Raw genomic sequence first — 115809 nt, 5'->3', positions numbered from 1 at the left:
TCCTTAATCCTGGTAGTCAGAAGTTATAGAGTTTCTGTAATGAGAGTACCTGACTGGCCCATATCCCAGTTGACATATGCTATCTGTCAACCTTGTAATGAGCAAAAACACCACACTCACTAGATTTATCATTATTTGAAGAGAGAGTGGTGGTCAGTGTCCATATAAGTGAGGGTGTATTTGTAGTGTTGAAGTTTCTGATGGGCTTGCTTCCCCCTATTTCTCCTTTCCTAAACCTTTTCCCAAACGTAGGAAGGAGGCAGGGGTTGGAGAACATGGTCCCTAACTTTAGTATAAGTCAAATACCCCCAGGCTCCCCCTGTTACCTGCAGACTTCCAGGCCCTACCTCCAGAGCTTCTGACCCAGCAGCTGTGGGGAAGCAGGGCAGCCTGTTTGGTTGACAGGTGCCCCAGATGAATCTAATGTGAGCAGCCCAGTGGAGAACCGCACTTCTAGAAACTTTGTGTGCATTCAGAGCTCTTTTGCTGAGGTTCTTTCTTCGAAGCCCAGAAATGAAGCATATTCTTTCTAATTGTAGAGACCCCCAGGACGAAAAGTGACAACAAGGAGAATCCACAGCAGGAAGGGGCTAAAGGGGCAAAGCCATGTGTGTTGTCAGTGGGCAGACCGAAAGGGAGTGGCCTGCAGAGTCCCGAACCCAGAGGGGCAAGTCTGAGTGAGCCCCGGCTATCCCAGAGGCAGTTCAGCACCCCCAGCGCCCAGAAGCCCTTTGCTCACTACCAGAGACATTGCAGGGAACTGGAGTACATCGGTGCCCCTCTGAAAAGCCACCCACTGAGAGAGCTGAAGAAGAGCAAGGGGAGTAGAAGGAGCCTGAGCAACCACCTGCAGCGTCTCAGTCACCAGCCGGCCCGCTCGGCCAAGAAACCTTACAAATGTGATGAATGTGGGAAAAGCTTCACGTGGAATTCAGAGCTGAAAAGGCACCAGCGAGTCCACACGGGGGAGAGGCCCTACACTTGCGGAGAGTGTGGGAACTGCTTTGGCCGGCAATCCACCCTGAAGCTGCACCAGCGGATCCACACGGGGGAGAAGCCATACCAGTGTGGTCAGTGTGGGAAAAGCTTTCGCCAGAGCTCCAACCTTCACCAGCATCACAGGCTTCACCACGGGGACTGAGGGCAGGCAGGCCTGGGTCCTCGCTGTTCACAAGGGAGGTACTTGCATTCCTCCTTCCCCTTGCTCGCGTGTAAATCACAGATTTACGAGGAAGAAAGCAAGGGGTGCCTGTCCAGGAGGAGGCTGAAGGGGACCTGACATGTCTGGTGATGGGGAAGAAGTGGCAGGTCTGGGCCTTGGGTCAGAGAGCACTGAGGTGTCGGGTGGAGAGCGGGGAGTCCCACTGAGGGAGAATCAGGACAATCCTGCAGGTGTGCCCCACACCTTGATGTTAACTCTCCCCCTGCTGCTTTATTTATCCTGTAACTATGTTCAAGGATAAATCTTACATATAGTTATGCGTTTGCTTCCATACCTGACAATCTTTATCATGCGCATACTCTTTTAATAAAAATGAGTGATCTGCAAGAATTTCAAAGCAGAAGTTCACTGGAATGTAAATTCCCTAATATTCTTCCTGTCATTCCTGGCTGTTCATAACAAAGACGCGTGAAGTGGAAGTGTGGATCTGCTTGTGTGAGGAGGGGTCTTCAAGTATTGGTGGTGTTAACAAAATAAACACACATATACACGCACTGAGGGATCTTTTTATATCAAAGCACTTTTGATTTGGTGAAATAAAATCATGGCTGCCATAGCCCCCACCCGTAGCGATAGAGAGAAGCTACCAGAAGTAAGACTGCCAAGGAGACGCAAAGGGAGTCCTTCCTAGTGTCTTTTCTCACTCAGGCCAGTAGCTTTAAGCACAACAAAATGATTGGAATGATGAAAATATTCTAAATCCAAATTATTTCAGAACATGTACTAAAAATCACTGACACGTTCATTAATTTTACGACATGTAAATTATGTCTCAGTTAAGTTTCCAAGAATGACAAAAGGTGGCAGTATGTTGAATGCCAGAGGACAAAACATTTTGTCTGTTGGGCTAAGAGATAATTAATGGGAGCCCAGTGGTCTGCCCCATCATTTTTGGTGGCCCTTCAGACTAGTCTGAGGTCCCCTTCCCAACAATTACATCAGCCTTGTTGGGAGGACAGGAGCAGTGTGTTTTCAGCAGTGGAAGGGAGGCCAGAGCCACAAAAACCTGCGAGAGGCACAGTCTCAGGAAATGGCAGAGCCCAGGAGGTGACGCTGCAGAGAGCTGCATAGTTCATATGAAATGGGGCTGTCCAGGCTAAAGACAGTGTTCAGAAGAAGAGTTTTCAGGTGTTTGTTTTATCTTTTGCTTCGCAGGTGGGCTGTCCTATTGCTGTGTCTCCTCGTGGTGGAAAGGCTGAGGGAGTTCTGTGGGATCTCTCTTGAGGGCACTAATCCCATTCATGAGGGCTCCATCCTCGTGACCTACCTCCTAAGACCATCATGTTGGGGGTTAGGTTTTCAGCACAGGAATTAGGGGAAACACAGACATTCAGATCACAGCACCTAGTGTGCATGAAATTTGGCTTTGGGCAGACCTAGACTCAACCCCAGCTTTAGTTCCCCTTTCAAACCTGTTTCTTCAACTTTATAAAGTTTAAATGCAAGGATCCGAGGTATTTGCCTCCATCATGGTGGATGCCCCTGCACTCGAAGGCAAAAGTCTCCATGGGGCATAAATGCCTCACCCATTAAGAGACCCAGACCCCTCAGGGTGGCTCTGAGGTCTGGTCCAGCCACTATGGCAGTGTGGACCAGTGGGCACGGCTGCCTCTGGCAGAACTGACCAACAGAAAAAGTGGGAGGTGATCAACTGTCCCATACTCTTTACAAACCTTTTCAAAAATCACAGCATCTTACTGGAGGAAAAACCAAGATTCTCCAAACTGCCTGTTGCATAGTTTCTTTTTCCACACACTGATGAGCTGTCATCTGAGCTCTTGTTAGAAATTTTCATGGACAGGGGAACTCATCATACGGTGCAACATTTTATTTGGAGGGGCATCCTAGTTGCTTTAAGTTCTAAGAAGCTGGACTTCCAGCCACTCAGGCTTGTGCACCTGGAGCCCTGGTTGCTTCTGTGAATACCTTGGAGAGGGGATGGGCTGGTGCAGAGGTCCAGGAAGGAGGGGGCTCATGTTACAGACCCACAGGAAGGCTCCACAAACATCGGTCCATCTGAACTCCTGAATGCACGGAAGAAGTCCACCAGCGCAATGTGTCTTCAGGGTACCTCAGTGACACAGACACCTCCAGAGCACATGCCTCTGTGTGTCCACTTCTGAGGCATTTACCACACTGTGCAGGATGATTTCCTGGGAAACAGGCTCTCTTCTGGAAGAGATGATAAGAGTCCTCTCTGATCCAGGATTGTGAGAATCGGAGGTCAAGGATCACACCAGAAATCAGACACATGCCTTCAGAGGGAGAAACCAGAGCTAAGGAGAAAATTCTGATGGAGAAGTTTGCTTCTAAAGAGCTAAGGACTCATGGGGGCTCCCCTGGTGGTCCAGTGGTTAAGACTTCACCCTCCCAATGCAGGGGGCCTGGGTTGGATCCCTGGTCAAGGAACCAGATCCTGCATGCCACTAAGACCGGGTGCAGCCAAAATAAATAAATAAACGTTAAAAAAAATAAGAATAAAGAGTAAGGGGTGGGCGGAGTCGGTGGGGGCAACTAGTTAGATCCCAAAGGACTGTTCACCCTGAGTCTGCTGAGGAGCTGAGTGGGAAGTGCTCCCCCGCAGCATATTCATGCACCTGCTCCTCTTTCATCTTGATTTCCTGTTCAGTCTGGAGCCTTGCCCCAAACCCCGGGGAAAACTCTCCTATGCTCAGTCCTTTGAAACTATAAGACACTTTCCCCTTGCAACAGGTGGGTTTTACTCAAGGAAATAGTGCCTAAACCAGGACACATGTCTTTTCAGTATTTTTAAAAATCCTTTTGGGAACTGCATTCTTATATTAACATCTGGTTTATTTAATTTTTAGTTTGGTTGCATACTATTGAGAAAATTGCAATGCACATAGATCAGTAGTTGCGAATGTTAATGGTTCTAATAGCTCATCTTACAAGATACTCTGCACAGAAAAGGCAAAAGCAGCTTTACTATCAGGTCTGCACAAAAATACAAAAATATGTCATGCTGATAGCATAAATTATTTTTATGTCTCTGATACATTATTTTGTATATTACGTTGAAATATTTTACAGCAGCTTTAAAATACTTATTTCAATTTTTTTTAATTCAAAGACAATTTTTTCAGTTGAGATATAATTTATATACCATAACTTCATTCTTTTTTGAAAATATTTTATTTACTTATTTGGCATCGCTGGGTCTTAATTGTAGCACGTGACATCTTGAGTCTTCATTGCAGCAAGTGAACTCTTAGTTGCAACATGTGGGATCTAGTTCCCTGACCAGGGTTTGAACCTGGACCCCCTCCTTTGGGAGCATGAAGTCATAGCCATTGGACCACAGGGAAGCCCCCAAATTGATCCCTTTAAAGTACAAAGTTCAGTGGGTTTTTTTAAAAAAATTATAGTCACAAAGTTGTACAACCAGATCCATGTCCTTGAGAGACACAAAAGTTGCTTCTTCACAGGGAGTTAGCTAATCACACACATGTTGCTGCAGTTGAACTTGACCAGGAGACAGCCTGGGACAATAAGATCAGCACTGGGGGAGGCTGAAGAGCCCGGGTCCATTTCCAGTGCTGCAGGCAGCCACTTACTGAGCTCTGCGATGCTTGCACCTCAGTTGCCTTATCAGTAAAATGAGGGTCTAAACAGAATGCTCCCTAGTTTTATTTTCAGGTCTACTCTGAGCTGCCCATCAAACCTCAAAAATTTGGTTCTTTCTTGGACCAAAATAAAGGTGACCCTCAGCTCAATGGTGTAGATTCTTGTTGGAGGCCTTGCACACAGGATCCCCAGGGAAGAGAAAGCAGAGGTGTAACATCCCAAGGAGAGGAGTTTACTACCCACCTTGTGTTCACTCTCTGGGTCTCTGGCCCTTCTCACTCAGGATCCTGGTTCCTGGGCTGTCACTGCAAATCCTCCATCCGGGTTGCTGCCTCTTGTCACCCTCTGGGTGTGACACTGAACCCATGTGGATCTCTTAGGATGGGCCAGAGTGTTCCAGCTCCAGGAGCTTCAGCATCTGCTCCTGCGTGGGCATCTCTGGCCTTAGCCACTGATGGCACAGTCTCTGGAGGTGACTAAGAGCCTCTCTGGCCCAGTTGCCTTATCCTGGCAGAGGGGCCTAATGCACTGACAGGAGTCTTTCAGGACCAGGATGGTGGGCTTGTAGGTTGGACTCCTGCCCCCAGGTGGTTTCTTTTATCAGGAGGCTCTCCAGTCCGGGGGAATGGAATTCCAGGGCATCAGAGTTTGCAACCATCTTATGGCTCAGGGGATAGCCTCATACCACTTGGGACTGAACCTGGTCTCTCTGTAAGGTGTGCTTGGGCATCTGGGTTCTCCCATTTCTGGCTGTTTTTCACCAAAAACAGTACAAGTGAGCAGGAAAAGCTTACTATACATGGGGTCAGCTGACACATTAGCTAAGACCTTTGCAGAGTTCTCCATTAGGACCCTGTGCCCTTTCCATAAGCCTCCAATCATGTCGTCAAGTCAGTGTTTAGCTGTCAGCTTGTCTTGCTGGACAGGTGCAACCTCTCTCATAGCATAACATACCTCTTCTCTATCGCACTGAACACAGCTATGCTGTCCCCCTCATTTTTGATTAACAATTTCCCTAGAAAGCTTAGAGAAACTGTAAACTCATGAGAGGCAAGCTTTCTCTCTACAAAGCCACCAACCACCAAGTCACCTAAACCAGAAACTTCCGAGTCATCTCTGACTCCCTGCTCTCTCACTCCACCAAATCATCACTTTTTCCTCCTCAATCTGTCTTGAAGCCACACCATCTTCCTCATTCCCGTGACCCCTCCTTCAGACCCTCATCTTTCACTCACTCTGTTGCAGTAATCTCCTGAGTGTCTGTCATCTCCGGGCTTGTGCTAATCTGCAGCATCTGGCTACAGTCAACCCCACAACGTTGAAACCCTGTCCTTGCCTTCCTGTCAGTCCAGGCCAGTGCTGTTGGATAAGGGTGGATACAGAAGAAGTTAGATTTGAGATACAGGTTTGAGGTAGAATTCACAGGACTTGATTGAAAGTTTAAGGCACAAAGGAAGGAGTATTGGTTGGTAGCATGAGCAATTGTATGCACATGGCGCCAGGTACTAGAGGCAAACAGATCAAAGACTAAAAGCGTGAGTTTGGTTTTGGATATCTGGGGTTTTTTTGCTTTTTGTTTTTTAAATTTTATTGGTGTATAGTTAATTAACAATGTGTTAGTTTCAAGTGTATAGCAAAGAGATTCAGTTATACATCTGCATATATTCATTCTTTTTCAGATTCTCTTCTCAAATAGATTTTCACAGAATATTGAGTAGAGTTCTCTGTGCTATACAGTTGGTCCTTGTTGGTTACCTATTTTATATATAGTAATGTGTGTATGCTCATCCCAAGCTCCTGATTTACTGCCGCACCCCCCCACAAACTTTGGTAACCATAAGTTTATTTTTTACATCTGTGAGTATGTAAAATTTTTTTTCTTTTATTTTTATTTATTTTCTAAATAAGTTCATTTGTATCATTTTTTTTTAAATTAGGTTCCACATATGAGTAATATATGATATTTGCCTTTCTCTGACTTACTTCACTTAGTATGCCAATCTCTAGGTCCATCCATGTTGTTGCAAATGGCATCATTTCATTTTTACAGCAGAGTAGTATTCCACTGGGCATGTGTTTTGATGCCTCAGAGACCCCAAAGGAAGATCTTTTATTGGCAGTTGAATACAGGGATTTAGGGTGCAGGACACAGGAAAAATCGGGGCTAGACATAAAGGGAGGTATTTGTAGTCATGGAAGCAGGGAACCATGCACGCAGGTGATCCCAGGATACACTCAAACCAGAAGCATGTTAGAAGTCATCTGGGAGCACACAGAAGTCATGCAAGACTGGCATTAATTCTAGATAGAAGTGTCAACTTTTAAAACAACACACAACTTAAAAGTTGTGGATCAAGTTTATTCAGTGTCTTACTGAGGACTACAGCTGGGGAAACAGCCTCTCAGCTCTGAGAAACTGTTCTGGAGAAATTAGAGGTGAGGTCACGATATATGTGATTTTAACACAGGGGTATGCAGCACACCCCTTCTTAGAAGGTACTATTAATTCAAAAGGAACAGATATCTTAAATGTTTTTAGTGTTTTTCTAAGTACGGTAAGATATAAGAATTTGGATTCATAGAATTTTCTCCTAAAAATGTCTTAATTATCTGAAGGTTTGTTCTGCCAGTTTCCCCATAGCAGAGTGCCCAATTCCTGATCTCCACCCTGAATTCCTTTCATGGCTTGTTGAAAGTCATTGACTACCCTGTCTAAACACTCAAGATTTGTAGCACTGGACAGGCAGCAACACTCCTTAGCTGGCAGAAGATACCATACCCAGGGCAAGTGAGGTCAAAGTATGCCTTTGACAACTCAGGCAGGGCGAACCCGTAACTTCGCGTTGCCAAAACGGTGTTAGGGCCAGGGAGGTGGCATCAGGCTCCTTCTCCCGTCCCCTGGGCAGTCGGCGCCTAGTCGTGCGAGATCTGGGGTCGGGGGTGACGGACAGTCACACCCGCCTAACCCTCTCGCTGGGGCCTGGGCACCATGAACCTCGGCAAACACTCTCACCCGGCCGCCCAGCCCCTGCAGAGGCCTCCTCTCCCTGGGTAGTAGGGGTTGGCCGGGAGCCAGGCAAAGCGCCCACTGACCCTGCAGCTCCCCACACTTTGGCTGCTCTGCTACTGCTAAGTCGCTTCAGTCGTGTCCTACTCTGTACGACCCCATAGACGGCAGCCCACCAGGCTCCCCCGTCCCTGGGATTCTCCATGCAAGAACACTGGAGTGGGTTGCCATTTCCTTCTCCAATGCATGAAAGTGAAAAGTGAAAGTGAAGTCGCTCAGTCGTGTCCGACCCTCAGCGACCCCATGGACTGCAGCCTTCCAGGCTCCTCCATCCATGGAATTTTCCAGGCAAAAGTACTGAAGTGGCGTGCCACTGCCTTCTTGGCTGCTCTACGAGCGCGAAAATGCACCGCCCAAATAGAGCGCCGGAAGTAAGCGCACGACTTCCGGTTCCCAGCCTGTGGGCCGCTCTAGCGCGTCTCGCCTCGTTGGTATTCCCACCGCCCTGCACGGCTCGAGTCAAAGGCCGAAAGATTGTTCCGAGCCCGCGCAAACCCACGTGCGAACCCCACTTCGCGAGTCTTGCCTCTAGTCCTTGCTCCAGGTGGAGGCCCACGCGGGTCTTCGCTGGCCTGCGGGGCCGGAGGTACCGCCGCCGTGGAGCAGAGACTGCAAAGGAAGTTGACTTCTAATGCAGTTTCCTGGAGTAGCTCTGGAATTTTCTTCTGACTTCCGTTTTACCTCCATTATTAAATGGCCCGAAGTCATTCGTTAACCCCCTGCAAACCACAATCCCGCCAGCCTTCAAAATTCATCTTATTGCCATCTAAAACTACGGAAGTGTAAAGAAAAAATTTTTCATTAAAGTTCACCTCATTGCCAACGTTCATTTAAAAAAACCATTTATTAGATGTCAAATTGGCACATCAGATAAGAATTGGCACATCAGATAAGACAGTCACCGCTCAGTGAGAGCCTGCACTGATGCGAATACACCAAAAACTGTAAAAGTCAAAATATTAAACAGCCCAGTGCCTCCAACAAACATACTTCTAAGGGGTCCAAAGGAACTAGAGATGGCAGCATATTCTCAGGTTTATATAAACATATGTCATTTCCCCACCCTCCTCAGACTAACACAAGGAAAGATGTCAAAAAACAAGAACACCTGCAGTCAGATTGGGCCCTGAAAGGATGGATATCAAATATCAAGTCATCTTGATATTAGATCAACAGCTTTCTCAACCTGCAAAACTAAACAATGGATATACACATTTCTAATGAAGATCATTTATTCACTTTTTAAACAGATGGTCCAAGCAAAAACACTTTCCAACTGAAATCCTATAGGCATAACAAGTTTAATGAACAATTTCAAATAGACTCTTTATTCAGATAAACTGTAACCTGCTTAGCACACATATGCAGTAAATTGGCAGATTACTTTGAGCAAAATCTGCAGTATCATTATACAACATGTTGTAGTTATCAGAACAATGCTACTTAATTATACAGAACTGCAAGAGTCAGACTCAGAATGTCATTTGTGGTGAAATGTCACTTGTTTTTAGTTTTAACTCCCTGAATTACTGCATTAATCATTTTCTGTGTTAAATGGGGAGATGTGAATAGACTATTACCTACTGCAGTAAAGCTGTAAACAAAATTATTTTTAGTTCAAGAATAACAATTCCACAGTTTTTAAAATTACAAAATGTCAATTACAAAATCTGAATGTTATTGGAATAATGCTGTTTTCATCAGTGATGGCTGTTACAGACCTGATATTCTAGCAATCACATTAAAGACTTGTTTGACACACATTTTCATCACTACATCAATAACAAAACCCAATGCATTTGTTCAATGGTTGATTTCCTCAGTACAAAGTTTTCACTCTGCATGTGTCAACATCCATGCTGCAAATGTTGTGAACCAATTGTTCCTAGTAATAAACTTCTGCACTTAGTTTTTCATTCTTAACTTTCATCCAAGTATTCATTAAAACTAACATGGTAGGCTAATGATATCTCTGAGTTAATGACCATCTGTGGACTCTGTCAGTTAACACTGTAAAGAAAGTGAAGTAGCTCAGTCATGTCTGACTCTTTGCTATCCTGTGGAATGTAGCCTACCAGGCTCCTCCCTCCATGGGATTCTCCAGGCAAGAATACTGGAGTGGGTTGCCATTTCCTTATCCAGGGGATCTTCCCAACCCAGGGATCAAACCTGGGTCTCCCACCTTGCAGGCGGACGCTTTAACCTCTGAGCCACCAGGTTAAAGCACTGTAAACAGAAGGGTAAAAAAGCCATCATCATAAAACAGCATGGGTCTCACTGATGGACACTGACCTCTTCCCTCAACCCCTTGGGCTCAGAGCCTCTGGTTCTTTAACAACCATTCCATATAACAGTATTTTGCTCCAGTATTTATAGGTAACAACAGTATCTAGAGACCTATTTATTTTCAAGTATTTTGATTAAACAACTTTTTATATGTATCTTCCTTTAGATGTGAGGAAGAAAACCTTTTTTAAAAAACCAAAACTCAACTAAAACCTTAAAGGCTGTACTCTGTAGAGTCTGCAATCTCTGATTATAGGGATGGGGTTTGAACCTGCAGTCCTGGGGAGTCTCTCTGTTGCTTTGTAATCATACATGTAAGTCAGGCTTGGGATGAAGTGCTAAGGGAGTGAAGCACATGCACAGGGCAGCCGTCGTGATGAGCATACTTACCCACCTGTCTCAGTCCCCAGCTGCCTGCAGTTTTAACACGTGGTGCAAATGCCAACTTGCAACACAATGTGGCTGAGAGACCCAAGGTTAAATGCTAGCTTCAGTACGTTGCTATTTTTGTGTATGGGCAAAGTACCGCTTTTACCCTCTACTTCCCTTTTATGAAGTGAGGATAGTCCTTTTCTGTCAGATTTATTCTGAAGAGTAAATGATAAACATAAAGTATCAAGTGTGCAGACTAAACAAGAGTTAGAAATTGTGTATCATTCTTTGGTTCATACAAATGGAATCTGGATAGTAATTGAGTTAGAATTCTGCCTTCCTTCAGTGGCTGTGAAATTAACTAGGTTTCCTTGGTTATAAAACAGAAACTATGGTGTCTAAATCAAGGCTGTGGTGAAAATTAAATGGTATATTACATGGAATCTGTGTACAGTGCTTAGTACACTGCCTGGCACATAAAGGGTAATTGTGCCCCAGTTTTCAGTACAGATACTGAGAAACACAAACATTAATGAAAATTTGCTATATCTACACAGTGTTTTGTGAATGGGTTTGCTGATCGAGAGTAAGATGTGTTTTCAACCTGAAATTTCTCCCACACCTGGTATATTTAAAAGGTTCCTCTCTCATGTGACTCTTCTGGTGGCATGCAAGCTCTGAGTCCAAAATAAAACTTTCCATGCATGTTTTGGGTTTATGGGGCTTTTCCCCTTTGTGAATGCTCTGATGAGAGATAAGCTCAGAGGCAGAAAGAAAGGTCTTCGAACACGTGGAACACTTTAAGGGTTTGAATTTTGAGAATGAAAGCAAAATTTCCCCTCAATTGCTGTAGTGTTCAGATTGTCCTTGTGGCCTCTCCTGAGCAGGGATACAAGGGCTGCCCAAAGCAATTCCTGCTGGGGCTGCACAGCTGCTGGGCGGCTTACCGGTGCTTTTCCTCAGGCAAAGCCAGATTTGTTTTCTGACCGACATATTTATTGCCGGCTTTTGTGGCAGTGTGGGTTTTCTGATGCTGTGACAGTCCCCGGAGCTGCGTGAGCCCCCTTCTACATATGCCACACCTATGGATTTTCTCCTTCAGGTGGGTCTTCCTGTGCTGAGACAGGTGCGAGGGCTGGTGGAAGCTGCTGCCACACTGTGCCGCACTCCACACTGGCGAGAAGCACTTATATGGCTTCTCACCAGTGTGGATTCTCCTGTGAGCTCTCAGGTTGGATCTGTGATTGAAAATCTTCCTGCAGTCATCACATTCACACTTTTTCTTTCCTACATGTGTTTTCTGATGCCAAACGAGGTATGAACTATCACTGAAGCTTTGGTCACATTCAGGACACTTGTATGACTTTTTGGTTTCTTCTTTGGGAAATGGAAGAATTTTGGGAAGTGCTCTGGTTCTTAAACTTTGAGCTAGTTCTATCTTTGGGGTGTGGTTTTCAATGGTAACTAAAAGGCTTCTGAACCTTTTCTTGCAAGCAGAAATTCCACCTGATATTTTCCTTTCAAAGTTTCCAGCTCCATGCTCAGAGCATTTTTCTTGGTAATAGATGAGGGGCACAGCAAGGGAACATTTTTCTAGGGCAAGCTCTTCAAGCCCCATAGATTCTAGATGTAGCAGCTGATTAATCTCAATCTTATCATTTTCTGCTGATAAAAACAAAACAAAATATAAACACCCTCAAGTAGTACTATGGTAAGAACAAACTATTGATAGTTACACAGAGGACCAGGAAGTTGTAGGATAGCTGACAAAACTCAGGCCTGCCAGAAAGAAAAAAAAAATCATTCCTTTTTAGTGTTCTCCCAAATATTCATAATTTATAAAGCCAATATGTCAACCCAAAAGGGATTTTCTTTTCCTTCCAAAGCAACAGCACTATGATTGCCCCAGTTCGCTGCCTAGAAAGGGTTTCTGGGCTGCAGGGCAGTGTGTGGAAAACCAGTCCTCAGTGGTTTTGCTGATTCAAAAAGACCAAATTCAGGAAAGTCAACGCAGCTAATGTGATGGCAAAAACCAGAGAAGAGGGCAGATGTCCAGGCACTGAGCTCTGGGCATCTAGATGGGGTCCCCTTAAGACTCTGGCTGCATATTAATCTGTACATGCATGTGAGGAAACAACCCCAGGCCCAGGAAAGAACCACTAAAAAGGAATAGAAAGAGCAGTCTCCAGAGTTCACAAAACACTTCAGTAGTTCATGTTCCAAAGTGGAGACAGTCCCTGCCGCACAAAGCATCAGGCAGTATCCTTAGACACTGCCTTAGCAGGAGGCCAAATCAGCCCCAGATTAAAGATTGCTCTGAACACACCCTAACAAAACAAAAAGCAAGCCTTGAAAGGATTATATTGATTCCAAGTAACTTAAATTAGCACCCCACACCAAAGTCTGAAAACTGTTTTGAAAAAACAACAAAAACCAGCATCCAACAACATAAAACTCACAATGTTCAACATTCAGTCAAAAATTACCGGGCATGGAAAGAAGCAGAAAAATATGACCTGTAACTGGAAGCAAAATCAATCAAGAAAATCAGACCCAGAAATGACAGATGACAAAACTAGTAGAAAGAACATTCAAAGGGCTATTATAAATGTGCCTCACATGTTCAAGAAGTTAGAGGAAAACAACATGATGAAAAAGAAGTAGAAAATATAAAATGTGAGTAATGGGAAAGTTCAAATAGTCAACCCTAGTCAAGGATAAAATCTACTTGGGCATGGGGACATTTCTACATATAGCTCCTTTTAAGTGAGAAAGGCACACCATTCCCTTAAGATTAAAGCAATTTCCAACTTTTAAAAAATTTCCAAATAATAGTAACCCATACTAATGGAATTTCACAAGTAAAATTATGAATTGATCATAACAAATATTTGGAATGATTACCAGGTACTTCCATGTCTTATGCAAAACCATAGTCACTGTAATAGACAGGTTTTCCCTTTTTTTTTGGCCACACCCTTTGGCTTGCTGGATTTTAGTTCTCCACCTGGGCAGTCCTAACCACTGGACCACCAGGGAATTACTGATTTTTGCCTAAGACTCATCTCACCCTTTGAAAATCACACTCTCATTCAAGTTATTGTCATTTCCACATAAATCATTCAAGGATAGGTCCCACTCTCCCATACCAACACATAGATGAGATATGCAATCCTAATCCTAGAAAGTTCCAAAACGCAGGAAAAACAATTGTGTTACCACTCAAGGCCTTGTCCTCGAAACACTCCTGTGTCGCTTCTCTGCTGAGGGACCTCTGGGCAGGGTGCAGACTCGCACACTCCTCTTGAGAAAAATAGACAGCCAGGTCCTCAAACAACACTGGTCCCTGAAACAACAGGACAGCCCATCTCAGGCCAAGCCAGAAAGCTACTACCTTACTCAGTCTGGGAATGCTGAGAAAAGCTAGAAATATCAGAGGCAAGAGCTTGTTGGAAAAGGTATCTGAGCGCTGGGATGGGGTTCTGAGTGGGTTCTGAGTGCTGGAGGTAGGATTTAGGAAGGAGGGAGTAAAAATAGATGTAATTTTGGAGGCAGTAGTATAAGGACCAAAATGGTAAACCCTGAGAAGTTCTGGAAGAGTGTGTTAGAAGAGAATAGAGGGAACAACTCTCAGCAAGGGAGTTAAGTAGGGTTGCTCTAAGACAGCGCTACTCATTCTTTTCGGCACCAGGGACTGGTTACGTGGGAGACAGCTTTTCCAGGGCTAGAGGTGGGAGGATGGGGAGGTGGTGGATTTCGGGATAATTCAAGCACATTACATTTAAAGGTGATGGCACCCCACTCCAGTACTCTTGCCTGGAAAATCCCATGGATGGAGGAGCCTGGTGGGCTGCAGTCCATGGGGACACTAAAGAGTCGGACACGACTGAGCGACTTCACTTTCATGCATTGGAGAAGGAAATGGCAACCCACTCCAGTGTTCTTGCCTGGAGAATCCCAGGGACGGGAGAGCCTGGTGGGCTGCCGTCTATGGGGTCGCACAGAGTCGGACACGACTGAAGTGACTTAGCAGCAGCAGCTACATCTATTATTACATCAGCTCCACCTCAGATCATCAGGCATTAGATTCTGGAAGTTGGGGACCCTTGCTCTAAGAGAAAGGAGATGAGTGAGCAGCCCAGGAAGAATCACAAAGCGAACACGAGGTCTAGGATTCTCCCAATATTTTTCCCTTTGCTGGTCCCTCTCCTTCTTCCTCCTGACGCTCATTGTTAAGCGCAGTCATATCCAGGCCTATTTCTCCTTCGCTAAGTTCACCAGTTCTATAAATCTATAGAATTCTGGTGTGATTAAGGTCACCTGGGGTTTCTGTTTGTTTCTGTTCATTCAACAGGTGTGGAATGAAGCTTAGAAAACTGTTTAAGTTTGAGCAGCATTTCAGAAATACTCGGAGGTACTCTTATGTAGTCTCCTATGGGCCCTGTTCCCAGTTGGAGGTCCTAAAAGGCCGGTTCTGATTAGCCATCTCTTCTGCCTTAGGTAGGAACAAAGACAGCTTGGTGAAAGGGCTCACGGGGATCAGGAGCCCTCGCATCACGACCGGCATGCCTAACCCTCTTCTACAAGAGGCCAGGCGGAGGCCAGAAAGGAGCGACCGGACCTTGGACCAAGAGAAGGGGACCTGGTCTCACGTGGGCCTCGGCTGTAGGGTGTGTGGATGCCATCTTGCGGGGGAGGGTGGGGTGGTGGTAGTGCTTTCTTCCAGTCGCCACAGGGACCTCGGGGCAGATAAGGGAGGGGAGAGAATAGTCCTTGGAGGGGCCAATTCAGCTGTCGAGCTCCACGCACCCCCTCGCCTCCCTGAACCCTTTAAGACCTGAGGCGATAAGTCCTTTCCCGGGCGCAGCCTCGGAAAGGCAGACTCCCGGGCTGGTCGGGCCCACCTAGGGCGTCAAGACTAAAAATTTCAGGAAGCCTGCAAAAGCAACAAAAAGCGACGCGCAGCTGAGACTAGAGACCAGGAGCCGGGGCACAACTAAGCTCCTACTCTCCCTTACGCTAGACCCGCCAAGAAAGCCGGGGGACGCGGTCCACCCTCGTGCTTTTCCGCAGCTCTGCCCTGTGATTGGCCAGCGTGATCTCAGAGGGGATAGTCCCTTTTGAATATCGACCAATTGGGCGCCTTAACAGAAGATCTGAGGCTCACCGGGCATTCTGGGAGATATAGTTTTTCCTCGGTTTTCCCAAGCATTTCCGGTTCCGCTACCTGGGTCTCCTCTGTGAGCTCCCTACCTGCCGACCTGAGGAAGTGGAACGTTAGCTTGACCACGGAGGGAGGGGCGTAATGTTTCAAGGAAGAAGGAGAGCAAGCAGATGAGGAGAATCCGGTACCCGAAGAGTATCGGTACTGACATGTAGGTTTGGCCGGCATTGTCCCATGGGTCCTAAACTTCGGTCGAGCCGGGGTGAGGTCTCTGTGTGGCCAGGAGTACGGGTTCTAGTCTTGACCTGTGTCTTGGGTGGACTGCGAGGCGGTGGAATGTAAATGAGGTATCATCTGCGTGGGCAGAGTTCAGGTCGGCATAGGCGGGATTGCTGATATGTCCGAAGTATTCTAGGGGCATTGTGCCCGGGGAATGCACCCCAACCGACCCAGATTGAGCTCAGAGCCACAACGGGCCTCAAGCGGCAGTAGAGCCATCCGATCGCTTCGAGGGACATGGTAGGCCACCTAATACTTCACAGTCGATTTGCCCCATTACCACATATATCCTCTTTACTGGCACTGGGTGCCGTAGTGTAGGCGTTTGGTATTAGAAATTTGAGCTCCTTCCGCAGCTCTGCACTAATTGCTTGTGACTTTTTGGCCTGTATATCAATACAGGTTTGCCTTCCCCAGGTGATAAAAGCTCAGAATATCTCTCTTCAGAGAGCAGTTACAAAGAAGTTTTCAGTTTACAAAGGTGTTTGCAAAAACACGTATGATATTATCTTCTTAGAAAATTCTGAGTACGTCTCAATATATTTTCTTGGGAGGATGCACCTATCTCTTCTGTTCACATTCCAGTCTTTAGATCTTAGTCAGGAGGTCACATAACCACACCCAGCTCAAAGGCGGCAGGGAAGCTAGTAGTACTCTGGCAGCCCACACCCAGCTAAAAAGCACAAGTGCTATTACAGTGACAGAGAGGAAGGAAGCAGATTCTGGAGACAGCTGGCAGTAAGTGCCATGGAGATATGTTGAAAATGGAAAAAGATGAATGGACATGGATGGGAAGACATGAAGATGTTCATTGAAGAATTACAGTCAAGAAAAATTGGAAATGACTTAATTTCTAAGTATTTTTCCTCTTTTGCAGGAGGAAACATTGCAGCCAATTAAGATGCTATATAGAAGTTTTTGATAACATGCGGAAATGTATCCAATGTAAGTTTTAAAATGTGATACATTTATACAAGTATACAATGTATACAACTTGTATACATTTATACAATGCATACAACTTGTATACATTTATACAATGCATACAACTTGTATACATTTATACAATGCATACAATGTACACAACTTGTATACATTTATACAATGTATACAACTTGTATACATACAACTTGTATACATTGTATACAAGTTGTGCATGAAATACCATCATAATTAAAAATGTATTGAGGGACTTCTCTGGTGGTCCTCTGGTTAAGACTCCACACTCCCAAAGCAGGGGCCCCAGGTTAAATAAATATTATTATTATTATTATTTTTTAAAAAGACTGTTTCCCTTCCTCTTATACCCTGCTTACCAAGTTTCTGGTTATCAATCTAGTGTCCCAGAAACACTAAGAGAAGAGGTGTCTGGAGCAGGAGTAGGAGCATTCCAGTAACTCTTAACTATCAGAAAGTAAGCCAGAATTTGGTTTAAACCTCACTCTTCTGTGAGTCTGATGGGTAAGCCCAGTCTCAGGGTACACTGACAGAAAAATGGAGAATCAGATCCTCCCAATATACTGTCCTGTGTTAATCCAGGCTAAGTGACTCTCAGTTCAGTTCAGTTCAGACGCTCAGTCGTGTCTGACTCTTTGCGACCCCATGAATCGCAGCATGCCAGGCCTGCCTGTCCATCACCAACTCCCAGAGTTCACCCACACTCACGTCCATCGAGTCAGTGATGCCATCCGGCCATCTCATCCTCTGTCGTCCCCTTCTCCTCCTGCCCCCAATCCCTCCCAGCATCAGGGTCTTTTCCAGTGAGTCAACTCTTCCCATGAGGTGGCCAAAGTACTGAAGTTTCAGCTTTGGCATCATTCCCTCCAAAGAAATCCTAGGGCTGATCTCCTTCAGAATGGACTGGTTGGATCTCCTTGCAGTCCAAGGGACTCTCAAGGGTCTTCTCCAACACCACAGTTCAAAAGCATCAATTCTTCGGCGCTCAGCCTTCTTCACAGTCCAACTCTCATATCCATACATGACCACAGGAAAAACCATAGCCTTGACTAGACGGACCTTTGTTGGCAAAGTAATGTCTCTGCTTTTGAATATGCTATCTAGGTTGGACATAACTTTCCTTCCAAGGAGTAAGCATCTTTTAATTTCATGGCTGCAGTCACCATCTGCAGTGATTTTGGAGCCCCCAAAAATAAAGTCTGACACTGTTTCCACTGTTTCCCCATCTATTTCCCATGAAGTGATGGGACCGGATGCCATGATCTTCATTTTCTGTATGTTGAGCTTTAAGCCAACTTTTTCACTCTCCACTTTCACTTTCATCAAGAGGCTTTTGAGTTCCTCTTCACTTTCTGCCATAAGGGTGGTGTCATCTGCATATCTGAGGTTATTGATATTTCTCCCAGAAATCTTGATTCTAGCTTGTGTTTCTTCCAGTCCAGCATTTCTCATGATGTACTCTGCATATAAGTTAAATAAGCAGGGTGATAATGTACAGCCTTGACGTACTCCTTTTCCTATTTGGAACCAGTCTGTTGTTCCATGTCCAGTTCTAACTGTTGCTTCCTGACCTGCATACAGATTTCTCAAGAGACAGATCAGGTGGTCTGGTATTCCTATCTCTTTCAGAATTTTCCATAGTTTATTGTGATCCACACAGTCAAAGGCTTTGGCATAGTCAAGAAAGCAGAAATAGATGTTTTTCTGGAACTCTCTTGCTTTTTCCATGATAGCGGATGTTGGCAATTTGATCTCTGGTTCCTCTGCCTTTTCTAAAACCAGCTTGAACATCAGGAAGTTCACGGTTCACATATTGCTGAAGCCTGGCTTGGAGAATTTTAAGCATTACTTTACTAGCGTGTGAGATGAGTGCAATTGTGCAGTATTTTGAGCATTCTTTGGCATTGCCTTTCTTTGGGATTGGAATGAAAACTGACCTTTTCCAGTCCTGTGGCCACTGCTGAGTTTTCCAAATTTGCTGGCAGATTGAGTGCAGCACTTTCACAGCATCATCTTTCAGGATTTGAAATAGCTCCACTGGAATTCCATCACCTCCACTAGCTCTATTCGTAGTGATGCTTCCTAAGGCCCACTTGACTTCACATTCCAGGATGTCTGGCTCTAGATGAGTGATCACATCATCATGATTATCTGGGTCGTGAAGATCTTTTTTGTACAGTTCTTCTGTGTATTCTTGCTACCTCTTCTTAATATCTTCTGCTTCTGTTAGGTCCATACCATTTCTGTCCTTTATTGAGCCCATCTTTGCATGAAATGTCCCCTTTGTATCTCTAATTTTCTTGAAGAGATCTCTAGTCTTTCCCATTCTGTTGTTTTCCTCTATTTGCATTGATTGCTGAGGAAGGCTTTCTTATCTCTTGCTATTCTTTGGAACTCTGCATTCAGATGCTTATATCTTTCCTTTGCCCCTTTGCTTTTCACTTCTCTTCTTTTCATAGCTATTTGTAAGGCCTCCCCAGACAGCCATTTTGCTTTTTTGCATTTCTTTTCCATGGGGATGGTCTTGATCCCTGTCCCTGTACAATGTCACGAACTTCCGTCCATAGTTCATCAGGCAGTCTATCTATCAGATCTAGGCCCTTAAATCTATTTCTCACTTCCACTGTATAATCATAAGGGATTTGATTTAGGTCATACCTGAATGGTCTAGTGGTTTTCCCTACTTTCTTCAATTTAAGTCTGAATTTGGCAATAAGGAGTTCATGATCTGAGCCACAGTCAAATCCTGGTCTTGTTTTTGTTGACTGTATAGAGCTTCTCCATCTTTGGCTGCAAAGAATATAATCAATCTGATTTCGGTGTTGACCATCTGGTGATGTCCATGTGTAGAGTCTTCTCTAAGTGACTCTGTCTCAGTTTTAATTGCAGAAATCAGTATCATCCTTTGTCATCCAAGTGTACACTTGCATCATTTTTCAGCCAAAGGAATTTTTTTTTTGGAAGCAACTTACTTGATTCCTGGTTGTACGGTCTTTGATCCATGCAAATTTTCCCCCTTCACTTATTTTACAATACAAATGTGATAAAGTCTTTGTTTCTTTACACTTACATGTATCCAGAGAGTTGTGGGGGCTTCTTTGTTGGTTTTTTGTTGTGGTGGTGGTAGTTGTTTTTTGGGAATGCCACCCAGCTTGTGGATCCTAGTTCCCTGACCAAGGATTGATCCCAATCACCAAGTCCCAGTCACTAGATCACCAGAAATTCTCTAGAGAGATTGTTTGCCCATGCAGATCTATTTTATGGATTTTTCTCTTTTCATTGTGGTTTATTACAGAATATTGAATATATTTCCAAGTGGTATACAGTGGGACCTTGTTGTTTATTTATTTTATATACAGTAGTTTGTATTTGCTAATCCCAGACTCTTAATTTATTCCTCCACCATTCCCTTTCTCCTTTGGTAATATATGCCCAAGACTAGGATTGCTGGATCATATGACAACTCTATTTTTAGTTTTCTAAGGCGCCTCCATATTGTTCTCCATAGTGGCTGCATAATTTACATTCCTACCAACATTGTAGGAGGTTCTGCTTTTCTATGCACCCTCTCCAACATTTGTTATTTGGCTGCTTGAGGTGAACAGCTGGCTCACTTGAGAAGACCCTGATGCTTGGAAAGATTGAAGGCAAAAGGAGAAGGGGAAAGCAGAGGATGATGTGGTTAGATAGCATCACTGACTCAATGGACATGAATCAGAGCAAATTCCGGGGTGAAGGACAGGGAAGCCTGGTGTGCTGCAGTCCAAAGAGTTGGACACGACTTAGCGACTGAACAACGACAATTAAAAAGACTTCAAATTGTGTAGTTTTGTGATTTACAATGTTGTGTTAATTTCAGGTTTACATCACAGTGATTGAGTTATACATATATTGAATCTTTTTCAGGTTCTTTACCCACATAGGTTATTACAAAATACTGAGTAGAGTTTCCTGCGCTATACAGTAGGTCCTTGTTGGTCTGTTGATGGACATTTAGGTTGCTTCCATGTCTTGGCTATTGTAAACAGTGCTGCAGTGAACATTGAGCTGCATGTATCTTTTCTTTTTTAATTAATTAGAGTATGGCTGCTTTACAGCGTTGTTAGTTTCTACTGCACAGCAAAGTGAATCAGCTATACATATATACATATATCCCCTCTTTTTTGGCTTTCTTTTCCATTTAGGTCACCCACAGAGCACTGAGTAGAATTCCCTGAGCTATACAGTGTTCTCATTAGTTATCTATTTTATGCACAGTATCAGTAGTGTATATATGGCATTCCCAATCTCCCAATTCATCCTACCTCCCATCCCCCTTGGTGTCCATACATTTATTTTCTACATCTATGCCTCTATTTCTGTTTTGCAAATAAGATAATCTGTACCATTTTTCTAGACTCTACATATATACATTAATATATGCTATTTGTCTCTTTCTGACTTACTTCACTCTGTATGACAATCCCTAGGTCCATTCACATCTCTACAGATGACCCAATTTCATTCCTCTTTATGGCTGAATAATATTCTGATGTATATTTGGTACACATCTTCTTTATCCATTCCTCTGGTTTTTAAATTTTATTTATTTTTATTTACTTTTGGTTGTGCTGGGTCTTCATTGCCTACGCACAGGCTTTCTCTAGTTGCAGTGATCAGGGTCTACTCTTCGTTGCAGAGCACGGGATTCTCATTGCAGTGGCTTCTCTCGTTGCAGAGCACAGGCTCCAGCTGCGTGGGCTTCAGTAGTTGCAGCACACAGGCACACGAGTTGCAGCTCGCAGGCTCAGTGGTTGTGGCACATGGGCTTAGTTGCTATATGGAATGTGGAATCTTCCCGGATCAGGGATCAAATCCATGTCCCCTGCATTGGCAGGCCAATTCTTAACCAGTGGACAGCTAGGGAAGTTCTATCCATTCCTTTGTTGATGAACATTTAGGTTGCTTTCATATCCTGGCAATTGTAAATAGTGCTGCAATGAACATTCGGGTGCATGTATCTTGTTGAAGTACGGTTTTCTCTAGGTATATGCCTAGAAGTGCAATTGCTGGCTTTTTATTTGTAGATTTTTTTAACGAGGGTCATTCTGACCTGTGTGAGATTGTACCTCGTAGGTTTGATTTGCATTTCTCTAATAATTAGCAGAGCTGAGCATCTTTTCATGGGCCCGTTGGCCATCTGTATGTCTTCTTTGGAGAAATGTCTGTTTAGATCTTCTTCCCATTTGATTGGGTTGTTTTTGTTGTTGTTGAGTTGTATGAGCTGTTTGTATATTTTTAAAAAATTATTTAGGCTGTGCTGGGACTTAGTTGTGGCTTGAGTTGTATGAGCTGTTTGTATATTTAAATTTTTTTTTTAGGCTGTGCTTGGACTTAGTTGTGGCGTGTGGGGTCTTCAGCTGTGGCATGCAGGATCTAGTTCCCTGTCCAGGGATGGAAAACTGTGCCCGCTGCATTGGGAACATGGAGTCTTAGTCATTGGACCACCAGGGAAGTCCCTGTTTGTAAATTTTTTGAAATTAAGACCTTGTCAGTCACATAATTTAAAAATATTTTCTCCTAGTTGTCTTTTCATTTTATGGTTTCCTTTGCTGTGTGAAAACATGTAAGCTTGATTAGGTCCCATTTGTTTTTTATTTTTGCTTCTATTTCTATTGCCTTGGGAGACTGACCTAAGAAAATATTGCTACGATGTATGTCAGGGCATGTTTTGCCTATGATCTCGTCTAGGAGTTTTGTGTCTTATATTTAAGTCTTTAAGCCATTTTGAGTTTATCTTTGTGTATAGTGTAAAGGTGTGTTCTAACTTCATTGATATACATGCCCTTGTCTAACTTTCTGAACACCACTTCCTGAAGAGACTGTTTTTTCTGTTGTATATTCTTGCCCCTGTGTTGAAGATTAATAGACCATAGTTAATGTAGTTTATTTCTGAGCTTTCTGTTCTGTTCCATTGATCCATATGTCTGTTTTTGTGCAAATACTACACTGTTTTGATTACTGTTGCTGGAAGGATCATGCCTCCAGCTTTGTTCTTTTCCCCCAGGGTTGCTTTGGTAATCTGGGGCCTTTTATGGTTCCATATAAATTTTAGGATTACTTTTTCTAATTTTGTGAAAAATATCACAGTTAATTAAATAATAGGGATCACATTAAATCCATAGATTGCTTTGAGTAGCACGACCATTTTAACATTAATTCTTCTAATCCAAGAGCATGGGATCTCTTTCCATTTATTTAAATAATCTTCAATTTCCTTTTATCATTTTATAGTTCTCAACATCTAAGCCTTTTACCTCCTTAGTCAGGTTTATTCCTAAATATTTTTTTTGGGGGGGGTGGGCAGTTTCAAAAGGGATTTTTAAATTTTGCTCTCTCTTTCATTGTTAGTGTGAAGAAGTGCAGTGGATTTCTGTATGATCCATGCAAATGTTAATAAACCCATCAGAACCATGAGTCAGAACAATCCACTTCACCTCAAGCCAGTCTCCTGGAGCCTTTCTCCTCTCCTGGGAGTGCTCCAAGGATAGTCCCGTGTCCTCTCAGGCAAAGCAGATGCTGGTCAGCAAGCTGTCTGTCTGTAGAACTTGCCATGAAGTGGCTTGTTCATGCTCTGTTTCTAGGATCCTGGAAAAATGTTTTTGAGGTCTACCTGCAAAGTCTGGTTTTGGAAACCCAGCTGTTTTCCTGGGTGTCAGGAAGGTTGTGATCCAAGAAAATGCATCATAGTTTTATTTGTTTAATCACTTATTTATTTTGGCTGTGCATGGGCATTGAGCAGGGACTTCTCTAGTTGGGGTGCAAGGGAGCTTCTCTTGCTGTGGAGCTTGGGCTCGAGAGTGTGTAGACTCACTAGTCGCAGCTCTCGGGCTTAGTTACCCCACACCATGTGGGATCTTGGGTCCCTGATCAGGGATTGAAGCCTCATCCCCTGCATTGGAAGGCAGATCCTTCTTTTTTTTGTCTTTATTTTGAAAGGCAGAGTCTTAACCACTGGACCATTGGGAAGTCCCAGTGCATCATGGCTTTAAATGAATCTGGAACTGAAAAGCACGTTTTGTTTTTAAATTTACATTCAGTAACTAAATTGAAGGAGAGAAAAAAAAAAAAAGAAAGAAAGCAAGCCAGTGGTCTCTTAGATCACTTGGAAGAAATATCTCAAAACATACCAAAAAGAGAGAAAAAGAAACAAGGAAGGCAGAGACTTAAGAGGACCAATCCGTGTTGAGCTCAGTGCCAGTCAGAGTTCCCTGAGCCAGTTCCTGTGGTCAGGAGATGCCCCTTCCTGCCTGTGTTCTCGTAAGGTCTGAGCCTGCATTTTAAGTACATCCAGGTGATGCTAATACTGCTGGACCACAAGACAGCACTTTGAGTAGCAAGAACCTCGGCAGGGTTTGCCTTTCCTGTGTAACTGAAAGGGCTTACCACTGTCTCCACATTCTGTTGATAGGAACCTGATGGAAGGCAAGAGAAAGGATGAGGAAAATAAGCAACTTTCCTTTAAAAAAAATTATTCATTTTTAGCTGTGCTGGGTCTTCATTGCTGCACACAGGCTTTCTCTAGTGGTGAGTGGGGCTTCTCTCCAGTTGTGGTGCAAGGGCCTCTCATTGCTCTAGGGTTGTGGAGGACGGGCTCTAGGGTGCTTGGGCTTCAGCGGTTGCAGCACGTGGGCTTACTTACCCTGCGGCATGTGGGTCTTCCCTGAGCAGGGATCAAACTCATGTCCCCTGCATTGGCAGGCGGATTCTTAATCACTGGACCACCAAGAAAGCCCTAAACTAGCAATTTTCCTTTATTTAAAATCTCATCTTTTTAATTTAAAAATTTCAAACCTCTGAATATTTGAAAGAATAATGCAGTAAACACCTATGTACTTTTCACCTAGCATCACCAGTTGTTAATATTTAAACAATTTCTTCTTAAGGACATGCTTGAGAACCTAAGTTGCTCACATCACTTCCACTGTTGTTCACTGGCAAAAAGTTTGGCATATGGTTTCATCTTGCTGCAAAGGAGGCTAAGAAATACAAGCTTAACTTGTTAGCTCTTTGCCTGCTAAAGGGGGTACTGTCCTACTACTGCATGAGAATGTGATTAAGCAGTTGTTTTTAAAAAAGAAAGGAGAGGATGGACTTTCCTGGCAGTGCAGTAGTTAAACTTTGCCTTTCAATGCAGAAGGTAAGGGTTTAGTCCCTGGTTGAGGAGCTAAGATCCCATAGGCCTCCCAACCAAAAATCCAAATCATAAAAAAAGACAAGCAATATTGTAACTAGTTCAATAAAGACTTTTAAAAAATGGTCTACATTAGGGGAAAAAAAAAAAAAAAAGAGGAGGAGGAGGAAGACAGTGGATACTAGGGGACAATTACTCTGACACACTGACTTGCTGGATCTTGCAACCAGTTCCCACTTCAAAGTGAATTTTTGGAAAGACCGCAGCTAAATTTGCAGCCCATCTCTAGAAAATGTGTAGGACTTCAAGTATGCATTTTATAGCCTCCTCACTCTTGATTGTTCTATCCTAAAGTTTTTTTTTTTTTTTACAAGTTTGATTATATTAAAGTTTATAGTTATTTTGAACTCTATATTTAAAGTTTTTTTAACAAGTTTGATTATAAGTTAATAGACACACTAAAGTTTTTTAAATAAGTTTGATTATAAGTTAATAGTGACACACTAAATATATAGAATGCTTGAAATGCCCTGAATGGACCAAAGCACATTAACCACAGCATTTTTGCTTACAACAGCATGTTTCCTGTACTTAAAACTGTAACTCTACAGAGTTGTAAATTGTATATTTTCATTTTGTCCATAATTTTTCAGCTTTTAAAATAGGAACTTAGAGAAACTGTTACTAAAAGAAAATGTAAATATTATATAAGCTGCTTTACACAAATCAAGATTCCACCAGCCACTAACATCTTATTGTGTAGACAATAGACTTTCTGGGTTGTTACATATCCCCTTGTTACACTACTCTTGATCTATTTACACCACTTACCTTTCAGACTTCTAATCTCTTTAGGTAACTTTTCATTGCCAAAATGTTAAAGAATATGCATTTAACGTTTATAAAATAGTGTGATTTTAGACTGTTTTAATCTGTCATAATGTCTATTTGGGTGTGAATTAGGTCCTTTGAGGGTTGATCATTTTAGCCTTCTTATTCCATCCTTTGGCCATATTACCAGTGAAAGGTATTTGAAGGCAAAGGATAAATATATCCTTTAAAGTTAACATCAGATTTTGCTCAACACAAGTCCCTTAGTAACAAAGTTTGAGTTAGGTTTTGTGATGTAGACCAGGGGTCCCCAGTCCGCAGGACCTAATGCTTGATGATGTGAGGTAGAGCTGATGTAATAATAATAGCAATAAAGTGTATAATAAATATGCTTGAATCACCCCCAAACCATCCCCCCATCCCTGGTCCGTGGAACAACTGTCTAACATAAAAACCGGTTCCTGGAGCCAAATGGGGTGGGGACCGCTGAGTAGACCCTCCTCCAACTTGAGGGCAACTGACACCCCTCCCCCTGCCCGCCCCCCCCCCCCCCCCCCGACGCCCCTGCCACTTTACACGGCAGAAACTGGACTCTGGCTGCCGCGGACGTCCGGCACTGAGCCGGGTGGTGCTGCCCTCCAGCCGTCGTTGGCCACCGGATCACGCTTCCCTAGCTGGAAGCCCCGTCAGGCGCTGTGGATGGAAAAGCTCCAGCCCCAAACCAAACGAGAGGACCGCTGGCCAGGAAGTGGAGGGCTGCAAGCCTCAGCGCTCAGCCCAAGAACCCGAGCCCGCCGGCTACCAACCGGACCGCGCCCCCGGCGTCCACGCCCGCCGGGCTCGGGCCCCGAGGGTCGGCCCGACCTGTCCAGCCCCTCCGCCGTCTCTCAGAGCCTCGCGAGCCTCTAGCAGACGCGCCCCCTAGAGGTGCCTCCGCTGCTCCACCGCCAACGTCTCAGCTTCTCTTGTGTCCACTCACTCCAGTGTCCGGCTTCGCGCGAGGCCCGCCCGCTCTTAAGATGGCGGCGTCGGCGTCGCGAGGTGCCGTCCCACGTGGACGACGCTGGCCAATGGGCTTCCGCCTGTGCCGCCGGCCCGGCGCGGGAGGCGGAAGTGCCTCGGGCCGCCGCCTCCGTCCCGGCTGCGGCCCCTGCCGGTTACATAACTGGTTGCGGGCTCACCGCGGCCCCACTTCCTGGCTCCCGGCGAACCAAGGATGCACTGAGCCCTAGAACGCTGTCCGCTGCCGCCGGCTCCCGCCCGAGGTGAGGCATCCCGGGGCTCGGGCCTGCGGCGGAGCGCCTGGCCCGGCCAAGGGCGGGCGTCAAGGGAAGCAGGGGAGCAGTTCCGGGCCGGGGCGGCAGCGCAGTCGCGGGGTCCTGCCGGGGTGCAGGGGGCCCGAGGCGGCCCTGGCGGGGCGTGGGACGTCCCGTCGGTTCGAGGGAGGCCGGGGAGCTGCCCCCGCCAGCCGGCGCCCAGACATCTCCGCGGGGTTTCAGGGCCATCACAGAGCTCGCGTTTCCCCGGCCGAGGAGGGGGCCGAGGCCCCAGGGGCGCGATCCCGATCCTTTTGCTTGGGCTGCCTCCGTGCCAGGCCTCGGGACGACCTGGCGGGGGAGATTTGGAAGCAGAAGGCAGCCTGCCCCTTGCTGCCCGCCGGGCCTCGCGGGAGGTGCCGGGCCCGTCCTTTTCACAGTTCAGCGATTTGCTGCCTTGCCGGGCCCCATCGCTGCTTTGGTACTTGTTGCATGGGTTGTAGTTACTTGGCGACTTTTTTGCCCTCCCGTGAACTCTGGAAACCCTGAAACTCTTTCTCGGTCGTCTCCACTTCTTACTCCTTAAGCTGTATATTTTGGTTAAGACAGCTCAATTCCTTACGTTTTGGGGTAGTTTAAAGGTTGGCCGTGCAGACCCTTGCACCACCTCTGAGCTCTGGCCCATTGATTGGGCACTTCCCATGTAACAGAGGGAATCTGTAGCCTCTGTGGTTTGTTCCCCTGGGAAGATTTTCAGGGAGGCTGAGCGCCTTCCCTGGACCACTAACAACAAATATCTGTGTGCTCAGGAGGTGATGGACCCCAGGGTCTGGGGATGAGAGGAGGAGTTACTCTGTCATAAACGTGGCCATTGGCTGCTTCCTTGGTCTGTTTTAACTCTGCCCAGTCCTTAAGCCATACCATTTTGTTAGTTTCTCTTGAAGGAAAAGGATAACAGCCCTACAGCCCTTTGGTACCTGGAATGGTTGTAATCAGAGAGTCAGAACTGAAGATAACTTTGCTGGGTGCAGATATTTTACTGGAGCACAGAAGACAGAAAATTTAATGTTAACGCTTAACTGCCTGAACCGGGAAAGTCAGTATGACTGCAAGTCAGTGGTAGAAATACCACATTCTGTGAAGCACTTTGTATGTACAGCTAAGTGTTAGAAGTCCTTTGGCCAACAGTACTGGCTTGTGAGGCAGGGAGAAGGGTAGTCTTGAACAGCACTGAATTTAAAAGGGGCTGGAGCAAAACAAATCCTCTCTTCTGGCAAAAATCCCTGAATTGCTTTAAGCTCAGTTTGAGAAGAAAGGGTTCAAGGCCAGAAGAAACTCAAGGGTGGCTGAAATAGAAGTCCCTGTCGTTTAACAAGTGGTCATGGCTGAGCATGACATAGGTCTTCATCTCCCCTGTTGTTGGAAGTTTGTGTGTTAGAATTAAAGTGCACTTTGGCCCTTTGAGAAGCAGTGTGCCTGGGCTCCTCTTTTGGGCCACAGTTTGCTGAAGTTCCATCTCACTGTGTTTCCAGAAGTGCTGGATTTCTATGAAGATGGTTAAAACCTGTAAGTAAGAGTCAGTGCATGGTGTGGTGTTCACAGGCCAAAATAAAAAATACACACATTATTTTAAAAGGTCTGTGTGTGTGTCTTACCTTTAGCCTCTCCCCACTATCACTTACAGTGACTTTATCACTGTAAAATGTTTATTTTAACCGCACCCACTCTCAGACTTCAGATGTTGTTTGAAGTGACCTGTTGATGTTGTTTGGCAACTTGGCCTCTGCCTGTGTTGGAAGAAAATACCTGGATGTTAGGAGATTTGAGAAATGAAGACACTAGAACTAAGAAGGGTGGGGCCGTCATTGCTCACCTGGTGCTCTGCCCCGCAGACTGTCCCAGCCTCAGTGGACTGGCTCGCAGCAGTTTGTCTTCTAGCAGCTGAGATGTGTTTAGACCAGGTGGACCCAGAATCCTTACCTGGCAGCAGCTACAGGTATTCAGAGCTCTGAGTCTGGGGCAGTACAGATCTCTGCCAAAATGCCCCGAGGTCTCTGCTCCCTGCTGACGGCTCTCCTACCTGAACAGAAAGCTGGCTGCTTGTCAGCTGCCAGGCCTTCTCTTAAATGGAGGTTCCTCCCTCTCCACATCTTCGCCTCCACCACCTCCTCCCTGACTTCTCTTTCTGGAAGAAACCCACGGAGTCCTCCTAGCTCACCCACCTCAGTTCCTCGTTTACAGAAAAGAAGATTGGGATCTAGATCCTGCATCCTGCTTCTGTCCACACGCAGCGCTTTCGAGTAAAACACTGATCTGCAAAGTGATGCTGGAACTCCTGGGTCTCTTTCTGGCCAAGATCGAAGGTTGAATTTCATTCAACAAATGTTTCTAAGTGTCTCTGATAATTCTGGGATCAGACCTCCTTCCCGAAATATGATGATTTTAGCATGACTTCTGATCGAGACTGGCTGGCAGGCCAGGTCAGGGTTCCCTGAAGCCCAGTGCTGATTAAAGAGAGGTTAAAGAGAGATCTGTGTGTTTGAAAACCCAGTAAGCACATGCATAGTAGGGCTGACACTCTGCTCCGAACCTGAAATGTTTGCTCGGTGCCTCTGGAGTGATGGGAAGACATCTGAACAGGGAGCCAGGGCTTTCTGCACATAGTGGTTTGGGGTCTGTGTCAGCAGTTGAACCAGTGAGTGGTCCATTGAGTGCAGCTCTGCAGAGGCTGGCCAACATGTGGCGGTCACCTCGAGGTGCCCACGAGTGGAGCCTGGATGGTCAGGGTGTCACCTCACATGAGGGCCAGTCAGTCCCTAGTCCCGTCCTGAGGGCCTCTCATACTCCCCATCTCCTCACCTGAGGCTGACTTCCTGCTCAGGCAGGGCCAACACTTGGAATACTGATGATGCGAGCCACCTATGAGTGTGACCACGTAGAGACCTTAAAATGCCTCTTTCAGTGAATAGACTCGCTTAGTGTCAACGTTGAAGGTCCATACCCGTGAAGTAACCCAGCTCTTGTGCACTGATGCCAGACATAAACATTCTAATAATATTCACAGTTGTAGGGACTCCAAGCTTCCAATGCAGTGGGCGTGGGTTCGATCCCTGGTCAGGGAACTAAGATCCTATATGCCACATAGCCAAATTAAAAAAGATTTGCATTTGTAAAGAAGCAAAGAGGAACTGATTGGGAAAAAGGACTCAGAACAAATGTTTGTCCGCTTGCTTCCACAGGAAGACCAGAGAAAACAGACCACATTGAAAAAAGAACTTCTTCCAGTTCTATTTCTTGTTATTAAACAGTAAATTGTGTTCCTCTATTTTGTCTCCTGCATTCTTGAAATAGGACAGCAAAGTATTTGGGCAGAAAAGTAGTGAAATTTGAGCCCATCTTAAAAATAACTGAGAAGAAAGCAATTTCTTTTTATAAAATAGTCTCTGGGTAAGTGTCCCTTAGCTGCTGAAAGGATTTTTATCTGGACAGTGTTACTACAACAGTATTTCCATAGTTCCTGTAGCTCTGAGTTGCTTGCTCCTTTCTAACAACTTGTTTCTTTTTAGATGCTTCCTTGTGACTCTAGTTGTAAACTATTCAGAAGCTCTTGCTGGCCAGATATTTGCTGCTCTTTCTACTCTTAGCTTCAAATTACAGGATTGCTTCTCTTCTGGCCTCCTGTGTTTAACTTTTTTGTGGAAATATGTAGAAACGTATAGAAAAGTACTCTGCTTGACATTTGATCACGCTGTTACGTACCAGTGAAACCTCCCACCTCAGAAGCCCCCTCGGCCCCGTACCCAGTAAACCCTCTCCTATGTAAAAAGTTTGCTTTCTAGTAGGAAACTCAAGAATCTATTAACCTTCATTTTACTGAGGACAAAGTGAGGAGGGGGCTTTTGAGTTTTTGCTTCATATTGTGTATTGATTCTTATTTTACCATGAACAAAGTTTTAAACAGCATTTAACAAATGGGGGATGTTCTTTTTTAAACCTTTTTTGGTTTTTTTTAGATGGTTGTCCTGAAGCCTTTAAATATTTTTAAAATTGATTTTTATATGGCCACTGAATTTTCTTTGTAATGATTGCAGAGGAACTCTTTAAAATATTTTTCTTACTAACAACTGCCTCCTCTTTGCTTCATTACAAGTATGGGTCTGTGTTTATAATGTTTATTTCTGGCATCAGTGCATAAATGCCGTGCTATTCCAAGGGTATGGGGCTTAAACATTGGCACTGAGAGTCTATTTTAGGGTAAAATGGATAACCATTCTACTTATAATTTGAAGAGACATTATAAAATTCTCAAGTTGTTACAATTAAAAACATTACTGTAATATAAAAAATGTGTTCTGAATTTTCACATACCACCTGGAAGTCTTTATTTTTTTCTGATAATAAAAACAAGCTCATTGTTTAAAAGAAAACTCAAATGAGGCAGAAGTGAGTGATGTAAAACAGACATCTGCCTTAATTCCACAGGCAAATGCTGAGAGGAGATTGAATTTCTTTTTAAAAATAATTTTTGTTATGAAAGTTAACCACATGGTCAAGTATTAATTTATACCGAATTTGACCCACGTTCACATTTAACATCTGTTGGATTTTGAAGGATCTTAAATACAAACCCAGGGACGCAGAGATTAAAAAGTCAAATGTAAAACAACAAAGCCCAGCAGAGTCAGGTGGAAAAAGCACAGAAGCGCTGGAGAGGGCTGGGGGCGCTGGTTTGCTGAAGGGGCAGCGGTGAGAGGCAGGCAGGGTTTCTGAACCCGAGACCGCCATGGCTGTGCTTTTCGCCTAAAAACTGAGCTGCCAGTGGCGTCCATTCCAGCCCCAGACCCGGGCAGTGCTGAGTGGGCCCGCCTCTGGAAGAATCCATTCTCCTCCTCATCCTCGAGAATCTGGTGACGGCCCGAGTTTCAAGTGCGCGTCCTGCACGTTCACTAGTCCCTGGAAGAGAACTTGGCACCTGGCAGTCATGGCCCCATTTGTAGAAGGCTTACTTTTACTCGCCTGCCAGACACCCTGCACATGTCCTGTGAGGACTTTGGTCCCCGCGTCACAGCCCTGCCGGGACCCAGGGCCCGCACGTGGCGGGGGGCGCCGGACAGTGCGTGTGTGTGGCCTCGAAGCCTTGCCTTTCCCTGGGACTCCACTGCTGTAAGAGATACTGTGAGCCAGTGATCCCTCTTGGTTTTGGCAGGGAGGGCATGAGCTGACGCTCGTGGGACAGTTCAGGACTCTGTTTCTCCTCCTGGAACTCTTGATTCAAGGAGGCGGATCAAATAGTCAAGGAAAACACCTTGAGTGATGCAAGGGGATCTCCTGCCTTCTCCTGAGGGCTTGGGAGGGGAGCATCCCCTCCGACAGGTGTGTTAACCCCTCCCTGCCCAGCCTGCTGGATGGCATTCTTTGTGTTCACTGATGTGCTGTTTGCCTCGGAATTCCTCAAGCAAAGGAAGCGTTTCTGAGAGTATTTAGGTAAAAGAGCAAGAAAACACACACCTCCTCACCCCCTCCAGCCCCGCCAGTGATCACAGATGTCCATCTCTGCTCTTTACTGCAACCGCAGTGTCTAGTGCGGGGCCTGGGTTTTCAGTTCAACTTTGATAAATAAATGAATGGATTCTCTTTGCGATGGGGGCGGTGGTCATAGAACCCCTGGCCCAGAGGGAAGCACGGGCTGACCCCGGGACTGCTCCAGACCACTGGTTGTTGTCTTGTTTTTAAGTCAAGAGATGGTTCACATGCCGCCCACCCGGCAGATCTGAAGTGTGCAGGTGAACGCAGTTGACGACCCTGATGGACATGGGAACATTGTCGCCGGCCCCACGAGTCATCCTATGCCCTCCCGTCGAGGTCCTCTGTACCCGCCGGCCACATTCTCATTGCTCTTACCGTCAGTGTCTTTAGCCAGTTTTAGAATATCACACAAATGGAATCCCCCACTGTTAACAGTTCGCAGGTGCAGTGCTGTGTCTTAAATTGTGTGTGAGGAGACTGTGGGCTCCCCTTGGGCATCGTGTGGCGGACTGTAAGAGGGAGGTGCTTTGAACCCACAGTGCTGGGTGTTTGTGTCTTGTCTGCTGTAAATTATTCATATTTCTCCTCCCACTCTCAGGCTTTGAAAGGCTTCCAGGCTGCTGTAGAGACAGCTCCCACCGCCCCGCCCCCAGATGGCTGCTCACTTGAACAAATGAGCTGAACTGACACGGTTTCCCTCACTCCCTGCTCTGAGCCCTTCAGCCCATTTTACTGATGAGCGGGGTGGTGCCATGTATCCATCACTGGATTACTTTTCCTTTTTTGCGCCATCCACCCTGAAGGCAAGAGCTTGGAATCTGTTGTTGGGTTTGTTGAGCCAATAAGCCTGATGCCTGCAGCATTTCACATTGGAGGGCCCTGGTGGTCTTTAACTCTGTGCCGTGGACTAGTATGCACTGATCTTTCCCGTGCTTTGTTTGAGAAGGGGCCCGGAGTGCAGGGACAGGCCAGGGTGGTGCTCTGCCCCATGGGCATTGTGATGGTGCCAGGAAACCCCTCCCGAAACTAGAACAGTCCCATCCCGAGGCCCCAGGTCCTGAATCCCCAGCACTTGGCAGCTGGGGGGTGGGGTGGAGGATATGCCTGAGATGTTGGAGTTCACTCTGTCCTCTGGTTGGGCACGCGCAGTCCCTCAGGAAGTGGGGTCTGGGAGCGCACGCCCAGGTGATCAGGCATCACCCCCAGCCACCGCATGGCATCAACCCAGGGACCCGAGAGGTCATTTCAGCTCAGAAGGAAGATGACTCTTGCAGACAGCCCACGGGGACGAGGTTTAGGGAAGGAGAAAGGGCAGATGGAGAGGTGAGTGGGCTGGCCCTTCATCGTCTTGGAGAATCCAATTTCTGTCCCTTCTAGAAATGTTCCACTCGCCCACCCCTGCAGGCGAAGGGCAGAAGGCAGACCTAGCAAGCCCGGGAGAACTCTTGCTGCAGGCCGGAACTGTGTCTTCTCCTGCACAGTGCATCCCTGCTATCGTAGGATCTGTGTGTCTGTGTCTTTGTAGGGAAATGCACGGAAAGGTGGCCTGTGTGCCTGCGGCTCCAGCCCCCTGGGGCTCAGGACAAAGGGCTGACCCGGGGGCTCTGCTCTGGTTCACCTGCCACCTCTGTCCTCCAGTGAGTCTTCTGAGTCCTTGTCCCTTAAGCCCGTAGGGCAGCACATAGCAACAGGAGGTCAGTACTTGACTGAAGGTTCCAGGTGGACAAGCGGGGTCCCCAGAGGTGTCAGATGTCAGTCTCCCGGCCTCTCCCCCAGTGGTGGACCAGCGCTGCCCACCATACCCCCTCTGTCTTGACCACCCGCCCACCCCCCAAACATCCCTTTCTCTCTGGCATGTGGGTGCCGGATTCTCCCTCCTCCACTCCTGTCGGTTGGGCTCGGGCAGATCAGGCACAATAATATACTACATTTCCCCTTAGTTAGATGTGACACGTCTCTATTTTTAAATCAAGGCATCTAAAGAACGGCCTTTGAAAACATCCAAGTACTTTTAATAGGGATGTGAGAATCCACAAATAGCTGTGTGTCTTAGAGGCCAGTATTCTTTATGAACGCTGAACAGGGAAATCCTGCCCCTTTGGTCAAGAGCATTGTCACAAGGACACTAGGGTGAAAATGTATAAATCCCAGGACGGGCAAGTTGCTTGTTTATTATCAGCCTCTCCCTTTGCTGTCACTCCTCAACCTTTAACTTTATGGAAGTTTAACATACATACAACAGAATACACCCAATGAGTTTAACATACGTGTATATACGTTTGTGTACGTAACTCAAGATAAAAAACATTTCCATCCCCTCGGGAAGTGCCCACCCCAGCCTCTTTGTAGTCAGCCTCCTGGTGCAGGTACCACAGGTACCGTGCTCCCTGTGGTGCCAGCTCCCCAGGTACCCAGCATCTGCCTGCGGCCGCGCGGAGTATCTGCGCCCCCAGCTCTGCAGCTGGGGTTGTCAGTCGCTGGCACTTGTCCTGCCAACTCCGGGGAGAGACTGCGGAGGGTGAGCCGACGCCTCCTGTCCTGTACCTCCTCCTGCGGAGCTCAGAGCACCCCAGCTCTTGGTTGAGAACCTGGTGGGCACAACCAGTGAGACACCTGGAGCTCTGCCAAGGGTGATGAGAGCAGGCAGTCTTGTTGCCCAAGAGGAGGGCGTGGCACTTCCAGCAGCAGGAGGGCTCTGGCCTCAGGCACCCTTTTGGCCTCTGGCATTGCCTGGGTCCTCGCAGTGCCCCCGCACAGAACCATCGTTTCCCTAGCCCTGACCACAACTTTTGTTAAGGAAAATTTCAAATACATAGAAAAATGGAATGTGTAAACAGTCAGTTCCTGTTTTATATAAACCTGCCACTTAGATGCAACCACTAACAGCATTTTGTCACATTTGCTTCCTAAGCAGTTGAAAAAATTTTGAGTTATTTAGTTTTAAACCTGATGATGCCTCGCTCTGAATTATTTCAGCAGAGCATCTCTAAGACCGTCTACAGGAGCACTCCACCTTCCACATCTGAGACAGTAACAGGTTCATAATCATTTCATAATAAATTCATCATCTTGCATCCAGCCCACATTTAAGTTTCTCCCAAATGTTGTTTGACTTTTTGTGTTTCCCAGAAGGAGTTTGCACATCATGTTTGGTTGTAGGTCTCCCTGTCTCTTTCAGTCTGCTTCTGTTTTTTTAATGACAATGAGTGTTTGGAGAGAGCAGGCAGCTGTCACGTAGAATACCACCCCTTCTGTGTGTGTCAGATGTCATGGTGCCCGTGTACCGGGTAGCCTCGAGGCTTGATCTGCTTCAGACCCAGCACTTTAGGCTGGGACCAAAGGGCTTTGTGTATTTTACTGGAGGCACTGGCAGGCTGGCCTCTATCCCTGGGGGTCTTGTGGCTGCAGGATCTCAGGGGGTGCAGGGTTCGGCTTTTCCTTGGCGATTGCTTGGTCCTGGGGGTGTAGGTGCTTCGTCGGAGCCCACACTTGACCCTCCTGTCTGGATTGAGCATAGCTTCCTGATTTAGTCGTTGCAACTCGTGGCCCCTGACTTGAACTTCTGGCATCTCTTGAAGTCTTTCTCTGTACATGAATCTTAATCTCCTGGATGGGGAGGAGAAACAGCCCATCCCATAAGTGCCACTCTAAATCCACCAGGTCCCTGGGGCCGTTGAGCTCTGGGTCATAGGATGCCACTGACCCAGGCAGAGAGGCGGGGCCGTGTGCCCTCCCAGTGGAGGAACAGCGGGTGAGGGGAAGCGGGGTGGGTGTGGGCACTCAGTGTGCAGCTCAGTGGGGCTGAGCGGGGAGAGAACAGAGGCCAGCTGCCCTCCACAGGGCTCAGGAGCGTCCCGGGTGAGCAGGGAGGGGGCCTCTGGGTATCCCCATCCTCCCAGGCCTTCTCTGCAGGGTAGGGTGTCTGTGATGCCTGGTGTGGGAACACTCATGAGGGGAGAGGCTCTCCACCCATGGGGCCACTGTGAGCGTTCCCGTCCTGCTAGCCCTGCAGATTGCCTGAGGAGGAGGTTTGGGGCGTGCGCCGCCCTCCTGACGCCCCTCCCCCACAGGTGTGAATGACAGAGGCGGTGCCGTCCAGCGCGCTCAGCGAGGTCAGCCTGCGCCTCCTCTGCCACGATGACATAGACACCGTGAAGCACCTGTGCGGCGACTGGTTCCCCATCGAGTAAGTCCAGCGGGTCTGCAGGTGGGCATTGGGGTGGGGGTGTCCGGGGGCCTGTGCACAGAGTGCTGAAGCTGGGGGGCTCGCTGTGTTGGTCCTTGGTGACCGAGAGCCCCCTCACCCGTCGGGGCCCCAGGCCCTGCTCCCTGGCGCTCCTGGTCTCTCTGCACCTCACCATGTTCTTGTACAGAGATCGGGAAGGGCCTTGCAGAGAATCTTCAGTTACAAAGACACTTCATGCAGTGCTGCTTATGACATTCAGAAAATCGAGAAGCAACCTAAGTGTCCTAACAGAAAGGAATTGGTTCCCTACATCAGGGGATATACATGCAGAAGTACAATATTATCCAGCCAGGGACAAAGAAATCTGTCCTCGAGGTTTATGTGTTTGTCTGTGTGTGTGTGAGATAGTAGGTGAAAAAAGCAGACGAGAAGCCAGGATATACCACAATCCCTCTTTTATTTGAAAGCATATACAAGATAAAAGCTTAGGAGGAAGTGTGCCATGTAGCAAATGTTTTTGGTAGTTCTTTGGGTGGATGATTAGCAACTACAAGTTTTGTTTGGTTTTACTTGTCTCTGTTTCCTGCATTTTCCTATAATGTGCTCATAGAGCATTTATAGTGAGGAAAAATAGTACAAACTCTTAAAAATTGAAAATAAACACTATCCTGCCAACATCACGTCTCCATGAGTCTCAGCCTCAGACCTGCTCAAGCCGGTCATCCACCCCTTACTTACCTGATTGGAGTGTGCTGTGGGCTAGCGGTGGTTTCATAGAAAGTGACCATCAGCCCAGCAGTCCCACCGCTGGACAGGAATCCAGCAAGTCTGTGCAGTAGACCCTGCTGAGGGTGACCTGGGGTGGGTGGAGCCTTACTGGCCGGAGTCTCTGGGCCTCTGAGGAGCCCGGCCTTCCTGCCTCCTTGGAGATGGCTGCGCTGGAGGCCTTAGGTTCTAAAGATGGTGGACAGAACTGTAGTCCCCTCAGGCCGTGTGGTGGCTCACTCCTGGCCGCTGTGCCAGCTTGACACTGCTGGTCAGAAGGTGGGACTGATGGACCAGGAGAGGAGGCTGGGTGATGCTCAGCTTCTGTGGAACTTTCTGGCAGGGACAGTGGGGCAGTGGCCTCTACAGAGCAGACCTGAGGAGAGCACCTCCCTGGGTCTCCAGGGGGGATCTGAGACCCTCCTCTGCTCTTGGTCCCAAGAAAGGAATCCCAGGCTAACCTAGCCTGTCAGGAAACCACCCCTCACTCCCACCTGTCCGAGTCTCCTGGGCTGCAGCTGACTCTGCCTTTTCAGCACTGCCTCACTGCTCTGTTCCCCGCTGCCCTCGGGGTTCTTGCTGAGCAGCCCCAGCAGCTCTGGACACACCTTGCCCTCATGTGCCCAAAACTCAAAGGCCACTCAGCAGTGAATGGTCCCATCTGGACAGATAACGGCTATCAGAAGTTGCAACTCTGAGGGTGATGCCCTTTGGTGGAGACTGGGTGGTGGGTAGACCCTGAGTGCTGGACGGAGCAGCCAAGGGTCCTCCATGGTTCCACTCTGAAGCACAGTGGTGATTGGACCTGACCTTCGGCCAGTCCATGTGCGTTTATCTCTTCCTCAGGTACCCAGACTCATGGTATCGTGATATCACCTCCAACAAGAAGTTCTTTTCCCTCGCCGCGACCTACAGGGGTGACATTGTGGGGATGATTGTAGCTGAAATTAAGAATCGGACCAAGATACACAAGGAGGTGAGTGTCTGCAGCGATGGCTCAGGGGCTGACACCTCTGGACGCTGCCTGTGCTGGGCCCCATCCTCTTGGGAGCCTGGACAGGTGTGAGTCCTAGGTGGTTGGTTTCATTCTGTGTGTTTGTGACACAGTCATACATGCATTAAGTTGCACGACCTGACCGTGGGCTTCATAGTGACCCTTGTCGTGAAGTAGGGAGGAGGGTGATCGGTACACGGGCTTCCTGTGGCTTCGAGTCACAAGAGCCGGAAGGAGGCTTCCTCCCTGAGGCCAGTGGTGGGTCCTCCTGTGTCCAGGTTAACTGCTGGGCGGAGGCTGGGGTGAGAATGGGCCGGGCTGCCCCTGATCCAGCACCTGGGAGCCACTTAGCGAGCACGGGACAGGACACAAGCCGAGTCACAAGTGTCCTTTCCAGTGAGGGAGCGAAAACCACACACATGGCAGAGCCTTCCGGTTCTTTGTGAGGCAGAAGAACATGAGACCCTGGTCCTGGTCAGAGGCGTGACTCTCCCAGTCCGGTGGTCCATCTCTGGAGCCAAGAGGCCGCGTGGGGTGTCATGTCGCTCGGCCGCCCCCACCTGCCTCCCCCTGTACTCCAGGACCCCATGGGACCGTGTGGGATCCTTCAGTTACAGCGCCCACACCCCGTGGGGCCGCCTTGTCTCCTGGCACGTGGACTGACACGGACCAAGGGCCCCCTGAGCAGCGCTTCTTCCCACCGTGACTGCTCTGGTCCGGCTTTGCTAACCCTCCCGCCTGGTTTACCACCCGCCCCAAGAGAAGCAACTTTGCGTGTGCCTTGTTAGCAGCAGTTTCTCACAGAAGGGCCCGCAGCCTCTCGCTTCCATGGGGCTGGGGTGGCTCTCCATTGCCCCCTGTCCTGGGTTCTCCTGCCCCGGTGTTCCCCCAGGTGTGTGTCCCGGAAGTTGGCCCAGGAGCTGTGCGTGTCCTGCAGCAGGACCGGGGCCTCCACTGCTGACCCGACGGTCTCTGACTTTCTCTCTAGGACGGAGATATTCTGGCCTCCAGCTTCTCTGTGGACACACAGGTCGCGTACATCCTCAGCCTGGGAGTGGTGAAGGAGTTCAGGAAGCACGGGATAGGTAAGGGGGGCCTGTAAGTCCCCCCAGCTCGCCTCTGCTCCCTGCCGACTCTCTCATAAGACCTGCTCGGTCTCTGTCTTGCTCTATCCTTCGGCCCTCTGTTGGGGCCAGACTCGCACCCTTCCTTCGTTCCCTGCCCCCGACAAGTCTGCCGGCCCCACCCACTCTCAGCCTTCAGCCTGTCTTCTTTCCACGTTTCGCTGGGTCTTTCTGCTGTGGCCTCCTTCCCAGATCTGGTGAGATCAGATGAATAACCCCTGCCGGGCATCCTCATCAGAGAACGGCCCCTCTGACCGTGCCTCTCGCGCGTAATTGAAGGAACAGTCCCAACCATGGTTTATCGGATGCCTGCCACCCTTGGGGGCCCTGCCGCCCACACAGCTCCAAACTCCTGTCCCACGCGGCCAGCGAGCGTCGGGATCTTCCCTCGTAACCAGTCCCTTCCACTCCATGTTTTCCTGGGCTAAAAGGGCAGTGAGTTTCACTGTAGGTCCAGCCCTTGGGAGGGACTGTGGCTGGCTTACATCCTCGTCCGGGACGTTCGAGCCTCAGCTGACAAGCCCCACCAAGGGTTCGGACGTTAGGGACTCCGGCAATGGGTGGTTTTGCAAGATCAGCCTTTGCCTCACGCTCCCTTCCCCCCACCGCCCCTTTCCTGTCACCCCTCAGGGTCCCTGTTACTTGAGAGTCTAAAGGATCACATATCAACCACTGCCCAGGACCACTGCAAAGCCATCTACCTGCACGTCCTTACCACCAACAACACAGCCATAAGCTTCTACGAGAACAGAGACTTCAAGCAGCACCACTATCTCCCTTACTACTACTCTATCCGCGGGGTCCTCAAAGATGGCTTTACCTACGTCCTCTACATCAACGGCGGCCACCCCCCTTGGACTATCTTATATCCTTTCTCTCTCGGGGGTGAGGGCTGGTGGCTTCCTAGTGGGGTCTGTGTGCCAACTGAAGCCACGGTTGCCTTCACGTGGCATCCCTGAGGCCAAGTTCATGGGACCCAAGTGTTGTGGGCAACTCTGACCAGCACATCTTGACAGGATATAATGGTCTGGGTGTGGATGCTGGGAAAGTAGGTGCTCCCTGGACGTCAGCCTGGCCCAAGATCCATCCGTCAAGTATCTACTGAGAGCCTCCTATTTGAGGTCGAGGGGGATGCAGCAGTGACTAAGGCAGACAAAAACCCCTGCTTTAGTGCTGACGGGAGAAAACAAGCGCGGGAGGTGAAAAGAGTGGTTTGTTGATTTTGAACTCTGGATTCAAACCTTCCTTATCGGGTGCGTGACCCAGCTGGGTTTCCCTGCCCTCCACCCTCCTCTTCAACCTTCCTCTTCAAGGGCCAATTCTCTCTGGCCCTTGACAGATTCGATGGAGGCCAGGAGTCTTCCTAACAGTCACAGGGAGTGGCCCCCAAAATAATGTGTGTATGTGAGAGACAGAAGTTAAACGAATGATTCCAGGTTTTATCCATTTCATAGGGAAATAAACAGGAAAAACAGGGGTGACCCAAAAGCCTGCAGGCCTGGCTCACGTGAAGCGGGGCGCTCTCTGTGGGCGTCCACGGGGTGGGGACTGCAGACCCCTCCTCGTCTCAAAGACAGGGCCCGGCACAGGGGCAACAGGAGCTCTTGCTCCACCAGACCCCGCCCCCGGCTCCCAGTCGCGTCCAGCCTCAGTCGGGTCCGGGCGTGTGGGGCTGCACCTCGAAGGTCCTGTGTTTGCACAGCAGAGCCCCCTCCATCTGATGGGGCTCCCAGCCCTGCAGAGGCCACGCAGGCTCATGGCCGCCCGCAGGAGTGATGTGTTGTGTGCAGGCAGCCCCTGCGGGTCACCGTGCTGACCGAGCGGCCCAGGGCGTGCGGGCAGGCGGGCAGGCCAGGCGGAATCTTCCTTAACGGAGCCGCACGGACTACATCCAGCACCTGGGCTCCGCGCTAGCGAACCTGAGCCCCTGCTCCATCCCACACAGGATCTACCGCCAGGCCCAGAGCCTGCTCTGCAGCTTCTTGCCATGGTCTAGCATCTCCACCAAGGGCGGCATCGAGTACAGCCGGACCATGTGACGCCAGCCAGGCAGCCTCCGCCGGGCCCCACCCCCCCGGCATCTGGCGGGCGCCGCCTTCCTGGCCATCTGACTGCGGCTGTCCTCTGCAGAGGAACTGGTGGCCACCTGCCGGGCTGGTCGACCCGCCCCAGCCGCAGGCCGGTGCTACACGGGTTCGGGAGCAGAGCAACGTGGGGCATGCCCTGTCTCCCCAGGTACCCGGAGCAGGGGTTGCGGGAAGTGGAGGAGAGCCTAGGGGGTGATGGTCAGGGAAGTGAGGGGCCCCGCGCTGTCAGCAGTGAGAACAGGCAGCCCCAGGTGGGCATCTGCCACACAGGTCATGGGCGACAGAGCCCAGGGCCAGGGGGATCCCTGACCACCTCTGGGAAACTTTTGGAGGAAAAGCAGAGTCCTTGAGCCCTGGCCAGAGCATTGTCTTTTCACGCCCTAAACTCCTTTTTTAAAAAAATAACATACTTACGTGGTTCAAAAGTTGAAAGTTACCGAAAGATCAAGTCTCTTTCCCCCGGGGCCCCGGATGCTCAGCTTCTCCTTCCCAGGCCGTGGTGCCACCGTGTCCCTGGCCGTGCTTCCTTGGGTGTGCACGTGGCCTTGACAGCGCCAGCGGCGCCCGCTCACTCTCTGAGCTCCTGGCTGAGTGCTCTGCCCAGACACGGCCACTTCTGAGAGCTATGGGGACACCAGGATGCATTCATGCGTGGACATGACCCGGAGCAGGTTGTGACAGGGGCCGAGCCCACATGGCAGGGCTCCGTGGCCTCCTGGGCTGGCACCCCTGTTGGTGCCATGGTTTGTGCTGGGACCAAGGGACCGAGGGGAGCTGGTGGTCCCTGGAAGGAACTCTGGGCCTGGAGGAGTGCCAGCGCCTGGCTTGGAGCTCCTAGGCCAGTTCCTTGGGGTGGGGGCAGAGCGTTTCCACCCTGGCCTTCACCCTGCTCCCCTCTTGTCTACCCCACAGGCTCTCCCAGGCCTCCTACCCGCTCTGAAAACCTTCAGTTCTGCTGAGCCCTGGCCCAGCCCTGCGTGTGCACACCGGCCTCATGGGCGGCCCTGGTGGCAGCGTTCACTGTGGTCTGTTTTTTCCGCTGCCCCGGGCGCAAGGCCGTGGGAAGGGGCTTCTTCTCTGTGCCCCTCACCAGCCTCCCCCCATCCTCAGCCCATTCCTTCCAGCTCCTTCCTCCAAAGCCAGAATTAACTTCTCAGAGGGAGGAACCCAAGTGTTACGGACACACTTGACCCTAAAGACACAGGAGCCTGAAAAAAACAAGGGGTCGAATACCGGGAATGCCAGCCCCTTGTCCAGAGCCAGCCCCCAGAGGCCCGGGAGCAGGGAGCAATCTGATCCCTCTACCTGGGGCTGGGGCTCCTGGGGGACAGCCAGAGAGGCCCCTCACCCACACTCTGAGCTCCGACTCTCAGGCTCTGCTCCCCACATGGGCCTCAGGATAATGGGCTGGATGCTCACACCCCCACCAGGAGGATGAGTCCTCCCACGGGCTGGCTTCATTCTGTCCCGGGTGACCGGAGCTGCCCGGCCGACGGTGGACGTGCCATTCACCTGAGCTGCTGTGGGGAGCCAGGTTGAGGACGTGTGCCGATAAGGATCCCCAGGGTCCATGCCCCCCTCCCCCGCCCCCAGGCTCCCAGCCCCTTGAGCTGCAGCTCTGAGGCCTGGCCGGATACAAAGGGGACAGAGGACGACGCTGCACACTGCGTTGACCAAGTGAGACCCAGCCTTTGAGGCTGGGGGCAGTCACGTGCCTTGTGATCCCTCCGCCTCTGGAGCAGAGACTCTGAGGGGAGTATGCACGGATCCCCTAGAGCTGCTCGCTGCCCGCCCTGCCTTCTGGAGCAGACAGGGTGGTGCAGAGTTGTGCTTGGCCCAAGAGCTGGAGAGGGAACAGGGCAGGTGGGGCTGCGTGACCGCGTCCTTCCCTCCCTTGGAACTTCCAAGCCTGGGGGCTCCCGGGATGAAGGGCATCTGGGCAGGAGGGCTTCAGCCTCCCCTCCTCCGAGCTGACATCAGCTTCACGCTGAGGCCCAGCTAGGTGTCCTCCCTAATCTGAATCAACAATGACCGTGTAATTTTTTTTTTTTTCCCGGCCCTTGGGGTAAGGGAAGAGTCTTCCAGTATGTTCTGCCTTGGACATTGGTAATGAGCTCAGAGGCCTTGCCCTGCCCCTCCATCCCACCCCCTAATCATTGCAGTGTCCAGCCCAGTGTTGAACAGATTGTAGTGTTTCTTCTCATTACAAACAAATAAATAGACTTCAGTTGGTCACATTCGGTCTTTGAAGGCTCTTTGCGCTCCTGGCCCTGCTCCTTGGGCCCACCCCGAGGCTGAGGGCGGCTCAGGAGGTGCCTGTCCCCTGGCAAGTCCCAAAGCCGGCTTCCAGCTCAATGGGCGATTGTTTTTTTTACAATTCTAGTTGTAACTTCCCCTGCTAAGGAATGTAGCCCTGGAAGAGGCTCTAGAACTGATGGCAAAGCAGTGGTCAGGCGGGGGCTCTGCCTCTGGCCTCGCTGGGGACAGGGGTCATGCCTGTCCCTCCATCAGACAAATGAGGAAAACTGGTTGAGGGGCTGGGAGTTGCCCAGGAGCCACACAGCTGTGAGCAGTGGGCCTGAGAGCCCAGCCTGTGGAAGTCGGGCCCCTCCATAGCCTGGGTGCGATGTTCCCAAGGGCTGCTCCTCCCCCAGATGGCCCTCCTGCGGGACAGGGCCTGGGGCTGGTGGCCCCGACTTGGACCTTCCCCCACCCCAACCAGGGACCAGCGTCTCCAGAATCTGCCGTCCGAGGATACAGGGATGGGGCAGGGCCTGAGGGAGCCTTCCCTTGTGTCTGGAAGGACGCCCACTGTCCCGACGTCCAGAATGTGCTTGACATCATCACGTGTGGTCTGACAGATGCCCATGAGAGGGGCAGGTGGGCCCTGGCCCGGCTCGGGCTGCCGGGACAGGAAGCCAGAGATGGCGAGGAACATGGAGGCAAACCCGGATCCTCGCATCCAGTCTCCACAGGCCAAAGCCCAGTGATGTGGAGCAGGGGGTCTCGGCCAGAGTGATTCTGCCCCCCAGGGGACATGAGGCCACCCAGAGGCTGTGGTTGTGCCACATTCCAGGAGGAGGGCGCTCCTGGAATGCAGTGAATGGAGGCCAGGGACAACACTGGACATCCTACAGCACACAGGATGGCCCCCGAGACAGAGAGCGGCCCAGCCCCAGATGGCAGCAGGGCAGGGTGAGGACCTCCTGGTACAGCAAGCCCATGCCTGGGTGCCTGGAGCCTTGCCCCGCTCGGAGAAGGGCTGTGCCCATTCTGCCTGGAGAGTCAGGGCGGCCAGGGGTCCCCAGGGAGCGTGAACTCCACTGTGGCCTCAGTGGTGGGCGGCGTGGGGCCAGGGCCAACATTTCTGACCGGGTTGGGAACTTGCTTTCCTTCCCAACACCCTCCCTGAACCCAGCCTAACTTTCTCTGTCCTCTGCCCTCTTCACCCAGAACACCATGCCCTGTTGGTAGGCCTGCCAAGACCCTGCCCAACCAGAGGAAGACAGCACCCTCTTCAGGGTGGGAGCACCTCTGATTCTCCTGGGAGGGACACCGAACTTAGCTCTCAGAGCACACATGCCAAGGGGCCGTTTCTCTGACCGAATTGGCCTGACGACAGACAGACCCAGGGACTGAAGCGCAGGCCTTGGCTTTTATTGACATTAGATCTGTAGGCTCCCTGGCCCCTCAGGAGCCCAGCTCTCCACTCCACCTGGCCTCCCCAGTACCCGTGGCTGACGTGAGTTGAAGCAGGCTGCAGGGGCATGCCCCGGCTTCTTTCTTTTTCTCTGTCCCTCTCGTGGGACCTCTTCCTCCTCCCTCCACCCTCAAGCTTTCCCCAGGCTGGCCCAGGCTTTGGTGCTGGGCAGCTGCCCAGGTGTCTCGGTGTGGTGGGGGCTGAGCCCTTCCCCCCGACCCCGAACCTGTCTCGTCCTGCTCCTGGGGTCACCCTCTCCCCTCCTGTCCTGAGCTGGGAGAACCAGCCCTGGCACTCGGATCCCTACAGCCTCTCCAGGCCCCCAGAGCGGGTTCTCTTGCACAAGGGACATGTGGTCTCCTCTGGGGCCCCCCAGGATCTCTTAGGCCTGAGCCCTAAGCCTTCAGGGGGACCAGACTGGGAGGGGGCACCCTTGGCTGGGTCCATGCTGGAACTGGAAGCTGAGGAAAGAGGGAGAGAGAGGAGTCGTTCAGAGGGACCCAGGGGCTGCCAGCCCACTCTGTGACCCTTGAACCTGGCATTCTTCCAAGCCAGAGGGGAGGGGGGCAGTTCTTAAAGAAAACCCCACGGGGGAGGAGAAAGAGGGAGACATGCTTCAAGCAGGAAAGACCCTTCTCTAACTTACACCCCTCACTTTACAAATGGGGAAACTGAGGCACAGCCAGTGGGGGAAAGCAGCCCGAGGTCCCTCATCGAGTGGAGAGCTGGGACAGGTACCCAGGCAGCTCAGGAGTGGAGAGGGACCACCTGGGTCCGTCTGAGTGCCTAGCCCACCCCTGCCCTGGGTCTCTCCCTCCTGTCCCTAGCTCTGTGTCACCTGGACAGGCTCACCTGTATTTCCCCGGCTGTCCCTGGGCAGTTGAGCTTCCAGAAGGGCTGAGTGGTGGCTGTTACCTCGGCCCACAGTCCCCTGTGCTAAATCTAGGGGCCAGACCAGGCCCTCGGGCTGTGGCAGGCAGCCCCCGGCCAGGAGCCGACCCAGCCAGTGGCTCTCACACTGGCCAGCAGGCTGCAGGTGGCCTGGCAGGTAGAGAGCCAGGCCCCGGAGGTGGCGTAGACGGAAGTTCTTGGGCTTGCTTCCCTGGGCACTGGGGCACTGCTGCTGCTGGGCCCCCAGCCCCCCCTCATAGATATTGGGTGGTGTGTCGGGGTGACTGGTGCGTCCTGGGGCCCAGCTCACTGCATCTGTGGAGGGGAGAGCAGAAGGGTGTGGCCGAGGGGCCCCATTGGCCATGAGGGGAGAACAGTCCCATGATGAGCCCCACCCTGGCCTGCAGAGCCTTAGCTTACCTGTCTGTCATGTGGACTCCGCCCCCTGCCTCCCACCCGCCTCATCCAACTTAGCACTCCTCTCCCTCCCAGCCCACAGGGAGGGCTGAGAAACCTGGTCTCAGCACCAAGACCTTTTCAGGACTTCAGGCTCTTTCTGCCACCCACTATTGTCCCCTGCCCTAAAAAGAGCATTCCAGTGTCCAGGGTCAAGTGGCCTGGACCCGTGGCCATTCCCTTCTCCCAAGCATGCATGTCACCAGGGCCACCCTGGTGGCTTTGGGCCCAGGTCAGGACAGGAGGGCATCTCTCCTCCTGCCTCTCCTCCCCGCAGCCCGGCACCTTCTCTTATGCGCAGCTCAGAGAACGCACAGACCAAGGCTTCCATGGAGGGCCAGCTGGTGGGGCGAAGCGGCCGGGCCTCCTGTGCAGCAGGGCTCTGCTCTCCGCCACCTAGCAGGCGGGTCTGCAGGGCTCCCTTGGCAACCAGCTCTGTGATGTCACAGGGAAGACTCCCTCATCTCTTGGACCTCCAGGTTTGGCAGGGGATGATGTACAGAGCCGGGGCAGGGTGCTAGGTGGGCAAGGGGATGGGGCAGAACCTTGGGAAGGTCCCTGGTCTCTCTGGCTTGGGACAGGCATGCAAAACAGATTTGGCTCTTGCAGTCTGGGGAGTCACTCCCTGGGGTGACCTCTTGGGGTATCCTTGTCCTCATCAGTGGGTGGAAAATGAACGTTTAGGGACGCAGACATGGTGAGACCTGTATCAGTGCTTTGAGCATGCCAAGAAGGTGGTTCTGGGTGACTGGGCAGGTCCCTTAACTTTTCCATCCATTTTCCCGTGAGTAGGCCATGGAGTATCCTGTGGATTGTACCAAGTGTGAGGAAGGGTTTGGAGAAACCAAAACTCTCATATACTGTTGGGGATGGGGGGATGAAAATGATATCACCAAAGTGGGAAACAATTTCTTTAAAAGTTAAACTTTTCAATTCCCTCTGTTCACAAATGACATGGTCCTATATAGAGAAGAAATTAATTCACACTCAAAGGAAATAAAAGAACCTATTTGAGCTAGTAAAACTATCAGAGCTAATAAGTTAGTTGAGCAGTCTCAGGACACGTGATCAACACACACAATGAACTATATTTCTATACACTAGGAAAGAACAAAAAGAATAAAATTAATCATGGAAGTGCAAGACAGCACTAAAAACTAGAGAACAAAAGAAAGTAAAGAAGACTTAAATGGAAAAAGACCATGTTTGTGGATTGAAGGCTTAATATTAAGACAGCAGTCCTCTCCAAGGTGATCTACAGATTCAATGCAATTCCTGTAAAAATCCCAATGGCCTCGAAGGCAGAAACAGGAAAACTGATCCTAAAATTAATATGGAATTACAAAGGAATCCAAAAGCCAAAAACAACCTTAAAAAGTTCGAAGACTAAGATTTTCTATTTAAAAACTTCTTATATACAATTCAACACTACAGTAACCAAAACAGTGTGGAACTGGCACAAGACTAGAGATCTAGACCAGTGGAACAGAATAGAGCTGCTGCTGCTAAGTCGCTTCAGTTGTGTCCGACTCTGTGTGACCCCATAGACAGCAACCCACAAGGCTCCTCCATCCATGGGATTTTCCAGGCAAGAGTACTGGAGTGGGGTGCCATTGCCTTCTCCAATAGAATAGAGAGCCCAGAATAAATTCATACATCGCTGGACAATTTATTTTCAACAAGATTATCAAGATTATTCCATGGAGGAACTAATAGTCACTTCAACAAAGAGTGCTGGGATAATGATATAACAAGATATGAATGAAGAGCAACCTAGATGTCCACCAACAAATGAATGGATAAGGAAGTTGTGGTACATATACACAATGGAATATTACTCAGCCATAAAAAGGAATGCATTTGAGTCAGTTCTAATGAAGTGGATGAACTTAGAGCCCATTATACAGAGTGAAGTAACTCAGAACAATAAAGATGAATGTCGTATTCTAATGCCTATATACAGAATCTAGAAAAATGGTACTGAATTTATTTACAGGGCAGCAATGGAGAAAGAGACATAGAGAATAGACTTATGGACATTCGGAGAGGGGAGGAGAGGGTGGGATATATGTTGTGAGTAACATGGAAACTTACATTACCGTATATAAAATAGATAGCCAAAGGGAATTTGCTGTATGGCTCGAAACTCAAACAGGGCTCTGTATGAACCTAGAGGGGTGGGATGGGGACAGAGATGGGAGGGAATATCAAATGGGAGGGGATATGTGTATACCTATGGCTGCAGAAGAACCAGAGATCAAATTGCCAACATTCATTGGGTCATTGAAAAAGCAAGAGAGTTCCAGAAAAACATCTATTTCTGCTTTCTTGACTACACCAAAGCCTTTGATTGTGTGGATCACAACAAACTGTGTGATCTGCCTCTGAGAAATCTGTATGCAGGTCAAGAAGCAACAGTTAGAACTGAACATGGAACAACAGACTGCTTCCAAACTGGGAAAGGAGTACGTCAAGGCTGTATATTGTCACCCTGCTTATTTAACTTATATGCAGAGTACATCATGAGAAATGCTGGACTGGATGAAGCACAAGCTGGAATCAGGATTGCCGGGAGAAATACCAATAACCTCAGATATGCAGATGACACCACCCTTATGGCAGAAAGTGAAGAGGAACTAAAGAGCCTCTTGATGAAAGTGAAAGAGGAGAGTGAAAAAGTTGGCTTAAAATTCAACTATCAGAAAACTAAGATCATGGCATCTGGTCCCATCACTTCATGGCAAATAGATGGGGAAACTGGAAACAGTGTCAGACTTTATTTTTTTGGGCTCCAAAATCACTGCAGATGGTGACTGCAGCCATGAAATTAAAAGATGCTTGCTCCTTGGAAAAAAAGTTATAAAACAGCTTATTAAAAAGCAGACATTACTTTGCCAACAAAGGTTTGTCTAGTCAAAGCTATGGTTTTTCCCGTAGTTGTGTATGGATGTGAGTTGGACTAAAAAGAAAGCTGAGCACTGGAGAATTGATGCTTTTGAACTGTGGTGTTGGAGACACTCTTGAGAGTCCCTTGGACTGCAAGGAGATCCAACCAGTCCATCCTAAAGGAAATCAGTCCTGAATATTCTTTGGAAGGACTGATGTTGGAGCTGAAATTCCAATACTTCGGCCACATGATGCAAAGAACTGACTCACTTGAAAAGACCCTGATGCTGGAAAGATTGAAAGCGGGAGGAGAAGGGGATGACAGAGGATGAGGTGGTTGGATGGCATCACCAACTCAATGGACATGAGTTTGAGCAAGCTCCAGGAGTTGGTGATGGACAGGGAGGCCTGGCATGCTGCAGTCCATGGGGTCACAAAGAGTCGGACACGACTGAGCGACTGAACTGAACTGAATGGCTGATTCATGTTGAGGTTTGACAGAAAACAAAATTCTGTAAAGCAATTATCCTTTAATTAAAAAATTAATAACGTAAAAATATTAAAAAATATATGAATGAAGAATGAAACTGGACCCCTACCTCACGCCACATACAAAAACTAAACTCTTTGAAGAAATGTTCATCACCATGGATTTGGTAATGGATTCCTAGATATGACAACAAAAGCACAAGCAAAAAAAGAAAAAGAATAAATTGGTCTTTATAAAATTTGAAAATTTTTGTGCTGCAAAAAAGCACAAACTCTCAAGAAGTGAAAAGACAGCTTATAGAATGAGAGAATATACTTGCAAATCATGTATCTGATTAGAGTATAGTATCTAGAACACAAAAAGAGCTCTTATAACTCAACAACAAAAAGACAAAACAATCAACTTTAAAAATGAGTGAACTTGCATAGATGTTTCCCCAAACAACATACACAAATAGTCAATAAGCACATGAGAAGATGTTCAGTGTCCTAAATCATTGGGGAAACGCAAACTTAAGTCACTACTTCACACACTTGAGGATGCCTATAATTAAAAACCACATGGGATCTTCCCAGATGAGGGATCAAACCCTCATCTCCCATGTCTCTTGTATTGGCAGGCAGATTCTTTACCACTGAGCCACCAGGGAAGCCCCAGATCTATGAGTTTTGACGAACAGCTACTGTCATGTAATTACCACCACGAGATATAGAACAGTTTCATTACTCCCTCCCCACACACATTATTACATTATTACGTATCCAGCTCCTCCTCGAAACCACTAATTTGTTTTCTATCTCTATATTTTCATCTTATTCAGGATGTCATATAAATGGAGTCAATAGTATGAAGCATTTTGAGTCTCTGTCTTCTTCCACTTAGCATAAGGCACTGGAGAGCCACCGTTGTTCTTGGGTATTTCAGCAGTTTGCTTCTTTTTTAAATTGCTGAATGGTAATCCATGGTACCACATGTGTTTATCCATTTCTAAGTTGAGGGGCACCCAAGTGGTCTCCAGTTTGGGGCAATTATAAATAAAGCTGCTCTTAATATTTGTGTATAGGTTTCTGTGTGAACGTAAGTAGTTTTCGTTTCTCTTTGGTGAATACCTGGGAGAGGGATTGCTGAACTGTATGTTAAGTGTATGTTTAGTAAGAAGTACCAGCTGTTTTCAAAGTGGATGTACACTTTCATATTCTCACCAATCAGGTATGAAAGTCCAAGGTGCTCTCCATCCTTTCAAGCCCTTAGCACTGTCAGGGTTTTTGTGGTGATTTGTTGTTTTAGCTATTCTAATAACTGCCTAGTGATATCTTGTGCTTTAATATGCATTTCTCTAATGACTAATAATCTTAAGCATCCTTTCCTTTGCTTATTACTTGTAAGAAAACAAGACTCATTATTTTAAGGCAGGAAAATTTAACATCAGTTTTTTCCCCATTTGTGCTTCCTCTTCTCCCCTCAAGTGTGCATTATGTGTCTGCATTATGCACTAACCAGACCTCTGCAGCGGCAGAAAAACTGCTCAACTATAAAGATTCCTTTTTCTCCTTCTAATACCAGCCATGTAACTCCTTAGAAGATAATGTTCCTTTCTCAATCCTGTCAGGGGTCACTATGCAGGTATGTTTGGTGAACTTTATGTGCAAGGCCAGTATAAACAGTCCTTTAAAGACAGCGATTTGTGCAGACAGACTGGGTCAGACAACCTAGGGAGATACTGGGCCACACCTAATGGAAGTTCTTAATTTCAATACTTACTTGTGCATGCTAAGTTGCTTCAGTCATGTCCAACTCTTTGCAACCCTATGGACTGTAGCCCGCCAAGCTCCTCTGTCCATAGGGTTCTCCAGGCAAGAATACTGGACTGGATTGCCATTTCCTTCTCTGGGGATCTTCATGACCCAGGCATCAAACCCAAGTCTTAATGTCTCCTGCATTGGCAGGTAGATTCTTTACCACTGAGCCACCAGGGAATTCCCTCCTCTGTTCCCAGCCACTGGAACACCAGGAAATTCCCAAAGTTGATGACTGTAATAGTGTAACTCTAGATATGGGAAGAAGCAATAAAAGAAAACCATTTCCTGAACCATAACAGACTAGAGAGATAGGCAAGATGGTCCAGATGCTTTTGGCTACTGTTAAACAGTCCAATAATAGCACATTGAGTGGCCTGTCAGTGAAATCCTTGCTTGACCTGGGTGTGAACATTCCTATTGCTGTGTGACAAACTGGTCATGAAATGTCTCCAAGCCTTGGTCAAAATTAAAACTGAAAGAGAGGAGATTGTAAAACCAAGAATGTTACCCACCTTCCAGTTCTACAACAATTGAGTCATTTGCCACTACAGTCACTGACCTACATACAACACACAGCGAAGGAACTTCAGGGCCAAGATCTGGATGAGGCATTTTGTGCTCTCGGAAGACTGGCAGAACTGCCCTCAGATAGTTAGGTATTTTCAGGAGAAAATTGTACGAATTCAGTTTCTTATATCTTGCCTACTTAGAAAAGAACTAAAACCGTTAACTAAAATGTCTGTTCCTTGTTAATAGCAATAAACCTCTACAATGTTGTACCCTTGATTGCACCTACCCCTTACTTAAAATCACGTAGATACTAGCTTCACCCCTTTCCTCTTTGGACCATCCTTAGAGCTTTCTGAAAGACTCCTTGCCTGATTATAATCCTCAGGTTGGCTCGAATAAATTTATGCGTTTCTTAGCTGGACTAATTTTTTGTTGACATTTGCCATATCTTTTGTGAACTAAGTTTTTGATCTGCTTTCTCATTGTTTTCTTCAGTGAGTTTTGAAAGTTTGTTATGTGTTTCAGAAGTCTTTTTAATCAGCTGTGTTTTGTGAATATTTTCTTTTAGACTGTGGGTTTACCTTTTCATTTTCTTAAAAAGTGTCTTGAAGAGCAGTTCTAAATTTTGATGAAGTCCAATTCATTAAAAAACATTTTTAAAGGATGACACTTTTAGTGTATTGTATCTAAGGGCTCTTGTTGTTTAACCCAGTCACAAAGCTTTCCAAGTTTTCTTCTAGAAAAGTCATCGTTTTTACCCTTTACATGTAAGGATGCAAGTTCATTTGTTTGCATTTCCAATTGTTCCAAGATAATTTGCTAAAACGATTATTCTTTCTCTACTAAAGGGCTTTATTTATCCCAATTACCATGTATGTGCGGGTCTATTTTGAGAATCTTTAAGGTCAGCGCATTCATCTGTTACTTCACTAAAACCAATACAGGGGCGGAGGGCATCTTAGCGTTGGTAGAACCTCTTCGTCCACGCTCTGGGCTCAGCTCACTTCACCTCCCCAGCCCTTCCGGTTGCCTGTCCCCAGCCGTGGCAGCCGGGTAGAAAGTGCTCCCAACCGAGACCACAGCTGATCTGGCTACGGGGTAGGCGCGGTGCACCCCCGATCCGCCCCCTCCCTCCACTGCGCGGAAAAACCGGCTCCAAACTTCAGAGCTCAGAGTTGCCAGGACAACCCCCCGGCGCGCCGGTTTCCGGCCTGTCGTAAAGTCCGAGCCCGCTGCGCACGCGCGGGTTTCGGCTCGGCCTACTCGCCGCCCCTCGGTCCGCTCTGGCTTTCACCTTGCAGTCCGTGGCCTCAACTGCTTCCCGCTGCAGGCGCTTCGGATGCGGGCGCGGCCAGCCATTTTACACATGCCAGAGAAAAGAGTGCCGGGCGTAGGACTCAAAAGGGAGACCTGGCTTCGTGATATCGTGTACATCCTGTCTGGAGGAATTTAGGCGGGAATGAAAAGTAGTATGTAGACCGCCTTGCACAGGCACTTAGGTGCTCAGAGCGTGTCGGCCAGTGCAAATATCTGCAAAGTGTGTGAAGGGAACTTTGACGCCGCACCCGCTTCCTCAGCGTCGCGTTTTATGCCGCCTGCCGGCTGCCTTCGCTCCGGCACATACAAAGCATGCGCACAGGGCCCGGTCTGCTTTGCTTCCAGTCTTTTTGGCCCCGGCTGCGCGCCGTCGGGGACTCCGTGCGTTGCCATAGAAACCCAGGAGGGCTAAGGAGCTAGCCGTAGAGACTTCGGGATCCTGGGCACTTGAGCGCCATGTCTTTCCGTGATCTCCGCAGTAAGGCATCCCTGCCCTATGTGACCTGCGGTCCTCCCGAGACTCGGGGCTTCGGTCCCCGGCTTCCTGTCCGAGCCCCGCCGAGGCTCTCGCGCCGAAGTCCCCCTCCGGGGCCTCTGCAATCAGGGGCGCCCCTGACCCGAGCCGCCCCCCGCCAGGCTGAGCGCCCCAGTCTGTCTCATAGCGCTTTCTGCTATGATGGGAGGCTGTGGATGTGTATGCGGCCAGTGCGGCTGAGGAACCGAAGTTTTAATTTTATGTAATTTTAATTGATTTGGGTCTGTTCGCTACTGTATTGCAAAACACCGTTTTCCAAAGCGACCAATTTTGAGCTGGGTTAGCTTAGAGTTCCGAGAAGCGAACAAGAGAATCCAAGAGGGGGCTGGTGAATAATGATTGAGGCTAAAATTTTTCGAGTTTTTGTGATCTGTCAGGTAGTTGATTACTGTCTTGTGTGTGTCCATCATTTCATTTACTCCTCTGAACAGCAGTTCTCTTATGTTTAGGCGAGGAAATGGGCACAGAGACGTCAGGTCCCTCGGTCAGGGGACATAGGTGGTAAGAGCTGGCGCTGGAGTGTGAAATCGTGTTGTCTAACTTCCAAAGCCTGCACCCTTTCTAAAAGGGGCTGGTGAGGAGAAGGGAACCCAAGTACCTTTGCAAAGAGCGTGGGGAAGTGGAAAAATGTGGATTACAGAACTAGTTATCACCGCTCTGGGGAACATCTGTTACAAAGCAAATATTTTACATTTAATATTTTACTTTAGTCCTCACTGTTACAGTGAGGTGAGTCATTCCTGGATGGAATACTTTAGGCAGGGAGATGAAATAGCTGCTTTAGATCATACAGCTAGAACTGGGTGGAAATCAGGATCAAAACGTGGGACTGTGTGAATCAATCTCTTGCCTTTTATATGCTATCGTTTTCTGAATCTGAAGCAGTTCAGGGAACTGGCCCCACCTGCACAGGTGTAGCAGGTGTTGCCAATCGGTGTGATTTGCTGCTGCTGCTAAGTCACTTCAGTCGTGTCCGACTCTGTGCGACCCCATAGACGCAGCTCACCAGGCTCCTCCATCCATGGGATTCTCCAGGCAAGAGTATTGGAGTGGGGTGCCATTGCCTTCTCTGGTGTGATTTGAGGGGCCTCTTTAAGGCCAATTTTCTAATAGTTGCCAGTGCCTGAAATTTCCCCATTAAAGATTACTCCTTTCAGTTGTGAAGGGCTCTATAATGTAAATATATAGGAAGAGGCATCACAGTTTATTGATGCCTACTAGCACTGTTGTGCGGAGAAGGCAATGGCACCCCACTCCAGTACTCTTGCCTGGAAAATCCCATGGACGGAGAAGCCTAGTAGGCTGCAGTCCATGGGGTCGCTGAGGGTTGGACACGACTGAGCGACTTCACTTTCACTTTTCACTTTGATGCATTGGAGAAGGAAATGGCAACCCACTCCAGTGTGCTTGCCTGGAGAACCCCAGGGATGGGGGAGCCTGGTGGGCTGCCGTCTCTGGGGTTGCACAGAGTAGGACACGACTGAAGCGACTTAGCAGCAGCACTGTTGTGTGAATCTCTCCCCTCTGGGACTTGGACATTCTTGGAGACCTTATGTTGTAGAGACATGTTTCTCCTCCCTGCCAGCCTTCTACTAAGGGACACTGAATGGAGTTGTTTTGGAAAAAGCGTACAAAAGGATTTCTGAACGTTTTTTACCTTAAATGAATGCCTGCTTTAGGCAGTTCATGATAAGAATCTTACTTGTCTCCTTTTGATGATGATACTGCAGAATTAACAGAATTTGGCTACTACTTAGTAAGAGGAAGTGTTTAGGCCTCACCATATGGTGGGAGGGCTGCTGCTTTAGTTTCCATTCCTCTATTTAAATATACCCCCAAACAATGGCAGAGGCCCTCTGCTGCTCTTTCTGCTGCTTATACTTTCTCTTCTGTTGTCTGGTGAAATTCAGCCTAATCTCCAATGACCAGGTAGCTTATTGTGAATGTCATTGGGACATTTTGAATATCCACCTTCAAGAAGAGTGAAGACAGACATTATTTAGTTAGAAGCATTCTTGGCACATCATGGGAACTAAAAGGATGTTATTTGCAAGTCTTGCTTAAAACTTAGTGATTGCAGTATTAAGAACAAGTGTTAGTATTACTGTTCCTTAGTCTGTTTCATAGTACAGCCAAGTTTTGCTCTGTAGTTCAATCATTCTCTTGAACATCCATCTAAGTAACACAAAGACATCAATTTTACCTTACCACCATCACCTCCGCAAAAAAAAAAGGTTAACATTTTAAAATATTTTTCTTTATGGCATTTGGTAAGACCAGATATTTCTCATTTTGACTACTGAAGAGAAAGATAGCCAGGAGATAATTGAGATACCCAAAAGAGAAATTAAATTCACAGGCAATTCCTAAACCGTATTTCAACGTAGTTTCCAGTTCTCCCATTGAACTCAAATAAACATTTTTCAGGAAGCAGGTTAGCCATTTTATCTCCTTTTTGTTTTTCTCTTAGAGAGTTGATAAATAGTCCATAAACATGTCAGTAGGTTGGGAGTAAGAAGAGAAAAACGAAGGAAGTATCTGCTGATAAGTAGCTGATATTTGAGGAGGAGCTGACGACACTGTGTTTTTTTTACCTTGGACAGATTTTACAGAGATGATGAGAGCCTTGGGATACCCTCGACACATTTCCATGGAAAACTTCCGCACCCCAAATTTTGGGCTTGTATCTGAAGTGCTTCTCTGGCTTGTGAAAAGGTTAGAACCGGGCACTTTACTATGGTTTAAGAATAGATTCGAGATGTTATTCATTAGCCATCTAGAAAATGGATACTTCTGTGAAGCAAAAGGAAAAGTTCAACAAAATTTGACAGGCTAGGCTGTAACCTGTTAAAAGTCAGATGAGTGTTAAGGAGTGCTGTGGGAAAGGGAGTGTACCAGGAGGTGGTAAAAGACTGTCTCAGCAGGAAGCTGACAGGGGTGCTGGTCCACACTCGTCATCCCCTCACTTCATCAGGGATCGACAGGACCTCCTCACACATCGTGCTGAGTATCTGGCTTAGGATTGGCAAACTTTTTACTAAGGAGATGATCAAGATTTTAGGCATTGCAGGCTACATAAGATCTCTGTCAGGCTTCCTTGTGTTTTATTGTTTATTGCCCTTTAAAAATGTAAAAACCTTTCTTAGCTTGCGAGCTGTACAGGAGAAGGCTGAGGGCTGCAGGCTGCTGACCCCGGCATGTCATCAGTAACTCGAAGAAAGGACCTCTGGCCCCGCTGCTGAGTCAAGGGCTGTCAGCCAGAGTAATAGTTCTGGATATTTTAATTAAACTTTGCTGTCTGATATAGATTCAATTTTGTAAGCCCCAGATTTGGTTTTTGAAATTTGAAAAGACCCTGATGCTGGGAAAGATTAAAGGCAAAGGAGAAGGGGATGACAGAAGATGACACGGTTGGATGGCATCACTGACTCGATGGGCATCCATCGAGTTTGAGTAAGTTCTGAGAGTTGGTGATGAACAGGGAGGCCTGACATGCTGCAGTCCATGGGGTCTCAAAGAGTTGAACACGACTGAGCAACTGAACTGAAACCTATTTTTTGGTGACGATTTGTTCTCTTGGTTGTTTGGTATTTTGTGTTGCTTTTGAGGTCTTTCTTACTCTTACTGCCTTAGCTGGGGAGTCAGAGAGCTTCCTGTTACAGATCCACTGAACTCCCAGTTTACTTTCTGTTTTTTGAACTTTCAGCTTAATTAACTTGTGTCTTTCTCTGTCTCTCTGTCTCTACGATAGGTACGAACCTCAGAATGACATCCCTTCTGATGTCGAGACTGAACAAGACCGAGTTTTCTTCATTAAGGCAATTGCCCAGTTCATGGTGAGTTCAGTTTTTTGATGGAGTTGTAAAATTAAATGCATCGGAAGGAGATGGAGCCTAATTAGAGCTACTTTCAGCTTTCTTAACACTCTCCATTACCAGATTTCTGTGGAGCCATTTTTAAAATTTTAAACAATTTTTACTACACAAAGGTTATCACATAATTGGATAGTTCTCTACTGTGTATACGATTATTTTTACTCTCCTCAGAAAGGCTGCTTCTTAACGTCTCATCTGGTGATGGCCAGCACTATCTGTGGAGTCATTTTACCAACAACGTTTTCTGAATTCTTTGTTTTTAACTCATGATTTGTTAAGAATGTGAGAGTCCCGTGAGGCACCGGGGGTGGCAGTATACAGGGTAGTTGTCTCAGGGGGGCAGTGAGAGAAAAGGGTTAGCCATGTCGCCTTTGACCAGAAAGGCGGTCAGCACTGCGAAAGCCCCAAGGCCATTCATCCTACGGTCAGGCTGTTATCGACGGGACACATTTCAGGTCTGCTAGATCTAGGTGTGCGCCCTGCAGGTGGACAGCGTCGGCCAGAGAGGGGTGGCAGAAGAGGCTGAGCATGCTCTGACAAACGTGGGTGAAATCCCCGGAGCAGGAGGCTGTGACTTCACAAATGTAAAAACAGCTGTTCGGCCGACTGACATAAATGACTTCCATACTGTCAATGACACCTACAAATAATTTTTCCAGGGTAGCTTTTCTATAAGAGAAGGTTCGCAGGTTGCTTTGCCCAAAGGAAGCTGTTTTGAGATTGAAGCAGTAGCTGTCCAAGGGCCTCTCGTGACATCACTCCCAGTAATGGGCCCAGTGTTATTTAGTCTGAAATGTTAATAATGTTTTTAAATTAACATCTTAATTTTTTATAATCTTTGTTGGAAAGCATAAGGTTGACTGAAATATATGAAGTTATTACGGAAATACCATATGATAAGAGGAATTGAACATGAAGGCTAATGATAAATCGAGTTACTGATGTTATAAATTACACTTATGTAACATTTGTATTACTGGATAGAGGAAAAGAGACACATGTTACATAGTTACTTAGATAAATAAAAGTAAAGGAAAATAAAGTAGGAAAGATGAGTTACTGTTTCTGAGAAATAATAAAGAACACACCTAATTCAGTTAAGCTCTATTAATTTAGTGATGTGGAGTATTTATTTCTCATGTCAGATACTATATCCTTCTGCTTTTACTTAATAAAATTATATACATTTGAATGGTAGATCTAAAGGAGAAGAAAGTGGACCAAAATTTTGTACAGATATTTTTCTTTTTGAGAGGTTAAGAAAGTAAAGTGATAGTTTATTTAAGTAAAGATACACTCTCAGAAGGAGAGCAGACAGGTGAAGGACTGCTGCTAGATAATACTTTTCTAATGTCATTAAAATAGCATGCAGATTTTTTAAAGAATTTTATTTACTTGTTTTGAATAGTCAATATATTTTATGGCTCAAAAAAATTTTTTTAAATCATGAAACAATATAGAGTAAAATGACTTTCTGTTCTGTCTGCCATCAGCCCAGTTCCATTCCCAGTAATCACTGTTTTTAATATTCCTCAGTTTCTTTAGGCATATTTAAGCAAATAGGATATATACTCTTTTTCCTTCCTTTTACACCAGTGGTGGCATACTCTACACCTCTGTTTAGAATCTTGTCTTTATGTAATAGTATATTTTGGAGAACTTTTCAAATAAAGACAGAATTTCTTCATCTCTCTTACACCTGAGTAGTGTTGCTTGCCTGTTTATACCATAAGTTGTATAATTTATACAGGTTGGCATTTAGGTTGTTGGTAACTTTTGTGCTTAGAAACAGTGCTGTAACAGATAACCTGTACACGCAGTTTTGTTTGTGACAATGTATATTCCTATCATAAGTTCTTAGGATTGGAGTTTCTTAGTCAGAAGATAGGTGCATTTATCATCTTGTTGTCATTTACCAAATTGCTTTTCATCAGGATTGTACCAGGCTGTGTACCCACTCACTATATAAGAGTGACTTGAAAGTTGGACTCTTAATATGCTTTGGTTATGTACCAATTGTTGGCAGAGACATTTTCAAATGACCTACATGGGCTTTGGTTTAATTTTACCTGGAAAGGATCTTAAACTTTTTTTTTTTTTGCCTGAAAATAGGCCACCAAGGCACATATAAAACTCAATACCAAGAAGCTTTATCAGGCAGACGGGTACGCAGTGAAAGAACTGCTGAAGATCACGTCTGTCCTTTACAACGCTATGAAGACCAAAGGTATGGAGGGCTCTAAACGAGCAGAGGAAGACGTCAGCAAGTTCAAGTTTGATCTTGGCTCCAAGGTGAGGACAGTGCAGGGCTTGTAGTGAGAGATGGGATGTTTATTTCTCAGACTCAGAACTGGAACATAGCAATACAGGAGCACCCCTTTCCTTACTCCCTGACTGAGGGCCGTTTGTCAGTTTTGAGCTCACTAATCAGCATTGCTTTTTAATTTTTCAAAAACTTAATTTGTTTGTCCCTGTTGGGTCTCAGGTGTGGCACAGGGGATCATCGCTGTGGCAAGCAGGGTCTGCAATTGTGCTGCACGGACTCTCTAGTTGTGGCACTTGGGCTCCAGAGCTCATGGGCTCAGTTGCAGCATGCGGGGTTAGTTGCTCCACAGCCTGTGGGATCTTAGTGCGCCCACTAGGGATCAAACCTGCATTGCTTGCATTGCAAGGCAGATTCTCTTAACCACTGAACCACCAGGGAAGACCCAGTTTTGTGCTTGTCAGCATTTGGATCAAAGCAGAAGGGACACTAAATTCAGCTATTTATGTTCAAGTGCTGGGGGTACAGGCGTGAGCAAGCACAGGCTCCTCAGTTCCTGCGGCTCCGCTGGGGGAGCCAGACTGAACTGCACAGCAGAAGGAGCGGCATGTCAGATGGGCTGAACGGGTGATGGATGGTGAAGAGGGAGGGGCTGAGGTGCTGGAAAAAGTGAAAGTGAAGTCGCTCATCGTGTCCGACTCTGCGACCCTGTGACTGCAGCCCACCAGCCTCCTCTGCCCATGGGATTCTCCAGGCAAGAATACTGGAGTGGGTTGCCATTTCCTTCTCCAGGGGATCTTCCCGACCCAGGGATAGAACCCAGGTCTCCCGCATTGCAGGCAGACGCTTTAACCTCTGAGCCACCAGGGAAGCCCTGGTGCTGGGGGAGGGCCTTAAATTGGGAGATAGGACAGCCTCAGGGACTGCGTGATGTCTCAGCGAAGATCTGAAGGAGGGAAGGAGCAAGCTGTCAGTGGAGGGTGTGTTGTGTGTGTGTGAGGAAATGCGAGGGGGGCCATGTGATGAGAGCTGGGAGGGGAGGCTGCCACAGGCCCTGGGGTCCCTGGAAAGCCACTGCCAAGACTTTGAGGTGGAAAGTGGTCGAGTTTTGAGCAGAGAAGTCCATCATTTGAAGCCTCATATTAAAAGGATCACTGTGGTTGCTGGATTGAGTCAGACTGAGTATGGAGGCAAAGGTGGGAGCAGAGAGACCTATGAGAAAGCCCGAGGTGATGGTGCCTGTGACTTTGAGCGGCCAGTGAGCGCTCAGCTGAGTTTGGGGAGAGTGGGAGCTGTGAGGTGTCGGAGGACTCAGTTAAAGCAATAAGCCAAACGTGAAAGCTGTGTCTTTAATCACTAGCTGTTGTGGTGTAAGCAAGGGGCTAGAGCCAGAGGGAGTGTCGACTCCCTGTTTCATAGAACTGCTCTGGCAGTTTTAACGGCCCCCCCGCCACACCAAGGTGTGGGAGGCTCCGAGTGGGAACGTGGTGGGGACTGAATGGGGGAGAGGGTCATCAGGTGTTTGCCCTGCCTTCCCAAGTCAGGTCGGCAGAGGCACTGAAGAGGACCCGGGCCCAAGGCCTTGGATAAAGAGACCTAGGGTGCAGATCTTCTTAATAAGAACATGACTGGCCAGAGGGCCCGGGTCCTTGACTGCAGCTCTGTTCAGAGGCTGCAGGGCACTGGTGCTGGGGGCAGCTTGCCCCAGGAGGCAAAAGGTTGAGCGAAAGTGGACGCTATAAGGAAGGTCTGAAACGGCTCTGCCGAGTCACCCTTCCTGTGCTGGTGGATGTGGCCTGTGCCACGCGGCACGGTGGCCACTAGCCACGTATCACCAGTACAACCCAGGAACTGAGTTTAAGTTTTACTTAATTTTAAATGGTTTAACATTAAAACTGGCATGTGATTGGTGGGCATGTGTTAGATGTCACAGCTCTAGAGTGTGGGTATGAGTTCCCGCCAGGATGGGGTTGCCATCCGCTGAAACAGAGGAGAGTTCGGAAGGAGCAGGTCTGGCAGGAAAGATGAGGAGTTTGGTTTGGGACGTTGCCTTTGCAGCACCTCTGAAGTGTCCTAGTGGAGACATGGAGCCTCAACTCGTAGCTTGGATCTCAGCATCTGAGCCAGGAGCTTGTGGGGAGTGTGAGGGGAAGAGGTTGAGGGGCTGAACTCTGCTGATTCCAGTACTGAGAAGTGGAGAGGGGTGGTGAGAAGACTCCCACAGGGGAAGCCGGAAGCTCGCTGCTGGTGGAAGCAGAGTCCTGAGGACTAGGAACCGGACGAGTCGCCCACTGTGAGTGAAAAAGGAGCGTTGTTGCAGGTGGCTTGAAAAGGCGGTGGGAGTTCGTTGACTGGGGGAACGGGGAGAGACCAGAACTGGGAAATACTTGGCTCTTTGGAAATGTAGCACATTCACGGAGGAGGCTGCAGCATGCATACCCTGAGAGAGAAGCTTTCCCCGGGCTGCGTGCTCAGTCGTCCTCACCATCCTCACGGCAGAGCCTTGTGGCGGCGGCTCTGCTGTGAGCGCTTTGGGCCAGTGAGCTCCTCTGAAGCCTCGGTGGCCTGTGGAGTGCCCCCTGAACATGTTCAGGGTGAACACAGGGCCTCAGGGCTGCACAGGACTGTGTCCTCAGGCTGCCCCTCCTCTGCTCACCCCGCCGCTGCCAGAGCCCCTCATTGTGGGAGGCGTGCCAGCCTTACACCCCCACACACCTCCTCTTGCAGAGTGCATTTGACTTGACATTGGGGTTTTCAGAGAGACCCAGGGGGCCTGGAATTGATATAATTTGTGCTTAGATCAGTGTCTCCTAAACTGGTGTCTTGGGAGCTCTCGTCTATGGGGTGTAAGTATGTCTCGGGGAAAACACGTTCTATAGTTAGATAAGTATTCTGACTGGAGGAGGCAATGATAGGAACAGATTGGTTCTTTCTGCATGCTGAAAACCTGTTAATGAAGTTTCTGTTTTTGATATCTTCCTTCTAGATTGCAGATTTAAAAGCAGCAAGGCAGCTTGCTTCTGAAATCACTTCCAAAGGAGCGTCTCTGTATGACTTGCTGGGCAAGGAGGTGGAGCTGAGGGTGAGTGGTGTTCAGATACCTCCGTTACCTCCCTAATTACCTCCTCAGCTGAGCAGACTTCCAGGGTTTCTTTTCCAATTAGCTTTTTTCCTGTTCTCTTGGTTTCATTAAACAGTACCTGATAAAATGAGGTACTTTGCAGGAAAGTACAATCCATGAGCTGCAGTTCCTCCTCCTGGTGGGCTCGCGTCTGTTTCTGATGCCTTTGGCATCTGGTTCAGGAATGGCACACGTGTGCCGTGTTGCCTCAGCTCTCCCTCTTGTTCCTGTAGCAGACTTTATTGATCACAATGCTTTCGCCCCGGTGCCCTCAGCCTCGGCGTGCTTCCCAACAAAACGCTCCTCCAGCCTGTGGCTCCCGAATCTCGTTGCCCAGTGGAATCACCTGGGGATCTTTACAAACTGCTGGTTTCTGGCTTCCATGTTGATGTCACTGGTACAGAATGTGACTTGGGCATCAGGAGTTTTAAGTCTCCTGGGTGGTTCTAACACTTAATCAGTTTGGGAGCCAGTCACTAATCTAGGCAGTCAGTTGAAGTTGATGTTACAGTTGAAATTTATTTGCAGTCTTTATTTTAGCCCCTGTCAGTCAAGGTGGATGCTCTGTCCTCTGTGTTTAAGGAGCTGTTGAAGAGTGGGTTCCTAAAACGCCCTTGAAGCTCCTATAGAGCTTTTAAATCACCCGACATCCAGGTCGTCCCCTGGACCAGTGGATTGAAATGTCTGCAAGTGAGAGCCAGATTTTTGAAGCTCTGCAGGTGATCCCAGTGTGCAGCAGAGTTTGGGAGCTAGCTACTGGTTGAAGAAGAAATGGGAGTGTTGGTTCTTACCTGTGAGGATTTATGGCATTGCAGCCTATGGGCGCACATCTGATATTTCTGAATTAGATGCGTTTAGTTGGCTGCATCCCCGTCAGGTGTGCCATCCGTGGCTGCTCTCACTGCCTCGCCCGTGTCCTGGCATTGCTGTCTCAGTGTGATGGTATTGTTCCTTTCTGCCCTAGAAGCAGACTGCATGCGGGGACTTGGTGCCGGCTCACCATCCCGGCTCTGGATGCATTGCCACCTGGTGCCGTGTGGTTGGCAGAACAAACCTGCCAGTGGTGTTTGACAGCTGGTTTACATAAGCAGCGAGGCAGTTCCAGGCATCCCGTGTTTTCTGTTGATAGTGCGGTGAATGTGTGTCATCCCGTGTTTTCTGTTGATAGTGCGGTGAATGTGTGTCTGATCGTGTTCCTTGCAGACCCAGAGATGAGAGCTGGTCACTCGCTGTTCACCAGCAGAGTTTCCTGGCTTTCGTTATGAGGCTTCACCAGGATTCCGAGGGGCTCTTTCCACGCCAGCCTGTAGTGAATTGACGAAGCAGTCAGAGGCTGAGCTGTTGCCGTGGAGCCATGAGGCCCTGAGTGTCCGACTTGTCGAATTCTGTGTAGTTGTGATCCGCAGAAGCTCCCATCCGGTACACTCAGCAGACGTTCCCCGAGGGCCGACTCCAGCCTCAGACCGGGAGGCTCTGTTCTGTGTCCTTGAGGTCGTGTCCCTGTGCTCAGTGGCACTCCCCGGCGGGGGGACAAAGTGCACCGCGGACTGAAAGAAGCACAGGGCAGGGTTTGAGGAGGTGCTCCCGGAACCCCATAACCGCACGCAGTTAAAGCTCCAGCTTTCAGAACTGTCCCGTACTGACATGATAGGTGCAGATGCCCCCCGTGACGGTTAGTGGCCAGTGCCGGGGCAGGGCCGCGTGGACTCTTCTCACTGGGCACAGTTGTCAGTGATAAGCAGCTTAGAGGGCCGTGAGCATAAGGAAGACAGTGCAGGCTGGCGGAGGACTCAGACAGGAAGTTCAGTTGCACTTGGTTTGGGGTCTCTGAATGGAATGCAGGTAAAGAAGCAGATTTGGAGAGAAAAGATTCTGAGTGGTGAGTTCAGCTTCCCATGGTGTTGGGGTCCTGGGGGCCCATAGCTGAAGAGTGGGGCCTTGAGCTCTGGAGAGAGGTCAGATTGGCAGAGAGTCATAGACGATACTTGTAGGAGGTGACGGCAGGAGTGTTGCTGCATAGGAGACCCACGTCATAATGAAACTTTGAGAACTAGTCCATAAGCCATATCTAGAGCTGGGAATTGGTTTTGAGAATTCCTCTTCTAAAAAAAAAATTTTTTTTCGTTTCATTGTTTCTTATAGGAACTGAGAACAGAAGCAGTTGCCAGACCTCTGGAAATAAATGAGACTGAAAAAGTGATGAGAATTGCAATAAAAGATATTCTGGTAAGATTACTTGTATTTAAAGTTTTTGTGCCTAGAACTGGAAAATAGTGAGTTCCTGGTTTTACAGGACAGAACAAGCTGGGCCTCATAACAAAGATTGAACGTGTTAGTGGGGAAGTGAAAAATTTAGAGCATGTTCTGGAATAGCTAGGTGATTTACTGTTATCTTCCCCTTGTTATTGTTTTCGTGTTACTAAAATTTTGTCAGTTTTATTAATTTAATAATTCTCTTAAAATTTTCAGTAAATACTGTTTTATGGACTCTTCACAACTTATTTAACCATTTCCTCACTGTTGGGCATCTAGATTATTTCTAGGTTATCTTAATTCTAAACACTGAATAAATAGAATGATCATCATCCTTTACTAATCATCCATGGTTAGTTATTATAAGCTCATTGCATCTGAATCATTCATTTGGAAGGCAGATAGTGACAGAAACTCAGACTACTTGGGCTTGAACCCTGCCCTGTGTGACGTCAGGCAGGTTTCTTAACCTTTCTGTGCCTTACTTTCCTCATCCATAAAACAGTCCCTGCCATGTGGGGTCCTCATGGGCATTCATTATGACAGTCTGTCATACAGAGACTCTGGTACATAGTAGGTATTCAGTCATTATTCAGTTCAGTTCAGTCACTCAGTCATGTCCGACTCTTCGCGACCCCATGAATCGCAGCACGCCAGGCCTCCCTGTCCATCACCAACTCCCAGAGTTCACTCAAACCCACGTCCATCGAGTCGGTGATGCCATCCAGCCATCTCATCCTCTGTCGTCCCCTTTTCCTCCTGCCCCCAATCCCTCCCAGCATCAGAGTCTTTTCCAATGAGTCAACTCTTTGCATGAGGCGGCCAAAGTACTGGAGTTTCAGCTTTAGCATCATTCCTTCCAAAGAAATCCCAGGGCTGATCTCCTTCAGAATGGACTGGTTGGATCTCCTTGCAGTCCAAGGGACTCTCAAGAGGCTTCTCCAACACCACAGTTCAAAAGCATCAATTCTTCGGCACTCAGCCTTCTTCACAGTCCAACTCTCACATCCATACACGACCACAGGAAAAATCATAGCCTTGACTAGACGGACCTTTGTTGGCAAAGTAATGTCTCTGCTTTTGAATATGCTATCTAGGTTGGTCATAACTTTCCTTCCAAGGAGTAAGCGTCTTTTAATTTCATGGCTGCAGTCACCATCTGCAGTGATTTTGGAGCCCCCAAAAATAAAGTCTGACACTGTTTCCACTGTTTCCCCATCTATTTCCCATGAAGTGATGGGACCAGATGCCATGATCTTCGTTTTCTGAGTGTTGAGCTTTAAGCCCACTTTCTCACTCTCCACTTTCATTATTAGAGGTTCATTTTACTCAGTATACAGAGATGAGGGGCCTTACATAAATTAGGAGTAGTTATAAAACAAAATTTGCTGAGAGTTGTACAGAACTCCAAGATGGATAGGTTTTTATAGTCCTCTTGTCATGTAACAGTGACACTCCCTGGTCAGCTCAGCACAGAGAGGCAGAGCCTCAGCAGCGGGGGAGGTGTGGGGCAGCCCAGACGGAGACAGTTCCATATCGGCAACTTGACCAAATGAGGGAATATATTAAAGATGCGGGAGCCAAGGTTCTCACCATTGGAGACGGGGTTACTGATATGGAAAGGGAAAAAATTAGAGCAAACCCTGACATAGGTGTTGATTGACAGTTAAATGCATTTCAATATAGATAGATAGTTATGGGAATGAATCTTATGTACACATACCTTATGTATGACATATTATGTACATAGGCATGCATACCCACACACGCATTCATGTTTCTTAGCCCCAAGGACACCTAGCCCCCAGATCTTGGTTTCTAAATGCCATTGGGCTCTAAAGGGAAGCAGGGCTCTTGGGAGAAATGGCTGATTCCAGAGCTGGGAGAAGAAAATACAAGGTCTTCTGCCAGAAAGCACGAAGTACTCAAAGAATGTGAAAGGGACACAGAAGCCAGCCTGAATGAGCTTCCCCCAGCCACATCAGAGACAGGTTAAGTGTCAAAATAAATACAGTAATGGATTATAGACCGTTGGATGAATGCTCACAGGTATAAAAGGTAAATGAATACATTGCAAACTGATGAAAAGCAGATTTTTACATGGTTTCAAAGTAGCTCCCTACAAGATACTCATTAATTTAGAAGAGAGTGATATATGAGTAGCTTGACAGACATTCCCTTAATCCAACGATCAGGGTGAACATCTTCCATGATGGAGCAGGTCAGAATAACGCGTGCCTGTTGAAAGGCAGGGGGCGGTGATAATCTGTGCTGTTCTGCTAAGGGTGCATCATCTGAAGCTAATTAGATGAAGGCAGGTTGAGGGGCATTCTGAAGTGCCCTGGCCCCTATTCTTCAGCAGTGGAAAGGCCCTGAACTTCCAGGAGAGGCTGAGGAGCTGTCCAGACCCAAGGATACCAGGTAGACCTGGTGACTGAATGAATGCCCAGGGTCACTCCTGTCTGCTATTGAGGCCTTCAGTGGGTTGTGGGTTGGATGAGGTTGTGCGTCAGGGTTCGTCTTCTGTCTGGATGTATAGGAGGAAGTCCTTATTGCAGGAAATACACATTAAAGTATTTAGAAGTGATGGAGCATCAAGTCAGCGGCTCACTCTCATCTAAGTCAGGGAAAAATGCTTTGTATTATACTTGAGCTCTTTGTAAGTTTGTAATTGTTAATATAAAACAAAATTTTAATGATAATATTTTTGTGCTTGTGAGTGTTCTGGCTGAATCAAGTTAACATGGCATAAATGTGCCTTTTCTACTAAGTGTATTAACAATGAGGGCGGCCTGTTGAGGCTGCCGAATGAGGGCACAGTTCATTTCTTGGTGAAAATCTCTTAAGGTGTCTTTTCATTGTTGGAAAATATCCATAATATTTGATAATTCAAAAAAAATGAAACAACCTGGAAACTTAAAAGGGATTATAAAATATAGGCCATTTATTTTAAAAAGAGCCTTTTTAAAAAATATATATTTATTTGGCTGAGCTGGGTCTTAGTTGCAGCATGTGGGATCTTAGTTTCTTTTTTTTTTTTATTTTAATAATTAAAAATAAAAAAAATCCTGAACCCTCCTCCCTCCTCCCTCCCCACACCATCCCTCTGGGTCGTCCCAGTGCACCAGCCCCAAGCATCCAGCATCGTGCATTGAACCTGGACTGGCATCTCGTTTCATACATGACATTTCACATGTTTCAATGCCATTCTCCCAAATCTTCCCACCCTCTCCCTCTCCCACAGAGTCCATAAGCCTGTTCTATACATCAGTGTCTCTTTTGCTGTCTCGTATACAGGGTTATCGTTACCATCTTTCTAAATTCCATATATATGTGTTAGTATACTGTATTGGTGTTTTTCCTTCTGGCTTACTTCACTCTGTATAATAGGCTCCAGTTTCATCCACCTCATTAGAACCTCATTAGAACCATCCATCAGCAGATGAATGGATAAGAAAGCTGTGGTACATATACACAATGGAGTATTACTCAGCCATCAAAAAGAATACATTTGAATCAGTTCTAATGAGGGGATCTTAGTTTCTGCATGTGGGATCTAGTCCCCTGACCAGGAATCGAACCTGGGCCTCCTGCATTGGGAGCAAAGAGTCTTAGCCACTGGATGACCAGGAACGTCCCAGAACCTTTTAAAAAACTTTACTTTTGAGGTCAGATAGATGATTCACTAGGTTTTAATCTGACTGATTTACAGAAGTGTTGCCATTAGCTTGAGTAGTTTGTTCAAAACGGAGACCCACTTCGTCTTCCTCTGAGAGTAAACTCGGATCCCTGCTTGGGCTTTGTGAGTACCTTCAACAAGTTAGTGGCATGAGATTCGTCTTCATGAAGGCACCTTGGAAATGGTTAGTGAAGTTAGACAAAAAAAATTAAGCCATAAATTATCAATGAAAGGGACTGCTTCCAAGTGTGTGCCGACTCTTGAGAGTCGTGGAATGTGTCTAGTCTCCTTAGGCAGTTTCTCTGGACCACATAGCATTTCAGGGGCCTGCAGGTAAACAGACTATGCTATGCGAAGTCGCTTCAGTCGTGTCCGACTGTGTGACCCCACAGACGGCAGCCCACCAGGCTCCTCCGTCCATTGGATTTGCTAGGCAAGAATACTGGAGTGGGTTGCCATTGCCTTTTCTGGTAAACAGACTACACGTGTAAATTCTAAGGAGATCAAACCAGTCAATTCTAAAGGAAATCAACCCTGAATTAGAAGTAGTGATGCTGAAGCTGAAGCTCCAGTACTTTGGCCACCTGATGGGAAGAGCCAACTGATTGGAAAAGACCCTGATGCTGGGAAAGATGGAAAGCAAAAGAAGGGGGTGGCAGAGGATGATATGGTTGGATGGCATTATTGACTCAATGGACATGAATCTGAGCAAACTCCAGGGAAGTGAAGCTAAGATAAAGCTTGTTTGTGCATCTGTTCTGTAAGTCAGTTCTTTGTAGCTTGGGAGAAGCCTGAACCAGGTAGATGAAGGCGGACCATCACCTGCAGGTGAGGTGTAACCATCTCAACAGGTGAGCCGACAGGTCTCAGGCTCTGCATAGGATACTTTCCTACGCAAGATTCTTTCCACCTGCATTCGTTTCCCTGGGCAGAAACACCTTCTCATGGAAGAAAAATGGATACTTTTTTTCCTGGGCCTCTGTGATGTTCCTCCTGGAAATAGTGGGTTAAGTGAGCGATGGCTCGGGGGAGGGTTTGATCTGTTTGCTTCCCTTTGTTTCTGTTTCCCGAGGTCTTGCTGGGCCTGAGGAGTTGAGAAGCCCCTCTCTTTCAGAGTCGGGTCGAGGTCCTTTACTGGACCTTGTCTCCTTCATTTCCTGTTAAATGTAGGCACAGGTTCAGAAGACAAAAGACCTGCTCAATAATGTGGCCTCTGACGAAGCTAACTTAGAAGCCAAAATCGAAAAGAGGAAATTAGAGCTGGAAAGAAATCGGAAGCGACTGCAGACTCTGCAGAGCGTCAGGTAGGTGTGAACACCGGCGCGTGAGTGGAGGGCTGCCCCTGGAAGTCAGAGCAGACCGAGGGAGTGTGCGGCCAGTGGCGTTAGCCTTTCAGGCCGTGGGACGCCTCTGCTGCAGAATGTACGTGTGTCTCTTGTTCCAACAAGCACACTGTTGGGCTCCGTCTGTTGACTGCTTTCGGTATGTCTGGAAAACTGCTTTATTCTTGAACCCCCACTTCTAGCCTTTTAGCTTCTTGGAATGCAAGGCAAAGTAAGTAAATCCAGATGGTGGAAGTTGTTATACAAGGCCTGGCTCCCCAGACCCGTGTCCTGCCATAAATTAGGTGGGAATAGAAACACTCTTGCTTCTTGGTTGGAGTTGGATTTAGAGCTTTATAATTCCTCACTGGTAATTCATCTTCTTCCCTTTCCAGCATGCGCCTCACATTTTCTTGGGGTTCACTCTCTCTTGCCCCCACCTCTTTCTTTTTCTCTGCCTCCCTCCCTGCTTCCATCTCCCCTTCTCCCTCCCCCCCAACCCCCGCAGCTCTGTATCTGCTTTTCCTTGCTCTGCCTTGTTGCTCTTCATCCCTTTTCATTCTTCCATTATTTTTCTCTGTCCTTCCTCCTCTGTCCAACTGCTGTGTCCACTCTGAACATGCCTTGCTTGTTTGGGACACTGGTACCTGGCCTGCACTCTGGCTGCTGTCCTGAGACCTGCGGGAAGGCAGCGCCTAGGAAGAGCAGACAGTAGCCCAGAGAGCATCAGGCTTCCTCCTCCTCAAGGGCACGCCCCGGCCCCTTCCGCCTCTGGAATCAGGGTCACTGGATAGATTTGTCTCATTAAAAAATTCTGCCTTTCAAGTTTAAATTCAATTTTGTTAAGCCTCAGATCTTTTTAATAGAAAAATTTCTGTTTTCCTCTACTCCAAGAGATTTTGAATTATTTTTCTAGTTTATCTGTTCATTGTTTTAAAAGAAGAGAGGTTTCTCTTTAAGATCAACAATAGAAAATAGAAAATTCAGCAAACCAGTTTAAACATTTTTTTTTAAGTTTTTAAAAAATTATTTTTATTATCTATTTGGGTGCAGCATGTGGGATCTTGAGTTGTGGCTTGTGGGATCTAGTTCCCTGACCAGGGACAGAACGCAGGCCTCCTGCATTGGGAGCAGGGAGTCTTAGTAACTGGGAAGTCACTGTTTTTAAGTTTTTATATTTTGGTTTAATTAAAATTTGGCTTTAATTTGTAGCAATCTTTGTTTCTTTTTTTAGGGGACTGATTAAATTTTGGAACATGCAGACAGCAGAGTATTAAGCCCAGCTAAGTTAGTGCATGGGGCTTCTCAGGTGGCACCAGTGGTAAAGAACCCTCCTGTCAATGCAGGAGACTAAGAGACAGGGGTTTGATCCCTGGGTCAGCAAGATCCCCTGGAGGAGGGCATGGCAACCCACTCCAGTATTCTTGCCTGGAGAATCCCATGGACAGAGGAGCCTGGCGAGCTACAGTCCATGCGGTGCAACGAGTCAGACACGCCTGAAGTGATTTAGCACACAAGATAATGCATACATTTAATTTATTGATTTTTAGAGATGTATACAGTTTGTGATTATTTTTTAACTGTATTGAAATCTGTGCCATACCAAATGAGAAAAAAAGACCCTAGAGCTTCATTTAAGATAATATTCTTAATGTTTGTTAAAAAGAAATGCATTTCTGTATATACCTATGCACCAAAAAGTCTGGAAGGATGAATGTCAAATATTAAGTGGTAACACCTAGTGATGAAATTAGGCATCATTTTAATTTTATTCTTAGTACTTTCAGGATATTTTTCTAGCTTTTACAAAGAACCCATCTTAATTTTTGATTAAATGTATCTTCCTTTTGTGGGGAGGAGAGAGAAAAGGAGAAATTAGCTTTTGTTACAAGAATGAAGAACCTCCCCCAGTTAAAGGCTTTCCAGAGAAAGCCAGGATGGAATCTGGGGCTCTGAATACCAATTTCAAGCTACTGTATGTTTGTGTATTGGTTAATCTTTCCTTTTTTTTTTTTCATTTTGTTGTTTTAGGCCAGCATTTATGGATGAATATGAGAAGATTGAGGAGGAATTGCAGAAGCAGTATGAAATTTATCTCGAGAAGTTTCGGAATCTGGCTTATCTGGAGCAGCAGCTGGAGGATCATCACAGGATGGAGCAGGAGAGGTTTGAGGTGAGTGCTGAGTCCCTTCTGCACAGACCGTTGGTTCGGTTCCCGTGTGTTGCTTTGTACTTGTTGACTTGCCGGTTTATAAAGAGCATCATGAGAAAGAATATCGGATGAGTGTTTTTTCTCCCTGATCAGACTCATGTGGTGCTTCTGTTTTCCTGGTTGTATAGCCTGGACTCAAAAGTTGTCAGGTTTTTGATGGCAGGTTTGGTCAGTCAGGGCTACAGACAGGGCCACCACGTGACCTGGGCAGTTGGTTATAACTGCAGGCTTAGAAATTCCTGGGCTGGCTTTAATGCTGCGTTGTCTTGAAATTCTTAATTCTCAACTGCATTTTATTTTGCACTGAGTCCCACAAATTATGTAATGCGTCCTGAGGACAGATCTAAAAACTTGCTTGGTTAATTCACTGGAAGATTTTCAAGCCCTCGTTAATTGAATCATCCAGACTGGCTTTTCAGAAACTGCTTTATAAAGCATTGTAGTTTATTGTGGGAAAGAGGTATGACCTTGAACCTGACCAGTTGTTTTACAGGTTCCTCTCATCCCAGTGTGTAAAGTCATTTACGAAAGAGTATTTCAGGTCCTAGCATCAGTTGATAAATATGGAATCAGAACTAAGGAAGTTGGATTGCTGTCATTTTGAATTGTCCTTATCCCCTAAGAATATTTCTCCTTAACCCAAGAATCGTCATTTGAAATTTATGTTCACTGTGAAACTGGTCTGCAACCTCCCTTTCCCCTGCTGTCCTTGACGACTTTTGGTGTAAAGGTCATCCTTGCCTTCTTACAAACCTGGACATTTGAATTAGGTGATGCTGCTTCGTTGTCCAGGAGAGCTGGCTGTGAGTGGCTTATCACCTTCATCTGGACACGTTTATCTGGACAGGGAACCTGTTGCCACTCTTGCTTACGGCAGAGGCAGGAGTGGGGGACCCAGGACAGGGACATTTTGAGGGCAGTGAAAAGCCCCTGGGGTTCTGGAAATCTTAAACACTGAGCATCTGGGAAAGAGCAGTGAGGAGACAGTGAAAATGAGCTGGCCATTTTGTTCTGTTTCTGGGCCACCCTGGGCTTGGAAAACGTAAGGAAGAACATGCCTCGGGATGCGAGAGGGCAGCTGGGGCGACTTCTGCGGGGCCCCTCCCTGCCCACTGTCCTTTCGGCAGCACCTGCCGGCTCACACCTGCTCCTGGGCTTCTGGTTCCTGGTCCCTCAGAATATCTCATCGTGGAACACTGCTTCCTTTGTAATGTTTAGAACAACTGCACCTTTTTTAAAGCCGATTTCCTCTCCCATTTTCTCTTGAGAATAATCAGGGTCACATTTTATAACCCAACTCAAGTATTGGCTTTTTAAAAAAATATCCTAGGAATTAAGATGAGTCTGTCTTTCTTTCTTTTCCTGTTTGATCACTTCCACCATTTAGCACCTCTCAGGGCTAGAATTGTGCAGGGGAGGAAAATGGTAAATTCCTGCTTTATTTTATTAGCAAAAGGCCCAGAGCGGATGCATCTGTTTCTGTGTCCACGTCCCACGCCAGCATGGGTGGCAGACATTTCATTGTGTTGTTGCTTTTCTTCAGAGGCAGTTAGGTGTGATGGAAGGAGCGTGGGTTTGGAGGCCGGTCAGGCCCATCTTGGCCAAATGTGTCCTTGCTGGGAGCCCCCCACTTTCATCCGGCTCCTGGGGTGATGACGGAGAAGGGGTATCAGGTTTCCTCCTCCCCTTCCTGGAGCTCAGTCTTCTCTGCTTTTGCATCACAAGTCTAGCAGTACTTACATGGCAAAGAAGAATAAAACAGTCCAAAAGGGTCCTTTCTCCTGGCTCTTGTTTCTCCTGCTCCACAGGAAACTGAGAACACTCTCCGTCTGATGCAAAACAAGCTCAAGGAGGAAGGAAAACGTCTGCTCAAGAGTGGAAGTAAGTCCACACGTTTAAACAGATGTGCTTTTTCTGGACTAGTGTTTTCAGCCTTGGAAAACTTAACACGCACATTTTATTTTTTTAAAAGGTGATTTTCTCACAACTTTTTTATCAGTACTATTTTGATTCAGGAGCTTGAGAGAGAGTGTTGTGTTAAAAATTACATACCATTTAAAAGCACATTTGGTTTTCATGCCAACTGAAATCTTATTTTCCCCTATTTAAATGATAGTTATTAGTTAGAGTTATATATAACTATAGAAGAAATCTTGTTTTCAGCAGTCTGTAGGGTTCCTTATTTTAGGGCAAACTGAGGGGCAGCAAGTATTGTGATGGGGTACAAGTGCATCTTCTTGAAGGTAGTCCCCCACCACACCCCCAGAACGTGTCCCCCCAAAGTTCAGAGTCCTTTGTCTAGGCTCTCACCTACAGAGAAATGGGGGCGACCTACATGTAAAACCTAGATCCTGGGAAGGAGTCTTCCCCGAGGCTGGTCAGCCCACTTCATCCACAGACTTCACCAGGGTGTCAGGTCAGCCCTGGGCGCAGTAGCAGCACCCGGTCGTCACGTGGGGTTGGTGGCTGCGTCTCCGAGACTCTCTGCTCGCTTGTTTCTCTCTTCTTGTGATGGTTTCTCTCGCGTGCTCGAGGGAGGTGTCCCCGGGACCGCAGGTCTGCGTGCTCTCTTGCTCTGTGTCTTTTCCTTCCGTATCTCTTTGCTGTTATACTTGTTCTCTGGCTCTCTCTCCTGAATCTTAGGCAACATTGTCTGGAAGGAGTGTAGGGACTGCTGGGGAATCCTATAGGGGTGAGCTTAGAAAATTCCCTGGGCCTCTCTAGCCAAAGCAGCCGCTCACCTTTATGGTTCCAGGTCAGCCAGGAGTGCCTGACGCGGCCCTCGGTGATAAGCCTGCCTGGAGTGTGTCCCCCTCCGAGAGGCCTGGCACAGGTAAGAGCCTGGTTCCCCTACATCCCGCTCTGCCCTGGACTGCACATTGAGACCTTTCTCACTGAGTCTGCTTTATTCTTCTTAACTCAGACCTTAAGTTTGTGATCCATAGGTTTGGGATCTTCTGAAAGAGATTCTCATGCGTATGTGTGATTTAGTGTTTCTGGAAAAGTAATTTTCAGTTTAAACCAGCCTAATGAAGGGTAATGCTTAATTAGCTTGTGGTGAGCAAATAAGTTAGGAAAATAACTTATGAAGCACCATTCTCAGTTCTGCTCATCCTGAGCTACTTAAGCTTCCCCGTCTGTCTTTGCTTTTCTACACATATGGGAACATTGCCATAGTGGAAAGAAGGTGTTAGTCACTCAGTCGTATCCAGCTCTTTGCAGCCCCATGGCCTGTAGCCTGGCAGGCTCCTCCATCCATGGAATTCTCCAGGCAAGAATACTGGAGTGAGTAGTCCTTCCCTTCTCCGGGGATCTTCCTGACCCAGGGATTGAACCCAGGTTTCCTGCATTGGAGGTGGATTCTTTACCATCTGAGCCACCAGGGAAGCCCACCAGGGATATAAATGAGGAGAGGTAGAAAGGAAGACTTCCTGAACTTTTATCTGTGAAAAAGTCCTCTGAACAGAACAATCTAATAGTACATAGACTTGAATTGGAGGTGAGGATGAGCAAAATCCAAGATCTGGAAGAGATCATTTTGTTCAGGCTACCCTGTGGGTGGCTGATTTAACCCAGCAAAGCATTATTGAGTAGAGGTTCTGGGTGCTGAGGACATTTCAGTGGACAGTAAATGGGGATGCTTGCCTTAAATGAATTGACAGTCTGGTGACATGCTTGGGGACAAACAAGCAAGCTGTTTGTGGAAGGTGAAAAATGCCAGTGTGGGGAAGTGGAGCAGGTCAGGACGTAGGGAGGGGGTCATGGATTGCAGTTGTAAAGAGGAGTCAGGGGAGACCATGAGGAGACTCTGTTTAAGCAAAGATTAAATCTGAGGAGCTGGGAAGATGGGAGCTACCAGAGAGGGAAAATCCAGAAAGGCTGGCAACCAGGGCCTAGGGTCAAGGGTGAGTTTCACTGAGCAAGGAAGCGTATGAACACACAGGGCTCAAGCTGAGGCAGTTTGATGAGCTGGAAGGTGGGTCGTATGCTTGAGGGCTCACATCCAATGGAGACTGTTTTCTCTGTTAAGCAAGGAGTGAAGTCACCTCAGGTTTGGCTTTGGGGTTTGGAGTGAGGGGTTTGAGGAAGATAAAGGCTGAGTAATTAGAGATGGAAAAGTGCCACTGGCCCCAGAGATTAAAAAGACTAAGTACTTTGTTCAGATGCCCGGTAATAAAAGTCAGAGGTGACTCTTCATCTCCCCACCAGCGTCTTAAACCTTGTTGCTGGCGGTTAAGTGTCTAACTGCATCCTCTGTAGAATTCAGGCACTGTAGCATTAGGACTGAAGGCCGCCTCTGACTTTATAAAATGACCCAGGAATGTCTTGAACGCAACTGAGTAGCCCTGTCATGGAGTGCAGAGCAGATATTCACGCATGGCGCGCACACTTCCCGGGTCCTGCCGCATCAGCTCTTGCCCCAGCGCCCAGAGATGGAGGAGGCACCTAGGGAGCTCCCTGTCTCGAAGCCCTGGGTGTTCCTGGCCACGAGCTGGTGTTCTTGAGCTCTTGAAATGTGGCTAGGCCAAATTGAGATGCACTGTTTGTAGCAAATACACACCAGATTTTGAAGACTTGATATAAAAGGAAAGTAAAATTACTCATTAACGTTTTTTTATGTTGGTTACTTATTGAAATGACGTTTTAGGTATATTGGGTTAAATAGAACATTATTGAAATTAATTCACCTGTTCCTTTTGCTTTAATATACTTGTAAATTTTAAATTGCATCTGGGGCTGGCATATTTCTGTTGGACAGTGCTTATCTAAAAGAAACCTGTAAAAAAAACTGCCTGTAGTTTAATCACTGGGGTTTTGAGTTTCTCTGAAATAGCTAATGAAATGGAGCATCTTTTTGTCTGCTTTTGGCTGTGTATCTTCTGTGTATCTTCTTTGGGGAGATCTATTCTCGACTTCACACATTTTTTAATTGGGTTATCTTTTTTTTTTAATGTTTATTTTTATTTATTTATTTGGCTGCACTGGGTCTTGATTGTGGCACGTGGGATCTAGTTCCCTGACCAGGGATTGAACCCAGGTCCCTTACATTAGGAGCACTGAGTCTTAATCACTGGACTACCAGGGAAGTCCCTGGGTGGTCTTTTTACTGTTGAGTTATATGTCTAGATAGCAGACCCGTATGTGATTTGTGAGTATTTTCTGTCATTCACCTTCTAGATGCTGTCCTTTGTTGTTACAGAGTTTTGATCAGGTTCAGTTTATTAATTTTTTTTTCTTTTATTGCTGTGCTTTTAGTGGCATGTTTGAGAAACCGCCGAATTCCAGGTCACCGGGATTTACCCGTGTGTTTTTTTCCTAGGTGTTCTATCATTTTAATTCTTACGTTTAGATCTCTGACCCATTTCAGGCTAATCCTTTGTGTGTGGTGTGAGGTAGGGGTCCAGCTTCATTCTTTTGCACGTGGCTGTCTACTTGTCCCAGCAGCAAGTCTGTTCTTTCCCTGGTGAATCTTCCCAGCACACTTGTTGGCTGTACTCATATTACTGTGTCGCTGACAGCTCGACTTCAGTGACTTTTGTGTTAGCACTATTAACTTTACGTGTTTGACCCTCAGTCCGTTGCTGCGAGTTGTCAGAAGAAATCATACTGAGTCTGAGGTACTTGTTTTAATGTTGGGTTAAAATTCATGGTTTCGTTTGCTTTGTATTGCATGGGGTGAAGACTTAATGTCAAATTGTTTCTGGAGGAAGTAAAAAGTGAACTAATCTGAAGAGTGATTTCACTTTATGGTCATTAATTTGTATTCATATCTAATCCCATTCTCTGTAATGGCTTTTGTAAGGGGGTAGTTTTTGGATCGATTGTGCTGAGGTCCTCTCAGGATGCTCTTACTGACACTTTCTACAGCTGCTGGCTCTGGCCTCCGTGCTGTAGAGCACAGCACTTTCCTCCAGGGTGGATGGAAGAAGAGCGTTTCCTCAGAGCCCACCCAGATGCAGCTGCCGCGTCATCACTCTCTACAGCAGGGCCTAATAAACAAAGCATTATCACAGATGAACAGTGACTCTACTTCCAAAATGTCTTAAGAATCAGTGATCAGAACAACAATTGCATTCTTCCAGTTCCATCCTTCTGAAACCTCTGCCACTCTGGGCACAAAAAAGTGGCTGGACAGTGATGTCTTTTCCTCCCCACTGTGGAAACTCCTGTAGGTTTACAGGAAATGTTCGACCGGCACAAGACTCCAGAGGGGTGTTTAAGAAATTAATGTGAAAGGCTGTTGCATTGAGAACCACCTCTCTTTATCTTTGTAATGAATTTTCTCCAGTTAAGAATATCACGGGCCCCAGTTTTCATTGCCAGTTACCAGGCAGTCGTTTGTCCTGGACAGCCACTCAGGCCCTTCCTGGCTTGCCTCCAGGCTTGTTTTGCTGAACAGAGAATGGTCCCCCCCACCCTCAAACTAACGAAGAACTTCCACCTCCCTTGACAGCTGGCTGTCAGTGTTTTAGTTTTACATGCCGGAATAGTGTTTCTGATATAACTGACCCACTTTTTTCTTGTTTTGGAAAACTGTTTTTAAAAAAATCTAGCCTATCCTTGTCTGCATGAACCCTTCCCTAAGGAGCTATAGGAGATTCCCAAGAGACTTGTAGAATCAGATGCATCCCAGGAAAAGCTGAGCAGCACAGATGGCTCTTCACAGGAGCCTCACTGGACAGGGGCTGTTCTGGAGGGAGTGATGGAGCTGCCCTTTCGTTTTGCCTCCTTGTGTCCCTGCCAGGTAACGGTGACTCTGACGTTGACATCCAGGAGGACGATGAATCCGACAGCGAACTGGAAGAGAGGCGGCTGTCCCAGCTGCGCACGGCCATGGAGGTGCTCACGCAAGGTAGCCCAGCCTCGCTTGCTCACCCCCTGCCCCACCCCCGGGCCCAGGAAACCGCAGCCAGACTGCCGTCAGGGCTGCTGGGTTTCCAGGCCCGTAAGCACCCTGCTCTGTGGTTAATCGGGATTTTGCTCTTAACCTGCCTAGTGGTCATCTTTGCTGCTGATACTCTTACCTTCGGCCCCAAGAAGAGTCAGGCTTGTAGTTTGGTGCTTCTCACAGAGGTCATGGAACATACTGCCTCCACCAAGGAGCTGAATTCTTTCCTTTTTGGGTCCAAACTGGTCTCAGTGCAATTACGTCCTTTATGCTCAGAGAATTAATGTACAGATAAGGGACCTGTGTGAGCATCTCTGCTGTTAAAACCTGTTTTTAGTTTCTGCCTTCTCACTGCAAAAGACTCAAGCAGTAAAATAACATGGAGTGAATGTGGGTGCTTCTCTGGGGCCTTCCTCATGTCCCACTCCTACCGTACAGGGGTTGTGGCTTGGGGCTGGGTCCTTCTAAATTGCCTTTCTGCACATGCAAACAGACATAAGTATACACATCACACACATCACTGGGGGCCCTTCTCAGCCTTCAGGGGAGTGCAGCTCTCTGCCTCTACGTGGGAAGGGTGGCTCTTGAGTTTTTGCAGAAGTCACACTTAGATGACATTGACTTCCAGAGGAGGAGTGGAGAACCACTTTGGTAATGATGCTGTTTTGAAGGATAAGTTAGAGTGATACTAACTTTTGTTTTTACTTTTCGAAGCCCAGATGTGGATCCCAGTACAAGTGACCCTGGCCCACAAAGCGAGAACTTATCTCTTCAGCAGAGAGCACACACCTCCATGTATTCTAGTGACAGGGTTCAGTGATTTTATTTCTTCCCCTGGGACATTTATAGGATGCATGTTTATTTTTCCCATCCATGACTCATGCTCAGATTTCATGGCCTTATTCCTCTTTTCCGAAGTGGAAATGCAGAAGATCTGTTACTGGTACACTTCTGAGTAGCTGGCTGCTCCCTAAGTCAACTTTTTAGTGTGAATTCTTCTTCCCACTTTCCTAAAGGAAAGCAGATCTTGGTGCCCACTTCCTGCCTTGTCTCACAGGTTCTCATGCTCTCTTCACACTTCTTTTTTTCTCAGGACAACCCAGCAAGCACGTCGTGGGCACGATGCAGGGTGGAGACACGGATGATGACGTGAGTCCTGACCAGCCCCTTGAGCAGCCCTGGTCTCGGTGGTCCTGGGCCAGCTAGGTCCTGGACTCGGTTGACCAAGGAGCTGAGTGCATCTCACCAGGGTAGTATAAGAGCTGCTTCTCAACCTGGCACGTTGCTGGGTCTGTGGCAGAGCTTGGCCTCCCAGGGAGCTGACCTCTCATCTTTGCTTGTTGATGGCTCATTTCTTTTCTTTTCAAATGAACATGCTTGCCCTACTTTGGTTTTTTCCTTCTCATTGTTCTTTCCATTCTTGCTTTCCAAAGATGGAAGCAGCACCAGCTTTCTTAGGTAAATGCAAGACTTCCAGCTCCAAGAAGCAGGTTGGTTTTCTTTTTCGCCTCATCCATTTGTGTGTGTGAGCTGCTAAGGGCCAGCAGAGACCCTCCCCCAAGAGTGATGCCCGGTGTCCAGGGCAGGAAGCCACTTACGTGGTTTCCACAGTGGGTGGTAGAGTTACCTAACGGTCCCTGTGTTAATGAGGAGGAGGGGGTGGATGCTGAGCCAAGAGACAGGAAGGGTCATCAGGCTTCTGAACCGTATCCTAGAAAAGAAGGGCTGCTGTTGAGGGCTGGGGTCAAGGCCAGCTCCATTCTTGGGAGGGGACATAGAAGGCAGGCTCCCCCGAGACCAGGGCCCAGAGAGGCTGTGACATGAGGCTGCTGGCGCCCTCGGCATTGTTGAATGAATAACTGTGGGCAAACGGAATGGGGTCCGGTTGTTGGGGCTGCACTGCTCTGGACCTGCTTCTTTGTTGAGTCCCTGGCAGAGCTGTGAGGCCCAAGAGGTGAAGGGTGATTGGACTGATGGAGTCAGGGACCTTCTGTCCAGGTGAATGCCACGTGTGTCTGGAGCCTGGCACCAGCACAGAGCCTAGACCGATATTCTACAAAAGATCCACTGATTGGGTCCCAGCAGTGTGGCCTGGGGAGCACTGTCTGGCCCCCCTTCTTAGGATTTGCTTGATCGTTGGTATAGCTTTCTACTTTTCTGAGCGATCACCTTATTTGTAGTTTAAAGTCTCCTCTGTGCCTGTTGCTGCTTGTTAACTTCAAGGAGGCTGTTTCCATGCAGCACCTTGGGTCTGTCCTTCACCCGTGCACTCATTCACTCGCCAGGTCCTTGTTGAGTGCTGGTTGTGTCCCAGGCACCGTTAGGGGTTGGGGAATTCAGGAGTGAACGGAACCAATCCCCTGCCTCCATGAGGCTTATATTCTAATGGTCATCAAGCAGATACATCAGGGGTCATCATGGTAAGAAAAATAAAGCAGGTTCAGGGAAAAGAGGGACAGGGATGAGGGTTCTGACTGAGTGGGTAGGGGAGGGTTGTGCTTGGGAGGGGCTGTGAGGAATTGGGTGGAGGGCATTTGCAGGGGTCTGATTCAGAAGTGGGAGTGGCGGTAGCTGCAGATTGTTGAGAAGTGCTGTTTCTAAGGTTAGAGCCATCAGGTTTTGTTAATTGGACATGAAGTGTTAGAAATGCCCTGGTTGTGGCTTCATTGGCTGAAAGTGTAGTTCTTACATTCCCAAGGCGGGCAGACCTCAGGACGGGGCCTGGAGAGCAGACAGGAGGTCTGGCTCGGTCATTCTGAGTCAGCCACCTGCTAGGTGTCCACATGCTAGTGCTGAGAAGCTAGTTGTATTCAGGTCTGGACTTAAGGTCTGAGCTGGAGACTGAATTTGGGGGAACCTCCCTAAGATCACCGTGAGGGGGACATGATTGCTTGGGGAGGGAAGTAGAGAGGAAGATCAGAGGCCCGAGCCAACTCTGTATCACAGCAGTCAGGGAGGGAGAGCGGGTCTGCATCTTGACTAAGAAGATTCGAGAGTGAGGGGGGCAAGCACAGAAGAGGGTCTCGGGGGTCAGGAATGGAGAACTAATTACCTGTAGGATCTGAGTCCATTGACTGTTTCAGTCTTGGGGGCCTCAATGGGAGAGCGTGGCTGGAGGGTGCTGAGAGGGCAGAGAGCAGGGCCTTTGTGAGCTCAGGACTCGCTCAGGGATTTGCTGTGAGGCCACGGGAGAGCAGGGCTGAGCAGCTGCAGAGGAGGATGGGTTATGTGTTAGGGTGTTTTATGTTTTTAAACAGAGGGAAATTGTGCATTGGTGGGAATGGTCTGTATAGAGTAACTGACCATTCTGGTTTCCCCAGGGGTACAGGACCTGCACTTTGAGAAAGCTGGCTGAGTTAGTGACCCTTATCCAGATGATGAGAGAGAGAGAGCATGTTTCTTTTAGTTTGCTCCTTACACCCATTTCCTGAGTGGCTTTCCATCCAAAAGCCAAAGTAAGCCCCCCCGCCTGTCTCCAGGCCCCCATCCTCCTGGCTGGCTGCTGCGACAGGGGGCGCTGGGGAGGAGCTCTGGGGCTTGACGAGCAGATCCATGCTGCTCCTGAGACAGAAGCAGGAAAGCCACTTGCAGCACCAGCCTCAGTTCGCATGCTGGTGTTTCAGGACACGCTTACATATGTGTTACTGTCCCAGCCAGCGGTCTGTAGACCCTGGCCCTGTGCTTATGCCCCACAATCTGACTATTTCCTCTTCCAAGCTCTCCCTTCGCATAGGTTTTGCTGGTTATTCAGCTGCTAGTGAAACAGCAAGGTAGGGTCTCTGCTGACGTGACATCAGCAACCGGAGGGGCCACTCAGCTGTGCTCACCATCTCTCCCACAGGAAGACCTGGAGGACAGTGAGATTGACATGGAGGACGACGAAGACGACGATGACCTGGAGGACGAGAGCGTGGCACTCTCAGCGGCCAAGCCCAGTCGAAGAGGCCGGAAACCTGAGCCACTGGAGGAGAGTGACAGTGACTTCTGACCTTCGTGCCAAGGGACCTGGGCAGATGAAAACCCGCGGATTTGTAGGGAAAGGGGGAATTAAGGAGGCAGAAGAAAAGAGGCGTTTGTTGGATAAGCCAGCTGGACTTGTTAATGAAGCAAAGCCTGCTTCTGGTTTAGTTTCTTGGGTGTTGCTCACACATTCCAAAGCTTAAGAACCGGAGCCAGCCCCACAGAGGACTTTTTTTTTTTGCCTTTTCTATCTCCTAAAACTTGGGAAATGCATGTGTTCCTAGAGATTCACATCCACAGGGCAGAAGCTTTTGAGAAATAACAGCCAACAACATATAAGTCTTGGCTGTTAGGTTTGTCGCACTTTTTCTTTAAAAGTCAGCGGGACCTTCCCAAACCTGGGGCTGAAACTGGGCACAGGCCTCATTTCCGGAACTGTAGGGCAGTCAGGACATTTATGTTGTATCAGCTTTTGAGTCTCGGCTTTAATTCACTCTGTAGTCTTATTTTCCTCCTTCTCTACGTTCACAATACCAAACTTTAAATGTATTTTACTAACTAACATTTTCTGAAAGAAAGTAGCTAATTCAGATGGAAACCAGCTTTGCTTGAAAATCAGGCAACAGAGAGATGCCCCAGGTCACGCATACTTCATTCTCTCTCAGAAGGCTGATGTTCCTCCTTAGGAAGGAGGAGATTAAGGGGAAAGTGTCGGTACGTATTCAGGTTTCTGACTTAAAAAAATAAACCATATTGAATTTAATAAAATAGCACTAGAAGAATTTCCCTTTTGTGAAGGAGGAGTGACAGGTATGTGGATTTTGCTTTGCTTTGGTTTTGTTAATACAGAGAACAAGCACAGAGGAGTTTTCGTTTACTTTTCAATTATAAAGTCGGAAGACTTGTGAAGTTTTTTATCTCAATAAATGTATTTTACACCATATTTTTATACTATTAAGTTTTATTTGAAAATATAATTATTCATTTGTACCTATAACATATAAATAACTTCTTCAAGAAAAATTCATGGATTATTACTGGACGTGTGAATTTTAGGAGACAGTGTGACAATTCTTTCTGTCTTTGCTTTTTTTTTCTGTCTTTCCCTAAATTTTACATGAGATTACTCTTTTTTTTTTGTAAACCTTCAGTGTTCAATTAATTCACCAGTAATTTAAGCTATGGGAGTAAGTGTGTTGGGAGTCATGTTGAACCTACTTGGAAGCCATGGCTTTTAAGCATAAGTTGCATCTTCTTGGATGTTACAGCTATGGTTTAGCTGAATCTGACCTGACTTCTGTTTTAAAAAACAAAAAATGTATTTGTTTCCCTCATGTGATTCTTTCTTCTGATGGGCTTTAACATGGGAACTCTGCCCAAGTCACAGATGATGTGTCCAGCTGTTTCTAGGTAATTGTGTCCCAGAATGAAGCTCAAGACTATTTTAAGGAATATAAAAATCATCAGTCCCCAACAAGAGAAAGTTTTCAATGTCTGGTATCAAAAATTACCAGGTGTAAGATGCCAGTCAATTAGTGGAAAAGGACAGACAATTATGACTGTATTCCATATATTCAGATAACAGAGGAAAGCGTGAGCAGGGTGTGAGATGTGGAAGATGGAACGTCTCTAGACTTTGAGAGCTACTGGAGGTTTAAAAACCAAGAGGGAAACTGCACACTGAGATTAAGAGAAGATTATACACTGCAGAAGAAAACATTGCTGACCCTGAAGACACAGGGCATTTTTGTCCAATATGGAATACCAAAATGACCCCCCAAGTCCCATTGTGGTGGTTATCCATTTATTGCCTCAGCTTCAAATTCACCTTCTGGTCTGCTCTATGCTAGTGAAGCTGTTGCTTGTCAGTCTCCTTGGAAGGAAAGCTATGACAAATCTAGACTGTATTAAAAAGCAAAGACATAACTTTGCTGACAAAGGTCCAAGTAGTCAAGGCTGTGGTCTTTTCAGTAGTCTTGTATGTATGTGAGAGATGGGCCATAAAGAAGGAAGGGTGCTGAAGAATTGACACTTTCAAACTGGTGCTGGAGAAGACTCTTGAGAGTCCTTTGGACAGCAAGGAGATCAAACTGCTGCTGCTGCTGCTAAGTCGCTTCAGTCGTGTCTGACTCTGTGCAACCCCATAAATGGAAGCCCACCAGGCTCCCCCCATCCCTGGGATTCTCCAGGCAAGAACAGTGGAGTGGGTTGCCATTTCCTTCTCCAATGCATGAAAGTGAAAAGTGAAAGGGAAGTCACTCAGTCTTGTCTGACTCTTAGCAACCCCATGGACTGCAGCCTACCAGGCTCCTCCATCCATGGGATTTTCCAGGCAAGAGTACTGGAGTGGGGTGCCATTGCCTTCTCTGAAGGAGATCAAACTAGTCAATCCTAAAAGAAATCCACTCTGAATACTCATTGGAAGGACTGATACTGAAGCTCCAATACTTTGGCCATCTGATGTGAATAACCAACTCACTGGAAAAGACTCTCATGCTGGGAAAGATTGAGGGCAGAAGAAGGGGACAACAGAAGATGAGATGGTTGGATGGCATCACCAATTCAATGGACATGAACTTGGGCAAACTCTGGGAGATGGTGAGGGACAGGGAGGTCTGCCATGCTGCAGTCTATGGGGTTGCAAAGAATTGGACACAACTTGGTGACTGAACAACAACATGTTAAGCATGGTCAGTAGGATGCTTGAGAGACTTTGAAGGAGGGAGGGGGCTCTCCTTCCAAATCTAGTGTGGCTTGCGTTGAGGTCCCTGGAGAGCACATTTTAGCCCCTGAGGTTTCTCCAGTGCTAGTTTCCTGCAAGGCACAGCTGTCTGCAGCATTTGACTGCTGTGACTCTTGTCCATCACCTCAACTCAGCCAGAAACAGTGCCAACCAGAAGACAGTATAGCAACCTCTTGAAAGTGCTGAAAGAAAAGACTATCATCCTTGAATTCTATACCCAGAAGAAATACCTTTCAGAACCAGTAATCTAGTGAGGATTATATAAGACTTATGAGCAAATGTCCCTGCCTTCAAAATAATGTTATTTATAGCTGATTGTTTCCCCTCTAGTCTTGGATCCAATCAAAGCTCTTAAGTTGTTAAGACTCCTTAATAATAAAACAATCCCAGCCTTTTTGTTTTCTTCATGATGTTGATGATTTTTAAGAGGCCATGCTAGTTTTTCCCAGAGTACCCCTCAATTTGGATTTTGTCCGACTGTTCCTTCATGATTAGATTCAGATAAACGCTTTTGGCAGGAATAGTACATCAGTGACGTGTCCTTCTCAGCCATCACACTGGGGGCACAGAGTGTCCCATTTTTCCCGTCATCAGTCATGTGGAGTTGCATCACTTTGCCAAGGTGACATTTGCAAAATGTCTCCATTTAAAAAACATATTTATTATACCAGCATATTCTTTTTTTTTTTTTTTTAGCTTGTGGGATCTTAAGTTTCCTCAACCAGAGATCTAACCCACGCCCCCTGCATTGTGAGCGCAGAGTCTTAACCTCTGGAATGCCAAGGAAATCCCCAAAATGTCTCCATTTTTATGGAGCCTTTGTAAATACCTCTCTGTGGGGTGATACTCAGAGACTATGATTTTCTCCCTTAGTAGGATTTCATTCATGGTTATATCATCCAATGATGTTTCTTGCCCAAATACTCATTTTTAAAGAAACATTTGGAGCAACAGTTCCTGTTCAAATTTAAAAATGATAATTATAGCTTCCATAACCATTTTCCTTGGTTATGTAGTTGAAGAACCCCTGATGTTCATTTGGAATAGTTTTCCTTCCAACATTGAAAGGCATCTGAGGGAGTTTATGCCATGTGGAAGCTCGGCTGTCTTGCTCTCATGGGGAAGCTGTAGATGCAGAAGTGCTTTGGGGAACCTAATACAGAAAGGTAGTATGAAGACATTGATTTTTAACAGCCTATTGATAACCACAATGCCAGATTCCAAGTGACATACAGTGGACATAATTTCTGCCTTTGAGAGAGTTTGTAATGGGTGAAAGATGACAGAAACCTTGGAGAACTTTTTTTGTCTCTGCTCCAGAATCCTATAATTAAAGCCTTCCTTTCTCTTCAATTTTTTTTTTCCTTATTTTTCCATATGACTCTAAAGATCATACTCCTGTAGCCTTTTCTTGAAAAAAGATGTTCCCTCTGTCACTGATGCCAAATTGACACTCTTCATGGGCTTGAAGACGGCAGTTCATTTCAGAGTGAGGGAGTGATTTTATCCAGGGCAGTCATGATAAGAAAAGGTTGGGGCACGTTAAAGACCCCAGGATATAAATAGGCGCTGACTGGCTTCTTGCTGAGCTCTGAGACCCATCCCTGAGTCCCTTGGCAGAAGACCGTCCGTGCTCCGCGCTGTAGTGGGGCGTCCAGCTCTCCCCTGCCTGGACTGACCCTGGACCGGGAGAGGGGCTCGGATCCTCCTCTGGCAGCCCCTTTCCTGCCTTCTTGCAGGAGACCAGCACTCCTGGGGGTCAGCATCTTTCCCAGACCGCAGGAAGGCACCCTGGAGAAATGGTCCTTTTGTTGGAAAGCTTTCAGCTGTGTGTCTACCGGATCCACCAGGAACTTGTTTTGCTCACATTTCCACAGTGCACGAGGGAGCATTTGTCTTGATAGCCTCCGAGATCATCCTGGCGCCAGACTCTCCAATGTGGTTTCCCTGGAGACTGGAAGAGAAGGATCGGGACAGGGCTTGAGAAACGGGAGGCCTGAAGGTCCTCATCAGTAAGAAGCAGGTGGTCACTACCCGAAACGCTAAACCCAGGTGAAACTTGTGCTTCCACTATCCCTCTCATGGACGACGCTCCAAATGGCCCCCTTGTATACGGAGTTCCCTGTAGAGCTACTGGTGGACTGGGGTCATCTGGCTCCGAGGTTCAGAGGGGAGGCAGGGTCTGACCTGGAAGCACTTCTAAGGGTGAACCAAGCTGGTGGGAAAGGGCAGGTGCCGCTGAGCCCCACTTACTTGATGTGCCGGAGCCCGTGGTTTCCAGACAGTGCAGTGGCAACGCATATCGCCCCCTCCATTCCCAAGGAATTCTCTTGAAGACTAGGCAGAGAAGAGATTGGAGATGCCACAGTGAGCCCTTCAGGACAGAAGGACACACCCAGGAAGCAGCACGGCACTCTCTTGGAGGGACCCGTCTGGGCCTCATTGGTCCTCAGGTGCCATAGCAACAGCCAAGTGGCATTTAACCCTGAGACCCAAGTCTGCACGCAGCCAGGGTGTCTTGTGCAGGTGCCACAGACGACGTATGACCAAAAACACGAAAGGGAACAAACCCATCCACAGTACTGACTAATAATGACTGTAGTGTCAGCTATTTGTATTTTGAAGGGAGCAGCTACAGCAGAAAGCAAGTATTATGCTACAGGGGAAGTCCAGAAGAGAAGCCGGCTGTCCTGAGGCACGGGTACATCTGTGCAGCCACTCACTTGAGTCTCCGGAGACTGGAATTGACCTTGAGAGCATTCGCCAGGGCTTTGGCTCCGGCCACCTCGATGGTGTTTCCTCTTAAGCTGTTGAGAAAGGCGGGAACCCTGAGGCGCAATCTCAGGCACAGTGGCAGCTGAGAGGGGAGCCCGGTACCCCTTCCGGTGAGCATAGGTGCCTGGGTGGAGGCAGTGTGGACTCAGCAACTGTGGGGGTGCGGTTGCTCCTCCCTCGCTCCTGGGCACAGAACAGGGACTGGCTCTGGGGAGCAGGACGTGGGGAGGGGTGAGGCCGGCCCAAGCTGGGGGTCTGTGGGAGCCCTCGTCCTCCATTTTCATTCCAAAGAAATAGGGGCGGAGACCAGAGAGGCAGCCCTCCACCCGGAGGTGCACGTGCGCTTGGAACCCCAGCACTGCAGGAGCAGCGAGGACCAGGCAGGCCCGAGAGCCCCACAGAGCTCGGGCTGGAGCTCGAATCTTCTCACAAGCTGGGTCAGTGGCCACTGCCTCCTCCCCAGGGCCCCTAAACGGCCTGGGGACATGTTCAGTCTGGGCAAGGCCAAGGAGAAGAGGACCCACGAGTGACCCCCAGGAAAAGAGGGTGACGGGGCTGGAGAGGCTGGAGCTCCTTGATCTCTCTGAAGGCATTGAAGTGATCTGGGAGTTTCCATGTTCATGTCCTTCTTCCATATATGATCACTCTGAGTCAACAGCTTGACTTCATGAGCTGTAGCCAGAGACTGGAATACTTACTCTAGAATCTCCAAGGTTCTGTTCACAGCCAGGGCCTCCCCGAGTGCCTGGGCCCCCGGAGCACCAATGGAGGCCACCTGGAGACTGTAAGAGGAGATGCGGTCATTGCAGGTGGGCAGCCTCCAGCCCACACACCCACCGGCCCAGCTCCATCCGCGTTCACCCTTCATCTCCACCCCCTTGACCTAGGGCTGAAACCGGTGAAATAGCGCTGAAAGTTGTTGGCCTGTGGTGTGTCCAGAGAATGCTGCATCTCCTGCCCACACTGATGCCAGGCAGAGATCTGGACACAGGAAGTGCAGGTGTTCTGGAGAGTTTGGGGGACACCCCGGAACCCCTAGTTCTTACTTTTTAGATGCCTGATGTCCTAATCACTAATATTAAGAAAGTCAAACCCACCTGCCTTTCCTGGGAAAAACAGGGGTGTTTAGTGTGGAAAGATGGCTAAGGGCCAGCTGTGCACGTCAGGACTTACTAGAGAGCAGTGAGGACTGTGTTCACCTTCAGCGCGCTGGCCACCGCAGAGGCACCTTCATCCCCAATGGCATTCTCCTGTAAACTGAACGCAGAGTCTGACCCAGGTGCACAGGACCCGAGCCAACGCTCTGGCAGGACGTGCTGAGCTTGGACCTTCTAGATTTAAATCAGAGCACACACCCCATAGTAGATGATCTTTGGGGATCATTGCACCTCCTGTGTGGCCACTGCCCCATGGCCACCTAAGCCTGCACAGTGGTCTGGAGTCTGCATGAGTCTAGACCATTAGGCAAAACAGAAACGGACACATGGAAATACTGTCCACAAGAAACTGGTGTGATTTTCAAAGCCATCCCCAAAATCAAAGCTCTCAGTCCTCAAGCCATTCTTGCTGGTCAGTGTTTGACAGCTTTTTTTTTCCCCCCTTTTTCTTCCACATTGGAGGAAAGTGGAAGGCCCTGGAGCAATAAATGACTAAGAGTTTAGTTCCAGTGGACACTGGCACGTTTGAGGGAGCAGTTTGCATTGATAATTTTAGCAAATATTTAAGTGCCTTGGGGATCAGCAAACCCAATCCTGGCCTCTTGGAACTCAGGTGGGGGAACGTGTGAGATGAGAGACCAAGTGTGAAGTGCCCTCCCCAGTGTGGTCACAGAGGCTGCTCGGCAGAAATAGGTCTAGACCAAGCCCACGCGTGAGAGATGGGGGCGGGCCTGACACATCCAAGGAACCCAGAAGAATTGGGTCAAGTTGCTGGGGTGTGGAGTGAGGCCCCAGGGGTGCAGAGGAAGCAGAACTTCAGGGCTGTGGGAGCCACAATGAGGGCTGGACTTCACCCTGCAGGAACTGGGCAGCCAGCTAAACTTGTCCAGGATGGGGATAGATTGACATTTGGGAATCTTTGGCCAGCAGTGTGAGAGGAGGGACTGGATGTGGAGGCTGCGGCAGTGAGGCTGGTGAGTGACGCTAGCCCCCTGGACAGTGGCCGTGCGGGTGGAGGAGGCTGGGTGGAATGTTGGGAGGAGAAGCGACAGGACTTGGAGATGAGCTGCGGTGGGAAGTGAGGAGGACGGCGATGTTTCTAGCTTGTACAGTGGTGTCCAGAACCCCTCACATGGTGAGGAACCAAGAAGCAGGCTTGTGGGGGAGGTAAACCGGGTCCACCCAGGGGGAAGTGGAGTGGGCAGTGGACACGGGGGTCTGAAGCTCAAGAGAGAGGTCTGAGCTGTAGATGTGGGCGCCTCCAGGACTTCGAAGGGAATTGGAGCCCTGGGTGAGGAGGAGCTTCTAGAAAGAGACAGCATTCGGGAGAAGATGACCCAGGACAGGACCCTGAGGAATAGCATGTTCAGAGTCAAACGGAAGCACCTGCCAGACAGGGCGTATATTGGAAGCTGTGGGAGCATGAAAAGCAGGTGAAGCTCAAAGGGTAAACAGAGTGAGCACCTCACTCAGCAGGTCTGCTCCCAGGCGTGCTCAAGAGAGAATTAAAAGCATGTATCCACACGCAGAAACTTGTGCACGAACGTTCACAGCAGTGTTACTCATAATAGCCCAGAAGTGGAAACAGCCCAAATGTCCATCAGCGGGTGAGTGGATAAGCATCATGTCTGCCCACACAGTGGAGTGTTATTTACTCGGAAAAAGGAACGAAGCCCTGACACATGCTACAGCGTGGACGGACCTTGGCACCCTTACACTAAACGAAAGACGTGAGTCAGAAAGATCACATATTCTGTGACTTAAATTTTGTGAAATGTCCAGAATAAGCAAATCCATAGAGACTGTAGATTAGTGTTTGTCAGGACTAGGGGACTAGGGAGGAAGTGGGGAGTGAGTGCTGATAAGCATGAGGTTTTTCACGGGGTGACTGAAGGGTTCAAAAATTGATTTTAGTGATGGTTACCCAGCTCTGTAAATATACTAGAAACCAGTGACTTGTACACCTGAAAGAGTGGATTATATCTCAGCAAAGCTGTTATTTTGTTTAAAAAAATATATATATATATATACAACACCAAGTCAGATGGAAGCATGCTCTCTGGCCCTGGAGCAGAGGAGGCTGCATGCTGAGGGCAGGAGAGCCTGTGGGCAGCAGGGTGGCTGAGTCTGCACCTCCCGCCCCCTCGGAGGCCCCACTTACTCGAGGCTGGTCAGGCTCGTGTTGAGCTGTAGTGCTTGTCCCAGGGCCTTGGCAGCGCCGGCCTGGATGAAGTTCCACTGCAGGCTGGGCAGACACACACACGTGACGACATGGCCCAGGGCAGAGCCAGGAGGTCCTGGGAGCTCCAGAAAAAAGGGGCTTCTCCCAGGAAAGTGACCAGAGTGGGTGGAATCCTTGGGGATGGGATCCTGGCCAGGGTGGGCAGAGCTCCTGCAGCCCTCCCCCAGGCTGGTCCCAGGGAGGGGCCCTTGCATGGAGTGTGTGACACAGCGCAGCGTGGGCGCCCACCTCCCACCACTGGCCTCTCCATGCATCAGCCCCAGGAAACAGAGCAGGGGGCTGGGCACAACCTGCTGAGGCCGTGCGGGGGGCGGGGACCCTGAGCCTCCTGTCTCCCCTGGTTGAGTGGGGCCCTGCAGCTCTGGGAGGACAGGGCCGGCTGGGGGCGCCGTGGACTCACTGAAGGGATGTGAGGGTGCGGTTTTCCCTCACTGCCTCTGCGACGGCCTGGGCGCCCTGGTCGTGGAGTAGGTTGGCTGTCAGGCTGGGCAGAGGGGAGCAGGCAAGTGAGCCGGAGCCAGCAGTGCAGCCCCCGTCCTTGCTCCCTGGGGATCCAGACCACTCCCCGATCCCCAGCTCCACCCCAGGGCTGCATCTTGTCCACTGGGATTTCTGGGCTCAGGCTCTCAGGGCACTTGAATGTGCTCCCGGGCGCCGCGCCTGCCACGTGTCCTGGGGGTGGGCAGGGGGCAGGCTCTGCTTGGTGGGCCTCCATGTCTGGTCACCTGCCAGGAGGTGGCAGAGCTGCCTGGTGACTCACTCACTCCTGGCCCATGTGCTGTCCCCCCCACCCCCTTTCTCCTAAATTGTTGCGGGGGTGCGGGCTCAGGCAGGGTGACTGTCACCACTCATTCCATCCTTGTGTACTTTGCGGCATCAGAGGGGGACATGTGTCAGGGTCACCACCAGGCCTCCCGGCCACCCCACCCCCACCCCAACCACATCCTGCTCCCAAGGGCCAGCCCGTCAGCTCCCAGCCTGGGGTGGGCAGGGACCCTGGTGGCATAAGAGAGCCTTAGGAAGCCCCGCCTGCCCCCTCACGTACTCCAGGCTCTTCAGGGTGCTGTTGGTGCGGAGAGCACGTGCCAGATCCTGGGCTCCCTCCGGGCTGATGGAATTTTCTCGAAGGCTGAGGAAAGAGAAGACTCTAAGCTGCTGATAGACAGGGGAGGCCTTTGCCGGGGGGGTGGCGCGGCGTCCAGGTGCTCAGGCTGTTTAGAAGCCTGGAACCCTAGGTGGGCCCTGGGTGGAGGCGGGAAGAGCCCACTCCAGGAAGCCCCCCTCGCAAGGCTTGCCAGCCACGTGTTCCCCTGCCCAGGACTGTCCGCAGGAGGACAGACAGTCCAGGAGGAAGAGGATAAGACGCCAGGACCTCAGAGGTGTGAGGGGGAGGGGCAGGCCGGCGTGCTTGGTGGTTGCAGGCTTGCCCTCAGGAAGAGGGTGGCAGACCCACCTGCAGAGGCTGCCCCCTTCCCCCGTCCCCGTGAGCTGGGGCGCAGGCGGCCAGGCTCCAGGGTCAAGCTGCCCAACCACGGCTCTTCCCCCTCCCAGGCCCTCGGGGTGGAGGTGGGAGTGGGGGTTTCTCAGCACCAGCCTTTCCCTCCACGTCCCAGAGTCCCTTCAGACCCCCAGCCAAGGAACGGAGGGAAGGGCGGGGCTTACTTGAGGCTGAGGAGCGTCTGGTTGGTGCAGAGGGCCCCCATCAGCGCTGCCACTCCCGGGTCGCTGATGGAGTTGCTTTGCAGGCTGCAGACAGAGGACAGGGTGCCCTGGGTGTGGCCAACTCAGGACCCGGGGGCAGGGGGGGGGCAGTCCTTCCGGGGTCATGGGCCCTGAGTGCAGCAGGGGGCTGGGGCCCTGTGCCACCCCTGTGCCCTCCCCATTCCTCACTCCTCTCCCGTGCCCCGCAGTCCAGCCCCTGCCACCTGAGGGCAGGTGGGCCAGCGCCACCAGTGCCAGAGTTTAGACGTCACCTTGGTTTGGGCAGCTCCGCATGACTTCTGAGGGACATGTGTCTGCAGCCCCCGGAGAAAGCGGCACAGCCAGGTGTCCCCACTCCCCACCATGGCCCCTGGAGCCAGCCCCCTCCACAGCCACCTAGGCCAGCTCCTAAAGGGCACTCGGTGCTTGTCACTCTGAGAACTCCAGAACCAACACCAACCTACTGTCCAGGGAGAGGGAACTGGCCTGGTGGGCTGGAGGGAGAGACATTCGGAGCACAGAGTGCCCGGGGTCATGGGCTGGTGGGTTCTGACTGACAGCCCTTCACCAGGACCTGCCCCCCTGCTGGCCAGGGAACCTGGGTGGGGAGTCACCCTCTGCCCACATCCACCCCCTGGGGACTCACTCCAGGCTCTTCAGGCCCTGGTTCACCATCAGGGCCTCCGCCAGGGCCTTGGCACCTCCATCGCCAATGCTGTTACTGGAGAACCTGCAAGAGAAGGGATGTGGGTGGAGCGGCCGGGCGGGGTGAAGCCAGGAGGGGTCAGAGTCCGGGAGCCCTCCAGGGAAGGGCTGTCTCTGGTCTCAAGGGGGCCCAGTACACAGTTTCTTCTGTCTGAGGCCGGCTGGCAGGCAGCTTTTGTAAGAGATCAAGGTAGCAGTGTCCTTCTCGACTCCTTGACGGGGGCAGGGCCAACCCTTCAGCAAGAGGCATTTGTGATCTTTCTGTGAATGTGGCTGGGATGTCAGTAAAGGTAAGCCTGAGACAGTTGGACCTCACTCCTTCCTGGGAATCTGGATCTCCATTCTCCTGGCTCAGGGTTTTGGAGTCCAAAACCAGCTCTCTAGTACCCATGCATTCAATCATTCATTCACTCATCCATCTGCTTACCCACTCATTCATCCATCCATCCATTTACTGACTCATCCACCCACCCATTCAGCCATCCATCCATCCATCCATCTACCCACCCCATGCTCACAAATATGTGTGATAAGCTGGGCATTGTGCCAGGCACGAAGGGTACCAGTTTGGCCCTTCTGCATTTCTCACATGAGCTCCTTCAGACTCCTGTTTTGCTTCAGGGCATCTGCCATCTGCTGGGTTCCCACTGGCCCGATGGAGTTCTTCTGCAGGCTGAAGGAGAAGGGTCCTTCGGTAAAGCTGGCCACAGGCAGTCCCAGACCAAGGACAGTCTGGTTCAAGTTTACTGCAGCATGGGGGAGGGGTCCTTGGATTGTTGCCAAAATGTTGCTAATTAGACTAATGGAGTTATGTGAAGAGTAAGAGGCTACCGGTGGGGGCTTCCCTGGTGGCTGAGTTGTAAAGAACCCTGCTGCCAATGCAGGGATGCGGGTGCGATCCCTGGATAGGGAAGATCCCCTGGAGAAGGGCATGACAACCCACTGCAGTATTCTTGCCTGGAGAATCCCATAGACAGAGGAGCCTGGCGGGCTACAGTCTATAGGTTCGCAAAAGAGTAACACACGACTTAGCAACTAAACAACAAAAAGAGGCAAGGGCAGCTAGGCCTTCCCTTGAGGGGTCAGAAAGCAGTGACCAGCGGACACTGTTAATATCCATCAACTTCCAAACTGGAGACTTTCTGAAGACTTCTACATACAAGTCCCACTGGCCCCTCACCTGACCAGCCTTCTCAACACTCAGCAGTCTGCCTCCATTCAGATCAACCGGCAGCCTTCCCCCCACCCTACAGTCCTCCTGAGGGCGGACCCTGGCTTAGGCTCCTCGTCTGCAGAAGCTACTTCCTCTTACACTAAATCTGGAGGAAGAAGACACTACAGGAGGACCCCTGTGTTCATCCTAGGACAGGCAGGCCAGGACCTCATCTGTATGAGGCTAACTACAATCCAAGCAAAATGGAACTTTCCTTGGTTCCAAAAGAGCAGGGGGAGGAAAAAACACTCCCCTCCCATAGAGTATTTCCTTGAGGAAACTAGGGATTATAAATCCTTTCCCTGTCCCTTTGAGAGTATGTAAATCTTTTTAAGAGCTATTAATAGAAGTTAGCTTCTTGCCAGACTTACAGCCTAGGAATGTCTTTGGTAAGGGCCTCCGCGCCATCTCTTTGAACCCTGCACATCTAGGAAGGGAACACCTCCTCCAGCTGTAAGTGCCTGCTTGTCATAAAGCCAGGAGTTTTCATTTTCCTCGGCATGAAGGCAGGAGGCAGGCATAGACAGCTCCCCGTCCCGGACGACAGGCAAATTTAGGATAAACTAAGTATGACAAACGGTGCTCTTCCAGTTCTCTTGTTTGAGGACAAGCTGTGGTCTTTCTGGAAAACCCACATGTAAAGGGTTTTGTCTGCTCGGCTGCAGGAAAGGGTGAGATTCCTTTCTGTCTTTGCCATCCCACTGGCGGGTCACCTTGGATGCTCACTGCAGGCTAGCTGAGTGCTTACTCCAGTAACTAAGCTGTTTCGTACTTTTCTGCATTTGTGGAGAGGATTTCCCATCTTGGTGGGAGGCTCTGTTTGTAATTATTCCCCCAACACCTATTCTCCGGAAAAGCAGTGGACGTCAGGTTTTCCAGGGGCCGTGCAGATGGCTCAGAAAGCCTCCAGGCCTTGTCCCATCCACCCCTCTGTGCAGGAAACAGAGAGGCCCTTGGGGGAGGAGAAGAGAGGAGAGAAAACCGTTCTCTGCCAGCCAGCATGCCCACTCACTGCAGCACGGAGAGGGTCCGGTTGGTGGCCAATGCCTCAGCCATGCACCTGGCACCGTCGTCCCTGATCCTGTTGCTCTGGAGGCTGTGGAGGCAAGGAGAGGCATCACTGGTGGAGCCCAAGAGGGTGCCCGGCAGGCCCTCACCCCACACACCCAGGGAGTGGGGGAGCTGGCCCTTCCCACCGCTGCTCTGGCCTCAGGCTTTCCCTGGGTTCTCCAGGCACCTGCCTGCTGGCTGTGGACAAGGAGCCCCTGATCACTGGACCACAAGGTCATCGATAGTCTGAATTACAGCTGAAACATAGCAGCCAGGTGTTGGTGAGGACGTGGAAAACTTGGAGCTCTCATCCCAGTTGCTGGTAGGAACATTAGACGGTGTGGCCTCCGAGGAAAGCAGGCCGGGCCGTTTCCTCAAAAGGTTAAACACAGGGTCACCTGTGACCCAGCAGATCCCACTGCTATGTATCCACCTGGAAGACCTGAAAAAAAGGTCCTCAAGAGCTTGTACACAAATATGTACAGCACAATAGCCAATAGGTGGGAACAACCCGTGTCCAGCAACTGGCGAATGGATTAACAAATCGTGGTCCATGTAATAGAATATTATTCAGCCTTAAAATGGAATGAAATACACATGCTTCGACATAGATGAACCGTGAAAACATTCCACCGGGTGTAAGAAGATAGGCACAAAATTACTGTTTGATTCCGTTTACACAAAATCTTCAGACAGAAAGCAGATTGGTGGTTGCCAGGGGCTGAGGGGGGAGGGGGGCATGGGAAGTGACTGCTGATGGGTAGAGGGACTCCTTTTAGGGGGATGTAAATACTTAGGAACTAGATCGAGGTGTTGGTTGCATAACTGTGACTGTACTAAATGCCATTGAACTGTACACTCCAAAATGGTAAATTTTATGTGAATTTTGCCTCAGTAAAAAGAAGGAAATGAGCAAAACAAACCAACAGAACGCATCAACGCATTGTATCCATCAACTAAGGATGGATACAGCCACTGGCCCCTTAAAGGAGCCCAGCAAACCTCAGCAAACCATGGGGAGCATCTGAAAGATGGGATTTCAGTGTCTTGGAAGACACCTCAGGGGTCATCCTGATGTCATGGCCTTGGGGACCTCCCACTTATGGAGACAAGAACTTTTCCTCGTAGATTGTTTTGCCTGTCAGACCTCCTCGTACCTCTCTCCCTCTTCTCCTCCTTCCCCAGTTCAGACCCTGAACACAGGCGCAGTGAAGAGGTGGACTTAGGAACTCGATCAGCACACAGGATGCCCTGGCATCCACTGGATGGGAGCCAGTATCTTGTGGCTGCTGTTGGGAATTACCTCCCGCTGCACGGGTGGCACCTGAGGAGATGGTTTTCTGAGCCACCTCCTGGGGGCAGAGGCAGCAAGCAGGTGACACGTACCTCAGAGAGGCCAGGGTGCGGTTAATCTTCAGAGCATCTGCCAGCGCCTTGGCCCCCTGAGGTCCGATGGAGTTACTGCGGAGACTGGCAGAGGAAGAGAAAAGACCGGTTATCCAGTTACCGGGGAGGGAAGGCAGGACAGAAGTTACTCAGATCTTTAAATCTGTGCTCCTTGAAGAGAAGGTGCCAGGGTTTGTGGTGTTAGTTGCTCAGTCGTGTCTGACTGTTTTGTGACTCCATGGACTGCAGCCCACCAGGCTCCTCCATCCACGGGATTCTCCAGGCAAGAATACTGGAATGGGTTGTCATTCCCTTCTCCAGGGGATCTTCCTTACCCAGGGACTGAACATGGGTCTCCTGCACTGCAGGTGGATTCTTTACTGTCTGAGCCACCAGGAAAGCCCTGTTTGGTGGAACTGGGGCAGAGATCTTTGTTTAGGCAACTGAGGAAGGCATTCCCTATGATGGCCCCACACGAAGCAGGGAAGAAAGCAGGGTCTGATGGACTAGTGGGCTTGGGCTGAGTGTGGAGAGGAGATGATAACACCAGATTCAAGGCCAATATTCTGGTGCTTCTGTGAGCGAGCCCCAGCAGCTGAGGAGGAGCCAAGACTTGGCTGGCTCAGCTGTCATTCCAGCCCACCCTGGGGAGAGTGTTGCCTAGGGGGCTTCACACGACAGCTCACAGGCTCCCCCCATCCCAGTGGTGAGGGTCCTACTTACTCCAGAGTGGTCAGGCTTCTGTTGACAAGGAGGGATCTAGCCAGAGCTTTGGCCCCTTTGTTACTGATCTGATTCTCAGCCAAGCTGCCCGAAGAGAAGGAGAGGGTGCTTAATGAGGGTCTTTAACCTCATCACCTCTTCTGCAACTCCAGGCCTGTGATCCAAACCCGTCAGCCACCATAGCATCATCAGGGCCTGGACGCAGGGGGAGACCAGATGAGCCAGGCCCAGCAGATGGGCATGGTAGGGCCAGAGTGGGTGGACAGGTCCTCACATTAGCAGAGACCCCCATGTGTGCATGCTCATTCACTTCAGTCATGTCCGCCTCTTCGCAACCCTATGGACTGCAGCCCGCCAGGCTCCTCTGTCCATGGGATCCTCCAGGCAAGAATCCTGGAGTGGGCGGCCATGCCCTCCTCCTGGGGATCTTCCCGACCCAGGGATCGAACCTTTGTCTCATTTTGTGTCCTGCACCGGCAGGCAGGTTCTTTCCCACTAGTACCACCTGGGAAGCCCAGCAGAGGGCCCCAGGGAGAAGTCTGACCAGAATCGAGTGCAACAGCTTCTACATAAACAGTGCAGCAGAGAGGATGGGCAGTTACTGCAGACGACCACGTGGATTCCAGCCAGGGCTGTGCTGGAGAACCAACTCTCAGGAAAAAGCGAAATAACAAAAGCCCTGATTTGTTGCGTTGGCTAATTTCCATGGTGTAAATACTCCCACTGTGGCCAATTTCTAGCACTGTCAACATGTAAAAATTCCTGCTCATGACCTGGTGGCTGAACCTGTGGCTCCAGCACACCCGTGGCCCCTGTCCTTTCTCTAAAGCAAGAAAGCCAAATGGTTGAGCTATGAAGCTGACTTTAATAAAATGTACATCTCTATCTACCTTGAAAGGGTATACCCTGAACACACTGAAGAGTGGTCCAGGGGACCCCTGAACCCCTACTGTTTACCCTCTTCAGGCACAAAGGTCACACAGAGGTCCAAGGTCACACAGAGTTCACCACTCTGACCACTATCCTCAATGACTTACTTTGGGTCTGGACTCAGTCTATATTTTTGTCTTTTCAGAAAAAGATGGTTTCAAAAGCTGGAAGCTTATGTGAGGCTTATGAAAATTTACACTCTGAGTCTTATTTTCTCTAAATTCACTTCCCTAGTTCTCCCAAAGCCAGCTGCTGGTCATCACATTGATTCAAATCAGGTGTTATTTGGACCTGGCTATGTTATTTATAGGAGAGATTTCATGAGCATATAGATCTGCTCTGCAGTTAGTATATAAACTGTCATTAATTAGAATAGTAAAGATGCGATGTTTAAAATTGTTTTAATTAATACGAATTTTTAAATTTAAACGTTTGGATTTTTTTTTAAAGATGTAATCCTGAATACCATCTGAGGGCAAACTCTGAGAGGGATGTAGAGTGAATCGGGCCTGGCAGTACATCCACGCATACAGTATTGAGAAAACGTATCTACGGTAGCATCTGACTCTTGCCATATCCTTTCTCTCTTCTTACAAGTGAGGTACCTGGGCCTCTGGAACTTTCTGGAATGGATGGAAACAAGCAGTCTGCACCTTGAGCCACACGCCCTGAAGATACCTCTCTTGGAAAGCATCGCAGGCCACTTGAGCAGAGAGGAGGATGTGAAAAGAGCCCCGGACCCTGAGAGACAGGCGAGCACCCTGTGTGGGGTCTCCTGGGTCTGTGTTACCTGATCCTCTGAATGCGACAGTCTTTCCCACTCAGCACGCTGCCCAGCAGCTCCATCACGGGGTCCTGGAACTGGTTGGTGTCCAGCCTGGTCAGGAGGAACAGCGGTAGTGAGTGGTCCTACTGCTGCCCATGGGCAGGTGGGATGAGGTCCCTGGCACTGGAGTGGCCACTAAGCTCAGACACCTAGGCTGAGACCCTCTGCCGCCCCCTCCTCTCCATCCCAGCGAAGCCCCTGCCGAGCGACTCAGAGATCTGTGCCAGGACACCTGCGTGCTCAGAATTCTCCCACCAGGCGACTTGGGAGGTTCAGTGGCATAAACCATGGGCTTCTGACCCTCAGGGCTGTCTTCCCTGCAGCCCCCACAGTGTGTGTGTCAGTCGGACACCATCTGCCCTCCTTTAAGGATTGTAGAATGGCCCTGGTCCTCCAGCCTTCCCCTCCCTGCCACCGAAGTCCAGAGAGTGGGCAGAGGATGACAGGCTGAGGGTGGAGTGAATGGGCGTGGCCTCTGTCAGCACTGGGGTGCTATACGGGGTGTTGTGGGTCGAGTGGTTTACCCCTGTAAGATATACTGGTGTTTACAACCCCCCACCCCTGTGCCTCAGGAATGCAACCTTCTTTGGAAATAGAGTTGTTGCAGATAACAAGCGAGGATGAGGTCATAGTGGAGTGAGGCGGTCTGTAACCCAGCGTGGGGACCAGTGTCCCCAGGAGAGAGAGAGATCGATGAGAAGACAGACACGGAGGAGACAGCCGTGTGACCTCAGAGGCAGAGCCTGGGTCTGCAAGCCAAGGACTGCCGGCAGACACCGCAGGCTGGGAAGGCCAGGAATGACCCAAGGACTGTCCCTACAGGTTTCCCAGGGAGCACGGCCCTGCTGACGACGTCCTCTTAGACTCCAGTCTCCACAACCGGGAGAGAAGAGGTTTCTGTCGTTTGAAGCCGCCTGGGTTGTGGTCCTTGGTGACAGCAGCCCCAGGACGGGACACAGAGGGGCATGGGGGCGGGAGGAGCCCGCCCGGTCCTCACTGTACCCTCCTCCTGCACACCCTGCCCCTGCCCCTAGCGCCCACCTCAAGCTCCGGCAGTAGAGCAGCTGGGGCAGCAGGCTCTGGAGGACGCCCGGGCTGAGGCACAGGGGCAGGGGCGCCTCCCAGGTGCAGACGTCGGACACCTGCAGGAGGTAGGCCAGGGCGGCGCGGTGTGGGGGGCTGGTCAGCCTGGCCAGGCCCCCGCTGGCCACGGCCTCCTCCACGCTGCGGGCCAGCTCGGTGTGCTGCAGCTCGCGCAGGCAGTGAAGGACATTGATGGCCCGGGCGCAGACTGCCACGTCGGGGCGCAGACAGCCCTGCAGGAGCTCGGCCACCTGGGCCTGGTAGCCCTGGTGCTCGCCCTGGGTCACCAGGGAGCCGGCCAGCAGTGCGTTGACCCTCGGGGACAAGAGGCCTGAGAGGAATCGCAGGAAGACGTCGAGCCGCCCGTCCTCAGCCTGCATGGCCCGCTGGGCCGCACTCCGGAAGTGTGTGAGGAAGCCCAGCCGGGGCCAGGACACGCCACCCTCGGTGAAAAGGTCGAAGATGGCCCTCTTGGAGGCGCTGCAGTAGTACGCGGCCGCCAGGAACTCCTGCAGGGACAGGTGAGTGAAGCAGTAGGCGGCCGCGGAGGCCAGCGTCTCCTCCCGCTGCAGGAAGCGGCCGCACAGGGCCGTCTGTAGCAACACGAGGTCCACGCCCAGCACCTTCAGGTCGGGCTCGTAGAACACGTACTTCTTCCTGACCAGCCCGTGGAAGGCCAGCCGGCCCAGCGTGCCCACCAGCTTGCGGCAGCCGTGGGCCACCTGCTCGATGCGGGGGCTCGCCTTGGCCTTCTCCTGCCCCTCTCCGCCAAGGGCCATCCTGAAGTACCACGAATAGAGCTCACACAAGGTCCTCGGGGGCCACAGCTCGGCGTCTGGGGGCCCTGGCCTCTTGCGGTGCAGGTGGCCCAGCGCTGCCCCCACCAGCCGGCAGAAGGCCGGGACGGTGCACATGAGATACAGGGTCCGGTCAGCCTGCACCTGGCTCAGGACCCAGCCCGTGAGGACAGGGTCCTCGGGGAACATCTGCTCCAGACAGGTCTTGATCTCCTCCTCGCTGAAGCCCCGGATCTCGGTCATCCGGTCCACCAGGCCCCCCGGAATCTGGCCAGCAGCTCCGGGACGGGAGGTGATCCAGACAGACACTTCTGGGAAGAGGTTGCCCCGGATAATGTTGGTGATCAGGTGGTCCACCTGGATCTCCTTCTTGGGGTCCATGCAGGCCACAGTGTTGGAGAAGTCCAGGGGCGTCTTACACTCGTCTAGGCCATCCAGGACCAGGAGGGCTTTGCTCAGCACTGCTGACGCCAGGCCCGCCTCCCCAGCGTGCGGGAAGACAGAGCGGAGGAGTCTGTCTGCAGACAGCTTCTCATGGGTGTTGAGATCCCGGAAGGTCAGGGGCAGTACCAGAGAGAAGTCCTTGCCCACCTGCCCTCGGGCCCAGAGGTGGACGAAGTTCCTCACAAGGGTGGTCTTGCCCACTCCGGCCACCCCGATGGTGATGGAGATGCGGGGGGGGATGGACACACGCGACAGGGGCAGGAAGAGCCTGTCCAGGGCGATGGTCTTGGCTGAGCACCAGCGCCCGCGCGTAGCCTCCACCTGCGTGAAGTCGTGCTCCCTCAGCTGCAGGTCCGTCAGGCCCTCCACCATCAGGAGGCTGGTCAGCCTTGGGGAGGGGCTGCCCAGCTCGGGGCCGCCCCCAGTCCTGTTGAGCAGGGCCTCCCGGTGTTTCTGTATCTTCAAGTCTGCAGGACAGAGGCCATGGGGGAGGGTGGGAGAGGGGAGGGGGGAGGGGGAGGGGGAAAAGGCCTGGGGATCCCCATCCATGGGCCTACCATTGCCACGGGGCTTCAGCGGGCATTCTGGCGTCCTGTTGGGGGGCTGCGGGGCCTGGGGGCCCTGACCGCCTTTCCCGGCCAGCAGGTCGACCAGGGCTTTCACCTGCTCGGCTGGGGAGCTGGCGGTGTGGCCCTGGCCAGTCTCCCCACCCGGGCGCAATTCCTGCTTCCTCATGGAGTCGGGGACTGCGGCCAGGGGCTGTGGAGAGAGGCCTGGGTCTGCTGCCTCTGTCGTCCCGCCCAGTGGCCTGGGACAGGTGACCGAGCCTCAGGACCCAGGTGGGATGAAGGCCCACTCTCTCCCTCCCCGGATGGCGGGCGGCTGGCCCTCGGTCTGGCCTCCAGGACGGGTTTGGGGGGGCGTGGTTTGTTCCTGGGTGGCCACAGTGGGCCCTGCTGCCAGGAGCATCGCCAGGGGCAGGGAGCCCCGGGCTGGAATCTGAGCTTTGCCACTTACCGTCTGTGTGACACTGGACGGGCCGCCTGAGCTCTCTGTGCCGTGGTGTCCTCATTTGTAACCTGGAAACGGGGCTAATTAGGAACAGGTCCACCGGCGAGAAGGGAAGGGTGAGGCCCACGGAGAGAGGCTGCGTGCAGTACAGTTCCAGCCCCATGGCCTTCTGGAAACGGCAGAGCCACGGAGATAGTGAGCGGACAGTGGCCGGCAGGGCTCTGGGGAGGATGAACTGGTGGAGCGCAGAGGATTGCCGAGGCACGGAAGCGACTCTGTGATACTGCAACGGTGTGTATGTTTGTCCAAAGCCATAGAAGGAACAGCACCAGGGCTGATGCTGATGCCGGTTCTGGACTCTGGGTGACCGTGACGTGTCGGTGTGGGTGACCGATTGTAACCAACATGCCCCTCTGGCGGGGGAGGGTGCGTGTTGGCGGGGAGGGGGAAATCTCAGTCTTTCCCACTCCATTCTTTTATGAACCAAAAATTGCTCTAAAAACTAAAGTCTGCTAATTTAAAAAGAAAAGAAGAAAGGAGGAGACGAAAGGGAGGGGGGAACTGGTTCTCAGAGCAGCCACTCAGCTCCTTTCGTGTCCTGTGTCTCCGGGAAGCACAGGCTCCTCCTGAACCGCAGGCAGCGTGTTTTCTGCCGGGGACAGTGATGCGGGCACTGAGAGGCAAAGCCCTGCCCACCTACGTTCCCTTTCCTCCCTGGGGACTGGAGTGGGTCCCACGGCTAAAGCTGGCCGCCCCCGCGTGTCCTTCCCTCAACAAAGGCGGGCACTGGAGGACCCCCTCCTCACCTGCAGCGGGCAGGGTGTCCAGCCCTCGGCAGCCCCTCCAGCAGGGCCCCAGGCACTCAGCGGGCAGGGGTCAGCCATCCTTTGTCCATGGGTCTAGGAGAGAAAAAAGGACGTGAGGCTGGGCAGAGGCTACACCTGCTGCCTTGGGTGGCAGAGGCAGTGGTTGACCCACACCCTCCAGCCCTGGAGCTCTCTGGGTCCTGATAGGGTTCATTTAAGAGAGATCCACTGGCTATAGCCCCCAGGATCCAACACACTCCTCTACTTTGGATTTGATTGGGCTTCCCGGGCATTTTAACTTGGGATGGATCTTTCTACCTGGAAAATACTAAAAGAAGTTTGTGTGTGTTCAGTCACATCCAACTCTTTGTGACCCATCGGACTGGAGCCTGCCAGGCTCCTCGGTCCATGGGATTCTCCAGGCAAGAATACTGGAGTGGGTTGCCATTTCCTCCTCCGGGGGATCTTCCCAGCCCACAGATCAAATCTAAGTCTCCTGCATTGGCAGGTGGATTCTCTACCACTGAGCCACTTGGGAAGCGCTAAAGAATCTTGGCAATAAGTAAAACAGTATTTTCCAAGCATTCAGTTCATGGTGACACTGAAGAGTTAGTGCAGCCAACTTGAGGTAGATAGTGTCCAACTGGGCTGAACTACTTTGGGACTTCAGAAATAGGCCAGGACAAGGCAATGGCACCCCACTCCAGTACTCTTGCCTGGAAAATCCCATGGACAGAGGAGCCTGGTAGGCTGCAGTCCATGGGGTTGCTAAGAGTTGGACACGACTGAGCGACTTCACTTTCACTTTTCACTTTCAAGCATTGGAGAAGGAAATGGCAACCCACTCCAGTGTTCTTGCCTGGAGAATCCCAGGGACGGGGAGCCTGGTGGGCTGCTGTCTATGGGGTCACACAGAGTTGGACACGACTGAAGCGACTTAGCAGCAAGGCCACACTCCCTCTACTTCTCCAGGTCCCTTCTGGCTCTTTTATTTCATTTTTCTAAATGTTAATACCAAGGGGAAAAGAAACTGGCTAGGATACTGGTTTAAGCTGTATTAACGTGCATGGATTAATGGAGCTATTATTGAGGTTTTCCTTTAGATCCTTTGCTAAACTATAGTTTTTCTTATCTAGATCTTGCCAGTTTCTTCTTTGTGTCTAAGTATTTTTAAATAATTCTTGCTGTTGTTATGAATTTTGTTGGTGTCAAAGAAGACAATTACTTGTTGTGTATTTTAATCTCATTATCCCATCCAGGTGTTAAGTATTCCCAGGAGTTTTCATCATTTCTCAGTTAACTCTCTTTAGGCTTTTGAGGGGCTTCCCTGGTGGCTCAGGGGTAAAGAATCCGCCTGCCAATGCAGGAAACATGGGTTCCATCCGTGACCTGGGAGGATCCCACGTGCCGAGGAGCCGCTAAGCCCGTGTGCCCATAGCTGTTGAGCTGTGCTCCAGAGCCTCTCAGACCTTGCCTCCTGACCCTTTTGTGAGTTACAACTACTGGACACTTGTGCTGTAACTACTAAAGCCTGTGAGCCCTAAGAGCCCTTGCTCTGCAACAAGAGAAGCCACCGCAGTGAGAAGCCACAACTGGAGAGCCGCCTTTCTCGCTGCAACTGGAGAAAAGCCCAGGCAGCAACAAAGACCCAGCACAGCCAAAAATAATGAATTATAAACCAGAAAGAAAAAAAACAAACCCTCTCTTCAGGCTTTTGAATGACTGCAATACAATAATTTCATCTCTTCTCTAAAAACCTAACTGTGATTTTGAACACTTTCTTTGCATGGCCAGACCTCACTGTTGCTGCCAGCAGTGTTGAAGGACAGCATCCTTGTCCGAATCCTGACTCTCCCAGGAGGAGTTCTAGCCCAAACTGTTAGACCTGATGTTTTTGACTGGTTTCTTTTATTTCTTTTTAACTAAAAGTTTTTATTTATTTTTAAACTTCTTGGCCACACCGAGTCGCGTGCGCGATCTTAGTGCCCCGACTAGGGATGGAACCCGTGCAGTGGGATCTTAACTGCTGGACTGCCGAGGAAGTCCCTATGACCAGTTTCTAATTAGTTCTCCTCTTGGGAAAAGATTCCTTCAATTCCTCATTTCTTCTTGCCATTCAGGTTAACACTGTATAATACTTGTTGAAGGTTTACTGTGTTCCTGACCTTCTGTTAAGCACTGGACTCACATCATGTTCTGTAACAATTCTCATTACCATTGTTTCTCCCATTTTATAGAGGAGAACATAGAGGTTCAGAGAGGTTCAATGATTTTGCCCAGAGATGCATGACCAGGAAGCAGTTGAATTGGACTAAAAACCATGGTTTTACTGACAATAAGATTTGTGCTGTATAATCTACCTGCCTCGTAAGGTATGTTTCCACATTTTATAAAACTTTTAGGCTTGTCTGCTAAATGAGCAAATGACTGTTTAGCGGCATTGATCTAATTGCACGATTTATTATCCTTCCTGGAGAAGGCAATGGCACCCCACTCCAGTACTCTTGCCTGGAAAATCCCATGGATGGAGGAGCCTGGTAGGCTGCAGCCCATGGGGTCGCTAAGAGTCGGACACGACTGAGCGACTTCACTTTCATTTTTCACTTTCATGCATTGGAGAAGGGAATGGCAACCCACTCCAGTGTTCTTGCCTGGAGAATCCCATGGACAGAGGAGCCCGGTGGGCTGCCGTCTATGGGGTCACACAGAGTTGGACATGACTGAAGCAACTTAGCAGCAGCAGCAGCAGCATTATCCTTCCAGTCATTCATCCAGCCACCAGATGTTCACTGGGGGCCTGATGTGTGCTGAAGGCACTGGCGATGTAACGGTGAACAATTGGACCAAGTCCTTACCTTTTGAGTGTGGTGGGGGTGGAGGATAATGGCACAAGAAGAAAATGGCAGTTAGTGCCTGAATAAAATAAACGTGCACATGATGGAGAGGGTCAGGGTCCCGGGGGAGGGCAGAGGGGATCCCGGTGGCCAGGGAATGCCTCTGTGAAAGAGCTACACGTGAGCAGAGATCTGAAAGTTGGGAGAGAGTCATGCAGAGAACCAGGAGACTAGCAGGCAGGACAAGACCCGAGTGGACTTCCCTGCCGGTTGCCAGAGCACAGTCGGCGAGCGAGTGGGCTCACCATGGGGTTAGGAGGCAAGGTCAGAGGGGCTCGAGCCCTGGTCCTCAGGAGTGTGGACGTATCTCAGTGTGTGTGAAGTCACGGGAGGGAGTGCCGTGACTTATCTTGCCTTTAAACTGTGAGCTGCACTTGTGGATTTCCTAACTTCAAACCAAACTTGCAGTCTTTTTTTTTTTTTGGTTGCTTTGGGTCTTTGTTGTGGCAAGAACTTGCATTCTTTTTTTATTTAGATTTCCATGATTTTTTTTTCCAGACTGTAAACTTTTCATTTTATATCGGGGTATAGCCGATTAACAATGTTGTGGAAGTTTCACCTGAAAAGCAAAGGGACTCAGCCGTCCATATACATGTATCCATTCTCCCCCAAACCCCGCTCCCATCCAGGCTGGCACATAACACTGAGCAGAGTTCCCTGTGCTGTATAGTAGGTCCTTGTTGGTTATCCATTGTGAATATGGTGGTGCGTACATGTCCATCTCAAACTCCTTAACTATCCCTTCCCACTTTCTCTCCAACAGAACTTGCATTCTTGAATATAATCTTCCATTATTATTAAGCTATGTATATAGCAGGGTGGGATAGCACAAAAATAGAATCATAAGTCAATAAAACATAATATAGGATCCAGGAACAAGTATATATTTATATTATTTACATAAGAAGGGATTTGGTAATGTGACAGAAATAACATTTCAAGTCAATGAATTTGGCCAGCCCATGAAAAAACATTTTTTTGAATTGTACGTCACATGAAACACAAAATTTCTCCTTAAGGTTTGAAGGACAGTTTTGCTGGTTTTAGGACTCTTGGTTGATAGTTCCTCTCTTTGAGCACTTTGAACATGTCAGCCTACTCTTTTCTGGTCTCCAAAGTTTCTGGTGAGAAGTCCGCTGATAATCTTATTGAGGATCCCTTGTATGTGATGATTTGCTTCTCTCGCTGATTTCAAGATTCTTTTTGTTTTTTGAAAGTTTGATTATTATGTGTCTTGATGTGGGTCTCTGAATTAATCTGACTTGGAGTTTGTTGAACTTCCTGTATGTTTTACAGTGTATTTCTATGTGGGAAAAAAATCAGTGTGCAAAGGAGAATTATGATAAGATACTTAAAAAAAAATAAGATATCATTTTTGTCTGGCTAGAGGATAGCTGGAAATATATGACAGAGGGATTAAGGAGGTGCTTCTTATTTTGTGAATTTCAACTGCTTGCTTCTGCTGCTGCTGCTGCTAAGTCGCTTCAGTCGTGTCCCGAATCTGTGCGACCCCAGAGATGGCAGCCCATCAGACTTCCCCGCCCCTGGGATTCTCCAGGCAAGAACACTGGAGTGGGTTGCCATTTCCTTCTCCAATGCATAAAAGTGAAAGATTTTGCTAACTGATATGTACTGCTCTCCCCTCATTAAAAAATATCATTTATAGAATTATAAAAGGCAAACACTAAAATCACATAAGTAACATAAAAGTAAGTAAAATATAAACCTGACTTCCACTCCTCAGGGGTAACCTATCCTAGTTGATGGTTGCTTTTTTTTTTTTTTTAATAAAGTAGGTGCTAGTGCAATAGGGCAAATGAAAGAAAGAAAAGACATCAAGATTAGAAAAGGAAAAGATAAATGTATGTGATCACTATTCATAGTTGACATGATTATATATATTGAAAATCCAAAGGAATCTACAATAGAATTGTTAGAACAAATATATGAACTTCAGGTTTCGGGACACAAGATCAATACATGAAAGGGATCAGTTATATTTCTACTTACTAAGTAACACTCAAATCAAAAGTAAAAATTCGAAATGCCATAAAAATATCCAATATATAAGAATAAATCTAGCAAAAAATTTTCATGACCTCTACACTGAAAACTATAAAACAAGTAAGAAGACCTAAAATTAGGGATTTGCTATGTTCATAGATTGAAAGACTTAATATTATTAAGATGTCTGTCTTTCCCAAATAGATTAATAGATTGACATCTCCATCAGAATCCCAGCAGGCTTTTTGGAGAGGGGGAAGAGAGGCAAACTGATTGTAAAACATAAACAGAAAACCTTGAAATAGACAAAATCATTTCGAAGAAGAACAAAGCCTGAGGACTCACAGTACACAGTATCAAGACTTCATGTAGGGACTTCCCTGGTGATCCAGTAGCTAAGAATCCACCTGCCAATGCAGGGGAAATGGGTTCCATCTCTGGTCTGGTAAGATCCCACATACCACTGGGAGATAAACCCATGTACCACAAGTACTGAGCCCTCAAGCCAGGAGAAGCCAGCAGTGAGAAGCCCAGCCACCACAACTGGAGAGTAGCCCCCATTCGTTGCAACTAGAGAAAGCCTGCACACAGCAACAAAGACCCAGTACAGTCAAATAATTTTTTAAGAAACTTCTCTTTAAAAAAAAGCACAAAACCTAGTGTAGAGCTATAGATATTGGTACAAGGGCAGACAAATAGACCGTGCAGTAGAATAGAGGGTCTAGAAACCGACCCACATATATACGATCGCTTGGTCATATATGATCACTGGGTTTATAACGGGGCTCCACTGCCGTGCAGTGGGGAAAGGGTGGTCTTTGCATTAAACTGTGTTGGCTAATGGGATGTTCATGTGGGAAAAAGGAACCATGACCCCTACCTCACACTATACACAAAACATTAATTTAAGCTGGATCAGAGATCTAAGTGTGAATGCTGACATAGTCAAGCCTTAGAAAAAACACGGGAGAACATCTTTATGAACTTGGCCTAGGTAAAGATTAAACAGATCATAAGATGCACTAAGCATGAAAGAAAAGAGCAGTGTTTTGGGATTCAGGAATCTCTGAATGAAATAAAATCAGGAATATCTGTTTGTTAGAAGACATAATTAAAAGGGCGAGAAAGCAAACCTCTGACTTGGACACGACATCCCAAACACATTAATTAATCAGTAAGAAACAAAAATCCAACAATAAAATGAGCCGAAAACTTGAAGAATGTCACAGAAGAGAATATCAGAAGTCATTAGAGAAATGCAACTTAAGATCACTCTGGACAAATATTTGGTAGTAATAAGGTTAAATAAGCATATTTCTGTGACCCAGTAATTTCCCCCTGAGGTATAAACCCAAGAGAAATTAATGATTATGTCCACCAAACCACAGATCAGAACATTTATAGCAGCTTTGTCCATAAAGTCCCCAAAAAATGGAAACAACCAATGTCCACCAACAAAAGGATGAGATTTTTTTGAACGTTCATATAATGAAATCCTACATAATAAAGAAAAAGAATAAGCTACTGATATCCTCAACAACATGGCTGACTCGCACAGACACTGTGAGAGAAAGAAATCTGATGCAAAAGAGACAGCCTCTGTGATTCCATTTGCAGGGGGTTTAAAATCAGGCCAGACTGATCTGAAAAGATAGAAGTGAACGTGTGCTCACCCTTGGAGGTGGTTCTGACTGGACAGGGGTGTGAGGGAGCCGTCAAAGTTGCTGGACACCTCTACCTATTAATTTGGGCAGAGTACACACAGGTGTACACATATGTAAAACTCCACTGAGCTCACTTTGTGCGTGCATGCTTAAGTTGCGTCAGTCGTGAACTCTGTGTGATCTGATGGGCTGTAGCCTGCAAGGCCCCGCTGTCCGTGGGATTCTCCAGGCAAGAATACTGGAGTGGGTTGCCATGCCCTCCTGCAGGGGTTCTTCCCCGACGCAGGGATCGAGCCAGTGTCTTTTATATCTCCTGCATCGGCAGGTGGGTTCTTCACCACTAGCGCCACGTGGGAAGCCCCAAGCGCGCTTTACTGGCTAAGTTATACCTCAATTTAGAGATGGCTATGCTAGCAGCTGTCTAAAAGTTCAAATGTACGCAAACCAAAACAAAGAATTGCTCCTGCCGCCTCTTCTTACACGAGCTGGGACACCCAGGCCTGCGTCCTGCTCTCGGTGTGATGTCAGGGTGTGGCCCAGGTTGGACACAGCCCCCTGCACTGGATGTCCAGGTGCGCTCACCGGGTAACTGACGGCCTTGGGGGGGACTGGGTGGTGGCCAGGAGCACGCAGGACCATGTGGAAGAAGGGCCAGGCTTACTGCCTCTAGAACATTGTCTGGAGCACTGTATATTTTTTTAATTTAAAATTTTTATTGTGGTAAAGTGTACCCTGGTGGCTCAGTGGTAAGGAATCTGTTTGCAATGCAGGAGACCGTCTACAGTGCTGGAGACCCTGGTTCGATTCCTGCGTCAGGAAGATCCCCTGGAGAAGGAAATGGGAACCCACTCCGATATCCTTTCCTGGGAAATCCCATGTACAGAGAAGCCTGGGGTCCCAAAGAGTCAGACATGACTTAATGACTAAACCACCACCACCAAAATGTATATAACATAAAATTTACTATTTTAACCATTTTTAAGCATTCTATTCAGTGGCATTGGGTACATTTACAGTGTTGTGAAACATCACTATCATCCACCTCTAGAACTTTTTCATCTTCCCAATGGAGACTCTGGCTCCCATCCCTCTTTCCCCAGTCCCTGGTCACCACCAGGCTACCTTCTGTTCCTGTATATCTAATGACTCTGGGTTCCTCATGTAAGTGGGATCACGCAGTATATTTGGCCCCTTTCACTGAGCATAATGTTTTCCAGGCTCATCCATGTTGTAATGTGTGTTAGAATGTCTTTCCTTTTTAAGGCTGTATCATATTCCATTTTATGGATGGACCACATTTGGTTCAGGCCTCCACCCATAGGCAGACACTGGTTGTTTCCAGTTTTTGGCTCTTGTGAGCGATGCTGCTGTGAACAAGGGAGGGCAGATTAGCAGTTCAAGGTCCTGCTTTCAGCTCTTCCGTGTGTCCACCCAGAAGTGGGGTGGCTGGATTACATGGCCATTCTCTGCAGCACTGTTTTAGAAAAGCCACTGCTTAGTCCGGCCACACAGAGACTTCACTGGTTTAGTGTAGGGCCCCTACGTGGACGTGTGGTAAAGCTGCTTGGATGATTCTAATGAGCAGCCAGAATGGAGAACCCCTGGGCCAGAGAGTGGTTAGGCAAGTGACGAAGAAGGCAGCAGGCAGGAGTGATCGGGGAGGAAGAGGCCAGCCGCGTGTGCCTGGGAAAGTGGGGAGGTGAGCTCCCCAACTCTGGGTCCCATTAGCCACCGGCACCAGAGCAGATACTCCCTCATCAGACACCCATCCTTCTTGCCCCACTAAGCCTTGCCTACGGTTGCCAGATTTATCAAATTAAGATACAGGACACCTAGTGAAATTTTAATTTCAGGTAAACAAGTAATTCTTTTCAATTTTTTTTGGGGGGGGGGTGGTTTGGCTGCACCGTGCAGCATGCAGGATCTTAGTTCCCTGACCAGGGATCAAACCTGTGCCCCTGTATTGGGAACACAGAGTCTTAACCACTGGGCCTCCAGGGAAGTCCCCAGATAATTCTTTTAGTATATGTTGTGTAATACTTGGGACATACTTAAACTTTAAAAGAAAAAACCACCTCATTGTTTAATCTGAGATTCACAATTAGTAGACTGTTCTGTCATCTGGCACCCTTTCTCGGATAAGAGCCCCCCGCAACCTGGTCTCCACCCTTGGGCCAGTAACAACAGAGGAGGGGAGCCAAGCAGGTGGCCCAGGAACCACCCCACTCCCAGGACCTCCCGGGGCCAGCAGCAGTGGCTGCTGAGGGGTGTTCTCTGCAGGATGGCCTGCAGTGACTAAAGGTGAGCCCCAGGGCTTGGGGAAGTAGGGGTCTACACTGAGAGGACAGGGAGGAAGCCTCGGGCCCAGGAGACTGGCCATGGGAGAGGACCCCAGGCCAACAGCCACTCTGGACCTGCTCCATGGCGCCTCTTCTGAGAAGGAGTCTGTCCCTCTCAGAATGATGAGCCTCGTCTCCATCCGTGGGCGCGGCTGGGTGAGGCCCCTGCAGGCTGCTCACCCAACATGAAGGTGACATTTAGGAAGCAGGCTCTGGGTAACCAATCCCACCCCCCTGCACCACCTTCCTGGGTCCTCAGGACACTGGGCAGGTCTGGTGTTGTCCCCTCCATCTTAAGGGAGGAAGAGGGCTGCCCGGATGGGGCCAAGGTCCGCTGATTTCAAGCTTAACCACAGGCTGCCCTGCTCAGCATCACCTCTGCCTATCTGCAGCGCTTTCCGGCTACTTCCTGCTCCTCCCGGCGTCCTGTCGTTGGTACCTGGGGAGCTGGGCTTTGTCCCCTTCGCCCATGGTGGGCTGCCCTTGGGCATGTGTTTGTTTATCCACACTGTGATCTCGTCCTGCCCAGCAGCTCCCGGCACCCGCAGGGACACCTTCACGGGGCTGCCCCAGCCAGCCCTCTGCAGGGCAGCTCAGGCCTTAAGAGTCATGGTCCTTCCTGTCAGCTGTCTCCTCTTCCTCCCCCATCCTGCACTCGACTTACCTCCCGGGCCTCATTTCCCCAGGGAGGCCGAGACTGGGGGACTGGGGTTGCTCCATCCTGGCACTTCTGGGCTCCGCCTTGCTCCAGTGGACAGAGGCAGCTGGGTGGAGGGCAGGATGTCCTGGAAATCTCTGTGGCCGGTCAGCCGGGCCCCTCAGCCGACAGAATCTGTCCAGGGTGGGAGTGATCCCTGTCCAGATGGATCGGGGGCTGCTGACTGTGCAGGGCAGCGGGGATGCGGCCCGCCAGCTCCTGCACTCCCCTGAGCCCACCAGCTGTCACTGCAGCCGGGGCTCCTCACCTCTTCCTGTGCCGGGCTCCACCTCAACCCTCCTTCCTGTCTCATTTCAAAAGCCAACAAGCTTCACAGACAAATGAGTGAGCTGTGGCTGCCTCTGGCCAGCTCTCTGGCTTCGTCATCACCCCGAAAGCCAGAGGCAGGGGTTGCTGCCAAGGCTTCTTCCGAGGACCAAGTGCCCCTGCGGACCTGATGCTCAGGCGAAAGTGGTCCAGCCAAGGCTACAGAGGAGACAGGCTCACATCAGCAGACCTTTGCCTTTGGGGGATGGTGGTGGGGGTAGGGAACCAGGCGCGTGTGGGGCGTTCAGTGATTTGCCCAA

The 115809-nt window shown here is 48.9% G+C and overlaps 6 protein-coding genes, 1 long non-coding RNA gene and 1 pseudogene across 17 annotated transcripts in view; 4 read left to right on the top strand and 4 right to left on the bottom strand.

The window, feature by feature from the left end:
- The window catches only part of ZNF174 (zinc finger protein 174), a 7010-nt gene extending 5445 nt beyond the window's left edge, over window positions 1–1565 (top strand). Inside the window, exon 3 of the mRNA XM_027527474.1 lies at window positions 540–1565. Within this exon, the coding sequence (XP_027383275.1) occupies window positions 540–1141 (602 nt within the window). The 3' untranslated portion in view covers window positions 1142–1565. The remainder of the gene's footprint in view (window positions 1–539) is intronic.
- Window positions 1566–1708: 143 nt separating this feature from the next.
- LOC113883610 lies at window positions 1709–6435 on the bottom strand. The gene is made up of 2 exons (XR_003508692.1): window positions 5051–6435; window positions 1709–3477 (listed from the first exon to the last, which is right to left on the bottom strand). It is a non-coding gene; the product is annotated as an uncharacterized LOC113883610 (long non-coding RNA).
- A 4850-nt stretch (window positions 6436–11285) lies between these two features.
- Window positions 11286–15924, bottom strand: ZNF597 (zinc finger protein 597). Its single transcript, XM_027527064.1, has 5 exons — window positions 15786–15924; window positions 15558–15649; window positions 15342–15436; window positions 13752–13936; window positions 11286–12197 (listed from the first exon to the last, which is right to left on the bottom strand). The coding sequence occupies exons 1-5, from the start codon at window positions 15922–15924 to the stop codon at window positions 11476–11478; spliced, it is 1233 nt and encodes a 410-aa protein (XP_027382865.1). The 3' UTR covers window positions 11286–11475.
- Window positions 15925–27013: 11089 nt separating this feature from the next.
- Window positions 27014–44111, top strand: NAA60 (N(alpha)-acetyltransferase 60, NatF catalytic subunit). Of its 3 annotated transcripts, XR_003508608.1 has the most exons (7): window positions 27014–27201; window positions 36789–36904; window positions 38516–38645; window positions 39652–39748; window positions 40418–40652; window positions 41670–42022; window positions 42787–44111. XR_003508608.1 is itself a non-coding variant. In XM_027526841.1 (6 exons), exons 2-6 carry the CDS (start codon window positions 36795–36797, stop codon window positions 41824–41826), a joined length of 729 nt encoding a protein of 242 aa, XP_027382642.1. In that variant the 5' UTR covers window positions 27020–27201; window positions 36789–36794; the 3' UTR covers window positions 41827–44111. The 3 variants fall into 3 exon arrangements, 1 of the variants encoding a protein (XP_027382642.1); XM_027526841.1 differs by having other exon boundaries at window positions 27020–27201; window positions 41670–44111; XR_003508609.1 differs by lacking the exon at window positions 27014–27201 and having other exon boundaries at window positions 36772–36904.
- Window positions 44112–45516: 1405 nt separating this feature from the next.
- C25H16orf90 (chromosome 25 C16orf90 homolog) lies at window positions 45517–47395 on the bottom strand. 3 transcript variants are annotated; one of them, XM_027528047.1, is made up of 3 exons: window positions 47237–47395; window positions 46427–46780; window positions 45517–46035 (listed from the first exon to the last, which is right to left on the bottom strand). In XM_027528047.1, the coding sequence occupies exons 1-3, from the start codon at window positions 47250–47252 to the stop codon at window positions 45878–45880; spliced, it is 528 nt and encodes a 175-aa protein (XP_027383848.1). In that variant the 5' UTR covers window positions 47253–47395; the 3' UTR covers window positions 45517–45877. The 3 variants fall into 3 exon arrangements, with proteins under 3 accessions (XP_027383848.1, XP_027383847.1, XP_027383846.1); XM_027528046.1 differs by having other exon boundaries at window positions 45793–46035; window positions 47207–47252; XM_027528045.1 differs by having other exon boundaries at window positions 45793–46035; window positions 46427–47395.
- Window positions 47396–53867: 6472 nt separating this feature from the next.
- Window positions 53868–84975, top strand: CLUAP1 (clusterin associated protein 1). Of its 6 annotated transcripts, none has more exons than XM_027526832.1 (14): window positions 53869–54401; window positions 57062–57173; window positions 58210–58294; window positions 60446–60625; window positions 63583–63678; window positions 65860–65943; window positions 70820–70953; window positions 73003–73144; window positions 74992–75064; window positions 75939–76016; window positions 79929–80036; window positions 81166–81221; window positions 81506–81562; window positions 83914–84975. In XM_027526832.1, the coding sequence occupies exons 1-14, from the start codon at window positions 54380–54382 to the stop codon at window positions 84058–84060; spliced, it is 1374 nt and encodes a 457-aa protein (XP_027382633.1). In that variant the 5' UTR covers window positions 53869–54379; the 3' UTR covers window positions 84061–84975. The 6 variants fall into 6 exon arrangements, with proteins under 6 accessions (XP_027382638.1, XP_027382633.1, XP_027382636.1 ...); XM_027526833.1 differs by lacking the exon at window positions 53869–54401 and adding an exon at window positions 54440–54835; XM_027526837.1 differs by lacking the exon at window positions 60446–60625 and having other exon boundaries at window positions 53868–54401.
- Window positions 58315–60426, top strand: LOC113883259 (annotated as a pseudogene).
- A 1720-nt stretch (window positions 84976–86695) lies between the features above and the next one.
- NLRC3 (NLR family CARD domain containing 3) lies at window positions 86696–115519 on the bottom strand. 2 transcript variants are annotated; one of them, XM_027527657.1, is made up of 20 exons: window positions 115190–115519; window positions 105625–105717; window positions 104825–104886; window positions 104365–104566; window positions 102525–104274; window positions 101448–101534; window positions 99728–99811; window positions 99005–99088; window positions 97581–97664; window positions 95945–96028; window positions 95297–95380; window positions 94612–94695; window positions 93995–94078; window positions 93350–93433; window positions 92869–92952; window positions 90724–90807; window positions 90249–90332; window positions 89499–89582; window positions 89029–89112; window positions 86696–88729 (listed from the first exon to the last, which is right to left on the bottom strand). In XM_027527657.1, the coding sequence occupies exons 4-20, from the start codon at window positions 104540–104542 to the stop codon at window positions 88639–88641; spliced, it is 3198 nt and encodes a 1065-aa protein (XP_027383458.1). In that variant the 5' UTR covers window positions 104543–104566; window positions 104825–104886; window positions 105625–105717; window positions 115190–115519; the 3' UTR covers window positions 86696–88638. The 2 variants fall into 2 exon arrangements, with proteins under 2 accessions (XP_027383458.1, XP_027383460.1); XM_027527659.1 differs by lacking the exon at window positions 95945–96028.
- Window positions 115520–115809: the final 290 nt, after the last annotated feature.

Source organism: Bos indicus x Bos taurus, chromosome 25, assembly GCF_003369695.1.
Source record: "Bos indicus x Bos taurus breed Angus x Brahman F1 hybrid chromosome 25, Bos_hybrid_MaternalHap_v2.0, whole genome shotgun sequence".
In the NCBI taxonomy this organism is placed as follows: Eukaryota; Metazoa; Chordata; class Mammalia; order Artiodactyla; family Bovidae; genus Bos; species Bos indicus x Bos taurus.
Note: the sequence above shows the minus strand (reverse complement) of the source record. Positions and strands in the feature narration are given on the sequence as shown.

What these genes read in the sequence shown, in the direction of transcription:
- CLUAP1 (XM_027526832.1), top strand. Translation starts at nt 54,380, where the DNA reads ATGTCTTTCCGTGATCTCCGCA. An exon ending in CTCCGAGAGGCCTGGCACAG is followed by an intron (nt 76,017 to 79,928) that starts GTAAGAGCCTGG and finishes TGTCCCTGCCAG; the next exon opens with GTAACGGTGACTCTGACGTT. An exon ending in GTGGAGACACGGATGATGAC is followed by an intron (nt 81,222 to 81,505) that starts GTGAGTCCTGAC and finishes TGCTTTCCAAAG; the next exon opens with ATGGAAGCAGCACCAGCTTT.
- ZNF597 (XM_027527064.1), bottom strand. Translation starts at nt 15,924, where the DNA reads ATGCCGGCCAAACCTACATGTCAGTACCGATACTCTTCGGGTACCGGA. An exon ending in TCCCCCGGCTTTCTTGGCGG is followed by an intron (nt 15,437 to 15,557) that starts GTCTAGCGTAAG and finishes TTGACGCCCTAG; the next exon opens with GTGGGCCCGACCAGCCCGGG. An exon ending in CGAGGACAAGGCCTTGAGTG is followed by an intron (nt 12,198 to 13,751) that starts GTAACACAATTG and finishes TGTTTTTATCAG; the next exon opens with CAGAAAATGATAAGATTGAG.
- NAA60 (XM_027526841.1), top strand. Translation starts at nt 36,795, where the DNA reads ATGACAGAGGCGGTGCCGTCCAGCGCGCTCAGCGAGGTCAGCCTGCGC. An exon ending in GGACCAAGATACACAAGGAG is followed by an intron (nt 38,646 to 39,651) that starts GTGAGTGTCTGC and finishes CTTTCTCTCTAG; the next exon opens with GACGGAGATATTCTGGCCTC. An exon ending in GTTCAGGAAGCACGGGATAG is followed by an intron (nt 39,749 to 40,417) that starts GTAAGGGGGGCC and finishes GTCACCCCTCAG; the next exon opens with GGTCCCTGTTACTTGAGAGT.
- C25H16orf90 (XM_027528045.1), bottom strand. Translation starts at nt 46,829, where the DNA reads ATGGCCAATGGGGCCCCTCGGCCACACCCTTCTGCTCTCCCCTCCACA. An exon ending in GGACAGCCGGGGAAATACAG is followed by an intron (nt 46,036 to 46,426) that starts GTGAGCCTGTCC and finishes CTCTTTCCTCAG; the next exon opens with CTTCCAGTTCCAGCATGGAC.
- NLRC3 (XM_027527657.1), bottom strand. Translation starts at nt 104,542, where the DNA reads ATGAGGAAGCAGGAATTGCGCCCGGGTGGGGAGACTGGCCAGGGCCAC. An exon ending in CTCTACTGCCGGAGCTTGAG is followed by an intron (nt 101,535 to 102,524) that starts GTGGGCGCTAGG and finishes CCTCCTGACCAG; the next exon opens with GCTGGACACCAACCAGTTCC. An exon ending in AGGAGTCTGAAGGAGCTCAT is followed by an intron (nt 95,381 to 95,944) that starts GTGAGAAATGCA and finishes CTTCTCTTGCAG; the next exon opens with GTTCTCCAGTAACAGCATTG.